Below are 144,179 nucleotides of genomic sequence, written 5' to 3'. Positions count from 1 at the left end.
AAATTCTTAAGAGAAACCCTAAGTCCTCTGGGTGCTGTGTTGGTAAGTGTTCATTATAAGAAGCAGATGATGTCCTTCCTGTGAACACATACATTCTTTCTGCTACTTTCAAGATGTGACATTTTTACTTTTTCTTCCAAGATAAAACTGAACTTCCTATGGGATTTTTTTCATAAATATTCATTTATTATTCATAGGAATCATTCCTGATATAACACAGGAATAATGTGTTTCACTTGCCTATGTTCATAAAAGAAAGAAATCCATGGCCAAGAAGTGTAGTTTTTTTTTTTTTATCTCTATACCCATAAATAAAATTAAAATTTGTAAATGGGCTTCCAGGTTGCCTGGCCCTAGGACTGAGGACAAGAAAAAGGCTCTCCCCAGGCCTGTCCACGACCTCTGACCTCCAAACCCATAACAGATATCCCAAACCACTGCTATTTACATTCTTATTTCCTAAAGATAGGTGAGTCAATGGTCATTCATCCCATATAAATTTCTCAGATTGTCATCTTCAGAGACTAAGCATACTGGAAAGTTTGGAAGAGAATTTGGTGGAGAGGAGAGAGCAAGGAGAAGGACAAAGTTTTCTTTTGTATTTTTAAATTTATTTTAATGTTTATTTTTGAGAGAGACAGAGTGCAAGTGGGGGAGGGGCAGAGAGAGGGAGACACAGAATCCGAAACAGGCTCCAGGTTCTGAGCTGTCAGCACAGGGCCTGATGTGGGGCTCAAACCCACGACCGTGAGATCGTGAGCTGAAGATCTTCAGCTGAGCTGAAGTCGGATGCTTAACCGACTGCGCTACCCATGTGCCCCAAGGACAAAGTTTTCTCAGGGACTTCATTAAAGTTAAATCTCTAGGAATGAGGGAGTCAGGGAACACAAAGTCTCCTCAAACCTCTTAGTAAACCACAGGTTCTTTGATGGTATCAGCCTCTAAGTTCCAGGTGCAGATTAGTACAAAAATACCGCTTTGACCTCACAGGCTGGTAGATGGAGTAATACTCTCTGACCCAAAACATCAACAGCACGAAGGCCAGGAAGCCGAGGAGCTGCTTACACATTAGATTCCAAGAAATGAGTGTGAGGGATGTGTCCACACGGTTCCTGGTTGTGCGTCTAGGTCCCAGGTGATCAGTCCACCCCAGTTAAGCCTCAGGTCTAGGTAATCTCATTCATACCATAGACTCCTCTTGAGCTGTGAATGGTCAGGGAGCTTCTGGTAATTGTCAGACCCCATGCCATCAGCCAGGTATTGCTTCTAGTTTTCTATCTGCATATTATACTTTTTGGCAGCCTCAGCTAGTTCTTCTGGGGTCTTGGGATAGGGACCTGGGGAGCATGTCCTTCATGATGTGGGAGACTGTGCACCCATGTACCAGCTGCCCTTTGCGGCCACAGTTTTCCCAGGACTCGGGTCCTGGCCACCATCTCTTCACCTTATTTATTAATTTATTATTAGTTTTTCTGAAAACTATTTACAAGAGTTCTACACCTACCAACTATTTAAGTAAGACTCTATGTAATTCTAATTTAAGCTTTCGATAGTTTGCCTAACAAGCAAACAGATGAGCATGATTAGCAGTGTTCTCTTTCCTTCAGTGAGTTAGATGGTGCATCGGTCATACTTTTCAGACTATGGAATATCAAGCTTGTTAGTACATTAGAATTACCTGGGGAGCTTTTAAAAATCAGGCGATACTTCAGACCATTTAAATCAGAATTTCTGAGTCTGTGAAAGTCAAGCATCGGTATTTCTTAATACTCCCCAGATAATTCAAATGTGCATCCGAGGTTGAAAACCAACCAGAAAGGGAAAAAGTGGAGGAGGAGCTCTACGTGAAAGGCCACTTGTGAAATGTGAGTTTTGGGTTGGTTGATTTGATGGCTAGTTGAATAAACGGTTGTTTGAGAGGGCAGAAGGCACGACTTTCCACGTGATTTAGGACTTAGAGCAAAGTTGGAAAGGATATCAAAATACCCACTTTCAGAGCACATGGGAGGAGCATGGCCCTTTCCTTCATAGACATCTATACTTATCCCTTACCTGAGCCTGTTCAGAGCCTCCCCTCATCAGGGGAATTTCTCTGTCTGCCTTTTTTCCCTCCACTGTAGGCCCTTTTGCTGACCTCACCACATGCCAGCCTGAGGTGGTTCCCAGAGCTCTCAGCTGCCCCCCTTGAAATGGTAGTCCATGTGATGCATAGCTTTAATGGTGGCCAGTAGTAGGAAGACAGGAGAGAAATTTCTGCCCCTTCCTCCTGATGATCCTTGACTCATGCACCAGAGAGACAAAACTGGTTTACTCACAACTTCGAAAAACCCCTACATTTTAGCTAGTGCTTCACTTCTCTCGTGGGCAGCTGATCTACTTCCCAGTTTATGTAATTTCTATGCTTTGCACAAAGCAAGAGGTGGTCTAGAAATGTGTGTTGAGTAAATTAACTTGACACCACCTTTTCTTCGTAGCGCTTCTAACACTTATGTCTGCCAACCTTGCCAGACTGAAAACTTTGTGTTTCGTTTCTTTCCATTATAGCCCCAGCACCTATCAGGTGGCTCTCAATAAATATTTGCTGTGTGATAAATGTATAACTAAATAAGTGCTTCTTTTGGCTCTTACAAAACATCCACTATAATACTAACTCTAGATAATATTTGGTTAATTGATGTTAATCCAAAGCAATGAAATTTGGTTTGCAGACTGTCTCAGTGCCAGAGGGCAAGAAGAGACCAAATGAAGGGGCAGACCACATCACATTGGCAGGTGGCAGGTTCAATAAGCAAGGGAATTTACAAAGCTTGTCGTGGACAGCTACAAGATAAGTAGATGGTTATACTAAAAGTTTACATAGAAGCCTTAACTGGGATCAATCATGTATTCAGTCTAGGGGTCCTGAACAACACATTGCTCTCTTAAGGCTATGGCCTTGGAACAACCTTCACTGTGGGAATAATAGGCAGAGCATATATTCAAGGGCAGGGGAGGGAGTAAGTAGTCTCTTGTTGTCTGGGTCCAGCTTGAGGGTCAACTGGCAGTCACATCATCTGGGTGACCTCCAATACTCCGCCCCTTGTGACCGGCTTTTACAGTCTTACACCCCTCCTCTTCCACCATGTGCTGAGTGGTGTGCAAGGGGTTTTACTAGCACGGAGGTGGCCTGTTTCATGGCTATCTGACTGTGTTGGAGGTGGACACCACAGCAACAATAAAGACACATGCAAGAGAAAACGCAGACTATGTTGATTCCCAAAATAGGTAACAAGAGCCAAGAGCCCTATAATTCAAGCTACTGATTTACTAAGTCCCCTATACTGGGGGTTGGATCACTCATGGTGTTCACTTGTGCCCTCAGTGTGATTTAATAGAGATGATACATTGGCAGACTCATTAGGTATGAGCACACAACCTGGGTAATGACACAGGTGTCTCTTTGTGAGGCAATAATAATATCCAAGGCCGTTCTATTTTGGAGGAGAGCTTTTCTCATATGAGCCATTTCAGTATTCAGTAAAGGTAGTGTTTGTTGGCTATCATTTAAGGCTTGCTGGGTAAATTTAGTAAGGGCTCCTAAATATATTGTAATGTCCCTAGGCCAATGGAGGGGACAAACATTGTGGATAAAGTTACCAATGGAAAATAGAACTTGCCCTCCTGGCCTCGAGGAGAGGTAGGTTGGCAGCTTGGGGAACTTGACCTGGTTGAGCATATCAGACACGTTGGCCCGGGGAGGCAGCATCGTCAGGCATGAGGAGACAGACTGGGGACAGGACCAGGACCCCACCTTCTTTCCTCCTTTAATAGTACTTGTTCCATTCCAGGTATAGTGTGTTTCAACAGTCCTAGCCTGCAGCAGGACAGTGGGATCTCAGTGGGCACTGAGCAGTTTCCCCTCATTCAGGGGTTTGAAGTAATTAATCCATCCTGGCAGGATGTCCCACTGCCAATTCCAGTCAATAACTCCTTTCCCAGGCATGACGAGGCTTGGTGTTCTTAGCAGCATGGCACATTGATCAAAGTGAGACTCAGGGCAATGGCTGTTTCTCTCAACTTCCATAATTTTTCAGTATCAGCTGCCTCAGCAGGGGTCCCCTGTCTAGCCTAGGGGACAACAGGCCCTACTTGTTGCTCATCCAAATGCATTAAAGCCTGGGTGTCTCAGTTGGTTAAACAACTGACTCTTGATTTCAGCTCAGGTCATGATCTCACGGTTAAGCACAGCGTTGGGCTCTGAGCTGGGCATGGAGCCTGCTTAGGATTCTCTCTCTCCCTGTTCCTCCCCCACGTGTGCTCTCTCTCTCTCATTCTCTCCCTCAAAAAAAAAAAAAAAAAAAGCCTGGGAAAGTACTTCAGTTCACCTGGCCAAGGTGGTTTTACCTGTTAGTAATTTAATCTGCTGCTTTAATATTCCATTTTTCCTTTCTACCAATCCTGCTCCTTGCAGGTTATATGGGAGATGGAGCTTCCATTCTATGTCATGTTCTTTTTGCCCAGTCATACATGTAATGACCTTTGAAATGTGACCCCCAACCACTGTCTATTCAATGAGGGTATCTATACGTGGTACTCAGTTTTTCTAATCCCCTAAGGGTAGCAGTATGGTTTGCACAGCAACGGGAAAGCTTGGGTTTGGCCAGACATAGTGTCCATGGCACCAGGGCACATTTACAACCCTCACTCAGAGGGAGGAAGGGAATATAGTTAATTTGCCAATCCATCACAAGTTGGGAGCTCCAGTGGATGTCCTCAGTTCCCTTTGACAGCTGCCTTGGGCATTGTTTAGGCTATACATGACAGTATGACGACACATGACTGCATTACCCAAGTCACTGTGTTTCAAGGACAGTCTGGCATTCTCGACAACATGCCATCCCATCTGGGCATAATGATGGCTGTTCTTCCTATGCAACCAATCTGCTGTATCTACTGAAGGGTAAGTTGTTAGGGCTCATGCCCAGTCTAGGGCATTAGCTTTCTGATTTCTAGGGGTGTCAGTGCCTTATAAGCCTGGATGTGGAAGACACTGAGGATTGCTGCAGCCCCTTGTAGGCAAACCCAAGTGTCTTTCCACATATCCTGACCCCGCAAGGGCTTAGTCACGATCATCTACCCTTTGCCATTGTCCAAGCCATAGGGTTAATCCCTTTAGAATAGCTCAACAGTCACTGCAAAGGGTTAATGTCCAGGGGTTATGAGTGGTCAACAGCCAAACTGCTCCCAGTTTGGCCCACCACCTGCTTTGGTTTGTTCCTACTTCCAGACATCTGTGCACCAGGCATCAGTGGGAATTTCCCTCCCTCCCTCCCTACAGGCTGCAGGGGCCACCACAGGAATAGGAACAGAGGTGTTCGGAGCATCTACATACTTTACAGGGGCTAGCAGCACCCACATTTCTGAAGACAGTGGGCTGGCACACAGGGTGCTCCTCTGCTGTAGATAGGCATGCCACTTAGTCCAAGTGGGATGGAGGGATATTTTCTCAACCCACCCCTTGACAGGAAGGGAAGTGCTCACCACAACATGCTGTTTATCTGTGAGAGCACTGTGCACACTGGCAGGAGCCATGGCTCTGTGGAGGTCCACCCCTTCCAGAGCTGGAGCCAAAGTCCTAAGGATACTCTTTCCTTCTGTTATCTCTGCCACAGTGCCTAACCCATCCGTTCTGGAGTCACAGACATTTCTCACTCATGGTAGCACTGTGTAGGAGATGCCCAGAGTTTTAATCTGCTGCAGCAGTATTTATTTACCTTTCTAAATCTGCCTTTTTGCTCTGATACCCGGTCCCACACATGCCCTCTCTTCACCAGGCAACATAAGAGAGAGAGGCATTGTGCCAGGTGGGGAATAAAAATCTTCCCAAACCCTCAAATCTCTGCAGAGGCTTGCACCTCTTTTGTGTCCTTAGGGATTGGATAGGCTTGCACCTTATCAATCACAGCTTCTGGGACAATGCACACCTCACCTGACCAATGACTCCCCAAAACTTTACAGCTGTGCCTGAGACTTGAATTTTATGTGGGTTCCCCTCCAATCCTCTCTCTCATAGATGTTCCAGCAAAGCCTGCAGAGTGTCCTGGGGCTGACATGGAGAAGGAAAACAGGGACGGGTCTCGAGCTAACATCCCATGATATACTGTGGGGTTGTACAGGTGGCCTTGGAGAGGACCTTGAAAGGTCCATTGTTGCCCCTCCCACAGGACAGCAAATTGATCTTAGCTATCAGAAATCTGTACTTGTCAGTGTCTTTTTCATGAATCTCTGAAAGTAAAGCACTTTTGCAGGAACACTTTTGCAAAAGTGTCAGAGTAAAACAATAAATGTCTGTAAATTAAAAAAGACTTAAAATAACCATACTTAAATATCTAGTAAAAGTTCATTATAATGCAGTTAGCAAGGAAATTTGGTTATTTCTGTGACATACATTTTAAAATTATGACTGATAAAATTATACCAAGACATATCAGATTTTTAGGGATTTCATACAAATATACCCCGAAGAAAGTTTAGCATCACTTCTTATTTGACTGTTTCCCATGTAATTTAACATATCACATAGGATTAATCAGTTTAATCCCTCTTTTATATGGAGAGAGAATACATCTTACATGATTTTCCAGGAACCATCTGGAAAATCCTGAAGTTAGTTCAAGGTCAATGAGACTTCATTAAGAATTTCATTTTTAGGAAGCTTGTCAAAAATACCAAAAAGTTTTAAAACATGTGATCAAATAGAATCCTAAATCACTGTGACACAATACTTAGTTATCTATTTAACGAAAGTGACAAAGACTTCAAAGGCAAATACAGAAGGTTACATTATGGTTAAAAAAAACAAAAAACAAAAAAAACTTTGCTCTTTTAACATAGAAGACTCTTAGGTAATCAAAGACCTAATAAAGACTACATGAAGCACAGGAAATTATTTTGATAAAACACAGAATCTTTGTTTTCTATGTGGATTCCTTAAAAGGTGAAGGAAAACCTTTCACTATCCTAGGAACTGACCAACAGTCCAAGAAAATCTTGTCCTTATAGCTAAGTTTTAGTTTTACATAAGCACACTATTGATATTGAAGCTTATTTTTCTTTAAGCCAATTAAATAGAGCTCTTTTACAAAATAATTTTGGTAATATCCTCTGCAGGCAAAGAAACATCATATACACATTAACATGTAGCCAAAGGCATATGTAAACATCTCAACAGACACAAACAGGGACACTCATTCCAAACAGCTCTCATTCCAAAACCTTATCCATGAGTCAGGTACCCACTCACAGAGCTAAAACTATTTTTTAAAATATTTATTTATTTTTGAGAGACAGAGAGAGAGAGAGAGAGAGAGACAGAGACAGAGACAGAGACAGAGACAGAGAAAGAGAAGGAGACACAGAATTGGAAGCAGGCTGCAGGCTCCAAACTGTCAGTGCAGAGCCCGATGTGGGGCTTGAACTCACCAACCGTGAGATCATGACCTGAGCTAAAGACGGATGCTCAACCGACTGAACCACCCAGGCGCTCTAGAGCTAAAGCTTTTTATTAATATATGTGGAGAAGACTTTTAGGATTTGAATTTGCTCTTGATGAATAATCTTATGGAGCTGTGGACTAGATTTCTGGACCAGGGAGCTTCTATAACAGTCTGTATTTTACAAAGCCTATTTCTCCCTCTTTTCCTCTTCAGTCTCTGAGGGCATTGTTTTGGTTACCTTTTGGGGTGTTTACATCTCAGACACAATAAGATTTACAAACAACTTCAAAGGACAGAGAAAGAATGCAAATTTTCTTGTAGGAGTTTTGGGGTATATTTCCCTATTATCAGAAGTCTAGGGAAATTGCTAATTTACAATTTTTCTTTGTATTTGGAGTTAGATGACACAGAGCACTCTGGCCATTTTATTGTTGATCACAACATCCTTCCCTTTGCTCTCCTCACTTTTCCAGAGATTCCATCTCTTGGCGTTCTAATCAGGCTTTGTCTCAAATGCTCAGACCTTCATCTGTGGAAGCTTGTGCCTTCCTAATTTTGCAAAATGGCACACAAAGGTCCCCAACTTACTTTCCTATTCTCCCACCTTGCTTGCTAGCTCCAAAGCTAGCTGAGTGGCAGACAACTGCACATCCTTCTCTAACCTCAGCTCTTCTTCCAACTTTTCCAACTTGAGATTCAACATCCAGTTGGGCATTAGTGACCAGCTGAACTGCCCGCAGCAGAGGCCAGCGCACTGCAGCAACCATTCGCTTCCCTTCTTTGCTGAAGTGTGCTATGTGTGGTTTCTCAAGCAAACGCATTAAGGCAGCAGGCATTTTGGGGGCGCTCCTGTACTCATGGAGCAGTCCACAAGCATCTAACATACAAGCTGCTCCTCCCATGTAGAGGTGGATGGCTAACTCAGGATATCTTTTGCGGTTGCTTCTTTCCCAAGGCCCATTGCTTCGGTCTCCTGGCTGGCTCACCAACTGTTGGTTCACAAACTGGCCCCACACACAGAAGGCAAGGAGAGATGGAAGAAAGAAGCAGACACACCAGGTTGCTAGCTGACAGGTTTAATAAACAAAGAAACTTACTTACAAGGTTTGCCTTGGGTGGCCACAAGATGCGAAAATCTCCACACCCACTTGCCAAATCTTAAACGTTTATATGGAGGCCTTAACTGGGTTCATTCACATATACTGCGCAGCCAGTCTCAGAACATTGCTACCTCAAGGCTATGTCCTTGGAACAACTCCCTCTGGGAAAAATAGGCAGATTTTTATACATTCCAAGGACAGGGGAGGGGGTGAGGAGCCTCCAATTGTCCAGGAGTCAACTGGAGGTCATGTCCTCTTAATTATCTCCTTTAATACTAAAGCTACTGGAAACTAAGACCTTTCTAGAAAGTGCAATGCCATGAGTCTCCATTATTTCTCTGTCTCCAGCTCACTGGTGATATTTTGCAATTTCCTCAAATGTAAAGCAGCAGTAGTAATGCGCATTAGGCTTGGAGAAGCACTAATAAAATTAGTGTAAATGTGAAATTCAAAAAAAGGAAAACATGTGGCAAAAGAAACCACAGAGCACTAAATGATAGTGGTCCGTGAAGGATCATTTCCTGCTGCTTCCTCCCCCATGACACATGTACTGAAAATAAACAAAAGAAAAGCCATATTTTAGGAGAAAATATGAAGAGATAATAACTTGGTAGTATGCTTGAAATACTAATGACAGGGCAAGAAAAACAGACTAAAACAAAGGAAAATAAGTGTTCTGAGAAATGTTGTGCCAAACTATGTGCTGAAGTGTGACTCTGGTGAGGATGGCAGTATTTTGATTCCTGACCAGTATGGAAAATCCCAAAAGCACAGGTTAGTCTGCATTAAATGTTAACATTCATGTAATCATAAAGTTAGAAAGCCCCTTAAACAATCAGGGGGCTTTTGTTCCTTTCCCCTCAGTAGGACAAGAATCAAGCGTGTGTGTGTGTGTGTGTGTGTGTGTGTGTGTGTGTGTGTGTGTGTGTATGTGTGTGTGTGACAGTGAGAGACAGAGACAGAGACAGAGAGACAGAGAATGGCACCAAACACTAAAAAAACCTCCCATAATAGTGTTCAACGTTTTCTTTGGAAATATGCTTCACTCCCAAGCAAAACTTATATTAACACACACACACACACACACACACATGCACGCGCGCGCGCGCACACACACACCTTTGTTTAACTGAAACCCATGTTGCAAGTTAAACCTATTTCTTTATTTGGTTCTCAGTAGCAATGGAAAATAGTTAATTTCTTCTTCATGATACATCAAGCCAATGTAATACCCCTAAACCATTCAACCTTTTCTCTTAAGACCATTACCTATAACCCTTTTTTACATTCTGAATACTAAAATCCTAAATCCTAAATCCCAAAATACTAAAAAAATTAAAATGCTTTTATAATCATTAATGACTTGGAAAGCATTATTATACGTGCAATAAAAAAGATGTTAAAAATTATTTACAAAAAGTTAAAGTTCACGCAGAAGATTTTACATCTCAGATATTAAAACATTATATGACACTGCATGAAATTAAAGCAGGACAGTCCTGGCACGGGTATAAATGAACAGATCAACAGAACAGAATACAGTCCCATCCAAAATCTATTAATCCTGCTACTACTACTAAGCCAACACAATGACATTAGTAAATGCCCCTTTGGTGTCATTACCACCCATAAACTGTCTCCATGAATCCCCACTGCAGCAGAGGACAGGCAGAATGGGCACTCACTACACAGACACAGACCTCTCTGACCCCAAACTCTTGTGCTTTTAATGAAAATATGCTAGAGACTTCACTGCAAAGGCTTCAGTAACAGTTAAAATTGGAGAAACGGCATTGGAGCAATTAGCTATACACATGGGAAAAAGTAAAGTTAGACTACTTCCTCACATCATTAAAAAAAAAGTGGACTAAAATCTGAAGTGTAAAAATCAATTAATTGATAATTAATTAATTAAATGTGCTATATTAAGTATTGAACATTTTTATAATCTTAACGTGAAGAAGGACATTCTTAGAATGACACCAAGGTCAGAAGCCAAAAAGGAAAACAGACATATTTGACCACTGGCATGGAAGAAGATGCTGTTAAGACAGTTAAATGAACCTAGAAAAGCACTTGCACGTGAATATGAGAAACAAAGAGTTTCTCATCAGGTAATGCCCTTAGTTATAAAATGAACTTACGAATAAGTATGAAAAATATCAACATCCCAACCAAAACTGGGAAAAGGATAGGAATAGACATTTCACAAGTGAAGAAAGATATATTGCCAATAAACATAAAAGTACACCCAAATTTATTCTCAGAGGTATAAGATGCTGAAAGTACCCAGGCTAGTGAGAATGTGTGTACAGGAACAGGAACTCTCCCTACATCACTGGTAGACACACAAATGGGTACAAAGAAAAATATATTTCTCTATCCAGAAAATAAAGGAGATGCATTAAGTGATCTCCATGATTCAGGATTTAAACTTGTGAGAATCTGTATTTCTCTGAGTTGTGCCAGTGACGTATAAGAGTTGTAGCAATCAATAAAATAGAGTTTTACAGAAATAAATTCTTAAGATATGCTTCTCTCTCCAATGAGTCAAATGTATTTTGAGAACTTATATGACTCATATTGAAAGCCTTACTGCACCCAACATAAATACCAACACAAACATTTACCAAGCCATTATGTGCTAAACATATGGAAGCACTGGGAATACTGGAGGCAGCCAGGAGCTGACGGGACAGGGGAAACCACAAAGTAAACAGATACGGATGCACAGGGCGAAGAGCTTTACAGGAAATAAGCTCTGGCTGAGGGAAAGCATGAGACAGACATTTAAAACAGACTTGGGAATAAAGGGGGTGCAAAGATTCCTCATAGGCAACTCCTGAGATGTGTCTGAAAACTTAAGCCAACATCACACATCTGAAAAAGGGGTGCCTTCCAGGGCAGAGAACAGCATCTGCAAAGACAAGGGCACACATGGTGGGTCCTAGAACTCTTGGTGTCTCCTGAGGCTGCAGAAATGGATGGCCAGAGAAGAATGACAGGTGTCACAGGTTACCATAAGAAACTTGCATTTAATTCTCATGGTAACTGTAAACCAGCAAAGGATTTCACGTGGGGGCTAATCAGATCCACACTTGAGAAAAAATAGCTCTCGTGGACTCTCATTTCCAGTAAGATGGTAGGCTGAGTTAGCCAGGAAAAAAAAATCCAAATATAAAGCCAGAAAATGGGTAGAGGTTTAAAAATTAGTTTAAAAGCATAGCCAAAATCACAAACAGCAGGCTGAAATCCCTAGACGCTGAACATAGAGAGGGAACTGAAAATTGAACTGGAGAGTGCTGGGCTGATGCAATGGTCTCTATGGAAGGGTGGGAAATTGTGTCCTTCTATTTCAGGGACTTGAGCTTAACTGACCCCCGTGAGGCTTGGGCCTGGGAGAAGCAGGGAGTTGGAGCAAAGACGCTTTGCAGAGATTCACCATCAGTGACCTCATCCTTTCTTACCTACTTCACGACCTCACTCCTGGTAGCGCTTCACTCTCTGCTTACAGGTACCATCATTTTTTAAAAATCTTTACTGGATCATTCCTATTAGCATACTAATACGCTGTGATTTCTCACATCGTAAGAACACTTTCTTTGACCCCAATTCCCATGCAGGCTACCACACTATTTCCCAGTTCTCTTTTGCAAAATGTCTCCTCAGAAAAGTTGCCTATGCTCAGCATCTCCAATTCTTGTTTTCCCATGATATCTTGTTTTTAATTTTTAATTTTATTTTTGAAAATTAAAGTGTATCTGGCATACAATATTATATTAGTTTCAGGTATCTAGTCATTTGACATCTGTATACACTGCAAAATGATCACCACAACAAATCTCATTGCCGTCTGTCACCATACAAAGTTGCAAAAATGTTTTTTTCTTGTGATGGGAACTTTTAAGATTTATTTACTTTCTTAGCATCTTTCAAATTTGCAATACAATAGTATTGACTATAGTCACCACGCGGTACATCATATCCCCATGACTTATTTATTTTCTAGGGGGAGGTTTGTACCTCTTAATCCCCTTCACCAATTTTGCCCACCTGCAACCCTCCTCCCCTCTGGCAACCACCAATCCAACCTGAGTTTTTTGTTTTGTTTGTTCATTTGTTTTGTTTTGTTTTTTTGGATTCCACATATAAGTGAAATCATATGGTATTTGTCTTTCCCTGTCTGACTTAATTCACTTAGCATAATAATATCCTCAAGATTCATCCATGTTTTCCCAAATGGCAAGATATCATTCCTTTTATGACTAATATTCTTTTTTTTTTAATGTTTATTTGTGGGAGAGAGAGACACAGAGTGTGAGTGGGGTAGGGGCAGAGAGAGACACAGAATCCAAAGCAGGCCCCAGGCTCCAAGCTGTCAGCACAAAGCCTGACGTGGGCCTCAAACTCACAAATCGCAAGATCATGACCTGAGCCGAAATGGATGTTCAACCCACTGAGCCACCCAGGCACCCCTCAGTTGTGTGTATCTTCTTTATCCAGTCATCCATCAGTGGACATTTAGGCTGTTGAAAGTTTTTATCTTTAGTTTATCTTTATTTTATCTTTAGTTTTATTTTATTTATAAATGAACGTGGAATTTTATCAAATGATTTTTCCGCATCTATTGAGATGATCACATGATTTTTATCCTTTGTTTTGTGAATGTGGTTTATCACATTGATTGATTTGTGCATATTAAACAATCTTTGAATCCCTGGAATAAATCCCATTTGATTGTGGCGTATGAATTTTTAATGTATTATTGAATTAGGTTTATTAATATTTTGCTGAATATTTCTGCATCTATGTCCGTGAGAAATATTGCCCTGTAATTTATTTACTATTATTTTTTTGTAGTGCCCTTGTCTGGTTTTGGCATCAAGGTAATGACAGCCACATAAAATAAGTTTGGGGTATTTCTTCCTCTTCAAATTTTTGGTTTCAGAAGGATGGGTATTAAATATTCTTTGGCTGTTTGATAGAATTCACCTGGGAAGCCATCTGCTCCTGGCTTTTTTTTGTTGTTGGGAGGTGTTTTTTGTTTTGTTTTGTTTTTTTGTTCTACTAATTCAATCTCCTTACTAGTAATTGGTCCATTTAGATTTTCCATTTCTTCATGATTCAGTCTTGGAAGATTGTATGTTTCTAGGAATTTATCCATTTCTTCTTGGTTATCAAATTTATTGGTGTAGAATTATTCACTGTAGTCTCATAATCCTTTGTATTTCTCTGGTGTCAATTGTAATTTCTCTTCTTTCATTTCTGATTTTATTTTTTTGAGCTCTTTCTCTTTTTTTCTTAATGAGTCTAGCTAAAGGTTTGTCAATTTTTGTTTATCGTTTCAAAGAACAGCCCTTAGTTTCACTAATCTTTTCTACCGTCTTTTTAGTCTCTATTTCATTTCTTTCTAATCTTTACTATTTTCTTCTTCCTAACTTTGGGCTTCATTTATTTATTCCTAATTCCTTTAGGTGCAAAGTTACATTACTTATTTGAGATTTTTCTTGTTTCTTGAGGTAGCTCCATATCGCTATAAACTTCCGTCTTAGAACTGCTTTTCCTGCATCCCATAGATTTTGGTATATTGTATTATCATTTTCATTTGCCTCAAGACATTTTTAAATTTCTCCTTTGTTTTCTTCATTGACCCATTGGGTATTCAGATGTATGTTATTTAATCTTCACATATTTGTGATTTTTCCAGTTTTCTTCTTGTGATTGACTTTTAGAGTCATACCATTGTGGTTGGGAAAGATGCTTGATATAATTTTAATTTCCTCAGATTTATTAAGACTTGTTTTCATCTATGATCAAAACATATGATCTATCCTGGAGAATGTTCCATGTGCACTTGAGAAGAATGTGTATTCAGTTGTTTTTGGATGGAATGTTACTTATATAACTATTAAAATCCATTTGGTCTAATGTGTCATTCAAGGCCAATGTTTCTTTATTGACTGTTTGGATGATCTATCCATTGATGTAAGTGGGGTATTAAAGTTCCTTACTATTATTATGTTGCTATCAATTTTTCCTTTAGGTCTGTTAACATTTGCTCTATGCCCCTATGTTAGGTGCATAAATATTTACAAATGGTGTATCTTCTTTCTTTTAAATTTTTAATGTTTATTTATTTTTGAGAGAGAGAGAGAGGGGGGGGGGCAGAGAGAGAGAGGAAGACACAGAGTCCGGAGCATGCTCCAAGCTCTGAACTGTCAGCACAGAGCCTGATACGGGGCTTGAACCCACAAACTGTGAGATTGTGACCTGAGCTGAAGTCGAATGCTTAACTGAGTCACCCAGGTACCCCATAAATGGTATATCTTCTTGATGGATTGATCCCTTATCATTATGTAATGCCTATATTTGTCTTTTATTACAGTCTTTGTTTTAAAATCTACTTTGTCTGATATAAGTATAGCTACCCCAGCTTTCTTTTGGTTTTCATTTGCATAAAACATCTTTTTTCATCCCTTTAAGTATGTGTGTATCCTTATATCTAAAGTGAGTCTCTTGTAGGCAGCATATAAATGGGTTTAGTTTTTTTTTTTTTAATCCATTCAGTCACTTTATGCCTTTTGATCAGAGAATTTAGTCCACTTATAATTTAAAGTAATCAGTGGTAGGTGTGTACATACTGCCATTTTGTTAATTGTTTTCTGGCTGTTCTACAGTTCCTATCTGCTCCTTTCTTCTTTTGCTTTCTCCCTTTTTGTTTGATGACTTTCTATAAAGTTATGCTTAGATTCCTTTCTCATTACCTTTTGTGTATCCACCATAAACTTTTGCTTTATGGTTACCATGAGATCTACATGTAACTATATATATATATATATATATATATATATATATATATATATATATAATTGTCTGTTTTAAGTTGATAGTAAATCAAGTTTGAACACATTCTAATACTCTACATCTTTATTTTCCCCTTGTTTTTTTAAAAAAAAAATTTTAACATTTATTATTGAGAGACAGAGAAGACAGAGCATGAGGAGGAGCATGGGAGGAGCAGAGACAGGGAGAGACACAGAATCCAAAGCAGGCTCCAGGCTCTGAGCTGTCAGCATAGAGCCTGACGTGGGTTCGAACTCACAAATGTGAGATCATGACCTAAGGCGAAGTCGGACACTCGACTGACTGAGCCACCCAGGTGCCCCTTTGTTTTTGTTTTTTTTTTTTTTTTTGATGTCACATTTTACATCCTTTTATTTTTTGTATGCTGTGACTAATTATTGTAGTCATAGTTATTTTTACTACTTTGCCTTATAACCTTCATATTGGCTTTGTAAGAGATTAATCCACTACTATTACCATATATTTATCTTTACCAGTGAGATTTTTCACATTTTTTTCTTGTTACTAAATTAGTGCCATTTCTTTTTAGCTTAAATAAGTCCCTTTAATATTTCCTGTAAGGCTAGTGTGGATGAACTCTTTTAGATTGTGTCTGGAAAGCTATTTCTCCTTCAATTCTGAATGATAATCTTGTCTATTCTTAGATGGGAGTTTTTTTTCCTTCAGCACTTTAAAATTTTTTTTTTTAACGTTTATTTATTTTTGAGACAGAGAGAGACAAAGCATGAACAGGGGAGGGGCAGAGAGAGAGGGAGACACAGAATCTGAAACAGGCTCCAGGCTCTGAGCTGTCAGCACAGAGCCCGATGCGGGGCTCGAACTCACGGATTGCGAGATCGTGACCTGAGCCGAAGTCGGCCACTTAACCGACTGAGCCACCCAGGCGCCCCTCCTTCAGCACTTTAAATATATCATGGCACTCCTTTCTGGCCTGCAAAGTTTCTGCTGAGAAATCTGCTGGTAGTCTCATAGGGGTTCCCTTGTATGTAACAAGTTTTTCTCTTGCTTCTTATAAGTTTCTTTCTTTTTCTTTAACTCTTGACATTTAATTATAATGTGCTTTGGTGTGGTCTCTATGGGTTCATCTTATTTGGAACTCTCTAGATTTTCTAGATCTGGATATCTGTGTTAGGAAAGGTTTCAACCAGTATTTATTAAAATAATTTTTCTGCCCCTTTCTCTATTCCCTTCTGGGGCCCCTTAAATGAGCATATTATTCCCACAGGTCCCTTAAGCTATCTTCTCTCTCTTTTTTAAATTCTTTTTTCTTTTCTGATGCTTTGTTTCAGATCCACTGCCCTGTATTCCAGATCATTGATTGTTTCTTCGACTACATTTAGTCTGTTTTCAACCCCTCTAATGTATTTTTCAGTTCATTAATTGTATTCTTCAACTCTGCGACTTCTGTTTAGTATTTCTTATATTTTCTATCTCTTTGTTAATGTTCTCACTGTGTTCATCAATTTTTGTCTTGAGTTTGGTGAGCATCTTTATGACCATTACTTTGAACTTTTTATCAGGTAAATTACTCATGTTTATTTCATTGTTTGTTTGTTTTTTTCTGGGTTTTATCTTGTTCTTTTGTTTGTAACATATTCTTCTGTCTCCTCATTTTGCTGTTGTTTCTATGCATTAGGTAAAACAGCTATACCTCCTGCTCTTTAAGAAGTGGCCTGTGTAGTAAATGAACCTTATTCTTTAACCTTGTCCTAGCTTTTGGTTGTCTCTTGAACCTTTGCAGTTTGTCTAAGCATCATGATTTATTCTTGGTAGGTCCCAGTTGTTGAGAGAATGTCAAGACCTATGTGTTCCAGAGGGAGGGATCTTAGTCAGCCCCTAGTTTTAGCCCCTAGTTTTAGCTGATTGGAAGCTAGGCGCTCAGGCAACTTTTAAGGTAGGCAATATATACAGTCCTGTGGGACTGTAATTGTAAACCCTGCTGGCCTCCAGACCAGACAATCTGAAGGTGTCCCCTTGGCAACAATTGCAAACATTGGGGCTCTGGATGAGTATATGAGCCTTCCTGGGAGGTACCAGTGAGCTGTTGGGAGGCCAGAGGAGAGAATAAAGATGATATCTCCCAGTCTACACTCCCTAAGAGCACCTCCATAGCCTCTAGATATATGGTAATACTGGAGCATGCAACTCAGGCTGAAACTCCAGGACAAGTAAATAGGCTTTTTCTCATAGGAAGACTTGGGTGTGTTTTGATCTGCTGTCTGCTGATTGGGGGTGGTAGCCTGCCAAGAACTGTTCCTGATTGTTTCAGACCCATGGGGTCCAGAATCACAATCCCTCTTGGCCACTAGAGCTCAATGGGAGTCCCCCGTATGGGTGACACATGCCTGATGGCTTTGATAGGGCCACAGGGGCAGTAGAGGGACAGGGCACTTGACTGCCTGACTCTGATGGGATTGCTGGGGTGGTGCTAGCAAGTTAGAGGGAGAATGTAAAATGGCACCTACCAGTGCTATTAAGGTGGAGGGGGAACAAGAAATGGCACTCACCAGTGCCTCCGTTCCTGGAGTCCTAACAGACCCCTACTCCTCCAGCAGACACTTTAAGATTAACAAATGAATCTCATTCATGTATGGTCGACTGCTTTTCAAACTGCTGCTTTTTTGCTGGATGCTGGGTTGAGTCAGTCTGCCTGTGAGCCCTTTAAAGGTGGAAATTCCATTCTCTACAGCCCTATGATTCTCCTTAACATAAGTCCCATTGGTTTTCAAAGCCAGATGTTTTGGTGCTTGTCTATCTGGTACAAGTCCCAAGGTTTGAGGTGCCTGATTTGGGACACAGACCCCTCAATTTCAGGGAGAAATTCTGCATTTGTAAGCTCCTTCATCATAGTGAGTCATTGTACCAAGGGTGGGTTTTTTTTTTGGTGGGACCACATCTCTGCCTCTCCTACCCATCCTTTTATGTGGTCCTTTTATTCTTTATAGTGGAGGAGCTACAGCTAGTTTACAGATCTTTTTTATAGAGAATTATTTCACATGTACCTGTAGATTTGTTGTGTCATTGGAGAAGGTGAGTTCAGGACCTTCCTTTGCCACCATCTTCTCCAATTGTCTCTTAAACACATTCCAATCAGGTGTCATCCACTGAACTCCCCCTCAGCAAAACTTCTCTTGTCGAAGTCACAGTGAGCTTCACCTTGTTAAACTCCATGATCCTTAGGTTACATGATCAGGCAGCATTTCATATAGTTTCTTCTCTTGGTTTTGAGGATATCACATTCTCTTGGTTTTTCTTCTACTTCATCGGCCACCCATTGTGAGTCTGTTAATTCTCTCTTCTCTTTCAGTCTGAATTCTGGAGAGCACAGGAGTTCAGTTCCCTTCTAGTTTCTTTCTTTCTTTCTTTCTTTCTTTCTTTCTTTCTTTCTTTCAGAGGCATGGGAGGGGCAGAGGAAGAGGGAGAGAGAGAATTTTAAGAAGGCCCCATGTGCAGCATAGAGCCTGATGCAGGCTTGACCCCAAGACCATGAGATCATGAATGACCTGAGCCAAAATCAAGAGTCAGATGCTTAACCAACTGAGCCATCCAGGTGTCTCCCCTTCTAATTTCTCTTTGCATTCATAACCTTGACAATCTCATCCAGTATTATGGTTTTAAATACCAACTGTTATTTATGGCCCTCCAAGAAGCAGATGCCAATATGGGATTAGATGTGCAAGAGATTTATATGTTGTGATGTATAAAGGAAGAAGGAATAACTGAGAGAGCTTTCAGATCATGATGACACCTATGGAAAGAGAGGAAGAAGGAGGGAGGTTTGGGCAGAAAGAGTCTCAAACTGCAGTACAGTTCTAAGAAACTCTGGTCAAGCCTATGGGGAGTCTTGGAGCCAAAATTTCCCATTAGAGTTATTCCATGACCTACAGGAATGGGTTTGCACTAGTACCCCAGCTGTGCCAGTCATTACTAGAACAGCCTAGGGGAATCAAGGCTTCTGTGTAAACATGGTGGTGGATATGGAGGGCTTGTTAGTCAACTACATTCCCCAGAGCAGATCTGAGTGGCTCATTTCCATGGCAGCCATAGTCCACCCTTAAGCTGCACAGATCTACTTTTCCATATAAGTTTGGGGAAGAGTTCTTCCACGGTTTCCATGACCTCTAGTCTTAAGTAAAAACTTAGAGGAGGGGGTATTGTTGGAATTGCTACCAAGGCATGATTGGCACTCATCATCTCCTCTCTCCATTACCCATTCTAAATTTTTCTCACCCTCAACTATCACCTCAGCAGCTCTTGGTGGCTTCCCTGGTGGGATGACCCCTTTCATTTCAGGTTGGGGTTACTTCATGTGTCCATTCACGGTTACAAAGAGCTAGGGAGCACCAAGAGGCTTCCCAAGTGAATTGTCTAACAGCAGCTCTACCTCTCACCAAGACAGTGATACTTCTTGCCTGCTTGGCCCTGGATACAAGGAATCCAGGGTGCTTTGATAGTGGCTGTAGTTTGTAGTTCAAGAGTTCCCTAGTAATGGCGAACCTCTTTGGAGGACCACAGTCTCTGACGCTGCAAATCCCAGTGTTGTAGGGACAGGAAGCACAAGCTCCCCAGCTGATCACTGAGAATGATGGTGGGGAAGGCATTCATGCTGCCAACTATTGGCTCCCCAACCTGTATATTATTTCTAATGGGGACATAGTGCTATACAGAGATCTCTGATTTAGCACATAGCACTGCATCTTAAATGATAATACCCATCCTCTCAGCAAATGGTCTCTGAGGTGGTGCTTCACCTATGCCTTTGGAATACTGTTTCAGAATTCTGTGAGGTCTGCTTCTTCTGGGAAATATGGTATTTGGATCCCAAGGGCATGGGTTCAGTCCCACACATTCTTTTTTTTTTCTTAATGTTTATTTATTTTTGACAGAGAGAGAGAGAGAGAGAGCGAGCATGAGTGGGGGAGGGGCAGAGAGAGAGGAAGACACAGAATCCGAAGCAGGCTCCAGGCTCTGAGCTGAGAGCACAGCGCCCAATGCAGGGCTCGAACTCACAGACTGCAAGATCATGACCTGAGCTGAAGTCGGACGCTCAACTGACTGAGCCACCCAAGTGTCCCATTCCCACACATTCTTTTTTTTTTTTTAACGTTTTATTTATTTTTGAGAGAGGGAGAGACAGAACATGAACAGGGGAGGGTCAGAGAGAGGGAGACACAGAATCTGAAACAGGGTCCAGGCTCTGAGCTGTCAGCACAGAGCCCGACGCGGGGCTCGAACTCACGGACCGCGAGATCATCACCTGAGCCGAAGTCGGTCACTTAACCGACTGAGACACCCAGGCGCCCCTTTTTTAATTTTTTTAATTTTTTAATTTTTTTTTATTTTTTATTTTATTTTTCCCACACATTCTTAATGTGAAACGAATCCCCTATGTTATGTGGGATCCCATGTCTGTGGGTCAAGCATTCTATAAGCCACCAGATAAGGATGCTGGATGAGGCTCACTCTATGGGCAGGAAAGACAAAGAATGCCCAGAAAAAGCATCCGTCCCCCTTATGAAAACCAGTTGCTTATCCTTTCAGGATGAAAGAAGCCTAATGACTTGCCACCAGTTGGCTGATTGGTCTCAAGGAATAGTATCACATTCAGTTGCTCAGTATTGGTCTCTATTGCTGACAGGTCAGACATTCAGACGCAAGAGTAGCTAAATCAGGTCATTAGCCTCCATCTCAATCACCATGGCCACTCCATTCATGTGCCCATCATGCCATTTCTGGGGTGGCTGATGATGAAGCCTGGCTAATGTCAATTGGTTGAGTCAATTTGTCTGCTTGGTTGTTCAGAGCCCCTTCTATGGCAGATGTTTTCTGGTGAGCATTATATATGACACAAAGATCATTACACTTCATGACTTCTTCCATAGGTCCATCAGATAGCTCTACAACAGGCTTCATTATCTCTGATTTTCCAGTACATTTCTTTTTCAGACATGAAGGCCATTGGCCATGGCACAGGAATCTATATGCATTCTCAGCTCAGGCCACTTCAACATAAAGTGGATGACCAGGTACACCTCTCACAGTTCCACCCACTGGAAGGATTTTCATTCTTCACTGTATTTCAAGGCCACTCCTGAATGTGACTATAATGCAGCCACTGTTCATCTTCAGCTTATACAACATACCAACCCAACTCATCTGTAAACCAAGCTTGGGATTATGCCTCCTCTTTCAGATAGTCATATGGGTTTCTCCATATGCCAGAAGTATGGGAGGAGGTGCACTGGTGCAACTGTGGGGGTGACCTGAGGGTCTGGGTAAATGGCTAATACAGCTTATTCATGCCCTTTGGTTCTACTTGGGTTGATTCCAGATATATCATTTCCCTTTTACAATGCAGTGCTCCTGGGTTCATCTGACTTAAGACTTGGTGGGTTTAATAACAGGAATCTTGGTCAGTTTTGTTCACTGACTTATTCCAAGTGCCTAGAACAGTTTTTGGAATATAATAAGAGCACAACAAATATCTACTGAGGAAATAAATTAATGTAATAGAAAGGAAAGAAAAATTTTAAGCATTTTTAAAAAAAATTAGTTCCTTAAAAAGGCTAATGAAATCAATCAAAAGTTAGTAAAATTTATCAATTTAAAAAGGGAGATGGTGCAAATAAATAATATTATAAATCAAAAAATGAGACAGAGGAACAGCTATGATAGTTTTCAAAATGAGTAAACCACTTCTTATCTTTACTGCTACCATCTTTACTCTTCCAAACCCCCTTTCCTGAATGGCTACTTGTTTTTCTTGTGTCCAGTCTGCCACCACCCCAAGTCTATTTTCTATACAGCTACCAGAATGATCTCTTTTTTTAAACTTTTTACTTTAAACTAATTTTAGATTAACAGAAAAGTTACAAAAATAGAATATTTCCCATATACCCTTTACCCAGTTTCTCTTCATGTTACGTAACAATAGTACAAAGATCAAAACCAAGAAATTAACATTGGTACAGTATTATTCACTAAATTTCAGACCTTATTCAACTCTGACTTGCTTTTCCACTAATATTCTTTTCCTGTTCCAGGATCCTATCCAGGCCCAATGTTGTATTTAATTGTTATTTTTCCTTAGTCTCTTCCAATATGTGACATTTCCTTAGAATTCGCTTCTTTTTTATAATATTGACACTTTTGAAGAGTATCGAGCAATTAAAGAAGGTAAATTATATCACATTTTGAGAGAGAGAGAGAGAAAAACTACTAAGAAAAACTTTATGTCTATAAATTTGAAAATTTGGATTCAGGAACCATTCCTAGAAAAACAAACTAGTCAAAGGAGACTCAAAAAGAAACCCTAATGAAGCCTAGAGCTATTAAAGAACAATATGACAGTCAATTCCTCCATCTTATGTTATGAGGCAAGTATATGCTTGATACTAAACCTAAGGAAGAGCAACATGAGAAAAGAAAAATGTAGAACAGTCTCCAAAATAAATAGAGAAGCATGATTCTTGCCAATCTATGTGGGTCAAAAAATGTGATCATCTCAAGATTTTTAGAAAAGGCATTTGATAAAGATGACACACATATATGACTTAGAAAAAAAATCTATTAGCAGGCTAGAAAAAAATGGGAACTTCCTTAACTTGATAAACAGTATCTACCAAAAACCTAGAGCTAATTTTATGCTCAATGATGAATCATTAGAAACATTTCTTTTCAAGAAGAAACATGATATATGCCATCACTATTTCCATTTAACATTTTACTGGATGTCCAAGGAAAATATGAAAAGGCATAATGACTGGAAGGAAAAACAACCATAATGGTCATTACGCATACAGATGATATCATTCTCTGCACTATAGTTCAAAACAAGAAAAATCTATGGATGGGGCACGTGGGTGGCTCAGCTAGTTAAGCATCTGACTTCAGCTCAGGTCGTGATCTCGTGGTTCATGAGTTCAAGCCCCACATCAGTCTCTGTGCTGACAGCTTGGAGCCTGGAGCCTGCTTCTGATTCTGTGTCTCCCACTCTCTGCCCCTCTCCTGCTTGTGCTCATTCTCTCTCAAAAATAAGTAAACATTAAAAAATTTTTTAAAGCTACAGATAAGTTATATGAAATAAGAAAGTTCATTTATTTTATTTTAAAAGTTTTGGGGCACCTGGCTGGATCAGTCAGTTGAACATCCAACTTCAGCTCAGGTCATGATCTCGCAGTTCATGAGTTCAAGCCCCACATTGGGCTCTGTGCTGACAGCTCAGAGCCTGGAAACTGCTTTGGATCCTGTGTCTCCCGTTCTCTCTGCCCCTCCCTGACTCATGCTCTGTCTCTCTCTCTCTGTCTCTCTCCTTCTCTCGAAAATAAATAAACATTAAAAAAGAGGCAGGAGGGGCCAACATGGTGGAGAAGTAGGGGGATCCATACTTCCCACATCTTTCAAACAAAGAAGTGTTGAAGCCAAAGGTCTTTGAACCCCAGAGTCGGGGAGGAAAGGAGACTGAATCTACCAGAAAGAAAAGTGGCAACTTGAGAAAACACAGAGCTACTCCAAGGAACAAATCAAAGCACACCTGGTGGAGGGTCCCAAATATCACTATGAGTAGGGTAATAAAATAACCAAAGTCACAACAACAGAAAGCTAGTAACAATCTCCAAAAAACACATCTCCTGAAGGGCCAGGCCCTGGACAGTATATGACCCCCACTTTAATATAGCATTGCCTTGCAGGTGCAGAGCACAAAACAAGCTGTTAAAATGCATAAGGGACAGAAAACTAGCCAAAATGATGAAACAGAAGAATTCTCCTCAAATGAAATTCCAGGAAGTAGCAACAGCTAACGAATTGATCAAAACTGATTTAAGCAATATAACTAAACAAAAATTTAGAATACTAGTCATAACATTAATCAGCTGGGCTTAAAAAAGCATAGAGGACAACAGAGCATCTATTGCTACAGATCAAGGGACTAAAAAATAGTCATGACGAATTTAAAAATGCTATAAATGAGGTGCAAAATAAAATGGAGGTAGCAACAGTGCGAACTGAAGAGGCAGAGGGGAGAATAGGTGAATTAGAAGATAAAATTATGGAAAAAGAGAAAGCTGTGAAAAGAGAGATTAAAAAAATCCAGGATTACAAGGGGAGAATTAGAGAACGAAGCGATGCAATCAAATGGAACAATATCCGTATCATAGGAATTCCAGAAAAAGAGAGAGAGAAAGGGCCTGAAGGTGTACTTGAACAAATCATAGCTGAGAACTTCCCTGATGTGGGGAAGGAAATAGGCATTGAAATTCAAGAGGCACAGAGAACGCCCTTTAGACATAACCCAAATCAATCTTCTACATGGTATATCATAGTGAAACTGACAAAATACCAGGAGGGAGAAAGAATTCTGATAGCAGCTAGGGATAAACAGGCCTTAACATACAAAGACACATAAGGGAAGTAGCAGACCTATCTACTGAAACTTGGCAAGCTAGAATGGGATGGCAGGAAATCTTCAATGTGATGAACAGGAAAAATATGCAGCCAAGAATCCTTTATCCAGCAAGCCTGTCATTCAGAATAGAAGGAGAGATAAAGGTTTTCCCAAACAAACAAAAACTGAAGGAATTAATCACCACTAAACCAGCCCTACAAGAGATCCTAACGGGGACTATGTGAGTGAAATGTTGCAAGGACATCAGAGACACCACTACAAGCATGAAACCTACAGACATCACAATGACTCTAAACCCGTATCTTTCAGTAATAACACTGAATGTAAATGGACTAAATGCTCCAGTCAAAAGACATAGGGTATCAGAATGGATAAAAAAAACAAGACCCATCTATCTGCTATCTACAAGAGACTCACTTTAGACCTGAGGACACCTTCAGATTGAAAGTGAGGGGATGGAGAACTATGCATCATGATTCTGGAAGTCAAAAGAAAGCTGGAATAGCCATACTTATATCAGACAAACTAGACTTTAAACTAGAGATGAAGAAGGGCATTATATAAAAATTACAGGGTCTATCCATTGGAAGAGCTAACAATTATAAATGTCTATGCACCAAATATGGAAGCCGCCAAATATATAAAAAAATTAATCACAAACATAAGCAATCTTATTGATAAGAATGTGGTAACTTCAGGGGACTCTAATACCCCACTTACAACAATGGATAGATCATATAGACACAGAATCAATAAAGAAACAAGGGCCCTGAATGATACATTGGACCAGATGGATGTGACAGATATATTTAGAACTCTGCATCCCAAAGCAACAGAATATACTTTCTTCTCAAGTGCACATGGAACATTCTCCAAGATAGATCACATATTGGGTCACAAAACAGCCCTTCATAAGTATAAAAGAATTGAGATCATACCATGCACACTTTCAGACCACAATGCTATGAAGCTTGAAATTAACCACAGGAAAAAGTCTAGAAAACCTCCAAAAGCATGGAGGTTAAAGGACACCCTACTAAAGAATGAATGGGTCCACCAAGCAATTAGAGAAGAAATTAAACAATATATGGAAACACATGAAAATGAAAATACAACAATCGAAACACTCTGGGATGCAGCAAAGGCAGTCCTGAGAGGAAAATACATTGCCATCCAGTCCTATCTCAAGAAACAAGAAAAATCCCAAATACAAAATCTAACAGCACACCTAAAGAAAACAGAAGCAGAACAGCAAAGACACCCCAAATCCAGCAGAAGAAGAGAAATAATAGAGATCAGAGCAGATATAAACAATATAGAATCCAAACAAACAGTAGAGCAGATCAATGAAACCAAGAGTTGGTTTTTTGCAAAAATAAACAAAATTGATAAACCTCTAGCCAGGCTTCTCAAAAAGAAAAGGGAGATGACCTAAATAGATAAAATCATGAATGAAAATGGAATTATTACAACCAATCCCTCAGAAATAGAAACAATTATCAGGGAATACTATGAAAAATTATATGCCAACAAACTGGACAACTTGGAAGAAATGGACAAATTCCTAAACAGCCACACACTTCCAAACCTCAAACAGGAAGCAATAGAAAATTTGAACAGACCCATACCCAGCAAAGAAATGGAATCAGTTATCAAAAATCTCCCAACAAATAAGAGTCCTGGACCAGATGGTTTCCCCGGGGAATTCTACCAGACATTTAAAGGAGAGTTAATACCTATCCTTCTCAAGCTCTTCCAAAAAATAGAAAGGGAAGGAAAACTTCCAGACTCATTCTCTGTAGCCAGCACTACTTTGATTCCCAAATCAGACAGAGACCCAGCAAAAAAAGAGAACTATAGGCCAATATCCCTGATGAATATGGATGCAAAAATTCTCAATAAGATACTAGCAAATCGAATTCAACGGCATATAAAAAGAATTATTCACCATGATCAAGGGGGATTCATTCCTGGGCTGCAGGGCTGGTTCAATATTTGCAAATCAATCAATGTGAGACATCACATTAATAAAAGAAAAGATAAGAACCATATGATCCTGTCAATCATTGCAGAAAAAGCATTTGGCAAAATTCAGCATCCTTTCTTAATAAAAACCCTCAAGAAAGTTGGGATAGAAGGAACATACTTAAACATCATAAAAGCCATTTATGAAAAACCCACAGCTAATATCATCCTCAATGGGGAGAAACAGAGATTTTCCCCTGAGATCAGGAACAGATAGGGATGTCCGCTCTTACCACTGTTGTCTGACATAGTGCTGGAAGTCCTAGCATCAGCAATCAGACAACAAAATGAAATCAGAGGCATCAAAATTGGCAAAGAAGAAGTCAAAATTTCACTTTTCGCAGACGACATGATACTCTACATGGAAAACCCCACAGCCTCCACCAAATGTCTGCAAAGTTGCAGGGTACAAAATCAATGTACAGAAATTGGTTGCATTTTTATACACCAATAATGAAGCAACACAAAGAGAAATAAAGAAACTGATCCCATTCACAACTGCACCAACAACCATAAAATACCTAGGAATAAACCTAACCAAAGATGTAAAAGATCTGTATGCTGAGAACTATAGAAAGCTTATGAAGGAAATTGAAGAAGACACAAAGAAATGGAAAAACATTCCAAGCTCAAGGATTAGAAGAATAAATATTGTTAAAATGTCAATACTACCCAAAGCAATCTACACATTCAATGCAATCTCAATCAAAATTACACCAGCATTCTTCTCAAAGCTAGAACAAGCAATCCTAAAATTTGTAGGGAACCACAAAAGACCCCAAACAGCCAAAGTAATCTTGAAGAAGAAAACCAAAGCGGAAGGCATCACAATCCCAGACTTTAGCCTCTACTACAAAGCTATAATCATTAAGACGGTATGGTATGGGCACAAAAACAGACACATAGACCAATGGAATAGAATAGAGAACCCAGAATTGGACCCACAAATGTATGGCCAGCTAATCTTTGACAAAGCAGCAAAGAGTATCCAATGGAAAAAAGACAGTCTGTTTAACAAACGGGTATGGACAGCAACATGCAGAAGAATGAAACTAGACCACTTTCTTACACTATACACGAAAGTAAACTCAAAATGAATAAAGGACCTGAATGTGAGACTGGAAACCATCAAAACCCTAGAGAAGAAAGCAGGCTACAACCTCTTTGACCTAGGCCGCAGTAATTTCTTACTCGACACATCTCCACGGGCAAGGGAATTAAAAGCAAAAATGAACTATTGGGACCTCATCAAGATAAAAAGCTTCTTCTGCACTGCAAAGGAAACAATCAACAAAGCCCAAAGGCACCTGATGGAATGGTAAAAGATATTTGCAAATGACATATCGGATAAAGAGCTAGTATCCAAAACCTATAAAGAACTTACCAAACTCCACACCTGAAAAACAAGTAATCTGGTGAAGAAATGGGTAGAAGACATAAAAGACACGTTTCCAAAGAAGACATCCAGACGGCCAACAGACACATGAAAAGATGCTCAACGTCACTCCTCATCAGGGAAATACAAATCAAAACCACACGGAGATACCACCTCACACCGGTCAGAGTGGCTAAAATGAAAAAATCAGGAGACTATAGATGCTGGAGATGATGTGGAGAAACGGGAACCCTCTTGCACTGTTGGTGGGAATGCAAACTGGTGCAGCTGCTCTGGAAAACAGTGTGGAGGTTCCTCAAAAAATTAAAAATAGATCTACCCTGTGACCCAGCAATAGCACTGCTAGGAATTTACCCAAGGGATACAGGAGTGCTGATGCACAGGGGCACTTGTACCCCAATGTTTATAGCAGCACTTTCTTTTTTTGTTTTTGTTTTTTGTTTGTTTGTTTGTTTTTTAGCATGAGATAGGTATTTTTATTTATTTATTTTTCAATATATGAAATTTATTGTCAAGTTGGTTTCCATACAACACCCAGTGCTCATCCCAAAAGGTGCCCTCCTCAATACCCATCACCGACCCTCCCCTCCCTCCCACCCACCATCAACCCTCAGTTTGTTCTCAGTTTTTAAGAGTCTCTTATGCTTTGGCTCTCTTCCACTCTAACCTCTTTTTTTTTTCTTCCTCTCCCCCATGGGTTTCTGTTAAGTTTCTCAGGATCCACCTAAGAGTGAAAACATATGGTATCTGTCTTTCTCTGTATGGCTTATTTCACTTAGCATAACACTCTCCAGTTCCATCCATGTTGCTACAAAGTATAGCAGCACTTTCAACAACAGCCAAATTATGGAAAGAGCCTACATGTCCATCAACTGATGAATGGATAAAGAAATTGTGGTTTATATACACAAAGGAATACTACTTGGCAATGAGAAAGAATGAAATATGGCCTTTTGTAGCAATGTGGATGGAACTGGACAGTGTTAATAATAAGTGAAATAAGCCATACAGAGAAAGACAGATACCTTATGTTTTCACTCTTATGTGGTTCCTGAGAAACTTAAGACCATGGGGGAGGGGAAGGGAAAAAAAAAGTTAGAGAGGGAGGGAACCAAACCATAAGAGACTCTTGAATGCTGAGAACAAACTGAGGGTTGATGGGGGGGGTGGGGGAGGAGAAGGGAAAGTGGGTGATGGGCATTGAGGAGGACACCTGTTGGGATGAACACTGGGTATTGTATGGCAGCCAATTTTACAATAAATTATATTTAATATAAAAAATAAACATTGAAAGAATTTTTTAAGTTTATTAATTTTGAAAGAGAATGTGCAAGCAGGGGAGGGGCAGAGAGAGAGAGATGGAGAGAGAGAGACTCCCAAGCAGCCTCCATGCTGTCAGTACAGAGCCTGATGCAGGGCTTGAACTCATGAGCAGTGAGATTATGACCTGAGCTGAAATTAAGAGTCAGATGCTTAACTGACTGAGCCACCCAGGTGCCTGGAAAGCTCATTTATTTTAGAAATTAAGAAGCAGATCCGATCTGGAGACTGAGTACGAGAAGGAAGAAACAAGCATGATACCTAGTGTTCCAGCTTCAGAAAATATGTAATGTGTTAACATTTACTTAGATTGCTAATTCTGTAGGAAAGTGAGCCTTGAGTTAGGGCAGAGTCATAGTAGGTGAGTGACTTCCTGGAGTATTTAATATATGGGGCCCTAAACATCACTGGAAATATAAGGAGATGGAGAAAACTGCTTGCAGAACTTCTGGGAGAGAAATTACTACATGTAGTTGTAAGGAATACTCTGATAAGCCACTTCAGATGGAGGTAAGACTCCTCTCCTTCCAAGAAAACATTCTTTTAAAGGTGACAACTCACTTGACTGACTCCACAAAAGACAGGCTCTGATTAGCCATGTTGGTTTTGTTTTTCTGAATGGGATATCCAAGTTTGGGACCAAACCGATTTGGTCAGGAAAACAGAAAAGAGGCCAGGTTTTTGGAACAGTAACAATTCTTTCTCTAGCCTTCCTTGCAAAAGCCTCCATTCTAAACAAAGGTTGAAAGGATGAAGTGGAGTGCCAAGTTAGTAAGTTAACTAAGAGATGCCTGTATCTCAGGCTAGGTGGTGGAAACTGATAAATTGAGCTCAGTTGTGACAAGTAAGTTGCAAATATTTCAAGTAGGTGGCTGGATGTGTGTGTGTGTGGAGCCTAGAAATGCATTATTTGAGAGTTGTCACATATGAAGGAGAGCTGAAACCATGAGCAGGGATGAATGGATCAAGCCCAGAGGGCGTAGAAAGCAATAGAGAGGAGAGGCGCTCCAAGAATGGAATGCTGAAAAGGAGAAACAGAATGGATGGCCAGAGAAGTGGAAAACTGTCTTGAAAGTATCTTGAAAGAACCCAGGAAGAACTTTGAGGAGAAAATGTGCATGGGTGACAAATATTAGCAGAGTGAAAAGTACTCACTGTCAAAGTCACATAGGCAACTTAACCAAGTTCAATCTACTCCATGAAATACACTGATGTTAAAACAATATTTTACCCTGCCAAATACATTCCTTAATTCACTTGTTCACTCACATTCAGGGAAGACCCACTGTGTGCAACACCTGTTCCAATATCTCTTCCTTTCTCTCCGATTGAGCCAAATTCAAACTCTCTTGCTTGTTTCCTGAGTTTCTGAGAATAGGTATGAATGGACTCAATATACAGATTTTTCTTTTTTACTTATTAATTCCTAAACCCCTCTGACTCAGCATTTCATTCCTGTGTACATTAAAATCAAATAGTTTTTCTAAGGTTACAACCTTCAGTTTCATATGTATTTCTCCCAGGGTTTTATATTCATTAAAAACATGAGGAATCCATCTACTCATTCTTTTATGTTCCCCTGTAATCTTATTTCAGACTCTTCTAGTTGAACTCCATTCAGTAGTCTTCTGAGATGACGTAAATATTTTGTAAAGATATTTCCACTGAATCTAATGTAACGCTTTCCTCACTGGATTAGGATACATGGTCCCTATTAATCCATTTGTGACCATCTACTATTCAACACTGATGAGATATTTTTTTTGCCATCAAAGAACTTAAAATCTTGTAAGGAAGATAAATCACAGAATTAAATATTTATAATACAAGACCGACTCTGCCAGAAGAATGAGAAAAAGACTGTGAGACTTCACTGGAAGAGAAAACAGCTTTGGCTTGAATGACCTGGGAGGCCTTCATGGAAAAGATGGCATTTAAGTGGGGTCTTAAGGAAGTCAAAGGATTGCAATAGGTGAAGGGAGAACCTTCTAGGGAGAGGCAATGTTGTGAGTAAAAGCAACAAGACAGGAAAGCACAGAGAAGTCCAGGAAATGGCACGTAGGTATGCTTAGTAGAAGAAAATATATCAGAGACAAGAGGAGACAGATTAAAATGCTGACAGCTAACTCAGAGCATTTATTACAAGCCAGGCAGCCTGTAAAGTGCTTTTATTCAACATGCCATGGAACGTTCACACAACTCAAAGGGACAGGTACCATTCCCATTTCTGTTTACCAGATGAGGAAGCCAAGGTAGAGTAGGATACAATGACTTGCCCAACATTGCACAGATAGGAAGTGGCAGAGCCAGGATTTGAACCCAGGAAGTCTAATTGCAGAGCCACACCATGCCCAATGTGACCAGAGAAAGCAAGGAGACTGTGTGAGAGGTGGGGTGGGGATCCAGGAGAACACTGTGCCATGGATATGAAGGGAGGAGTTTCAAGAAGGCAAAGGTCATAGCCCCAGACTGAGATAAAACCTTTGAAGGGATGATTAGTTGGCCTCTGGAGACTTTAGGAGCATATGTTCAGCAGAGTACTGTCAGAGAAGTCAAAACTCGGGGGATTAAATATGGGGTAGGTGATGGGGCTGTGAGGCAGCCTTCCTAGAATTTTGGTGCTTAAGGTAAGGAGAGAGAGACAGAGAGCGAGAGCGAGCGAGAGAGAGAGAGAGAGAGAGAGGACAGTAGCCAAAAAAGAGGGATCAATTGGTAGTTTTGCTTTTCAGGCTAACTATACTCATGCTTATTTGTGTTAGAGAAAGTTAACGCAAGTGTTAGAGGGGGGATAACTGAAGTGACAAAGCCCATTTTAAGGTGGGGGGGGCAGAATAAAGAGATCAAGGACACATAGAAGGCTCAAGTGCTGAGGAAAGCAGGAAAGATAATGTTTACTCTGAGAAGACAGGAAGTGAGGTGGTGAGGTAGAGGTTAAGCAAGTCCACCCCTGAGGACCTCAGTCACCCTGGTGAAGTAGGGGGCCAGGGCCAGGGTTGAAAGAGGTAGACTGGTCTGGAAGTAGAGACTTAAGAATTGCGGTAGTGATTTCAAAGAGTCAGCAAAAGGTTAACAAAAATTGTGTTGAGTCTGGCCTGGTATAATTAACCTAGCAGGCTCACACCACCCCTGCTATGATGCCAGGCCTGGTTAAGGGCTCACCTGTAACAATATCACCTCCGTGTTTTCCTTCCTGAGCCGGCTGCCTCTGCCAATCCAGCCCTCTACATCACGCTCACTCCTGCTCTCCTTACTCCAACTCCCTCATCCCTTCCTCTAAAAGCCTCACTCCCTGGATTTATGTTTGGTTTTACTTCTGCAGCCAGCTCTGACTGCTAGCTTCCATACTCACTACAATTCCAACTCAATCCTTTGATTCCCTGCTTTGTAGCTAAGCACCTTGCTCAATCCAGCCAAAGCCCTGGAACTCTTCCTAGCATATGCTCAAGCGGCATGCTCCCTTAAAGAAAAGCATGTCGAAGGGCTGCAAAGCATCCATGATGGCTGATTCATAGTCTCTGGGCTAGATAGTCTCGGTTTGCCCTCCACGTCCACTCTGCATGCTTTTCTACCTGCCCCATACCCCAGAAGGCTGACCTCTATGGATAATATCAAACAAGTTCCCTCGCCCACTGATGTCCAGTTGGGACAGGCTACTGGGAAGGATTGATAGGAGTTTAAGGGCAGATGGGAAGAGAAGGCAGGGAATTTATCCTCAAGTTCCATCCTGTGTGCCTGCACTCTGGCCATGGCTGTGTCCCTGCACCAAAGACCACAACTTCTCTCCAGCAGCCTCACCTATAGCGACAGCTACAATGTCAGTTCCGGCTCTACCCTCATAAATTCCAGTAACCACTCCTTGCCTTTTCAAGACCAAGAAATGTTATTTCCGTTAACATCTTTGTAAGTAGTCCACTAACCCTTTTTCAATTTTCCCACTTAAATGTGCTCTTTCCTGCCACAACCCTAACTGACCCAGTCCCAACCTTGGATAGATCCAGTCAGCATCATTTCAAGACACATGCAGCAGGACACGTGGGATAACTTAGGTGATGGAGAATTTCTGCCTGAATGCCCCACTGTATCCTCGAACTTAATGTATCTAAAATCAAATTCATTTTTTCCTCCCCCTTATATCTAAAATTGTTCCTCTTCCAGACTTTCCCACTTTTTTCCCATTCGTTTATTTAAGTATTCACCATTTATAGGATGCACATGCTGGGCACCGTGCTAGGCACTAGAGATTCCAAGACCCCCAGAACAATGTTCCCTTCTTTAGAAGCAAACTACTAATGGGAGATACCCAAAGTTGACCATAAAATGATATGATATATGCCTTTCTTTCTTTCTTTCTTTCTTTCTTTTTTTTTTTTTTTTTTTTTGAAACAGTAGGGACTACATGCTAACAAAGCACAGAGGAAGAACCTAGGACAGGCATAGACCAGAAGATTTCTCCAAGGAAGTAATATATAAGCTGAGCCTTAAGGACTGAGTAAGCTTTCAGCAGTGGAGTGATAAGAGAATAGAGGGGCATTCTAGGCAGAAACACCATGAGCAGAGAATAGAGGCATGTAAGCGCATAGTATGTTCGGCAAATGAAAACTGCTCCCTATAGCTGGGCCATAGGATAAATAGTGAGCAGGCAGGCAGGCTGGGGTGGGGGTAGGGGGAGAAAAGGAATAATTTAATAAGGCTAAAAGGGGGGAGGTGCTTGGGCAGATTATGAAGGGTGTTAATTGTACTGGTAAGATCCCTAATGTGGTGGACTTTTTACCTGCCCCCAGAACAGATAGGGCTTTCTACCTTTGTCTCCAAGAAAGAGACAGAACAAAAACAGTCAAGGAACAATGAAAGGAAGGCCTGGCTTTTGAGTGTCTAACTAGGATTTTGCCTCATGTTAGAGCTCATAGTTCTGAGAAAGAAAGGCCTTCTGAATTTCTAAAATCTTGGGCACTCAAGGATTTAGGGTGCAACTTGTGCCATCAACTCTTCGGTAGTAGAACAGTTGGAGAGTCATGCTGGCTGGTCTTAGAGCTCTTCCTTCCCATTGCAGATGGCTGAGCTACAGGCCACAGCTGGGAATGGATAAGACAGGAGAACAGAGGCGGCCTAATGTGGAGGAACACATACTTTCTTGCTTACACTGATGTTAATCATCAGAGGAATACACAGATGAAATGGAGCAGGGCAATGAGCAAGATGTCTGGATGGGATATAGCTACATACATTAAGAAAGAATAGAGATTTTTTACCCACAGATTTCTTTCTTGCCTATTTAGGTATGTCTAATTGGAAATTCATAAATTACTCTAAACTGGTGTAAACTTTAATCAACGTGGAAATGGAGCACCTGAGTAGCTCAGTCAGTTAAGTGCCCAACTTTGGCTCAGGTCTTGATCTTGCAGTTCGTGGGTTCGAGCCCTGAGTCAAGCTCTGTGCTGACAGCTCAGAACGTGGAGTCTGCTTCAGATTCTGTGTCTCCCTCTCTCTCTCTCTGCCTTCCCCCACTCGTGTACTCTCTCTCTCTCTCTCTCTCTCTCAAAATTAAACATTAAAAACACTTTAAAAAAAACGAAGTCACTTAAAAATAATAATAAATGTGCAAAACTATACACACTAGAAGCCACCTATAAATATCCCCTGGGGGCACCTGGGTGGCTTAGTTGGTTAAGCATCCCCACTCTTGATTTTGGCTGAGGTCATGATCTCACAGTTGGTGAGTTCAAGCCCTAGGTGCAGAGCCTGGGATTCTCTCTCTCTGTCCCCCCCACCACTCTCAAAAATAAATAAATAAACTTTAAAAACATATATATATATTTAAATATCTCCTGAAAATAAACAGTTGCAAATGCAATATGAGTTCAGCACTTTTTTTTGTTTCGTATCATTTACTCTAATTGATAAGTACATGGAAAATACTATAAAATTGCAAACTTTATCCAGTCAAATCGAGTTGTGCTTCCTTGAGCCAAAAATTACTGCAAGAGTTCCTTTTAAATGATATTTTTGTTGCTTGGGGTCCAGATGTCTATAAATAACATGACTTAAATAAGCAAAGAACTTTTGCCTGTTTATATCTATTGTGGATCAGGCTTAAAGGACCACATTAGATGAGGCAGCCTAGTCTCTAGCTTTAGCCAAAATTCTAATTATTTGCCAGGACTTCTCCTCTCTTTTCTCCCATCATCTTGAAACAAATAAGGCTTATAAATTTTCTATGAACATACCTGTGGGATTTTGGAGAAAATTAGCCCGAGTCACTCTTCAGATAGCATCTATTCTCTATCCTGGCCCCCTTCTCTTAATACTTGCCATTCAGTCCTGCCCTGGATTAATTAGACATCAAAGCAGCTCAGGACAATGTTTTTGTTGTTTTCCTTTACCACAATTATTATTAAATGTAGACTTCACGCATCATGAGTCCACCTTCACGGGTTTTTTTTCAATGGGCTGCTGCCACTCTTTTCAGTTAATTTGCCTTACAAGCTTCTTGGAATTTCAAAGCTACAGGTTTTGGAAAGCCAGAGCCATTAATTGAGGTTGCCATAACAGACCTATTTCCATTCCCATTTTCCCAAAAGCAACCGTAATGGGAAGAGGTGAAAGTGGACAACTACTAGTCCATACGCATACTTTTGTGTCAGTTGAACAGAACACCCTTTTCTTTGGGCACATGCAGATCACACTAGGAATCACAGCTTAGGGGCAGAGTTACCAGCTGGATTTCAACCCCTACTCACTCCCCCAGCCAACACAGCTTCAAAGACTGCAACCCAATATCAAGTCAGCTCTGTCCCTGAATAAGGTCATTTGCCCTTACTCTAGCTACCCACTAAAAGTTAGGTCAGAGGAAAGAACATCCAATGGAAAAAAGACAGCCTCTTTAACAAATGGTGCTGGGAGAACTGGACAGCAACATGCAGAAGGTTGAAACTAGACCACTTTCTCACACCATTTACAAAAATAAACTCAAAATGGATAAAGGACCTAAATGTGAGACAGGAAACCATCAGAACCTTAGAGGAGAAAGCAGGAAAAGACCTCTCTGACCTCAGCCGTAGCAATCTCTTACTCGACACATCCCCAAAGGCAAGGGAATTAAAAGCAAAAGTGAATTACTGGGACCTTATGAAGATAAAAAGCTTCTGCACAGCAAAGGAAACAACCAACAAAACTAAAAGGCAACCAACGGAATGGGAAAAGATATTTGCAAACGACATATCGGACAAAGGTCTAGTATCTAAAATCTATAAAGAGCTCACCAAACTCCACACCCGAAAAACAAATAACCCAGTGAAGAAATGGGCAGAAAACATGAATAGACACTTCTCTAAAGAAGACATCCAGATGGCCAACAGGCACATGAAAAGATGTTCAGCGTCGCTCCTTATCAGGGAAATACAAATCAAAACCACACTCAGGTATCACCTCACGCCAGTCAGAGTGGCCAAAATGAACAAATCAGGAGACTATAGATGCTGGAGAGGATGTGGAGAAACGGGAACCCTCTTGCACTGTTGGTGGGAATGCAAATTGGTGCAGCCGCTCTGGAAAGCAGTGTGGAGGTTCCTCAGAAAATTAAAAATAGACCTACCCTATGACCCAGCAATAGCACTGCTAGGAATCTACCCAAGGGATACAGGAGTACTGATGCATAGGGGCACTTGTACCCCAATGTTCATAGCAGCACTCTCAACAATAGCCAAATTATGGAAAGAGCCTAAATGTCCATCAACTGATGAATGGATAAAGAAATTGTGGTTTATATACACAATGGAATACTACGTGGCAATGAGAAAAAATGAAATATGGCCTTTTGTAGCAACGTGGATGGAACTGGAGAGTGTGATGCTAAGTGAAATAAGCCATACAGAGAAAGACAGATACCATATGGTTTCACTCTTATGTGGATCCTGAGAAACTTAACAGGAACCCATGGGGGAGGGGAAGGTAAAAAAAAAAAAAAAAGGACGTTAGAGTGGGAGAGAGCCAAAGCATAAGAGACTGTTAAAAACTGAGAACAAACTGAGGGTTGATGGGGGGTGGGAGGGAGGGGCGGGTGGGTGATGGTTATTGAGGAGGGCACCTTTTGGGATGAGCACTGGGTGTTGTATGGAAACCAATTTGTCAATAAACTTCATATGAAAAAAAAAAAAAAGTTAGGTCAGCCCACTCTGGAGAAAGATGACTTCATCAAAACCCCTACAGTATTTTTTAAAAATGTTCATTTATTTTTGAGAGAGAGAGACAGAGCATGAGCAGGGGAGGGGCAAAGAGAGAGAGGGAGACACAGAATCTGAAGCGGGCTCCAGGGTCTGAGCTGTCAGCACAGAGCCCGATGAGGGGTTCGAACTCATGAACCGCGAGATCATGACCTGAGCTAAAGTCGGACGCTTAGCCTACTGAGCCACCCAGGCACCCCGGCCCCTACAGTATTTTTACACAGTGTCTAATATCAATAAAAAAAAAATTAGGCAGGACCAAGAGAAAAAGCAGACAATAGAAACATACTTACACATGACTCAGGTGTTAGAATGATTCATCACAGACTTCAAAGTAACAGTAGTTAAAATGATCAGTAAAATCTATGATAGGATAGAGAATTTCACACAAAGACTGGAGTATGTAAAAAACACAAACTAATTGTTGCAAGTTATGAAGGACTCATGAGAAGTGAAGAGAAAAAGAAGGTGAAGTGTATGATAGAGCCTGGGAGGAGGCCTTTGGAAGGCAGCCATGGGAAAGTAAAAGAATCTGAAGCAGTCTTCCTGGGTCTTGCACCTGCATTCCTGACAGCCTGGTGGGGAGACAGCTGAGCCGCCTCAATAACAGTGTGCCAATGTATGCTGGAGGGAAGTTATCAGGGGAGTGCCAAGTTTTTTAAATCCTAGGAGCAGGGAAAGAAATTTGAAAAATATACCCACATACACCCAGAGAATTGTTAAATAAAGGGTTCTAAACCAAAGCCCTCGGGCCATGATGGGGTCCAGGAAGAAGCTCTGAACAGTCCCAACCATAACACCCAAAAGGTAATGAACTTTTGAATAAATGGCCAGACACAGGCAAAGAAAGCATCTCTCAGAAGCAATCAACTTCTCCAATTCATCTACTAAATTGTGTTTGAAACTCCTATTTTTCATTTCAGAAAATCTTTTTTTGAGCTATACTTGAATCTCCTTAAATGCTTTTATTATTTTTGTTCAAATTATCACAATCCCCTTCTGTGCCCCTGGTGTGTGACAGCTTGTGTTGGTTGTTCTTCCTCTCCACTACTGCTTGGCTCTCCAGGTTTGTGATTATTTCTCTTGGAGCTACTCATAGGGCCTCAGTTTACCTGCATGCCCTAAGTGGTCTGCTGCTGTTTTATAGCAGGCAGCTTCCAGGAGGAAACTTTTTTGTTCCTTGATTTTCGCTTGATCCCTTAAAGTTAATGAGGTTATACCCTTCTCCATCTCCTAGGGTTCCAAAATGTCTGGGCATGCTGATGTTCATCTTCCTTAGAGCATCAGAGATTCCTTTGAGCCAAGATACCTGAAGCATGAATGTTTGTAGTTGCTTGCTTGGGACTCTCCCACAGTTGTCTCCAACTGAGGAGGGAACCCAGCTACAGATCACAACTTAGTTTTGAAGGTGATGAACCATGATCATCATTATATATTATTTTTCCTTTTTAAGATGAACTCATTTTAAACCACAGACCTATTATTCTGATGGCCCAGTTTTTAAATCTACCTACCACAAAGTATAAATTTAACTAAGAGGTCTTCGCTGGGGTTTTACTACTACATTTTTTAACGATGACCTTTGTGAAGTTGGTATGCCAGATCTACAAAAAAAAAAAAAAAAACAACAAAACACATCTAACTCAAAATATGATTATGGAATTGACTATTGCCTTGTATGTTCTATTAAGGTCGTGGCCTGTATCACTATGTGCTGCATGGTAAAGCAATTCTTTTACAGCTTTCCTTTGTTGTAACAAGGGTGAAACATTTCTTCTTATACTGATCCATGACATCAGAAGGCCTTGGTACCAATGTGACATGAACAGAAACACATGGAAACAATGTCAGGTCATACTGACTATAGAAGACAGAATAAGTTTACATACATTTAAAAAATTATTTAAATGAAGCATGAAATCAAAACTTCTTGTGGAACTTATTAATCTTTAGGAATATGTATGGGAGTCCAAGTCAGAGAAACTTTCAGTAAAGATTGATCCCAAATGGTCTCTACCTAGCCATGCATCTTAAGAGTCCACACTCAAAAAGCCTTATTAATGTTCATTTAATGTTCACAGATTTGATGTGCTGATTTCTCATTTCATTTCCTTTTTCAATACCTTGAAAATATTAATTATCTAGTTCCTATTCAAACATTTAAGGACCAGCCTTTCACAGAATCTCTAGAAGTCAATTTTTTAAAGAGTTGTAAACCCTCCCCCCCTTTTGGCTTAGTTTCCTCTGATTCGTCCATGTCCTCGCTGCTGACTTCTGTTTCAAAACCTGGTAGACCTCATATGGAAATATAAGGGATGAAAGAGATGTCTGATTTATCTGTGGTTTGCAAAACAATATTCTACTTCTAACCTCATTGTAAATGATGCATAAATAGATTCCTAATTTTCTTGGTTTCACTGTACCTAGTCTGGGCTATGTGCTTCCATCCAGTGAGGATCTGCTTAATTTCTTTTTCAAATTAAAAATCTGTAATGACTTTAGCTCATTTACATTTAATATTATTGAAAACATATTTGGATTTCACTATTTTATTCTTTATTGGTTCTATCTGTTTTATATTTTTTCTTCTTTTGAACCAGCTATATATTTTGTGTTACTGCATTTTCTTCTTTGCTAATTATATATTCCTTTACTATTAGCGGTTACTCTAGAGATTATGGCATATGTTCTTGCTACTGTAATACATATTAATACTTCTACCACTTCCTAGATAATGTGAAAATCTTAAAACATTTGAACTCCACGTACCCCCTCATGCCCTTTGTGCTATTGTTGCCATGAATTTAGTTCCATATATATTTAAACTACAAAAGGCATTATTATAACTGTTTTGTATAGTGCGTCTTTATTTAGATTTATCCACGTTTCCTCTTTCTTTCCTGCAGTTCTGTTTTTCTGTCTGGGATCAGTTTCCTTATGCCTGAAGAATTCTCTTTATTATCTCTTTTAGTGTGAATTTCCTAGTAATGAATTATCTTAGCTTTTCCTTGCTGAGAAATCTCTTTGTCTCTGATTTGAAGAATATTTTCACTGAGTATAGAATTCTAGGTTGGCGTTTGGGTATTTCTCAAACCCCTTTCTCTGCTCCTGTGATTTAAAAAACTTGGGGGGGCGCCTGGGTTAAGTCGGTTAAGCGCCCGACTTCAGCTCAGGTCACGGTCTCACGGACCGTGAGTTTGAGCCCCGCGTCGGGCTCTGTGCTGATGGCTCAGAGCCTGGAGCCTGCTTCTGATTCTGTGTCTCCCTCTCTCTCTGCCCCTCCCCCGTTGATGCTCTGTCTCTCTCTGTCTGAAAAATAAATAAACATTAAAAAAAAATTAAAAAAATAAAATAAAATAAAAATAAAAAAATAAAATAAAAAACTTGGCACTCACCTGATAATGTCCTTCCAGCATACATTGGCACACTGCTGTTTACGCGGTTCAACTGTCTCCCCACGGTGGTGTCAGGAATGCAGATGCAAGACCCAGGAAGACTGCTTCAGATTCTTTTACTTTCCCATGGCTGCCTTCCAAAGGCCTTTCCCAGCCTCTGATATACACTTCACCTCCCTTTTCTTGTAGCAACTTTCCCATTAATCTTTAATGTCAGTGACTGGAAACCCACAAACACATTATCCAACTTTTCCACAATCATAGGAAATGTATTAAGTAAATTGGTATGTACTCAAAGTTTGTGTAATTTAAGGTGAGGAAGGGCTTGCTATGTTTCAGACTGGCTAACTACGTTATTATTAAGTAAGCCCCCTTCTCATGTGATTACTAATTTGATTAGTTAGGGAAAGAAATGCCAGCCAGTTGCTATAACAAACAAACCTCAGAATTTCAGAAGCCTAACGCAATAATTTACTCTGTACTCAGTAGAGTTCAACTGGATTCTCATGTGGAACTCAGTGAGCCTGGCTCCTTAAACCCCTGGGCTTCAGAGTCCTCCACTGGATGCCCCCCATTCAGTCAAGAGGTGAAAGAAGAGGTGAGCAGAGGATCATGAATGGCCAGTTTTCATAGGTTGAGCCTGCAAGTGGTGCATGTTATTTCCACCTACACTCCATGGGCCAGAACTCAGTCAACAGCCACATCTGAATGTAAGAGAGGCTGGGAGATGTCATCTAGCTCAGTGCCCAGGAAAAAGAGGAAACTGAGTTAGTGAGCAGTCTCTACCACAGTAATTCAATTTAACATCATTAACTTTTTTCATACCATGCGTAAGAAATTAATAACTCTTTAATGTATGTTCAATCTGAGCTCAAAGTAACTTGCATATGATAAAAATTAATGCTTACTAAAGTGTAACTTATCCCTATTGGTATTTTTTTTCCTTTCTATCTTCTACAAAGATAATAAAACCAACAGATTTTAAATAATCTATTGTATAGAATTTTCACTTCTTTGGACCATTGTTCCAAAATTTTACTACACTTAACATTAGAAACAGAACACTCCTTGAACTGACCTAGGTGTTTTCTTTCCATTCCTGCCTTCGGGTCACAGACTATGAATGCTGAGAAAGTAGAGAAGTATGCTAAGGGACCCACTTCAGGTTCATGCTAACTTCAGCTGTGCTCTCATTGCTATTTGTCAGCCACCACCACTGTCACCACCACCACTGTCACCATCACCACCATGTATTAATGATGCCTTAGGGCCTTCCCCACACCGGCTGCTCCATTTCTCTCATTTTTATACCCCTGACACTCCTTACTTTCAAGATAAACTCATCACTTCACACCTCTTGTTTAAATAATTTATTGCTCAATGATCATCTCTCCTCTTTCCATGTAGGGAAGGACTGCATTTTTCACGTTTACAGCTCTGTCTAAATGTGGTATTTGGTGAATGAACAAATGAGGCTACTTAGGGTCAGCTCCATCATTTACCCCACTTTTCACCGCAAAGTACCTGTCTTTATATGCACTACCTTCACTTTCTCAACTCCCATCATGGGAGAAGATCATTATTTTCTTTCTATGGCTCGTCTCTCCCTTCCTGCTATGTCCCATCCCAGTATCCTCAAGGATACTCTCAATCATCTCTCAATCATCTCTTCTTCTCTCAATCATCTCTTTATCCCGAGTTTTTACTCTCCTTTTCTACTGGTTTTCCTTTGTCAGGTCTAAAAGTATAAATAATTTTACACCAGTATGAAAGCCTTTATTTTTCCCTCTGCCACTCAAACTTTTAATTTCTTTCCTTCCTTTCACAGCCCAAACTCATTGCTGTTTCCAATGACTCATGGCCCATGTACTCCTCCATCTTCTGCAATCTGATAATGACTCTACTCTAGGCTCCTGAAGGTCATCAGTGACTTCCTAGTTGCCAAGCTGAATGATCTTTTCTCAGTCCTCATTTCCCTCAATCACTCTGCAATATCTAAACTATTACACATTGTGGCAGAGACTGCTGGTTGACTACCGAATGCCCCACTCTCCCCTTCTTATCAGCACAACTCCAACCATATTCCAAGTGGTGATGTGTCCAACTAAAGGACAATATTTCTCAGCCTCTCTTGCAGAAGAGTTGGCCTTATGAAATGTAAGCTGACAAGCTTGTATTTGTTAGATTAATGCCAGCTGCTCTAACAGATAAATTCTAAATTTTCATCAGCTTAGACAACAGCACTTTTTTTTCTCACACAACCCCCAAAATGTATGTTCCTGGCCAGCAGGAACCTGGCCAGCCTTTTCCATGGTCATTCAGGGAGCCATGCTCTTTCCATATATTGGTTTACCTTTTCCTAGGACCTCAAAGTCCTTTACACTCAGCTAGCAGATGGGAAAAGTGTATGGAGGATGGCATGTAGGGCTAGAGCTCAGCTGTATGGCAACACATAATGACAAGGGAGACAGAAAAATGTAGTTTATGTGAATGCCCAAGAAGAGGAAATGGATGTGGCAGGCAACTAGCAGTCTCTGCCTCAGAGCTGAGCTAATTCAATAACAGATTCTGGCTCAGCCAAATCAGCAGGCATGATTGGCAAAGGCCACAGTCCCTCTCCCTGACAGGGCACATTCCAGGCAGAAAATTTCACTTCATCAGCCCTTTAAGCCAAAGATGAACATTTCTTTTAGCCAAGTACAAGAAAAGTACAGATGAGGTTTATAGGACATATGGAGTGTCTCACTGCCCTGATCAACAACTCTCCTGTTCATTTCATTCACTCCGTAGACTCTAAATCAAAGTCTTCTCCAAAATTCCCTTACCATATTTCCTCACTTAGATGATGTTTACTGACTACTCTTGATCCACGGGTTATAAGTGGCATGTCTGTGGATTATCCTTTGTTCAATTCCTATTACTTTGTAACAGGAGCACCTTTATCACAAGGTGTTCACAGAAATATGTAAAACAGATAATTTCTCCTTCGGTCTCCCCAGTCGCATTGAGAGCAATAATTCATTCTTAAAGATGGAAGTTTCCAACTCTTTCAGTTGTTTGTTCTCAAGGTTTTCCTACTAAGAATGAGTGTTATTTTAAATGATTCATCTTTCATATAAATTAGCACGGACACAGAGAAAGTCAATCACAACTATTTCCTTTTCGTCTTCCTTCAGAGCCACAGACAGGTACATGAAGCACTTTTGAGACCCAGACTTGTATTTGCATACAACTGATACTATATTTATTTAATCTGGGCTTTCTGCCTGGTACTTGAATAGAGAAGAATATCTTAGTTCTTAGAATAAGAGATCAAAATTGTTTAAGACTCAAGAATAGAGTCTTTCAGGAAAAGGAAAAATAGAAGGTATTATGGTTATTCATTCATTCAGCAAACATTTACTGAGCGCCTATTGTGTGCCTACCAGTGTGTGCCGGGACGTGGAGGTGGAGGGACCAAGTTGAACAAGACACAGCCCCTGACCTTGAAAGACTAACGCACAACATGCAAGCACACAACACAATGCAGTAAAATGCTATAGAGCATTTGAGGGAGCTCAAGAGAGTGGGTCACTTAGTTTTGGGGATAAGGGTGAGGAACTTTTAGGAAGAATCTGAAGAAGACTGCGGAGTGATCAGAGATGAAATAAAAATCCAAGACTATGCTGAGGAAAACTAGATCAAAAATGGTATGAATTAAAAAAAAAAGCATTGAATGCTGTGTAGGCATGGGCCCATCTTGCGTGACGTCAACAAAAAGGTGTTTAGGGAGGCTCCTTTAAACCTGAGGTAGGTATAGGTGGAGCTTAAGGGCCACTGTGGATCTTAGCTGAAATGCCCATCAGCACTGTCCTGGTAGCTGTCACTGTGATGTGCTGCGCAGATCCCCTCCTGGACAAAAGGACTTATTCCTCCAGCTGCCGGCATGCAGCCCTTAGCTGTCAGCCTCCTCCTGCTTTGCCTCAAGAGAGTGGCTGCACCCACGGCCCTGTGCCCTTCCCTTGGGCCCCAGTGCCTGGCCCACCCAAGGGTATTAAGGCCCTCATCCCCAACTCAGGACAATCCAGGGACCCATTAAGCTTCTGAGTTACTGGGTGGTTTGGGTAAAGCCTTTTTTTTTTTTTTAATGTTTATTTATTTTTGAGAGACAGCATGGGGAGGAGCAGAGAGCTGGGGAGACAGAGGATCCAAAGTGGGCTCTACAGCAGCAAGCCTGAGGTGGGGCTCAAACTCATGAATCACCAGATCATGACTTGAGCCGAAGTGTGACGCTTAACCAACTGAGGCACCCAGGTGCCCCTGGGTAAGACCTCTTATTAAAACTGTACCACAGTGTGACTTCTCTCTCTACCCAGTCCTGCTTCTGTTCCTTCCCTTTCACAGGTGTTAATCCAAAAGCCCTCCCTAATAAATACCCGACATGCTAATCTCCATCTCAGAGTCTGCTTCGCGGGGTACCTGCCAACAACTTCCTTCAGAACCACAAGCAAAATGCCAGAAAATCTCTGTATTCAGCGAACCATCACAACCTACAGTTGAGTTAGTTCACAAATGTTATTATTCCACCATTTATTTACTCACAGTTCATCCCCCAAAGACATTTTCAAAAATTCATGCCGATCTTTAGGGTTTAAACTACAGCCAAGCTAAAACTGAAAATATGTTTTCGCCCAAGTTCTGAACATACAGATTCTGATCCTGATTTACACATGGACACAAAAGGTCAGCCAAGTTTGGCCAAGACACTCCCACTCCCTAAACTCTCTGAAGGATTTAGTCTCTCACTTTGGCAGCCAAAGATATCAAAATGGACTTTCTTGCTAGATAAAAGTTTGGGGGACCCTAAAAAGCTGGAACCAGAATCAGACAAAATGAAGGCTTTACTACACCACCTGCAAATTTTAGCAAACAGATGCTGAAATGACATTTGTGCAGAGTTGGCCACAAGACATCATGTGGCCCACAGAAATGTCGGGAACTGGCATGCTGTCTGACCCTGGCAGTAGTCCTGCCCCCCGACCTCTGAGCACATACAGGCTCCCTTCTTGCTCTCTCACTATACTGCCTTCCCTGCTCTTCTTTGTCTCCAAAGCAGAGGCTTACGGAATCCAAAAGACCTGGATGCCATTCAATCCTCATGACATATTAGCTATGTGAACTTGAAGAAGGGATTAACCTGAGTTTCATTCTCCTTACCTGCAAAAACGGAGATAAAACAAACAAAAAACTTCTCTGGTGCAGTTGACAGGAATGAAAACAGTAAGCCCACTGTCAGAGTGACACAGAGCCAGGCAGAGCCATACAGAGCACGTCATAGCACCGTGCTTCATGCTAACAGGAGCCAGCAGTGGTTCTCACCTTTGCTGCGCCGTGGTATTGACTGGGGAACTTCAAAAGTACGGAAGCCGGAACAACACCCCCAGACAGTCTCATATAATTGGTTGGGGATGCTGAAGCATCAAAAATATTTAAAGTTGGGGTGCCTGGCTGGCTTAGTCAGTAGAGTGTGTGACTCTTGATCTTGGGGTTGGGAGTTCAAGCCCCACATTGGGTGGAGAGATTACTTAAAAATAAAATCTTTAAAAAAAATATTTAAAGCTCTCCAGATGATTCTAAGGTGCAGCCAAGGTTGAGAACTACTGCTTCCTGCAGATTCTTTTACATAAGCCACGTAACTACCCTATGAGTTTAGTGCAATTATCCATCCTCCCCTCATTTTTACACACAAGGAAATTGAGGCTTAGAAAGGTTAGAAGATTACTCAAGTGTACTACAGTATTAAGGGGCAAAGCTGAGGGCTGAATTCACACAGTATGACTTCTAAGACCTTACCGCCATCAGCACACTGCTGTGCTACCACCCCACCTACTGAATGTGGAGAACCTTCCAGCATGGCTTTGAGCGTACAGAAGATACTCCACAATTGGTAGCTAATTTGTTCTTTGCTTTTTAGCTTTCCTCCTCTCCATTCTCTGCTCTTCTCAATCGCCACCTGAAATATTGCTTGCAGTTGATGAAGAGAGAGGGATGGATGCAAACGACTTAGAAGCATAGTCCAGAAGGATCTAGGAAAAAACTATTTTTTCCTTCTCCTCCCCTTCCTAAAACTAGGCCATGAGCACACACTTACTTTCTGTTTAAAATGTTTTGAGATAATTATTAGAGATACTATACTGGAAGTATCAGAGCTCAAGCCCTGCGTCGGGCTCTGTGCTGACAGCTTGGAGCCTGGAGCCTGCTTAGGATTCTGTGTCTCCTTCTCTCTCTGCCTCTCCCCCACTTGTGCTCTGTCTCTCTGTATCAAAAATAAATTAAAAAAAAAAAAAAGTGTTCCTCCTACCAAAAAAAAAAAAAAAAATCGGAAACCCAAAAGAAAGTTTTTCCACCACCCTTCTCAAGTCTAAGTCAATGTTTCATTTGCTTATGTTAATGTCTAGGCCTTGTCCATGAGGATATATGGTTTTTACAATTACAAAATCATAATTTTATATTCAGATTTGTCTGTTCACATTATGCCATGTATACTTTTCCAAATTTGTTTTATAAGCCAATTAAGTCTCCTAATACAGCTCTGCAGATAATGAAGATAATTTCCTACATAAGTAGGCCTAAGATATTTTCATTAAAAGTGTCCCTCCTACTTGGGGCGCCTGGGTGGCTCCTAAGCATCCAACTTCGGCTCAGGTCGTGATCTCGCAGTTTGTGAGTTCGAGCCCCACGTCGGGCTCTGTGCTGACAGCTCGGAGCCTGGAGCCTGCTTCGGATTCTGTGTCTCCTTCTCTCTCTGCCCCTCCCCCACTTGTGCTCTGTGTCTATCAAAAATAATTTTTAAAAAAAGTGTTCCTCCTACCAAAAAAAAAAAAATTAGCCTTAGTACTGTGAAAACTGATATAAAAGTTTGTAACCATGTAAAAGTCACAGGACATGACATTTGCCTTCCTTTATTTGCTATGCGTGGCTCAGTGCCCACATACCTTGCCCCCATCCCTGGAACCAAAGCAAGTGCTCAAAAAATACACGATGCATGAACAAATGATACTTTTCCTGGCTGAACAGTAAATGTGTGAAATCAGACTTCTTAGAAGACTCCAAAGTGAAGCCTGAAAACTGAGCAGAGTGAACAAGAGCAAAGCGAGCAGGAAAACAGCCGGAAACCCATGGTAAAGGCCAGCTACATTAGCCAGGAGGAAACATGTGGTTTCCTGAATTGCACCCGTGCAAGGCCATCAACCTTTGAGGCATGACATGTAAACACTGTCAAGGATCTTCAGCTCTCTCTTCAGTCACTCTTTGGAGTTCTTTGTAAAAGCTGCTTACACTTTTGGGCTCTTTTCTTCCTGTGCACTAATCTTGGAAGGAGCACAGAGGTGGAGGCAGCTGCAACGGAAGAATAAGGCTTCAAAGAACTGGAGTAGGTATGCTTCAGAGAACCCCCTGGTCAATGTCCTTGGAGGAGGGTTCTTAAGCTAGGCCTCCTCTGGGCACCACCGTGGGATTTCAGGAAACTGGTAACATGTGCAATTAGTGTAAATTGTGAGTGTGTGTGTTTGTGTGTATGTGTGTCTGTCTGGCTTTCTGTCTGGAAAGGAGACTTCAGATGTCATCAGATTTTGCTCTTGGTTTTAGAGCATGCTCCTTCTTCTCCACGTCATCAACTCAAGTGAGACTCTTCTAAACCCATCACTCTTCATCAAGAGCTGGAGGTGGGGATGAATGGGAGAAGGTGGAAGCCAGGGAACTCACCCTGTGGAAGGCCTTCTATTAAGTGAGTCAACAGATGAGAACAGATTCAAGAGTGCCTAACATGTATAAGGTCCCATAAACGTTGTTATTATTACTCTCTGCCAAACACTTTGGGCTTTTGCAACTTCACAACCACCCTAGAGGGCAGCATAAATCCCATATTCTATTTACAAGGAGATTTACTTAGGGTGATAGAGTAAACTAATCCAGTGCCACAGCTATCCAATTCCAAAACTATCCAATTCCAAAGCATGGACTCTTCATCTCCACCCCACAGCCCGAATTACCGGCCACACTTTCAGTCTCGGGGTGACCTCTCTAGCCACCCTTAAGGCTTTCACATTGAAAGCTCGAGAGTCTTGCTCTTTCCCTGAGTCCAGCATCAAAACAGGCACTGAGCCTAAGAATGAGCTTCTTTAAGCCAAGCCATAATCTCTACTTGCTTGCATAATATGGTCCCAGTAATCCTACTCAAATTCCACACTCAAAGCCAGTTGTTCATCCAGTTTATCAAGGGCTAAATAAGAAAGAAATCACATGTATCGCAATGAATTCCCTTGCCTCTACTGATACAGCCAAGTCAAAGGCCAGAAGAGAAATGTTTTCTGGTAGTCACAAACCAGAGTGAGAAAGCTCTAAACAAAGCCTACTGGTTTCTGGTTTCAAAACCCAGGCTAAAAACTGCAGTTAAATATCAGCTACTAAAACAGCCTTCCCCAAGCAGGTGAAAATCCTGACAACTGCATTACACTGATCACTACTTAGGTATCTGCACTTTACAGATGTTGTCCCTGTGCCTCAAAAGAGCCAAGCATGCTGGCAAGGTGTTACTTCTAGAGAAGTTAAGCAAGGCTCTCAGGGTCACAAAGGCAGTGAGTAGCAGAATCAGGACTCAAACTCAGGTCTGTATGAGAACAGCATCATTGGTTTTAACCATACTCCTCCTACCGTCTACACAACCACTGTGAGTCATGGTACCCAGGGCCAGCATCTCTTCTTGTTTTTTTCTGGATCTACTTCCCTGATATCTAGCCAACCTCTCAAGAGGAGAAGGCAATGAAGCAAGACAGATGGATGGACTCTATAAATAGAAGATCTGCGTTTCAGGTCCAGTTCTGCCATTTCCTGGCTCTGTAACCTTGGATACAGAGCACTTAACCATCCAAGGTCTCAGTTTCCTCACCAGTGCAGTGAAGATCACTGTTCACAATGCACAGACCTGGAAAACAATGCGAGCTAAGGCTTAAGTATTATGCAAATGTAAGTTACCCTTACTCCTACTTAACCCACTAATTCAACAACTAGTAGTGGCCCTTTCTCAGCCTCCCCTCCACGCTCATCTCAGAGTTCGTCTTGGGCACCACCAGAGTCCGCCACCATCTCCTCCTCACGCCCCTCGCCCCTCTCCTCCCTTTTGGCTGTTACTTAATCTCCCTCCACTTCAGCAGCTCTCTCGCCTCGTCGGAAAGACCGGCCTTGGACGCTGGGACTTCTTTCTTTCCAACTCTGGGCACGAAGGGCTTATCTCTCCTCAGGACGTCAGGGCAGCCACCTCTGCGCGGCTGCTGCGGGTTCCACAATGCCTGCGCGGGGTGCGCACGCGGCCCCGCGTCCCGCCCCGAGGGGCGGGGTGTGACCAGAGAGTTTACATAGGAGGTGCCGGCAGTAGGGAACACCCCTCCGCCCGCGGAGCTTCCTCTGCGGCGCAGCCTGTTGGTCGGGGCCGCGCGCGCGCGCGGAGCCGCCGGGGGTTCCCGCCCGCGGACACCTGGGCCCTGGCCCTGCTGCAGCCCCGCCTGCCCGCCGCGCCACCAGCCATGCGGCAGCCGCTCTACCGCTGCTACAACATCACCTCCGTGGAGAAGGGCTACTCGGCGACCATGGGCGGGGTGCTTTTCAGCGCGGGCCTCCTGGGCAACCTGCTGGCGCTGGGGCTGCTGGCTCGCTCGGGGCTGGGGTCTTGCCCGCCGCGCACGCCGCCCTCGGTCTTCTACGTGCTGGTGTGCGGCCTGACGGTCACAGACTTGCTGGGCAAATGCCTCGTGAGCCCCTTCGTGCTGGCCGCCTACGCGCAGAACCGGAGCCTGTGGGGACTGGCGCCCGCGTCGGACAGCTCGCTGTGCCAAACCTTCGCCTTTTTCATGTCTTTCTTTGGGCTCGCCTCCACGCTGCAGCTCCTGGCCATGGCCCTGGAGTGCTGGCTCTCCCTGGGGCACCCCTTCTTCTACCGACGGCACATCACCCTGCGCCGCGGCGCGCTGGTGGCGCCCGTCGTGGGCGCCTTCTGCCTGGCTTTCTGCGCGCTGCCCTTCGCGGGCATCGGGAAGTTCGTGCAGTACTGCCCCGGCACCTGGTGCTTCATCCAGATGGTGCACGAGGAGCGCTCGCCGTCGGTGCTGCGCTACTCAGTGCTCTACGCCAGCCTTATGGCCCTGCTGGTCCTCGCCATCGTGCTGTGCAACCTGAGCGCCATGCGCAACCTCTACGAGATGCACCGGCGGCTGCGGCGGCGCCCGCGCTCCGGCACCAGGGACCGCGCGGAGCCGGGCGCGGGCGAGAAGGAGGCGGCTGTGAAGCCCCTGGAGGAACTGGACCACCTGCTGTTGCTGGCCCTCATGACGGTGCTCTTCACTCTGTGCTCCCTGCCTTTAATAGTGAGTCGCTGCGCGCCGAGGCTGCGGTTGCGGGACCGAAGGGTGGAGTGCGTTGGACGCCGCGCAGGAGTTGCGCCCTGGGCCCCGAGGGTTTGTTGGTGCGCTCCCCAGATCGGGTCCCCTCCACAGCCCCGAGGACACAGAACCGAATTTGTTGAGCCAGAAGAGGCGGAAACAAAGAAAGGAAGGCAAAGACGGAGTCTGAAAGTGTCTCCCTAGCTCCGCAGAACCTATCCAGTTAGCAGTACCCTCTCCTCCCCTCTGGGAGGATCTCGGGGCTATTTTAGCACCTCAGCATTTGAGGAGCAGAATTTGGTTCCTCTTTCCAGAGGGCTAGGTAATGTTTTATTTCGTAGACCCGCCCATAATTTTAGTGGCGTCAGAAATGGGCGAATGCACCTGGGAGTTTTTCCCCAGGTGTTGGCGTGGAAAGACTAAGGGAAGGTGTAATCCTGCCAGAACCTGCCAGAGTGATTTGCAGAGATGAGAGACTAAAGATAGATTTCGTTTTTAAAAATTCTCAAGTAATCTTTGAGGAGTGGCAGCTGCTGTTCCCGGTGGGGGGCGGGCGGGGGGCGGGTGGCCATAGAGGCAGAGGGGCTGTTTGGACGGGCAGGTGTGTACTCGAGGTTCAGCCTGTCGTTTGGACAACCTGCCTTGACAGGTTTTGTTTTTATCTTGGCAGGCGAGGTGACGGGAAAGCCATTATCTCCGGTTTCTGTTTACTAATGGGGGTGGTGGTGGCGATAGAAGTACCTGGTAGCTGTGAAGGTGTTTCCTCCTGGGATCCCGGCTAAGACGTTTTAGGAGCAACCGAGGTTGAGAGAACTTTTTCAGGGTTGCTCCTCTCCCTTTCCCCCATCCTCAGTGTCCTTGTTCAACATGATATACATTTAAGTAAATCCATTGCCAACAATGCCTTTGAAGGCTGAGACGTCTGTGAGTAGGTAGCAATGTAGCAATTTTGGATGTTATTTTTAAGATTGGAGGAAGGTGGAATATAATGTAATTTTTTTTAAATGAAGGCCTTAACGTGTGGGAAAAGAGTTGTCTGTGGCATCATCATGCACGGTTAAGCTCAGAATTCCCCAAAAGAAATAAATACATCTATATAGAAGGAGATCAGGTATAGGCATAGATATGTAACAGTGGTTCTGAAACATTGGCTGGCTCAAAGTCACCAACAGAGCTTTTAAAATCATAGATGGCAGGGCGCCTGGGTGGCTCAGTCAGTTGAGCCTTGGACTCTTGATTTTGGGTGTCGTGATCTCAGTTTGTGGGTTCAAGCTCCATGTCAGGCCCTGTGCTAACAGCGTGGAACCTGCTTGGGATTCTGTCTCCCTCTCTCTCTCTCTCTCTCTCTCTCTCTCTCTGCCCCTCCCCTACTTGCTCTCTCTCTCAAAAATAAACCTAAGGAAAAAAAAAAACAACCCACAGATGCCTGGGCCCTATCCCCCATCGTTTCTAATTCAGATGTTTTTGAAGAATTCTTATTTATTTTTTTACTTATTTATTTTTGAGAGAGGGAATGAGAGAGTGCAGTGGAGAGAGAGAGAGAGAGAGAGAGAGAGAGAGAGAGAATCCCAAGCAGGCTTCACACTGTCAGTGCAGAGCCTAACGCAGGGCTGTATCCCACAAACCATGAGATCATGACCTGAGCTGAAACCGAGTCCCACTTTCAACCAAATGAGCCCCCCAGGCGCCTGAAGAATTCTTATTCTTAACAAGTTCTTGGGTGAGGTGAAAGCGGCTGATCCAGGGATATCATCTGGAGAACAATACTCTAAAACAGGAGTTGGCAAATCACAGCCCACAGTCCAGATCCATCCTGCCCACTGTTTTTGCACAGCTGGGGAATTAAGAATAGTTTTTACAAATGAACTGATTTTACAAATCAATTTGATGATAGTATGCAGGAACTCTAAACCCCAATTAACTCAAATACTGTTCCAAGAAAAAAAAGACTTTCATTTTTCTCAATAGTAGACATCAGTTACCCCAAAAATGTACTTAATTATTATACATTTTTAATTTCATCAGTGAAAATTGTGGAAATGTGTTTTCTTGTTATATAAGTACCTACCAAATACTCACTATTTGCCTCTTGACCTGTAAAATGTAAAATATTTACTGTTGGACCCTTTACAGAGAAAGTTCACAGACTCCTGCTCTAAAGTAATAGCCTTACTTACCTGCGCTGTGAAAAAGCAGACAATAGCTAAATGTATGGATGTTATGTCCTCATTTTGAATGTTTTAGTAACAATAATGTCGAAAAGAACATAATATAGCATAATACACAAGAGCATTGCATTTGGACATGTCTCTCAGGGGAACTGAATAACTTATACGGGATTGTGAGGATGGAAGGAAATAATGGATTTGAAAATGATTTTAGGGATGCCTGGGTGGCTCAGTTGGTGAAGCGTCCAACTCTTGATTTTGGCTCAGGTCATGATCTCAAGGTCGTGAGATCAAACCCTGTGTTGGGGCTCTGGACTGGGTGTGGAGCTTGCCTAAGATTGATTCTCTCTCTCCCTGGGCTCCTGGGTGGCTTAGTTGGTTAAGCCCATGGCTCTTGATTCCAGTTCAGGTCAGGATTTTAAGGTTTGTGAAATCAAGCCCTGCATTGGGCTCTGCACTGACAGCACAGAGCCTGCTTGGGATTCTTTCTCTCTCCCTCTCCCTCTGCCCATCCCCCTCCCCCACCCCACTCATGTGCTTGCATTCTCTCATGCTCTCTCTCACTAAAAAGAAATAAGAAAAGAAAATAAAATTATTTTATTTAAAAATTTGTAAAGTTCCAAATATATTCAATGCAGACAGGTGTTGAGTTTGGTAAGTTCTTTATAGATTTTTGATACTAACCCTTTATCCAATATGTCATTTGCAGATATCTTCTCCCATTCCGATGGTTGCCTTTTAGTTTTGTTGATTGTTTCCTTTGCTGTGGAGAAGCTTTTTATCTTGATGAGGTCCCACTAGTTCATTTTTGCTTTTATTTCCCTTACCTTCGGAGACATGTCAAGTAAGAAGTTGCTCTAGCTGAGGTCAAAGAAGTTGCTGCCTGTGTTCTCCTCTAGAATTTTGTTGCTTCCTCACATTTAGGTCTTTCATCCATTTTGAATTTATTTGTGTGCATGGTATAAGAAAGTGGTCTAGTTTCATTCTTCTGCATGTTGCCATCCAGTTTTCCAGCACCATTTGTTGAAGAGACTTTTTCCATTGGATATTCTTTCCTGCTCTGTTGAAGATGAGTTGACCATATAGTTGTGGGTCCATTTTGGGGTTTTCTGTTCTGTTCCATTGTTCTATGTGTCTGTTTTTGTGTCAGTACCATACTGTCTTCATGACTACAGCTTTGTAATATATCTGGAGTCGTGATGCCTCCAGTTTTGTTTTTCTTTTTCAGGACTGCTTTGGCTATTTGGGGTCTTTTGTGGTTCCATACAAATTTTAGGATTGTTTGTTCTAGCTCTGTGAAAAATGCTGGTAGCATTTTGATAGGGATTTCATTGTATGTGTATATTGCATTGGGTCATATAGACATTTTCATAATGTTTGTTCTTCCAATCCATGAGCATGGAATGCTTTTCCATTTTTTTGTGTCCTCTCCAATTTCTTTCATAAGTGTTCTATAGTTTTCAGGGTATAGATCTTTTGCCTCTTTTGTTAGGTTTATTCCTGGGTATTTTATTGTTTTGGTTGAGAATTTTTGCATCCATGTTCATTGGGGAGATTGGCCTGTAATTCTCCTTTTTAGTGGGGCCTTTGTCTGGTTTTAGAATCAAGGTAATGCTGGCCCAGTAGAATAAGTTTGGAAGTTTTACTTCTATTTCTGTTTTTTGGAACAGTTTAAGAAGAATAGATGTTAACCCTTCTTTAAATGTCGGATAGAATTCCCCTGGGAAGCCATTTGGCCCCGGACTCTTGTTTGTAGGGAGATTTTTGAATACTGATTCAGTTTCTTTGCCAGTTATGGGTCTGTTCAAATTTTCTATTTCTTTCTGTTTCAGTTTTGGTAGTTTGTGAGTTTCTAGGAATTTGTCCATTTCTTCCAGATTGCCCAGTTTGTTGTCATAGAATTCTCTTACGCTTGTTTGTATATCTTGGTTTTGGTTGTGATCTCTCCTCTTTCATTCATGATTTTATCTATTTGGGTCCTTTCTCTTTTCTTTCTGATAAGTCTGGCTAGGGATTTATCAATTTTGTTAATTCTTTCAAAGAACCTTCTCTTAGTTTCACTGATCTGTTCTACTGGTTTTCGTTGTTGTTGTTTGTTTCTATATCGTTTCTGCTCTAATCTTTGTTATTTCCCTTCTTCTGCTGGCTTTAGGCTTTATTTGCTGCTCCTTTTCTATCTCCTTTAGGTGTAAGGTTAGGTTGTTTATTTGGGGCCTTTCTTGCTTCTTGAGATAGCCCTGAATTGCAATGTACTTTCCTCTTAGGATTGCCTTGCTGAATCCCAAAGGGTTTGGACTGTCGTGTTTTCATTTTCAGTTACTTCCATGTATTTTTAATTTCTTCCTTAATTTCCTGGTTGACTCATTCATTCTTTAGTAGGGTGTTCTTTAACCTCCAGGTATTTGAGGACTTTCCAAATTTTTTCTTGTGGTTGACTTCAAGTTTCATAGCGTTGTGATCTGAAAATATACATGGCATGATCTCAATCTCTTTTTACTTATTGAAGGCTTATTTGTGACCCAGTATGTGATCTATCTGGAGAATGTTCCATGTGCACTCAAGAAAAATGTGTATTCTGCTTTAGAATGAAATGTTCTAAGTATATCTGTTAAGTCCATTCGTGTCATTCAAAGCCATTGTTTCCTTGTTGATTTTCTGCTTAGATGATGTGTCTATTGTTATAAGTGGGGTGTTAAGGTCCCCTACTATTATTGTATGATTATCAATGATTTTCTTTGTGTTTGTTATTAATTGGTTTATGTATTTGAGTACTCTCAAGTTGGGGGCATACGTATTTACATTTGTTTGATTTTGATAGATAGATCCCTTAATTATTATATAATGTCCTTCTTCATCTCTTGTTATTGTCTTTGGTTTAAAACCTAATTTGTCTGATATAAGTATGGCTACTCTGGCTTTCTTTTGACATCCGTTAGCATGATAGATGGTTCTCCATCCCCTCACTTTCAATCTGCAGGTGTCTTTAGGTCTAAAATGAATCTCTTGTAGGTAGCATATAGATGGATCTTGTGGGGTTTTTTTTTTTGTTTGTTTTTTTGTTTTTTTTTTTACCCATTCTGATACTCTGTGTCTTTTGTTTGGAGCATTTAGTCCAGTTACATTCAGAATGATTGTTGAAAGATGTTGAGTTTAGTGTCATTGTGTTGTTACCAGTGACGCTCTCTGGTCCTTTATAGTCTTTGTTCATTTTGGTCCTTTTTTCCCCAAAGAGTCCCACATAAAATTTCTTGGAGGGCTGGTTTAGTGGTCATAAACTCCTTTAGTTTTTGTTTGCCTGAGAGATTCTTTATCTCTCCTATTTTGAATGACAGCCTTGCTGGATAGAGTATTTTTGGCTGCATATTTTTCTGATTCAACACATTGACTGTATCTTGCCACTCCTTTCTGGCCTGTCAAGTTTTTTTCGGAGAGATCTGCTGCAAACCTTATCTTTCTTCCCTTGTAAGTTAATGGACTTTTTTCCCCCTTGCTGCTTTCAGGATTCTTTCCTTGTCTGTGTATTTTGTGAATTTGGCTATGGTATATCTTGTCAATGGCCAGCTTTTATTGAATGTAATGGGAGCCTCTATGTTTCTTGGATTTTGATGTCTGTGTCATTTCCCAGACTAGGGAAAATTTCAGCTATAATTTGCTCACATAAACCTCCTGCCCTTTTTTCTCTCTCTTTGTCTTCTGGGACTCCTATGATATAAATATTATTACGTTTTAATAAAGCATTGAGTTTCCTAAGTCTGCCTTTGGGATCCCTGATCTTTGATTTCCTCTTCTTTTCAGCTTCATTTTTTTCTATAATTTTATCTTCTGTATCATTAATTCACTCCTCTGCCTTGTCCATCCCATTTTTATGACCTCCACTTGGGTTTACATCTCAGTTATAGCATTTTTAATTTCAGCCTGACTAGATTTTAGTTCTTTTATCTTTGAAGAAAGGGACTTTCTCGTGTCTTCTCTGGTTTTTTCAAGCCTAGTTATAGTTATAATCATTTTAAATTCTTATAGTTATAGTTATAATCTTAAATTCTTCCTAGTTATAGTTATAATCATTTTAAATTCTAGTTCAGACATCTTACTTATATCTGCATTGATTAAATCCCTGGCCGTCATTCTTCCTGTTTTTTCTTTTGAGGTGAATTCCTCTGTCTTGTCATTTTGGAGGAAAGAAAAACAATAATAGAGTGAAATAAAAATTTTAAAATTTAAAAACAAATAAAGAAAGCTAGATCCTAGATGTGTTTTGGTGTGCTTGTTAAGAGAAGCTTGATAGAAAAAAAAGAGAAAAGAGAAAAAAAATTTAAAAATAATAAATAATAAAATAAAATAAAAATTTTGCTCTTCCTGCATCCAAGAAACAAATAAAAGAAAATCAACAAAAACAGAAGCAACAACAACAAAAAGAACAAACAAACAAAACCCAGATGAAGCTAAATCCAGTTTCCCCTAAGGCTGAAACTTTGTAGCAGTCTATGATCAGCAGAGTAAGTGGGTGGAAGGGATTTGTGCCGTTCTTCTGGGGGAGGGTCTTGCCACGCTGCAGCCAGGGCAGACTTGTCCCAGGAAACAGGCCACCAGCGGCGGCAGCAGCTCAATGCCAGGGTTTGCTGCCCTCAGTCCTTATCTTTGTTCCTTTATAGTTGAACCTGGCAGCTTGATATGGTGCCTGCCGGGTCTTTTGCCTTCAGAGAGGCTGTATCACCTCTACCAAATGCACTCCAAGCAAGGAAACCATTTCTTTTTATTTATTTATTTATTTATTTACTTACTTACTTACTTACTTATGTATTTATGTATTTATTTATTTAATTTATTTTTTTTAATATATGAAGTTTATTGTCAAATTGGTTTCCATACAACACCCAGTGCTCATCCCAAAAGGTGCCCTCCTCAATACTCATCACCCACCCTCCCCTCCCTCCCACCCACCATCAACCCTCAGTTTGTTCTCAGTTTTTAAGAGTCTCTTATGCTTTGGCTCTCTCCCTCTCTAACCTCTTTTATTTTTTTCCTTCCCCTCCCCCATGGGTTTCTGTTAAGTTTCTCAAGATCCACATAAGAGTGAAACCATATGATATCTGTCTTTCTCTGTATGGCTTATTTCACTTAGCATCACACTCTCCAGTTCCATCCATGTTGCTACAAAGGGCCATATTTCGTTCTTTCTCATTGCCATGTAGTACTCCATTGTGTATATAAACCACAATTTCTTTATCCATTCATCAGTTGATGGACATTTAGGCTCTTTCCATAATTTGGCTATTGTTGAGAGTGCTGCTATAAACATTGGGGTACAAGTGCCCCTATGCATCAGTAGTCCTGTATCCCTTGGGTAAATTCCTAGCAGTGCTATTGCTGGGTCACAGGGTAGGTCTATTTTTAATTTTTTGAGGAATCTCCACACTTTTCCAGAGCTGCTGCACCAGTTTGCATTCCCGCCAACAGTGCAAGAGGGTTCGCAAGGGAACCATTTCTTACTGAGCAACCCAGAGGGTCCTCAGACCCCACTGCCCATGGCTCTACCCCCATTCCTTGCCAGAGCACCACCAGTGGCTGACCTCTAAACCTCAGACTCTGTGCTCTGCTGTTTATAAGAAACTGGTGGTATTGAAACCGTCTCCTCCCCCGCCCCCAATGCCATCAGTAGTTCTGGGGGACAGTTTCCTTGTGTAGTCCCCTGTCCATATTTTTACTGTTTCTCTCTGCTGCTTTCAGGGGGAGTGCTTTCTTGCACAAACCCGATATGCTCTTCTGTCTCCCCCTCTTTCTCCTCTCTCTGAATACTTCTGCCTCCCCTCTGCGGCACCATGGCTCTCCTCTCCGCTGATTCACCTCTCCACACCATGTACCCTGCTGTGTTCTCTCCCTCAAATTATGCGGATTGTTCTGTTAATCCTCAGATCTGTTTCCTAGGTGTTCAGAATGGTTTGATGTTGAGCTAGTTGTGTTTGCAGGAGGAGACAAGCCCACGGTCCCCTTACTACTCTGCCATCTTAACTCCTCCCCCTGAGCATTATGTTCTAATGCAGTGGTTTTCTAACATTTTTTTAGTCTAAAGACCCCTTTTCACTCTTAAACATTATTAAGGATGCAAAGAACTTTAATTTTTGTAGATTATATCTATTAGTATTTATCATATTAGGAATTTTAAATAAGAAAAATTTTAAATATTATTGCAAAACAAGTTAACAAAATGTACTTACTTCTTGTGTTTCTGCATTGGTGTAAGGAAAACTTGGGGCTTTCACGAAGATATAATGAATGATAATAAAATTCTAGAGATTATAGAAGATAAAATGAAAGAAAAAGCATGTTAGGAGCACAGAAGTACTGAGAACATTCTCTGAAAATGCACGTATGTGTATATCCAAAATCAACTACCTAAGAAAGGTCTAGCAAACACAAGAATACACAGTATATATTCCATTAGCCATTGGAATGATGATGTCATTACACATCAGGTATCCTTGGTAAAACTTAACTGTACACCTAGGAGTGAAAAAGGCAAATAAATCTTTTTTATGATATTGTACGTTTTTAATGATATGATACCCTGAAGACACACTGAACAGGTATTGGAAACCCCCACACTTTGAAAATCACTCTCCTAAGGAATGGGCCTGGTGACTGGGAAAAATAAAGGCTATATGTGAAGGGAGAAAAAAAAAAAAACCTTGCTCATAGCACGAATAATATATTTCATTAAACCAGTGAAAAATTTATTGAGGTTTGATTTTTTAAGTTAATTTTGCTATAATGCTGCATTAGAGCAAGATACTTAACCAAACTGAATTTTCAGATTTCCATTTTGAAAACTTTTTTTTTTGGAAGAAAATATAGAGACTATGGGATGAGCTTTAGAAGAAGTTTGTAGCACATTCTCTAATGCATGTAACATATTTTCATCAAAATTCATTTTACCTTAGAGACCCACAATGTATTGGAGGTTGGTAGGGGAGCAGGGATGGATGGAAAAGGGATCTAATGATAGATTAGCCATAATAGCTGAGAAGTTTATAGGCCAGATAAAGATAAGGACGAGCTTGTATAATTGCATATATCAGAATCCATGGAGTCAGAGAAGTGATAGAGGACATCCTGCCTGTATTGAGAGAACTCATGTGTGTATTTCATTTTGGTGGGCAAACAGAATGGGTAGGATGCTCCTTTCAAAGGAGGCTGTTAGAGGTGGGCAAAACATGGGTCCAGGGAAAAGAGTTGAAAGTGGATTTAAAGGGGCTAGTGCAGAGGATGAGGTCTGGGTGTTGTGATGGATAAACTGGATAGAAGGGGCATTAGAATCCAGAGAGCTCTCCTCAGCAGGGATGTCCAGCTACTTACGTCTCCAGCAAGTTGGCAACATAGCATTTTTTTCCTGGACTCTTAAGTCCAGTAGAGGGAGCTCTTCTCATACCAATTCACTCTAAATTGAACTACTTTAAACATGAGGGGTTTATATTCTGAGTTTATTCATTATTCTGGTCATCTTTTATGGCCAGAATAAAAGCAGTTTATAAAGTATATTCTAGAGAATATTACTGAGCAACAGAGAGGTTTTGAAAGTCTAAATTGTGTTTAAATTGATATCTCTTCAGAATTAATATGTCATAAATGAATACATTTGTCACATTTTTAGTAAACTCAAAAAATAAAAATAAAATAAAAATCCAAGTATACATTTCTAATATAAATCAAGTGACTTGAAAATACGATTAACCTAATAATATGCGATAGAACGGACATGGACAAATACTGCATAGAAGTAAAATGGTTTGTTTTAGTTATGTAAATCTCATTTAGTTACTCAGCTCCCAACTAATAAAGTATTGTGACATAGTTAAAATTATATTTTGCTGTACTCTACTTTGAGGAGAAAGGAACAAATGTAAAAACAGACTTACATAAAGTATTTGCTTTTCAAATCAACTTACTGTTGACCATTTATCAAATTCAGCATGTTTCTGGTACAAACAACATTCAGTGCTGTAATTCACTGTGGGGATATAAAATGAGAAAAATATCACATCTGCCCACATAAGCTATAATACAGGACGAGGGATGGAGTGATTGGGGCCGTAAGGGAGTTTAGAGGAGAAAAGGTATTGCTACTAATGATAAGATAATAATACTGGCAAATTTTTGAGTTCTTACTGTGTGCTAAGACCTGTTGTAAAGGTTTTACTCATATCATCTTATTCAAACTTCAAAACAGTCATGGAAGGTAGGTACACTTATCCCCATTGTATAGGTGAGAAAATGGAATAACTTGCCTAATTTCACGCAGCCAAGTGAGGGTTCCATCCAACCTCATGGTCAGACTCTAAAGCTAATGGACTTAGCCGCTCCCTGAAAGAGACTTCCCGAAGGGCTTAATGTTTGAGATGGACCTTGAAAGGAGCTAGGATTTGGGCATGTAAAATCCAAAAGGTTTTAAAGTAAAATGCTCAGTTTTCACATTTTTGAAATGGAGATAATGATTGTAATGGATTTTTGTGAGGATGAAACGAAGTTTTAAAAGTGAAATTCCTAGAACAGTGCTCTACATGGGCACTAACCATTATTATTATTAGTAGTATTATTAGTGACGATGGGAGAGGGCATTCAGATATAAGTGTAACTTCTTTTTTATTTTTAAAAAATGTTGATTTATTTGAGAGAGAGGAAGAGTGCACACATGTGGACAGCGGAGGGGCAGAGAGAGATAAAGAGAGAGAGAATCCCAAGCAGGCTCCATGCTGTTAGAGTAGGGCCTGACTCAGCGTTCAAACCCACAAACCATGAGGTCATGGCCTGAGCCAAAATCAAAAGTTGATGCTCAGTCAGCTGAGCCACCCAGGCATCCCTAAGTGTATCTTCTTAAGTGCAGTAGATGGGAATGTCTGAGCCCACTGAAATGCTCTATAGAAAATAGAGTAAAAAGTAAGGAAGCAATTACAGGAAGACACATCTCATATTCCTTGATTGCACTGAATGGGTCTGGGCTGGACAATTATTCATAACCCCTCCCAGTAATGTTGAGTTTACATGCTTTCTGTCCCATTCGAGTCCATTTTGTCCTATTATGGATTTAGACTCTCAGTAGGCATAGGAAATAGAACGGCTGGCCTCCAGCAGAGTGGGAGACAATGGTAGTGCTGGCTGAAGTGTTGGCCATGGTGGCTCAACAGGAGGAAAAGCCATGGGATGGGACAATTTGCAGGGCTCCAAGGAGGTCAGAACCTCGGGGAAGATCAAGACAATATGAGTGGTCAGGCACAAGTAAGTAGCCTTATATTTCTGTGTGTGTGTGTGTGTGTGTGTGTGTGTGTGTGTGTGTGTGTATCCTAGTCTGAAAAGAGGATGTCAACCACAGAAAGGTAAGCATCTATCCTAAGAATATGTAATTCACATGAGTTGAACAGGTCCTTGTGTAAGTCTCCTCCTATCTTCCCACTGGAGTATTTCCTGTTTCCTCGTTGATTAAAAGTTTCTCTTTCATTGTTGTCTCCAAACATGCAACATTTCACAAATGAGGCTTGATTCTGGGCTAATAAAAGGACAGAAAGCAGGCAGAAGAAAAAAAAGAAAAACCAGAGAAAAGAGAATCTCTGTGTTTATGGAAACGTGGTGACCCTCTTTGTAAAAGATTTGGTGGCCTGGATTTGTCCCATGTCAGCTCTTCCTCTGTACAGCCTGGCAGGGACCTGGAAACCCCAGCCCTGCAGCATCACAGCAAGTAGAGCAGCCTTCAGGGACTTAGACGCCTCTCCCAGAAGCACTCGCTTCCACTGAGCCTTCAGGTCGACCTTGCACCTTCCAAACTCCTTACTTATTCCTGTCAGTGGCAGTGGTCTTTGCTGCTTGTAATTGTACCAAAAATGAATATTCCAAGCCAAGTTGCCATGTTCCTAAAAAATTAATGTTTCTAAAGTGAGGTAAGTGAATTTATTTCTACCATCAGCCTTTCAGTGTCATAATGGGATGTTTTTCTTTAAAACAGTATCGTGCTTACTATGGAGCATTTAAAGCGGTCAATGAGGAAAACGGCACCTTTGAAGAAATGGAAGACCTCCGAGCCTTGCGTTTTCTATCTGTAATCTCCATTGTGGACCCTTGGATTTTCATAATTTTCAGAACACCGGTATTTCGGATGTCTTTTCACAAGATTTTCATAAGGCCTCTTATGTACAGAAATTGGTATAGCAATTCGTGCCGAACTAACATGGAGTCCAGTCTGTGACAGTATTTTACCATCCAGTCTCTGGTAAGCTGAGGAATATGTCACATCTTCTGTCAAAGAACCATGATTTAAAAAAAAAATTACAATTTAAAAGCTATCTCCCATAACAAAACATCTAAATGTGTTTTCAGAAGTATTTGATAACATCTTTAACAATCTGTGGCCACTCTAGTCATGAACCAGTTCAGTCGATTTTTTCATCTTGAGTTATGAACAGCAACTACAATTTCATGTAGTGTAACCAATGTTAACAGTCTTAACTGTTCCAACATTTGGGCGTGGCGTCCCTAATGTTTTAGAGAGAATAATGACACTTCTGGGTGTTTATTTGGATTCCGGTAGAAGCACCATTATTTACAATTATGTGATGTGTGTTCTTAAAATTTCTTATCCTATTCATTTCTGGTGAAACCTGATTTGTTTATTTTGTATCCTAATTGCCTGAATTATAGATGCTCTGCAGAGAAGTGAGGTGGGAAGTACAGCCAGGTCAGGGTTTGGACAGGCCTTTGCCAGCCACCCTCTGGAATGGTGCTCACTGCTTCATGTGGAGAGGTGGTCCATAAATAAGTAGACATGAGGCAAGATGTGACTGTGGTCCCCAGCCTAGAGAAGAAACACTAGTTTTTATCTTTTGAAGTCTAGTATTCAGGTAGGGATGTCAGTAGGAATCGAAATTTGGGAGTGGGTTACAAAATGTTTCAATTTTTGGAAACTTCATTTTATATGTTTATCATATTGATGGATTCTTTGCGGGAGGGATTTATGTTTCTTTGAAAAATGGTGACATATGACTTCCCAGAGAGTCGTGTTCACTGCGTTTGGCTGTGTGAAGCAGCAGGGCATTTGGCACAGAGAAAAGCCCACCCAGGACTCCCCTAACCTCAATTGAGGATCATGTCAACAACCTTAACATCCACCTATTAACAGCCATATTTTGCTCTTTGTGGGAACTGTAAGATCATATTGAGGTCCCTGAGAGCTATGCTTTCAAAACTGGAGCAGGATGTGGCTCAGATGGAGCACAAGTGAGCACTTTAATCGTATGTTTAAATGTTTACAAAGGTTAGCAACACTATGGCCAAAAGGGAAATGTGGGGGAAATATGGTTGCAGCTAAGAAGCCAAACAAAAACCTCTAAATCCAGCTTGTAGGTAAGAACTTGCACTTTTGGTAAAAGAACACTTGGGGGCTGTCAGAGAGGTTTCGTCACCTCTAGGGTCCTTTTGTACCCCAACACACTCAGAGACTCTGAGCTGGAAATCTGGCTACATATGAATAGTCCCAAGATCCCCACTCAGCCATCCCTTCCAAAGACAAGAGTGTTTGTCTTATTTCCAGTTTAGCAGCAACCCCATTTTTCATCTCTGGTTTATCTCAGAGATGTATTAACCTGGATATATATGTGTGTTTGTTTGTTTTTGGTATAGCAGAACTGTGAAATGACCAAATTAGGAATATACAAGTTGTAATTTGAGAGGATGACTTCATGAAAAATGCATTTGTTCTCAAGTTTAACTTTCATTTGTATATTTAATGGGTAAATACATGTGTGTTTTATTTTCAGAGGAGATGCCTCTTTTTTAAATTTTTTTTTATGTTTATTTATTTCTGAGACAGAGAGAGACAGAGCATGAGCAGGGGGAGGGGCAGAGAGAGAGGGAGACACAGAATCAGAAGCAGGCTCCAGACTCTGAGCTGTCAGCACAGAGCCCAACGCGGGGCTCGAACTCACAGACGGCGAAATCATGACCTGAGCTGAAGTCAGTCGCTCAACCGACTGAGCCACCCAGGCACCCCAGGAGATGCCTCTTTTATTGTGCTCTCCTTTTGGAAGGTGTGCTATAATAACTGTCAAGATAATTTGATAAGGTCTCACATGAATCAATAAACATAATTTTATAATATTTTGCAGAAGAAGTTTCTTTAAATGAAAGGAAGAGGTTTAGTTTTTTTTTTTTTTTTGAATAAACAGTTGCCAGTTGTATTTCTTTCTCCAGTGGTTTAATAGTGTGAATTTTTATATGCTCTTCTATTAGCATTTATATTAGTCTACACAAGTTTGCATAGCTTTATCCAAGGACTTAGTGATCCTTTCTGTTTAATACAAAGTGTAGATATACCATCATGATGAAATCCAAGTTAAGTTAGATGTCCATTCTTCAATGATCTTTTATTTCTTTTCGTTTATTCATTAGATCATTAAATAAGTCTTAATTGGCACATACATTGTGCCAGGCAATTGGTTAGGTGCTGAGGAAAAGAATACCTAAGACTCAGCCCTGGCCCATGAGTTTTTCATTGTTTAATAGGGCAGACAGTCATGTAAACAGTTACAATAGCGTTTAGAAGTCCCAGGAGTAAGTGTGCACACACAGTCCAGTTAGAAGATGAGGTCTGAACTTGGGGTTGGGTGTGAGATATCAGGAGAACTTCTCCAGGACAAGATGCTTAAATCAAGTGTTGAAAATGAGTAGGAAGTTTGGCTCTGACTGAATGCCAGACGAAGACCCCAAGAGATAGTTCACAGAAGAGGAACTGCATGTGGTTCATAAATGTAGAAAAATTTCCAACCTCATCCAAGAAATGCAAAATTAAAATGAAATTGTCAAGGACTAAACCAAAAAAAAAAAATTGAGTCTCAATAACAGAGAAGCTTTTATTAAATAAGAGGAATGTGGCTGGTGAGTTTGTAAATTGACTACCTTTTCTGGATAGCAACCTGACAGCACATATCAAGAACCTAAAAGTGTTCTTTTCTACCATTCTAGTAATTCCACTCTAGAATTGCCTAGAATAAACAGAAGGGCTGTCTTGGCGATGTGCTAAACTCTTCTTTCTAACATTATTTACAATTGGAAAAAAATGAAAAGGAAACCATCTAAAGACCAAAACAAGGGTTAAACAAACTCTTCAGATATACTAGAGAGTTCACCTTTGAACGACACAGGTTTGAACTACGCGGGTTCACTTATTTGTGGGGTTTTCTTCTCAACAAATATATTGGAAAAAATTTTTGGATGTTTGCAATAACTTGAAAAAAACCTCACAGTTAAACTGTGTAGACTAGAAATACAAAATAAGTTTAAGAAAAAGTTATTATTGTAAGAGTACAGTATGTAACACATATAACATACAAAGTATGTGTTAATTGACTGTTTATGTTATCTGTAAGGCTTCCAGTCAACAGTAGGCTATTGGTAGTTAAGTTCTGGGGGAGTCAAAAGTTACACACAAGTTTTTGACTATAGCTCCAGCTCCTTGTGTTCAAGGATCAATTGTATACACACACACAAACATGAGAATTACACAGTCATAAAAAAAGATGTTTTCAAATAATTCATAGAAGTTCAGAAGGAATCTTACAATGTAATATTAGATGAAAAAAGCATGATACAGATTTTTAGGTATGACCCATAAATATACGTGCATAGAAAATAGTTTGAAAAAATAAAGAATGAGAAGTGTGAACCACAGTTAACCTTTTAATATGGACTTTTCCCCATAATTCTTTGCATTTTCCAAGTTTTAAAATAAGGCCATGTTTCTTTTACATAAAATTATTTTTTTACAAAAATAACTAGAAATTGACCAAGCAAACATGGGGAATAGGCATGAAGGAAAAGCTTCCTATTTTTTTTTAATATTTATTTTTGAGAGAGAGAGACACTCTCCTGAGTGCAAGTGGGGGGAGGGGCAGATGGAGGGGGAGACAGGGAATCCCAAGTGGGCTCTGTGCTAACATCACAGTTTCACAGTTTTGTGAACTCGTGAAACACCAGATCATGACTTGAGCTGAAATCAAGTCAGACATTTAACCAACTGAGCCACCCAGGTGCCTTGGAAGAGCTTTCTAGTCTAAAGGAATAGTATGTGCAAAGCCACACAGTAAAGGAGTGTGGCATGTCCAGGCTTAGTTTGTAGCTCCATTTGGCAGAAGCTTGGGAATTGTGAGCAAAGGTGGCAAAAAAGCTGAAAAGAGAGGCAGGTTTTAAATCATACAGAGTGTTGGGTGCAGTGGTGGAGGGTTGGAGACCTTGAAGCCAGTGTGCAAACAGAGTAGAATATGAGGAAGATCATGCTGGTGCCATGCACTGTGGATGGGACAGATGGGGCACCAGATGGTGTGAGAGAGGGAGGCTGGGGCCCCAGGCGGTTGTACAGTCTGTGCACTCCACCAGAGCGCTGGCTAAGTGGATGGGTCTGAAATACAGCCCTGGGCCTGCTCACCTGGCTGTGGGCTGCATCAGCTCAGAGGAACGGGCTTTTTATGATCTTTCTACTTGGAGGGGGACAAAGACGGTGTATGTGCAGGCCCGGGAGTGTCCTGTTGCCAAGGAGGGAGCACTGAACTCAAGATGAATCACACAGCTCTTTCATAGGTAGAGCTGACAGGAAGGATTACAACTTATGATTCAGTCATGCCTTTTGTTTTGCTTTCAGTGGTGTATCGGGCCATTTTCTGCTTCTTAGTTTCAGGATACTCAAGGGCAAGTTAGGAAAGGGGACAATTCTGAAAAAATTCCCCCTCACCCCTTCTTATTACATCCCCAGTTTATCTGGACAGAGGATTGCAGCTACTGATTCCCACAAAGTTTCTGAGCTACCTGTGGATTTTGATTACATACTACCCAGCCAAGTTAATAAAAGGCCACCTATTAGGACTGTTAATTTGGTTCCAATAATCAGTCAGAGGCTGACTGGGCCGGTGTTCTTGAAACTTTAGGGGAGAGAGGAGGAATCCCACAAATAATAAGCACTTGGATGACTTCAGACACTCCCTAGCCACACAGCCAGCTTGCTCATTTAACTGAAGGTCTCCGTGCTCCAGGCCAGTGCTTGTCAAAGCATGGCCCTGGAGCAGAGCATCAGTACCACCCCATACTTGTCCAGCCCCACCTCACACTTACTGAATCAGAGTCTCTTGGGGTGGGCCCCAACAAACTATGCTTTAACATGCTCTTTGGGTGATTCTCATGGGTGGTCAAGTTTGAGAACCACTGCTCCAGGCAACAAGGTAAGGGGGGGTGGGGGGGAAGACAAAATATGCAGAAGACTCCATGATGTTTCTCCTACCTCTGATTCTCAGATCTTTTCAGTTGTGGGTCATCCCTCACACTTGACTCCATTTTATCTGTAATGTTCTTAAGGCTGTTAGAACATTTACATGCAGGCAGCCATCACATACCCTTTCCAATGCTCACTACTGATGGTGTTGATGAGCCTTTGGCCCCAAAGAGATAGAGATACTCCCTTAGATATGCTGCTTCTTAACCTCCTGCAGATGCACCTTGGGGCTAAGGCTGTGAGTTGTTCTGTTGTGAAAGAAAACCAACTAAAGTGCATTCATTCACAGAAATGTTATCAGAGATTATATGTAAAGGTGGGCTTTCATTTGGGATTTAAAGATATTTTTTAGCTCTCCATAGAATAGAAATCTCCAGTAAAATATGTATAACTATTTTTAAAGTTTTGTAATTTATACTTTTTGAATATTTTAAAAAATACATCATACTCTATCTTCTCTCCTAGGTTTTAAAAGATGTGAGGACTAGATATTTTCCTATTTTTCTCTTTTTTCCCCTAATAACTAACATGTACTATAGAAGGGCTATAAATATGTGTTGAATAAAAGGTGCTCTCTCCCATGATTTCCCAAAAACATAAGTAATATTCAATAAGAGGCTGCTGTAACTTGATCAAAGAGTCCTCTATATCTGAGAGGAATGTTCTCATTCCAGCATACAAGAATTTTTCTCTTAGGCCATGCAAAGATGAAAATAATAAATGCAGGAAAAAATAATTTTGCTCCATATTTTCCTACTGTCTCAGATTGTGGAAATTAATGCGTTTCAGTTTTATCCAGGGAATAGCAAGCTGTAATTAATAAAATTAACAACGTATGGGGCACCTGGGTGGCTCAGTTGGTTGGGCGTGTGACTTCAGCTCAGGTCATGATCTCACAGTTCATGAGTTCAAGCCCCACGTTGGGCTCTGTGCTGACAGCTCAGAGCCTGAACCTACTTCGGATCCTGTGTCTCCTTCTCTCTCCGTGCCCCTCCACATCTTGTGCTCTGTCTCCCTCTCTCTCTCTCTCTCCCTCTCAAAAATCAATAAACGTTACAAAAATTTCTTTAATTTAAATTAAATTAACAATGTAAAAAGTTTATTAGGCAATGTTAAAATTGTAAAAACAATTTTGCCTCACTGGAGTAGAGTGTTTCCTGCCCATCTCTTAATTCCTCTCATGAGTGAGGCTGGATTTGCCAATGTGGCTATTTCCAGTACTGCCTGCGGGTGGAGCAAAGCTGAGCTCACAGATAAAGTGTGGTAAAGTAATTAGGGTTTGCTGTCCCTGCCTTTGCACAACTCTCTAATTTGTTGAAACAAATCACAGGTCTCACCCGATATCCGCTACGTGAAGATTGAATCTTTCAGACAACTTTTAAATCTGTATGTACTTGGAGTCAGTCCAGTCTTAAAAATTTTTGCAATGAACGGATTCAGAATCCATCATGCTCTGGTTACAGAGCATGGTCAAATATAGGGAGAGTAGGAAATAAACTTGATTTTTTTTTCTTTTTGCTACTGAATTGCTAAAACCAATGAGAATAAAGCATAGTCAAGTCCAATCTGATAAGAATGTGTATTTTAAGTCACCTTAGAGGGCCTTCTACTGATTCTTAATTCATAAGAAGTTCTTAGAATCCAGTTGAAAACATAGGACAAATTAGAAGTTAAAAATAATACAACGTAGTGCAAATGTTACTAAGTGCTGCGGTTTATGGCATAGATTTGAACTCATCAAGTCCCAAATCAAAGACAATTGATGTTTAAGATTAGTCTAGTGGCACATTGTATTGACACTAGGTAAACAATGACATTGGTAGCTTGCCAACATCAATTTCTTATCAGTACAAAATAGGATATGAAAACAGTAAGTGCCATGCAACATTAAATAATTCATGGTGAATTGAGAAGGACTTCTTTAATTTCTTCCAATTAAAAGCCCACCCAATTTATCCAATGGATATGAAAATTTGATTAGAAGGGGCACATGCACCCCAATGTTTATAGCAGCACTATCAACAATAGCCAAAGTATGGAAAGAACCCAAATGTCCACTGTCTGGTGAATGGATAAAGAAGATGTGGAATATATACAATGGAATATTATTCAGCAATGAAAAAGAATGAAATCTTGCCATTTGCAACAACATGGGTGGAACTGGAGGGTATTATGCTAAGTGAAAAAGATATCATCAGATAAAGATTATCATAAGTCAGAGAAAGATATCGTAAGATTTCACTCATGTGGAATTTAAGAAACAAAACAGATGAACATAAGGGAAGGGAAGCAAAAATAAGATACAAACAGAGAGGGAAACAAACCATAAAAGATTCTTAAATGCAGAGAACAAACTGAGGGTTGCTGGAGGTGTTGGGGGGGGATGGGCTAAATGGGTGATGGGCATTAAGGAGAGCACTTACTGGGATGAGTACTGGGTGTTCTATGTAAGTGATGAATCACTAAATTCTATTCCTGAAATAATTATTATACTATATGTTAATTAACTTGGATTTAAATTTTTAAAAAACTGGAAAAAAAATAAAAATAAAGCCCATCCAGGGAATTCTAAATTAAAAAGACAAAGTGCAATCAATGATTTACTAATCCAAAATAAAATGACCCCAAAAAGCTAAAATGGGACCAAAAATATATCTTTAAAATGTGAATGAAAGTAAATATCAGGCAAAATAGAATTTAAGGCAATAAAAGTTTTAAATGGTTAAGTGGTTAAAAAGTCTACTTGGGGCTGTAAATTACAATCAGTAGTGAATACCTTACAGCCTGGACTTATTCTGATAAAATAATATGACAATAAAAATACAAAGAAAAAAGCACTGGAAACATGAGAAATGAAAAAAATCACTAATTTTTTGGAGTAATTTTTTGGCATGGATGATTTTCATGCCTTCCCCCCATCAAAGGTAGGTCAAATAGACAAAAAGACATTTGTTTAAATATATCTATATTTCTGGTGCCACATAACTCAAAACTCGGATTTATATTCATTAGGAAGAGTATATTTAGGTTGGTCTGTTTTTAAGCATCGACTCTGATACAGACTTAAAATTCACTTTTGGGGTCTTAAAGGCACCTTAAGAAAGATAAAAATTGGTTCTCCAGAGCCACTAAAACAGGCTCAACAAGAAGCTTGTGTGACTGTGGAAGAGACATGCCTTATGTAAAGCAGTGTTGTGGGCAGAGAAAATGAACAGTGTTTCAAACATGAGGGCTAAACTCAGTCCTAGGGAATAGAATCTCCAGGGGCGCCTGGGTGACTCAGTCGGTTAAGTGTCCGACTTCGGCTCAGGTCGTGATCTCGCAGTCTGTGAGTTGGAGCCCTGTGTCAGGCTCTGTGCTACAGCTCAGAGCCTGGAGCCTGCTTCAGACTCTGTGTCTCTGCCCCTGCCCCACTAGTGCTCACTCGCGCTCTCTCTCCCTCAAAAATAAAATAAACATTAAAAAGAGTTTTTTTAAAGAGTCTCTGATGGTTAGATGTTAGTTTGTAATTTAGCTGCTTTGTGATCTGTATACTGGGCAGAATTCTGTATACTGTGATCCAGGATGAGTATCAGTCAGGATTTTTTTTGTTGAATAATGGTTGGCGATTCTCCAAAGCAACAGGGGGGACAAGCCAACTGGTGATTTATATCATTGGAATGGCAGCTTCTGATAGAGCTGCCAGTGATCCCTGTCTTGGTGTATATGCTTTTGTGTAATCTCTTCCCCTCAAGTATGAGCTGGACCTAAAAACTTGCTTCTAATGAATAGAATACAGCGAAAAACATCTGGGATGTTACACTCTGGATTAGGTGACAAAAAAGACTGGCTTCTGCCTTGCTTGTTTGCTCTAATGGAAGCCAGCTGCTATACTGTGAGAGGCTCACAAGGCAAAAAACTGAGGGAGGTCACCCAGCCAACAGCCAGCAAGTTGCTGACGCCCTCAGCGCACTAGCCCACAAGGAAGTGAATCCTGCAATCACGTGAGCATTGCTGGAAGTGGAGCCTTTGGAGTCCAGCCTTGAGGTAGTTACAGCCGCAGAAACACCTTGACTACAGCCTCGTGAGAGACCCAGAGGACCCAGCTATGCCGTACCCGGATTCCTGACCCACGGAAACCGTGAGAAAAAGTGGGGTTTTTTTGTTTTTTTAAGCTGCTAAATTTGGGAGTAATTTTTTTCAGCATAGATAACTCATACAATCATTACTGTTAAATTAATGGATATCCAATTACATAAAAATCCATAGCATATTTTACAGATAAATGTGATACATGGTATAGCTACAAGCCTTGATATATTAGGTATAAGGAAAATCTCAACAAACGTAAGAAAGGAGAAATTAATGAGCCCTTCTCTGGTACGTTTTAAGTTGCAACAAAAAAAAAAAAACCTCTTTACTTGGAAGTGTTTCTTCTTTTGCATATGATACATGCTAAATGGTGCATAAACATGCACATACAATTTAAATAATAATTATAAAATGAATATCCATGGAGACACCATGCAGGTCAAGAAATAGAACATTGCTGGTACCAGAAGCCCCCTGTGTGCCTTTCCCTGATCCCAGCTCCAAAAGTAAACATTATTCTGCCTTTGGAGATGACCATGTTTTGGCTTTTCTTTATTTTAGCACCTATGTGTGTATCATAATACATGTACCCTTTTGCATCTTTCTCTCTAGCTTAGCAATATGTCTCAGGTGCAGAGGTGAGGACGGGGATTCAGGTGTATGTGATTTGTGGAGCTCGTGCGCTCAGGAGAAAGGTAGTGAAGGAAGCAGGACAGGGAGAGGAGCTAAGCAAGGACGAGGTGTCAGCTTCAGCCTGATCCCCAAGGGAGCTCTGGAGGATGGAAAGGGCCAGAGTGTTGGTCCCGCTGGGATACTTGGGACAGCATGTCATGAAATGACTTCGGCCAGGGTGTACTGAGGATACCCTTTTGGCCAAGGACGATTGTCCAGAGCAGGGGCCAACTGCAAGCTATTAGCAACCAATACAGGAGCTGAGGGATAGAGCTCTGGCCTGGGACAGGGGATCTGGACAGCACCCACTATATATTCTGTTTGAGATTCAGCTTTGCTGTATGTGTATGTGCAATTCATACATTTTTGTGGCCAAATAGTATTCTATCGTATGACTGTATCATATGTTGTTAGTGAACTTTTGGGTTTCCGGATTTATCTATTACAAATAGTGCCGCTTTGACTATTCCTATCATGTATTGTGTTGGATACATTGCGTTGGCACATACCTAGGAGTGGGACGGCAGGGTTACAGGGTATGTGCATCTTTGATTTTGCTATATTGTAAAATTGTTTTCCAACTCACACCACCAGCAGCATTGTTTGGTAGCTTCCATTGCTATACTTGTAAATTTGGACTTGATAGGTTTTAGCCAGTCTGGTGAGTTTGTAAATGGTATCTCATTGAGGTTTCAACATGTTTTCCTTCTTGATAATAATGATGGACACATTTTCATACATTTATTGGTTCTTTGGAAGTTCTCTTCTAAAACCTTTATTCAAGTTTTTTGCCTAGATTTTTTTTTATAAAATGTCTGTCTTATTGATTTGAAGATGTCTGACCGCTTTGTCAGTTCTGTGTGTTGCAAAAATCTTCCCTTCTATAATCCCTCTTTCAGTCTCTTTATGCTGACTTAAAAAAAATTTTTTTAATGTTTATATATTTTTTAGAGAGAGACAGACAGACAATGCAACCAGGAGAGGGGCAGAGAGAGACACACAGGATCCAAAGCAGGCTCCAGGCTCTGAGCTGTCAGCACAGAGCCTGATGTGGGGCTTGAACCCACGAACCATGAGAGGGGCTTGAACTCACAAACTGCAAGATCATGACCTGAGCTGAAACCAAGAGTCAGATGCTTAACCAGCTGAGCCACCCAGGTGCCCCTCCATATAAACTTTTAAATAAGCTTGCCAAGTTCCACCAAAAACAAAAAACAAAAAAAACTGTTGTTGTTTTTTTTTAATCAAGAGTGTACTGGCTGGATCTATTGACTAAATTGGTTTATCTCCCAGTTTACTTAGGTTTCCTCCTTAATTCCTTATCAAGGTTTTAACTTTTATTAAAGTATAATACACATACAGAGAAGTGTGCAGACTATGAGTAGATGAGGGAATGAATTTTTACAAAGTAAACACACCTAAGTAACCAGCTCTCAGACCCAGAAACAGAATACCATCAGACTCTCAGATCCTTGCTGTATGGAAGTGTTGAATCACTAAATTGTACAGCTGAAACTTATATTACCCTGTATGTTAACTGACTGGAATTTAAAAAAAAAGAAAAGAAAGAAATGCAAATTTGGGGGCCAGATCCCAGAACTACTGAATCCGAACTTGTAGTGGTAGATTCTGAGAACCTGTGTCTTAACAACCTCTCCAGGGATTTTTTTTTTCAATTAGATTATAGTTGAAGCACAATGTTATATTAGTTTCAGGTGTACAGCAGCGATTTATCTTCTTTTTTTTTAATTTTTTTAACGTTTATTTATTTATTTATTTTTTAACATTTATTTATTTTTGAGACAGAGAGAGAGAGAGAGCATGAATAGGGGAGGGTCAGAGAAAGAGGGAGACACAGAATCCGAAACAGGCTCCAGGCTCTGAGCTGTCAGCCCAGAGCCCGACACGGGGCTCAAACCCACGGACCATGAGATCATGACCTGAGCAAAGTCGGACGCTTAACCGACTGAGCCACCCAGGCGCCCCAACGTTTATTTATTTTTGAGACAGAGAGAGACAGAGCATGAATAGGGGAGGGGCAGAGAGAGGGAGACACAGAATCCGAAACAGGCTCCAGGCTCTGAGCTGTCAGCACAGAGCCCGACGCGGGGCTCGAACTCATGGACCGTGAGATCGTGACCTGAGCTGAAGTCGGACACCCAACCGACTGAGCCACCCAGGCGCCCCAATCTTCTTTATACCTTATGCTGTGTTCACCACCAGTGTGGTTACCCTCTGTCGCCATACAACACACTGACAATACCATTCGTGGACCATATTTCCTGTTCTGTGTCTTTTATTCCTGTGACAGAAATGCGCCCCAGAGTTTGAGAAACTTGGCTTTTATTCTTCCCTTGGGAAGGCAGATGTCCATGAAGGGTAGTCCGTGCTGAATCTGGAGTGGCATTTGTAGGGAAGCAATGACGCTTTCAGAGAGTATGTGCTGTAATTTGGTTCTATTTACAAAGGAGACCAGCGCAAAGCACGCTTTCATTAATGATTATGTATGGGGGAGAGTAGCATCAATCACGCAGTGCTGGCAAAGGGGGGGCTGGTGAGTCTTGATTTCCTACAGGGCCCTGCATCTTCAGAACAGTTGCTGTAACATTTTATACCATGGGCAGAGAGTAATCCACTTCCTCTTATTCAAGTGACAAGCATTTTTGGATTCTTTGATTTCAGTAGATCCATAAAGATGGAAAGAAAACCTATTTAGGATACATAAGAGAGTATAGTCAAATGATAATGCTAATTCTTTGGATTCTGGGGTGTGTTAAAGGCTGAAATTATGGGCCCAAAATATAAGTGTTTCCAAAAATCTCCTCAAATACGGGATGGCCAAACTGTGTATATCATTGTATTATTTATGGCCCCAAGTTGCAGAAATAAGTAATAAAATTAACTTAGCATTTGCTGATCAAAAAAATAGAAAAGAAAAAGAATCTCAGGCCCTCAAAAATCCTTTTTTTAGCTACTAACTAGACCCGTATTGAGTAACCACTTTCTTGACTTCTAATATATATTGTATTAACTTTCTCTACTTTTGAACTTCATATAAATAGAATCAGTGTATACTTGGCATTTTTCACTCACCATTATGCTTATGAAATCCATCCACATTGTTCAGATAGTTTTGTTTGTCCTCATCGTTACAGTGTGTAGTGCTCCAAGTATGAATTTACTACAATAGATTAATTCATTCTGTTTTAGATGGACATTTGAGTTGTTTCTAATTGGGCTATTACAGATGATGATAAACATTCTGGTACACACATCTTTGGGGAACATATGCACGCATTTCTGTTAAGGATATAACCGTGAACGTAATTGCCAGGTCATAAGGTTTTATCCTTAGTAAATACTGCCAAGCAGTCTTCCAAAATGGAGTGTATCTATTTATACTTCTACAACAGTATTTGAACATTCTGGTCAAGTCACACGTTCGTCAGCACTTCATATTGTCTATTTCAATTTAGCCGTTCTGGGATTACATAACTGTATCATATTGTGGTTTTAATTTGCATTTTCCTGATATGCACCTTTTCATATGTTTGTTGGCCTTTGGCTATCCCTTTGTAAAGGATCTGTTCAAATCTTTTCCCATTTGTAAAAGGTTATCTGCCTTTTGCTTATTGATTTTTTTTAAATTTTTTTTTTAACGTTTATTTTTGAGACAGAGAGAGACAGAGCATGAATGGGGGAGGGTCAGAGAGAGAGGGAGACACAGAATCCGAAACAAGCTCCAGGCTCTGAGCGGTCAGTACAGAGCCTGACGTGGGGCTCGAATTCACAGACCGCGAGATCATGACCTGAGCTGAAGTCGGATGCCTAACCGACTGAGCCACCCAGGCGCCCCTGCTTATTGATTTTTGAGAATTTCATCATCTGAATCTTTTAAGTTCTTGAGTTTTGTGCTTTGGCTTGAGTGTGGCAAAATTTTGTATAGTGTGGAAATTCTAGTAAATCCAAATCTATCTGGTTCCTAGAATTCAAAATGAGAAGCTAGATAATGAAGGATACCTGAAGCCATTGTAGGTGTGTTTCTGGTTCCTCATTTCCCTGCGAGTTTGATGTTATGCTAAGTGCTCTTATTTCTGAGATTCTCTGACACCTAATATGGCAGTGCCTTCCTCCAGAGAGGAACTGCATTTGCGAGGCACCCGGGGTCAGTCCAGGATTACTTTAAACCAATTCAGGGCATAGGGCTTTTTTAGACCATTTGGATGAGGTGAATTGGGGTTACAAACACAATCACTACCAGCATGTGGTTATAAGTTCCCTAGGATAGGATTTTCTTTTCTTTACTCCCTCTGTACTGTTCAGCATCAAAGGATTTTATTTTTCTTACAGTCTCCTGGGGGTGGGGATTAGACAGGGAAAACCTAGGTTTACTTCTGGTTCATTCCTAACCTAAGGAAATAGCCGTTTGAGATCCTAGCGTTATGAGGGAAGGTTTCTTATTACACTCTCCATCTTTGCCAGAATCTAAATTTGAATTTCTGAACTTGTGGGCCCTGAAAGCCCATAAAAAATAAAAACCAACTTTCTTTAGTTGGCAGAGGTCCTCAGAGGCAAAAACAACATCAGTGTTCTGCTTTTCCCTCTAAATCTCCATTTTCATTTAGATTTTGGCCTGATAAAGCATGACTATCTTATCTTTTTCATGCTTTCCAGACTTTTGAAATCTTTGCACATTTTTTAGTTATTTTCAACTGGAGGGTTAGTCTGAAGAGTCTAGCCTAATACGTTATCCAAAATAAGACATCTTTTAAGTTTTCAGGCTATCAAACAATTATGGAAACAGTGAAAATCTCTTAAATAAGATAACTAAAAGAGGTTAGTAAATATTTAAAACAAATCAATTAATGTAAAAAAAATATATATATATATGAGATGTAGTCGATTCTGTATTTTAGAGGTAAATCTGTAGCAAAAAATACTTTTTTAAAAATGTTTATTTAGTTATTTTGAGAGGAGGGAGGGACAAAGAGCGAGAGAGAATCCCAAGCAGGCTCTGCACTGTCAGTGCAGACACCCAATGTGGGGCTTGAACCCATGAACCATGAGATCATGACCTGAGCTGAGATCAAGAAGCGCATGCTTAACCAATTGTGCCACCCAGGCACCCCAACAAATACTTTTAATATTTAAAAAAAAAAGAAAGGGATTACATTATTTGAAATTTTATAAAAAGAACATAGACCCTAAGCAAAATGAGGTTAAAAATGATAAAGATAAATAAAGGATGAAAAAATGTATGTAAGTAAACTAAAAAACTGATTCTTTGGCAGTGGGGAGAGGGATAAGAAAGACTTAACTAATTAACTGGGGAAACAGCACAACACAAAATTAAAGATAAAGGAGATATGACCCTGACACAAATTTGCAATTGTAGGCAGCTACCTGCAGCCATCACTTTCCAAGTCTCACTGTCAGAGCCCCCGGCTGGGGCGGGGTGGGGGGGGGGGCAGGGGGAGGTTGAGAGGGAGAAGGCACTTGAGAAGAGCAGCTGGAGATGAAATCAGGAGGGTCCAGACCTCTCTCCATCTGAGGCAGGCAGAGCAGTCCTGTTTATACTGATTCCTAGACTCAACAGAAACACTACACAGAAGAGATAAGTATTACAGATTGTATCCGGAGTCTCTAAGACCACCCTCAGTTTTGGGGATTCACTACAAGGACTCACAAGACTCAAAATATAGTTGAGGTCTTGGCTATGATTTGTTACAGCGAAACGACACAAAGCAACATCAGCAATGGGAGAAAGCATGTGGAGTGAAGTCCAGAGATAATCAGGTACCCCCTTCCTAGAGTCCCTTGCAATGGAGTCACATAAAAGTACTTAATTCCTCCAGCAAAGAATTGTGACAATACCTGTGAAATGTTGTCCTCCAGACACGCTCATTAGGGACTCATGTCCAGGCATTTTATTGGGGGTTGGTCACGTAGGCAGCCTCTGCCTGGAACATACCAAAATGTCAGACCCCTAGAAGGAAAGCATTCTGTTTGTACGGCCTATGCACGGTAAGTGACTCTTATCACTTAGGGAATGGTGGGAACTCTCCCCAAGTCCAAGTTCCCAGATCCAACTACACACCATCTTTGCAAGCTGGCCTTTCCAAGAAAGCTGTCTCAGACCTGCTATGTTAAGTCTTCTCTACACAAAACTTTATAAGAAAAACATCATTCTTACTTGATATTATTGTGTTTCTAGAAAATATGAAAGAATCATCTGGTAAACCAATAAATGAATAAGGGTTTATAAATGTAGCTTAGTAAAAATAAGTAAAAATCAATAACATTTTAATAATACCAGCAGCAACCTGTATAAAAACAGACAAACCCCCAAAAAAGGTCCTGTTTGCAATGGCAACTAAAACACACATAATGCCTGGGAATAACTTTAACAAGGTATGTGGTGATGCCTGAAGAAGAAAATACAAATTATATTAAAAATATAAAGTAAGACTTGGAAAAGTAACCAGATATTTATTCCTGGTCAGGAAAACTGGATATGAAAATAACTGTGTCTGAATTAATTTGTGGGTTTAATGTAACCCCAATCAAAATCTCTACTGCTTTGAGTTCCTTCTTTAAAAGAAAATATTTTTTGCCTACATTGATAAACGATCCTAAAGTTTACTTGGAAAATAAAAAGGGAAGAAAATTCTGGGGAAAAAAAAAGTTGTGGGAGTGTTAGTTGTGTTTTAATCATCTTACAAAGATATGGTAGTCAAAACAATGTGATATTTGTACAAAGTATAAGCTAGATCAGCAAAACAGGTCCAAATATAGATCTTACTATATGAATGACAAAGAATGCATCATAAGGCAATGAGGAAGAGAAAGATTAGTCAATATATGATACATAAATGTTTAACAATTTGAAACTAGGCCCTAATTTATTTTTAAAGAAATCCAACATGTCCTGTCTTTAAACACTATCACTTTATCTTTTTTAAATTATTTATTTAAATTTTAGCTAATATACAGTGCAAGATCGGTTTCAGGAGTAGAATTCTTTTTGTCACTTTAAATGGCCATTATGTACTACCTAATTAAAGCCAAGATAAGTGTGGCTTTGTAAAGGACTTACCGTTTACAGTATTCGATGCTACTTCTGTATATCCAAAAAGGAACTAAAATAAAAGTGCTGACAAGCCTGGGGAAAATACTGTAAAAGGATAATATCTTTGTTATAAAATGAAGATCTATCTTGACATGAGTCAGAAGCTGTAGTAGAAAGTAACCTGTCCAAGGTCAGGTGGGCTTGGGTAAGCTATTTAGCTTTTCTGAGACTCGACTTCCTTCTTCCTTGCAGGGTGTGACAAGGGTTAAAAATATATGTAAAATGGCTAGCACAATATTTGCAGTATTACGGTTGCTCAACAAATGATAGCTACAGTTACTGGAGGCAGTGATAGTAGTCATAACAGTAAGAGCTCATGGAGTGAGAAAACATGAAGTCGTCAAAAGACAAATGCTTAAAGAATGTGAACAGAGAATTCTCAAAAGAGGAAATAAAACTCTTAAGCTTGGAAAAATGCTCAACCTCACCAAAAGTCAAAGCAATGCAAATCAAAACAATGAGATAACATTTTTTGGTCTACTAAATTATGAAAACATTTCAATAACAGGAGTACCCAGGGCTGAGAGTGTTTCCTGGAATTGGTATTTTCATATATTGCTGATAATATACAAATTGGCACAGTCCTCTTAGGAAGCGATGTGGAAATATGTACCATCATTTCAAAAAAAGATCATATCGTTTGATTCCGTGATTTCACTTCTGAGAGTCAGTCCTAGAACAGAATTGCAAACATGGAAATGCTACGTGCATAAAGAAGTTATGTGTAGTTGTTATGGAATAATGGAAACAACCTAGCTGTCCAGCAATGGGAGGAATGATTGGGATTTACTCATAGGGGGTGGTGATTACACCGGTGCTACATAAAAAATAGAGTAAGAGAGAAAAACAGGATGCAACATTTTATGTGTATGGTGTAGCAGACAAAATTGGAAGGACATATTTCAAGTTGGAAATCGGATTTACATTAAAGTGGCCTGTTTATTGGGGCACCTGGGTGGCTCCATTGGCTGAGCATCTGACTCTTGATTTCGGCTTCAGTCATGATCCCAGGGTTTGTCGGATCAAACTCCACATCCCACATCAGCCTCTGTGCTGACAGTGTGGAGCCTGCTTGGAATTCTCTCTTTCCCTCTCTCTTTCTGTCTCTGTCCCTCTGCCCCTCTCCTTGGCACTCGTGCTCTCTCTCTCTCTCTCTCTCTCTCTCTAAAATTTTTTTAAAAAGTGGTATGATTATGGAAAATTACGACTTTTATAATTTGAAAATTATAGTTAATTGAAACTAAGTTTTCCTGCCTATTTCCAAATGGGTTCTTTCTCTTTTATTTTTTTTTAATTTTTTTTTCAACGTTTTTTATTTATTTTGGGACAGAGAGAGACAGAGCATGAACGGGGGAGGGGCAGAGAGAGAGGGAGACACAGAATCGGAAACAGGCTCCAAGCCATCAGCCCAGAGCCTGACGCGGGGCTCAAACTCACGGACCGCGAGATCGTGACCTGGCTGAAGTCGGACGCTTAACCGACTGCGCCACCCAGGCACCCCATGGTTCTTTCTCTTTTAAATGACACCAGAATTTAATTTCAAACCCCTTGACAAACGCTGACTGACCTGTTTTTTTATATTGCTCCTCTAGAGGGGGCACAAGTACTTAAAATACATTATAACCATCCTTGCCTAGGTTACAATAGTCCAGAATTTTAGAGCTCAAAGGACTTCAAAGATAATCTAGGTGTTTTCTGTAATGTTAGGGATATACAGAAGGCACTCTCTAGCTATGAAACATTTATTTTCTGTTATTAGTGCTGCTTTTACATGGCAAAGGCTTTCTTGCATAGTGTACAGAATCTTGTTGAGTGGCAGTTCCCAATGGAGAGGAAGATGGTAAAGGGAGAAAAATCAAGGATGCAAACTATTCTCAAAGCCCTAATATTACTGACAGAGAATTATAATCTAAGAACTATTGCCTGGAATATTTTTTATTCCAAAAAAGTAATTCTGTCAGCTCATTTAATGGTTTTGCTTTTTGTTTTTATTTTTGGTATCCTGGTAAGACTGGGCTCCACAGAGCACCAAGAAAAGGAGAGAATTTGGGGCTTTGATGGGTGGTTAATTTGACTAGTGGTCTATCTAGGCAGGTAAGGTCTGATCTAGGGTCCACTTTGGGACCTGAAATGTCTCTCCTGCTATGCCAGTTGCAAGGAGCTGGGTTTAGCTTTGGACACTCCTCAGGTTACATCTGGCTCTGTAGCTCTGAGTTCATTCTATACTTTCTCGTCTGTTTGTTGGATTTTAAATTTCAGAAATCCTGGGGCATCTGGGTGGCTCAGTCAGTTAAGTGTCTGACTCTTGGTTTGGGCTCAGGTCATGACCTCACAGTTCATGCATTCAAGCCCCTTATCAGGCTCCTCACAGACACTATAGAGCCTGCTTGGGATTCTCTCACTCTCCCCCTCTCTCTGCCCCTCCCCTGCTCATGAATTCTCTCTCTCAAAATAAATAAATAAACTTTTAAAAAGTAAATAAATAAATAAATTGCAAAAATCCTAATTAAGATGCACAATCTCTCGGGACGCCTGGGTGGCTCAATCTGTTGAGCGTCTGACTTCAGCTCAGGTCATGATCTCAAGGTTTGTGGGTTCGAGCCCCACGTTGGGCTCTGTGCTGACAGCTCAGATCCTGAAGCCTGCTTCATATTCCGTGTCTCCCTTCTCTCTCTGCCCCTCCCCTGCTCGCTCTCTGCCTCTCTCTCTCTCTCAAAAATAAATAAACATTAAAAAAAATTTTAAAAAAAGATGCATAATATCTTATAACCCAGTTTTGCCTCAAAGCTATTTGGAACCAAGAACAAAATGAAGAGCCTTCCTATACCTAGACAACAACAAAGGCATCAGAAGATGGGGGTGGTAGGAGCTGGAGAACTTTTCTGAGGAGGTGAAAATCTCCTCAGGTAACATGACAAAACCTAGTAGCTCTCCAGGCCCCCAGACAGAGGAACGGCAGATAGGGACTCCTTCTCATGGAATCCAGAGGGAGAAATGGCCTGTAAAACTCTTCTATTTGGGGATAGCTTGCTCATGATTCTTATTCCCTTTGTTGAATGCGGTGTGATAGATGAAATAAAAGGCCACGATCCTAGACTTCTATCCCAGCTGTGGACCTGTTACCAAAAATGGAGGTGCTGTGCCTCGCCACCTGCCCACAGGCACCCCCCACCCATCTTCTTTGCCCTTTCAGCCTCCTAATAATAATAATAATAATAATAATAATAATAAAAGGATATTTACATCATAGAAGCTTATCTCCCCAAAACAGAAGCAAAACTAAGATAACACCATATTCCTACCACCAAGAATTACCATTATTAACGCCTCAGTCTATGGTCTTCCAGATTTGTGTGTGTGTGTGTGTGTGTGTGTGTGTGTGTGTATGACCAAAATGAGACTGTTATCTGCTGACTGTTTTGCTATCTGCTTATTTTATTTAAGGTTTCCCAACTTTCCATATCAGCACATTTTCATCTTGTCTAACACCTACTCCAGATTCAAATTGCACAGTTTGCTCCCAAATGACTTTTATAGTTCATTTGTCCAAATGAGGGCCCGACTGGGGACCGTGCTTTGCATCTGGTCATTGTGTCCCTTAAGTCTCTGAATCTAGCACAGTCCCTATCTTTTCTTTCGATGACTCTTACTTGTTGAAGAGACCCAGTCAGTTGTCCCCTCTCTGAGTTTGTCTGCTTGCCACGCTGTCCCACCATTCAACTTGTTCTTCAAGCCCTGATCTGAAAGCTAATGGATTCAAGTTTTTATTTTAGCTAGAATATATTAATCGATATTGTACTTCATGCTGCAGTTTTATCATGTCAGAGAAAATATATTATCAATATATGTTATTACATATTTTACACATGAACATTATTATAACATACGAACTGGTTGCTACCCTATCCCCTGGGTTAGGGTAAGAGTTTGAGCCCTTAGGGGCGCCTGGGTGGCGCAGTCGGTTAAGTGTCCGACTTCAGCCAGGTCACGATCTCGCGGTCTGTGAGTTCGAGCCCCGCGTCAGGCTCTGGGCTGATGGCTCGGAGCCTGGAGCCTGTTTCCGATGCTGTGTCTCCCTCTCTCTCTACCCCTCCCCCGTTCATGCTCTGTTTCTCTCTGTCCCAAAAAAAAAAATAAAAAACGTTGAAAAAAATTTTAAAAAAAAAGAGTTTGAGCCCTTTATTGAACATTTAATACCTTTGTACGCCTTGGAATAATAAAATGACATCTGTGGTATTACTTTTGTCCTTATACGAATGTCTGGTTCCCAGCAATCATACACCTAAGTGTTTTCTTAAATTTTTTTTAAATGTTTTTATTTATTTTTGAAGGAGAGAGAGAAACAGAGCATGAGCGGGGGAGGAAGAGAGAGGGAGGGAGACACAGAATTAGAAGCAGGCTCCAGGTTCTAAGCTGTCAGCACAGAGCCTGATGCGGGGCTTGAACTCACGAACCGTGAGATCATAACCTGAGCTAAAGTCAGGAGCTTAACTGACTGAGCCACCCAGGTGCCCCCACCTAAGTGTTTTCATAGCAACTGAACATCTTTTTCAAAATCAATAATTTTAATAAAGGGGACAGTGATGATTTTCTGATCTTATCATTCCTTCTACATTCTTGGCTAGCATTCTTCTGTGAAATAGAATTTTTCTTCATCAGTTGGGGCTATTTGGTTACTCAAAAGATATATTTATTACAGGAAAAGTTGGATAACTACTTAAGTATCTTTAGTTACCAATTGTCAAAGTAAGAAGGCAATGTATAAGCCCTCTCAAATGATGACTTATGAGTTCTCTTTTGACTTTCTCTTTTTAAAATCTTCATATAAACACATGAATTTTATCAAATCCACTAAATAATTATGCGCTTTCATGTTCAATTGTTGCAACTTTGGGCAGTGGCTGGGCTCCCTATTTTGACATATTTTTTAAACTTCAGTTTTACAGATGGTATTACTTCCTCTAGGCTCTATCCTAGTCCTCACTTTATGCTTAGTATTTTTTGCCAATGTTCTTCTCTGTCATTAATTAACTTATTATTCTTATTTTTAATGTTTATTTACTTTTGAGAGAGAGAGAGACAGAGTGTGAGCAGGGGAGGGGCAGAGAGAGAGGGAGACACAGAATCCAAAGAGGCTCCAGACTCTGAGCTGTCAGCACAGAGCCCAATGCGGGGCTTGAGCTCATGAACCATGAGATCATGACCTGAGGTGAAGTCAGACTCTCAACCGAGTCACCCAGGTGCCCCATCTGTCATTAATTTAGGCAACATTCTTTATTACATATCTGTGTTTTGACTCATATAAACAATTTTTTACCTTTGCCCACTTAACAATTCATAATCATAACATATTTCTCTCTGGCCTGCCAAATCAGTAAGTTTTTGGCCATTATCTGTATCCTTTTATTTAAAAAAAATTTTTTTAATGTTTATTCAGTTTTGAGACAGAGACAAAGTGCAAGCAGGGGAGGATCAGAGAGAGAGGGAGACACAGAATCCCAAGCAGGCTCCAGGCTCCCATCCGTCAGCACAGGGCCCGATGTGGGGCTCAAACTCACGAACCGCAAGATCATGACCAGAGCCAAAGTCAGATGCCCAACCGACTGAGCCACCCAGGTGCCCCATCTGTATAATTTAAAAAATTGTGTTGCTGCTGTCTCTTCTCCTATTGTCTTTGTCTTCATAGAGAGGGCAGGAGCCTGGGCAGGATGGGTTTTATATACCAAGCTGAAGAATTTAGACTTTGACCTGAGGCAGTGAGAAGACACAGAGTAGGGGAGTGTAATGATCACATCTCCTCTTTGGAATCAGGCTACAGTTTGGAGAACAGAACCGAGGTGAGCAGGAGTAGGGCCTAGAAAACCAGTTAGGAAGCTTCCTAACCTTCAGTCTAACCAGATAAGCAGATGACCAGATGTAAGAAAGTGCAAGTGGATATAGAAGGGGACAGATCGGAAAAGTGTCCAAACAGGCTTTGTGATTATTTACATATAGAGGTCAATGGAGAGGGAAGAGGCAAAGATGACCCCAGGTTTCTGGCTTAAGCAACTGCATGGGTAATGATGCCATTCATTGAGAGGGAGAACAATGGGTTGCAAAACCAGTTGGATGGGGAGGATGGAATGCCGCCCTTACAAACGCCAAGTTTCACCACAGCCTATTCTAATATAAGCAACCACTTTCCCAGTTAATGCACTAGAAGGTAATTACATATTATTTCCACTTGAAAATGCCAACACTTCTTCATCCTTCTCTTTCGGACAACTTCCTTGTCCTTCTAGCGGATTCCACTCATGTACCTGCGTCTCTGTCCACACACCCTGACTTCCATCCAGCCTCAGTGGAAGAAATTGCCTGCTCTCCTTTATGACATGCCTCTGCTTGCATCCTAAATCCTGCTCCTCTCAAGATTCTTAAGCTGTTTCACTGGCAATCGCCGATTTTCTCTTTTGTATCATCTTTTTCTCTCTCTCTACGTGTGATTTCCATCTATATAGTATCACCCATTTCAGATAGAAGACTTCTCTTGACCCCATCACCCCTCTGCTACCACTGAATTTCTCAGCACCCCTCGTAGCTCTCCAGACTCATCCAAGATGTTGTCTTCACTGCTGTTCCCCTTCTCACCTATGGTTCTCTCCCCATCCTCCCCCCACACTCCCCTTAGGCCAGGTTTTTCTCCCCACAACTCCGCTAAAAGTGCTCTCAGCAGAGTCACCCCTCCTGCAAAAGTCAGTTCCTGCTTCTCTGCATTCATCATATTAGACTTCTCAGCAGCACTGGTCCAGCCTACCAGGTCCTCTTTATTCATTCAACACATAATCTTTGAGTGCTTACTATATGCCAGGCACAGTTCTAATCCTTGGGACACAACAGTGAAGTAAAGGGACAAAGATCCCTTCCCTCCCTAGGAACTGGTAGTCTATCAGAGGGAGGTGCTTAACAAGAAAAACCCAATAGATAACTAAATTATGTGATATACTGAAATCAATAAATGCTATGGAAAAGAGAAAACAAGTCAGCAGTGATCTTATGAATTTTCCTTTAAAACAGTTATGGCTATAACAGAACACAACCCCTGTGACAACAATATTTAATATCAAATCACAGGATATGTCAATATATCCCCACATAATGAAAATGAATCACATTTTCTTTTCTTTTAAGGTTATTTATTTGAGAGACAGAGTGTGAGCAGGGGAGGGGCAGAGAAAGAACCCCAAGCAGTTGTCAGCACAGAGCCCTACATGGGGCTCGAACTCACAAACCGTTAAGATCATGACCTGAGCCCAAACCAAGAGTTGGCGCTTAACCAACTGAGCCCCCCAGGTGTCCCATGAATCACATTTTCCTCTTATATCCTTCTTGAGTCAGTTTCTCCCTCCTACTTCTGGATTTGATGTGAGAAGACAGCAGAAAAGAAAAAGTAGAAACAAGGGAGAAGGGAGAGTGGGGAGATGGTATTTCATAGTTTGTGATACTATGTATTGGGTACTGGGTGCAGGGATCAGAAATGGAAGTGTCCAGAGCTCCAGGGCATAAGATGACTCATTTGTCACTTCTTTTTAAAATGATGTCAAATTGGGGCGCCTGGGTGGCGCAGTCGGTTAAGCGTCCGACTTCAGCCAGGTCACGATCTCGCGGTCCGTGAGTTCGAGCCCCGCGTCAGGCTCTGGGCTGATGGCTCGGAGCCTGGAGCCTGCTTCCGATTCTGTGTCTCCCTCTCTCTCTGCCCCTCCCCCATTCATGCTCTGTCTCTCTCTGTCCCCAAAATAAATAAACGTTGAAAAAAAAAAAATTTAAAAAAAAAAATAAATAAATAAAATGATGTCAAATTAACACTACTTTCTAGTAGTGGCAGAACTCAAAGTATGATAGCATGGTCAAGGAGTAGAATTTTCTATGGGTAATGCTTTCGGTTTCATTTTTTATTGTTTCTAATATTAGAGAGACAGACGAGGGAGAGAGAGCGAGAGAGAGAGTACAGGTGAGGGAGGGGCAGAAGGGGGGAGAGAGAGACAGAGACAGAGACAGAGACAGAGAGAATCCCAAGCAGGCTCCACACTCAGCGCGGAACCTGATGCGGGCCTCCATTGCATGACTGTGAGATCATGACCTGAGCTGAAATCCCAAGTTGGACCCTCGGGGCACCTGAGTGGCTCAGCTGGTTAAGTGTCTGACTCTTGGTTTCAACCTAGGTCTTGATCTTACAGTTCATGCGTTCAGGCCCCGTGTTGGGCTTTGGGCTGACAGTGTAGAGCCTGCTTGGGATTCTCTGTCTCCCAGTCTCTTTGCCCCTCCCCCACCTGCTCATTTTTCTGTCTCTTTCAAAGTTAATAAATAAAAATTTTTAAAAAAGAAAGAGTTGGACCCTCAATCGATTGAGCCACCCAGGCACCCACTATTTGTTTTAATCTTAACATAAAACGATTATGTTAAAATAGTAGCTATAGTTAGTATAGATTTCATACTAGAAGTGGCTGATGGTTTGCAAAATGGCTGCAGTCATTCCTCCTTCCTGTGTACACATTCCCCCATCAGGAGTCAGGAGATAGAGTCTACTTCCCAGCCCTTGAATCCAGGCTGGCCTTGGGACTTGGACTAATAGGACATGGTGAGATGATGCTGTGAACCTCCCAGTCTGGGCTTCACAGCTTCCACCTGCTCCCTGTTGGAACACCATGCCACCACAGGGGCCAGCTCAGGCTAGACTGCAGGAAAATGAGATAAGGGCTGCAAGCCGGGTCCTCCTACACCAGCCACTCCCCGGTCTAGCCACCAGATGGCATTAGCCATGAGAATGATGGCAGACCAGACCAGCAAAGAACCACCTAAATCCATCTAGCCCAACATTACTGACCCACTAAATCGTGACAAAATAAAATGACTGCTTTAAGCCATTAAATTTTGGAGTGGTTTGTTACACAGAAATAAATAACTGATATAATAGGTTTTAAATATTATTTATTAAGGTGATAACATTATTCTTAAGTTGAGCATTGACCCTTTAATAGGACTGAATTTGAATAAGGAAGTTTAATCTTTGTGGAAACAGATAACAGTGGAGGGGCATCCGGCTGGCTCAGTTGGTAGAGCATGCAGCCTGATCTCAGGGTCATGAGTTCAAGCCCTACATTGGGCATAGAGATTACTTAAAAATAAAATAAAATAAAAGAGATAACAGTGGGGAGAACACACTGGAACTTAGTTTTCTATGAAAAGTTCACTATATCTTGGTTTAAGTGTTTATTTTTACAGAAATAACTGTACGAGTCTCCTCATTCATTAACCATTGTAGACACCTTCCATGTCAATGAATGCAGAGGTATATTTTTAAATAGTTGTGTAATACTTCATTGAATAGATACACCTAATGTGTTTATATAACTTCCTTTTTATTAATGTTTTATTTTTGAGAGAGAGAGAGAGAGAGTGCAAGCAGGGGAGGCACAGAAAGAGATGGAGACACAGAATCTGAAGCAGGCTCCAGGCTCTGAGCTGTCAGCACAGAGCCGGATGCAGGGCTCGAACCCACAAACCACGAGATCATGACCTGAGCCAAAATCAGACGCTTAACGCTTAACTGACAGAGCCACCCAGGAGCCCCTACATAACTTCCTTTTACTTGACATTTAAGTTAGTTCCTAAAGCCAACATATAGAAGGTAATGAAAGGAACTTCTTATATTTACAACTTTGAGTATTTAGCCTCATCTGTTTGCTCCTCCCTAAAACAAGGCTCTCTGTGACCCTGCCTATAGAATTGTTATAAAAATTAATGAAATGTGTATGAAGCCTTCAACAGTTTGGGGGATATAGGAAGCCCTTAAAAAATGGTAGTCTTTTCATTATTATTATCTGATTATAAGCTTCTTTAGGGCAGGGACTATATTAGCATCTCTCAGGACCTGGCTCAATTATAAAACAGCTGACACCTGCTGAGTGCTTTGTATGGGCCAGGCCCTCAGTTCAACCACAGCCTTTAAAGGTGTAAGTCATATTATTATCCTCATATTACAGATGAGGAAATTGAGACGCATAGAAGTAAGATAACTTGCCTAACGACAGAACTAAAATTTGAGTTCAAAGAACTCAGAAAACTCAACACCCCCCCCAAAAATAATCCAATTAAAAATGGGCACAAGACATGAACATTTTGCCAAAGAAGACATCCAGATGGCAAACAGACACATGAAAAGATGCTCAACATCACTCATCATCGGGGAAATGCAAATCAAAACAATGAGATATCACCTCACACCAGTCAGAATGACTAAAACTAATAAGACAGGAAACAATAGTTGTTGGCGCGGATGCGGAGAAAGGGGAACCCTCTTCACTGTTGATGGGCATGCAAACTGGTGCAGCCACTCTGAGAAACAGTACGGAGGTTCCTCAAAAAGTTAAAAATAGAACTACCCTATGATCCAGCAATCACATTACTAAATATTTATCCATAGGATACAAAAATACTAATTCAAAGATATGTGCACCCAATGTTTATAGCAACATTATCTACAATAGCCAAGTTATGGAAACAGCCCAAATGTCCATCGATTGATGAATGGATAAAGAAGATGTGGTGGGTGTGTGACACCCACAACCCCACAATGGAATATTATACAGCTATAAAAAAGAATGAAATCTTGCCATTTGCAATGACATGGATGGATCTACCAGAGGGTAATAATGCTAAGTGAAATAAGTCAGAGAAAGACAAACACCATATGATGTCACTCATATGTGGAATTTAAGAAACGAAACAAATGAGCAAAGCGGGGGAAGAGAGAGAGACCAACCAGGAAATAGACTTTTAACTATAAAGAACAAACTTATGTTTACCAGAGGGGAGGGGTGGGGAATGGGTGAAATAGGTGATGGGGATTAAGGAATGCACTTGTGATGAGCACCAAGTGATGTATGGGATTACTGAATCATTATATTGCGCCTGAAACTAATATAACACTGTATGTTAACTGACTGAAATTTAAATAAAAACTTAAAACCAAAGCAATCTCACTCTAGAACCCTGCTCTTAAAACTTTACTGTGCTGCCTCAGTAAATATATGCCTTAATAAATTGTTGCTGAATGAATAAATAATGGATTATAGATCTCTAGAGTGCAATTTCTGGATCTCAGAGCACGCACATTTTTAAGGCCTTTAATGCATATTGTAATATAAGGTATTCAATATACTTTATATTTAAAAAAAATTTTTTTAATGTTGATTTATTTATTTTGAGAGACAGAGCATGAGCAGGTGAGGGGCAGAGAGAGAGGGAGACACAGAATCCCAAGCAGGCTCCAGGCTCTGAGCTGTCAGCACAGAACCTAAAGCAGGGCTCAAACCCACAAACTGTGAGATCATGACCTGAGCTGAAGTCGGATGCTAAACTGACTGAGCCACCCAAGTGCCCCTACTTTTAAGTTTTTTAAAAAAACAGTACAGAAAAATTTAGATACAATATTATCACATCCATGAAAACAAAAAATGCATAGAATAAAAAATGAAAGAAACACATCAAAATGTTAAGAGTGGTCATTTTCAAAGGATACACATTCATAGATGACTTTTTGCTTCCTTCTAATTTTTCCAAAATTTCTGTAATGAGTTGCCACGTTATACAAACAAGCTGAATAACTATAGCCTTATTCTTGTGTTATGTGTGGTTTTCTGCCCTGTAGTCGGTTTTGTCCTTGGAAGGCAACATTTCTCAGAAAAGAGAATTTTCATTACTATATTGGATTCTTTGTTCTCTATCAATCTTAGAAAAGAAATAAGAATCACAGGCAATCTACCTTCCTGACATTATTGGAGTGACTCATTTGATCGAACTCCTGGAGCTAATAAGCAGCTGTGATATTTCCCGTCTAAAGACAAGAGAACTGTTGTACTCCTACATCCGTTTGTAAAGTAATTTGTATTGACCCAGGTTTTGCAAAGACTTTATCAAATTGTTTCTCAAACAATCCTATGAGGTTGTAATAAGTCTCACCAAGCCTCGGATATACACACACCTAGGTGAATGTAAATGTTATAATTTGACATATTAACCTGTGAATTTTTTTGCCCAGTACTTGGCTGATAAGTGAGCCCTTTGCCTAGTTTTAGCAGCAGCTAGAGTGTGCTATGCTAACTGCCTCAAAGAAAGAACAATGTAACAGAACACAATGTTTGGCTTAGGACTTTTGAAAGACTAGAGTAGAGGAGACCTAGGTAGAGGAGACCTAGGTCAGAGATGAGGAAGAGTAAAGTTGTCCTACTTCTTCCCCACCTGGGTCCACAAGCTGTGAAAGAGAGAAGGGGAAGTTCAAGAGAACAAGAGTTAGCTTAGATGTGAACACTGGAGTTTCCTAGATAATGTGGCCCTGCACCCCAGATCCCAGAGAGGTTTGAGGTGTCCGAGAGCACAGAAAACCCACGCATCTCTTGATAGGTAAATGGGGCAAGCCTTGCATGGTATGGAAAGTGTGTGAATATTTCCAGTGAGCGCAAAAGTAATGATAACATGGAAAGCAGGGTGACCAGAGGTGATTAGTCTTTAAGCTCACTCTTTCTTCTGCCAAATACAAGCTGCTGTTTCAGTTCTAGAATTTCCACTCCATTTTTTTTTTATAGTTTCTATTTCTCCACTAAGATTCTACCTGCCCACTTATAGTTAGTTACCTTTAATTTTTTTTGAACCTATCTCAAAGTTGGTTTTTATTAACTGCGTTTTGAGTTAATAAAAAATTGTCTTTTTGTTTTTTTGGACCCTTTGGTTGACACTTTGTTTCCACCTTTGTAAGACAGGGACTTCCTGGTGATGACAGAATTGTGTTAAGGGATGACAAAAATCTAATGTCAAAGCAGTCACTTGAAGTAGGGCAGGGCACCGTCTTATTAGAAATGGTGTGAAATGCGTGATTATTTCCAATCTTCAAATAAGGACAGTTGCAAAAATCCTCGTGAAAAATATAAGGATACATCTCCACTCTTCCTGATCAGCCTCAAACAACTGGCAAGACCTTAACAGTAGAACTGGAAGATAATTTAAAACATTAGCATCTAACTCCCTTCTTTCTGCCAAGTAGAAAGGACAGTCTCCTCCAGTGATTTTTTTCTAAAAAATTTTGTCTAATGCAGCTTCCTTGCATTTCCTAATATAAAGGTAATACATATTTATAGAAAAATCAGTCAAAACAAACAGGCATAAAGAAAAAAGTACTACCCGGAGAAATTACTACTAACATTTTGCTGAACATCCTTCTAGATGCTGCTCTATGCAAATGCTTACACATATCATTTTATATGAATGAAATAATATACATGCTTTTAACTCAATATGTGGTAAAGATCATTATCAAGAACTACAGATACATATCATCCTTTTCAGCAACTATATAATCCATTGCATAGGTATATCAAAATTTATTAAACAAGTCCTCTATGGAAGTCCTCTAGATTCTTGCAATAACGAACATTCTTTCTGCTGTGCGTATATGATAACTTTGTGTATTTGTCAGATTATGTCTCCTGATGCAGTACATTTCTTTAATATTATTTCTGGGCTGAAGCATATTCAAAATTTGTGATAATTAACAGACCATTCTCACCAAGAAGGCTGTAGCCACACTCACACTTCCACCAATAGTAAGCCCATTTCTCTCTCTCTCTCTCTCTCTCTGGTCATACTGGATATGTGTAATCTTTTCAAATTTCACCAATATGTCAGGCAAAAAGTAACATCTAAATCGTGTTGGGTGATTTGCCAGGGAGCTCTAATGCAGTATTGAGGATGGGTATCTTGCCATGTACTCCTTTCTGGCTTTAAATGGACAATGTGCGCAATATGCAGGGGTCTGTAATGTAATTGAGGTGGTCTGGCTTCCATACTCCTAGCTTTGCACTAACTTTGTATGTCCTTGGGTAAGATCATCAACTTTTCTGTGCCTCAGTTTCTTCAAATGCAATGGGTGCAACTTGGAATGGGTGTTCTTGCCCTTCCTTTCAGGCTCCACAGAGGGGATAGTAGGGAATGCACTGTGCACAACAGTGGACAAGAGGCTGACTAACCCAATGCCACTCCCAGCCCATTCTCCCCTGCCTGTCTCTACTCTGGAAGAAGCTGGAAATGCCCAATACCCTCGTCTCAGCTTCCTATGGAGCTAAGGAGTGGCCAATTTGCCACGTTCTGGCTAAAGAGACACAAAGGGAAGTCTACCGAGGTGCTTCTAGAAAACTAGCTTTCCTGATGAAAGAAACAGGCACAAGAGAGAGAGAGAGAGCTCACAGGAGCTGCCTCTTTCTCACCCTCCTCTTTCAATGCAGACTTCATGCCTGGACCCACGGGGCAGTGTGGTAGCTTTATACTGGGTCAACTCAGCTGAGCAGGATCTGTTCTCCAGAATTCTGCATGGTTTCAAGGTTAGCATTAGCCACAAGAGAAGTGCTGTATGTGATTGAGAGGGCAGCGGCGAAGCAGCAGCCATGGTTTTCATGCTCTGAAGGACAATGCAAGGGCTCCAGGCACAGTGGTGACTCTAGTACATTGTCACTCATCTGCTGGCTCACCTTGCTGGTCGGGTGTCCTCCTTCAGCTTCTCCGTGTCCTAAGCCAAGTGCATGTGCAGCCCCATGAAGGATGCCAGCTTCTTCTGCAGTATGCCTGTTATCAAGGTCAGAGGTAGGGAGGGACACACACAAATCCAGTCTGTCTTAGAGGATTCTAGTTTTTCATGAATTCCCAGTTAGCCCCTGCAGGTTCCAAGCCTGTACTTGCTTTTATCCAGGTCTAGCTTTCTACCCTGACTGCCATTCTGTCTGACCTATGGTGACTTCACATTCAACACTAGAATCAAAGACCTCAAACAGCTTTGAACAGACTTCTCAATGAGCTCCCACAATCATGTAAGGTCTGATGCCTCATTCTCCAATAGAACTTCTGTGATGATGGAAATGTTTTGTGTATGAGCTGCCCAACGATAGCCACTAGTCACATACATGTGGCTATCGAGCACTTGAAGTGTACCTAGTGCAACCGAGAAACTACATTTTTACTCTCAGTTCATCTTAATTCATTTACACTGCCACATGTGGCTAGTGGCTACTATGTTGAACAGCACAGATATGGTGCCTAACAATAAATCTGTCATTCTTCATCACTTATAGTGGTTCTTTTTCTCTGGTTGAATCCTGACTGGTGACTACATGGGGAAAGAACATGTAGACTGAAAGCCGGTATGCTAGGAATAAAGGGCTGGAGAACAGAAGGAGGTGGGTCCTGAGAAGCCCACCTACCTGTGACTGCTGAACTCCTTATTTGAGAAAAATAGACTCCCTGTGAACTTGTCCTTTGGGAGCCCCATCTCCATTCCAATTCCCAGACCAAGTATCAAGGTGAGCTAACATATTCATGGCGAGTAAGATGTGTTCTTCAACAGGTAATTTTTCTTTCTTCCACCCTGATGACTTTTTCCCCTTGCCTGTTCCCTATGCAGATCCTTCCACCTCCCAGTCTTCCTCCCGTCCCCAAGTGGCTATGACCTTCCTCACAGAATAGAATTACCCCCTTTCGACCATCAAACTGGATTTTTTGTTGTTGTTTTAAACACCAGCCCATTTTCAGGAGTCTGCAACTGTGACACGTTTGTCAGCCCTAGTTTCTAAAACTGGCCACTTAGTAATACACTTTACCAGGAATGGGTCTTTCCAAATGTGCTCTGCACAGTTAACATGAAAAGATTAATCCTGAGCAACATTTTCTCTCAGGGCCAATCTTGAGTGGAGAGCCGCCGTGCGGTGCTTTCCAGCTGTGTTCACAAACACAATTCCACACATCAGGAACATTTCTTTCTCTTTTTTCTTTTCATTCTTGCTTGCTTGCTGTAACGAGTGGTTAGCCGTTCTGGTGTTGACACAGGAAAAGGCGAAATGCTGGCAACCGAATCAAAGCCGACAATGCAACAGGCAGCTCAGCGGCGCGCCTGGTTCGGTTCCTCACACCCACCAGGCGTACTTTCAACTTCCTCCCAATTTTGGTCCCGGCCCCTTGGCTTATCTTCCTGAGAATGTTAAAAGAAAAGAAAAAAGAAAAAGAACACTGATCTTACTGCAAGCTGTCTTTAGTGTCTGTTGTTCCCTTCTTATGCACACGGCCAGGACTGGCCCTCCAAACTTCTCCATTGTCTGGTGAGTCACTCTTGCTTTCCCGTTTTCGCCTTCCGTGAATTCTGCGCACACCCCACAAGTGCCCCGCTCTCGCTCCCAGCGCTCCGCCTGGGCTCAACGCTTCCTAGCCGAGGTCGGCGGCCGTGCGGCTTCCAGCACCCACTGCCCAGGGTTTGGGTGGGAGCGGGGCCACAGCGCAGCTCCAGCCCAGCGCCCGCGGGGCCGGGCCGGGCCGGCGTTCGGGGTCGGGGCCGTCTCCTCCCCTCTCCCCGCTGAGGACCTCGCAGTGAACTCGCAGTGCCCCCACGGGGTGGGACGCGCGCGTCCCACCTCTGGGGCGGCTTGCGGGCGCTAGCCCTGGGGACGGTGACTCCGCTTCTGAGTCCGTCCCCAGGCGGGTGCGGAGTGGTGGCGGCCGCCCCCTGGGCGCGGGGCCGCGGCCGAGAGGAGCGAGGATCGGCAGAGGAGCCCTGAGCGCCGCCCGGATGCTGCAGCCTAGTGGCCTCTCCCGGAGCGACGCGAGCCCTGGGGCCGAGCCTGCCCTGGGCGCGCTGGGGGCCGGAAGGGGGCTCTGGACTAGGATCCCTCCCCCTTTCCCTCTGCGTGCCGGAGCGCTCTCAGACCCTCCTCCTCCCAGGTACGAGCCGGGAGAGGAGGGCGCCTCTCTCCTGCCGGCGCTCCACCATGGGCAATATCTCCAATGACTCCTGGCCCGAGGACTGCGGGTCGCGGCAGTGGCTCCCCTCCGGCGAAAGTCCGGCCATCAGCTCGGTGATGTTCTCGGCCGGGGTGCTGGGGAACCTCATCGCTCTGGCGCTGCTGGCGCGCCGCTGGCGGGGGGACGCGGGACGCAGCGCGGGACGCGGGAACTCGGTCTCCTTGTTCCACGTGCTGGTGACAGAGCTGGTGCTCACCGACCTGCTTGGGACCTGCCTCATCAGCCCGGTGGTGCTGGCTTCCTACGCTCGGAACCAGACCCTGGTGGCGCTGGCGCCTGAGAGCCGTGTGTGCACCTACTTCGCCTTCGCCATGACCTTCTTCAGCCTGGCCACGATGCTCATGCTGTTCGCCATGGCCCTGGAGCGCTACCTGTCCATCGGGCACCCCTACTTCTACCAGCGTCGTGTCACGCGCCGCAGCGGCCTGGCAGTGCTGCCCACCATCTACGCCGTCTCCCTACTCTTTTGCTCGCTGCCGTTGCTGAACTACGGGCAGTACGTCCAGTACTGCCCCGGGACGTGGTGCTTCATCGAGCACGGCCAGACTACGTACCTGCAGTTGTATGCCACCCTGCTGCTCCTCCTCATCGTCGCGGTGCTCGCCTGCAACTTCAGCGTCATCCTCAACCTCATCCGCATGCACCGTCGGAGCAGGAGAAGCCGCTGCGGGCCCTCCTTGGGCAGCTGCCGGGACGCCCCTGGGGCCCGCAGGAGAGGGGAAAGGCTGTCCATGGCGGAGGAGACAGACCACCTCATTCTCCTGGCTATTATGACCATCACCTTTGCTGTGTGCTCCTTGCCTTTCACAGTAAGTTAAGCCACTTGGTTTCCATAGCCCGGCTCTGGGCAGCCTTCTGACTCACTTTTGCAACTTGTAAGAATAGGTCCTGGGGAGGCCTAGAGCCTTCTCCTCTGGCTTCTCACCTTTACCCCACTTCCCTGCTCCCCTAACCCGCTGACTCTATGCTAGTGTTTCTTACACCTAGTACAGTCCCCTGAAAGGGAGACTTGACCCTCCACTAAGCCAGCCCAGACCACTGTCAGAGGGTTAAAAGCCACCCCCCACTCCCACCCCAGCCTCTGCTAGCCTGGCTCAGCGCCTGTGGAGGAGGCAGCCCCCTCCACCTTTGATGGGTATCAGTTACAACCTGCCTTCCCTGAGCTTCAGGTCACCTTCCTGTACCCCCTACCCATGGGTCTGTGTTCTCTGTGCTTTGACTTCTGTTTCTCCCAACACACAATGTGGTGGTCAACCCACAGCATTCCAGCTGCCATTGAGAAGGGTCCCTGTTGATAAAGTCAGAGCATTCATTACTTGTCATAAAAGTTCAGGGGCGCCTGGGTGGCGCAGTCGGTTAAGCGTCCGACTTCAGCCAGGTCACGATCTCGCGGTCTGTGAGTTCGAGCCCCGCGTCAGGCTCGGAGCTGATGGCTCGGAGCCTGGACCCTGTTTCCGATTCTGTGTCTCCCTCTCTCTCTGCACCTCCCCTGTTCATGCTCTGTCTCTCTCTGTCCCAAAAATAAATAAAAAAAAACATTGAAAAAAAAAAAAAATTAAAAAAAAAAAAGTTCAGCAAACAGTTCACAAGTTTCCCAGTTTACCTATTGGGGATGTAACTCTTTGTGGCCATGAAAAAACGTGGACCTCATAATATGTCCATAATGCTAATTAAAGGCAAAGTTGGTTGCTTGGAGAAACCCCTCGCTAAGCTTTTGCAATTCCTCTAAAGAAGGCATTTGTACCCTCTTACAAAGTATTCTTTTCATATCACTATCAGAAATATCTACAGGGTTTCTTCAGTTTAGAGTCATACGCTTTATGAGCACAAAGCCACACACAGGAATGGCTGGTCCATCTCAAGGTTGGGAGAGTTAGGCATGTACAGCATGTGCCATGACCCAGCAGGCCAGAGGCTGCCTGGGGAACTGAAAATGGGTGCCTAGGTTTGGGGATGGGTGCTGGCCTGGTTTGGTGCAGGCTTAGCAGTCAGCTCTATAATGCTGTGAGTTTGAGTCTCCTCTGGTGGAACAGGTAGCAGAGCCCGGAATGTGTCTGAGCAGGCACTGGCCTCATACTGGAAGCTGGGGACTGGGAGTTTCACAGCGCCACTTCCCAGTCTTCAAAAGAACAAGGCTGAGGGGCTCCTGGGTGGCTCAGTTGGTTAAGGCCCCGACTTCATCTCAGGTCATGATCTCATGGTTTGTGGGTTCGAGCCCCACATCAGTCTCTGTGCTGACATCTCAGAGCCTGCTTCAGATTCTGTGTCTCCCTCTCTCTCTGCCCCTTCTCCGCTTGTGCTCTATGTCTCTCTCCCTCTCTCTCAAATATATATATATATTTTTTTAAGTTTAAAATAAAAAAAAAATATATATATATATATATTTTTTTTTAAGTTTAAAAAAAAGAACAAGGTTGACCCTGAAGGATGTAAGCAGTTGGCCATAACTCCCTCCTGGCACCGTCTTGGAGAAAAGAAGAGATGGATAGTGCCTACCAATATCAGGTCTGACCTGTAGAAGCTAGAGAAGTGACTTTATCTTACTTCCCGCCTCCATCACTGCTTTTGATTACTTGCATATACTCATCCTCCAGGGTGGAAAAGGACACCTTGCCCCCTAAATTAACTTGGATTCATAGCTATGTTCTCTTCTCTCTGGTCCCCATTGTCCTCACACTTCTACCCCCCATTCTCTGTTGGGGCAGAAGCTGGTCTGAATCAATAAGTTACACAAAGGTGCCCTCTTCTGAAATGAAGTAGGACCACGAGAGGCCACATCTTCTATTCCACCCTGAACCAGGGAGTTTGTGCAACAGAAAGGCTGTGATATAGAAACTGACATGGCTTCTATGCATTTCTTTTGTTTTACTAGTAGAAATGTTTGGTGGCATAATAGGAATTAAATCACCTTTTGGGGGGGGCGGGTCAGGACTAATATGCAGAACATGTGTCTTTGAGAGAAAGAATGTCTAGTTCCACTAAGCAACTTAGAATACAACTCAGAGGCCATAAACCCTTCCTGATGTGGGTAGTGTTGGTCTTGGCCTGGTGCAAATTGGGAGGTCAGTTCTTAGAGTTTCCTCTGTGATCTTTGAGTGCATATATTTAAAAATACCCCTTCCCCAGCCAATTAAATACCTTGGGAATGGGCTCAGAGAGGACCACAGGCTTGTGAAAAAGATTGTTATTCCCTAAGCCCTTTAGAGGAAGACAGCAGGAGGAAAAAGTCTCTCCTCTGATCATGACTAATCCACTGCATACATACAATATAAAAGATAAAGGCAGTGATTTTCAACAGGTTCCCGTTTTCAAATAAATTTGCCTTTTATCATGAGATCTCGGTTATTGCTGTATGTTGATTTTCAAGCCCTCTGTGTATACATACACATATTCATATGAAAATTTATTTTCCCCCTTTATTTACCATTAAGCCAGAGACTGCTCCAGAGTTGCCAGATGCAAGGGGCTTAGAGCCTAGAAGTCTGGTTAGAAGGAGTAGGGAGTAGGAGATTCACTTTGAAGCTGTGTTTTTATTTAGATCGCCTGTTTATGGGTTGGGGACACCAGATGAGGATTATGAAGTCACTTTATGATAGTGGCATTGATACTATCAGCAAATATTATCCAGGTTTGCTTCTGCATGTATGCATGGCAAAGATTCCCAAAGAACAGGGAAAAAGCCTAGAGTGAACATAATCAGAAAGTCAGACACTGATTCTCACCTTGGGGCTAACATGACAAGTTATGCAGATGAAGTGTAGGTAACTCACTAGGCCCCAAACAGGTATTTGAACTGTACCTTAAATGGGAAGTATCAAGTCATCTTTTTTTTTCTTCTAATTTTATTTTATTTTTGAGAGAAAGAGAGAAATTGGGGGAGGAGCAGAGGGAGAGGAATGGGAGAGAATCTCAAGCAGGAGCCATGCTCAGCATGGAACCTGACTCAGAGCTCGATCCCACGACCTGAGATCATGACCTGAGTGAGCCAAGCCCAAGTCAAGAGTTGGTGCTCAACTGATTGAGCCACCCAGGTGCCCCTCAAGCCATCTTTGAATAAGGAAATTTACATTGACCGCTCACTAATTTGCTTTGTCAATAGATTATTGGTGCTTGTTAGAATCTTTCATTTACATAGCACTTGAAACCTTATGAAATGCTGCAGTATCCTGATTTAAGTTATTTCATGGAGAGCTTATCTGATGATTTAAAAATCACAGCTACTGTTTGGTGCATACATTCTGTTATTTCAGAATGCTTGCCATGGGCCCTGGGGGGCACCTTCTGCTCATGTCCTTTTTGTCTACTTGGCCCACACGAAAATTGTGGTCAGAAATGGCCTACACCAATCTCCCATACGAGGCAGTAATCATTTCTACGCACCCTAACCGGGACAAGGCAAAGACCTGTGATTGCATTCAGAAGTTCTCCTGTTCCTCTAACAGAACACATGCAGTCCAATAGAAATACACTTGTGCCACATATGGAATTTGTAATGTTCTATTAGCCAAATAACAAAAAGTAAAGAGAAATGGTAAAAATTCATCAATTTTATTTAACCCCAAATATCCAAAATATTATCACTTCAAAATGTAACCAATGTAAAGTGATTATGAATGAGCTATCCCAACTAATTGTCTTCCTTGTGTCCCCAGAAAGTACTAGCAATCTACTCTATCTCTACTCCTTCCTCGGGATAACAGAGCTGCTTTCTGTGTCCCCCAAAAGTGGGCCTCAAAAAATACCCACTCCACTGGCCCAGTAAAGAGGAGATTTGACAGCTGTGTATCCAGTGGGGCACCAGCCTCTTCCAGCATGCCAGGAGGGAGGGAAGGAGGGAGGGGAGTGGGGAATTTAGGAAACCTGGAACTATTTGTGTCAGCCATTGTCCCAAGGTGTAGGCAGGTTAGAATTACTGCTTGCTCCAAGAACATGAGTCTAGGACTTCCAAAGGTTGGAAGTGGAACTAGCAAAATGTAAAATGCCCAGCACCTTATAATGAAGTCAAGCTCAACCCTCAAATATCATTATTATCAACATCAAAATGGCTAACCTTTTGAGTGCTAATTTTTACATACCTAACTTATTATCTTCACAACAACCTATAAAATAGATAGTATTATTGTTCCCATTTTACAGATGAGGCAAATACCTTACCCTGGGTCCGACAGCTAGTGAGTGTTGGAACTGGGGTTCACAGCCGGGCAATTGAAGCACAGAGCCTGTCCTCTTAGCCACAGTACTAGCAGAGAGAAAGTACTCATTTCAGGGGTTGCATATGAGAAGATTCATCCAACTTTTCACAAAAGAATGGTAAGGATGTTATAAATATCTGGACCGCTTTGTCTCAATTCCAACTTGTTCACTTTAAAAATAAAATGGCAAAGACCTTTTTCTGCATGCCAGATCAAGGAGCTGGGGCCAAGTGTGCGGTTTCTTTTTTCTTCTCCACAGTCCTATGAATTAAAAGGCTGAGACGGAGATTTAAGGAGACTGGCTAATATAAATGTTGGTCTAAATTAAGAAATAATCAGATTACCCCTCACATAAAATCTTCTGTTGGTACACATAAAACATTTCTTACGTGATAAAAAAACAAAACAAAACATGGTATTTTCAGGAAATGACATTATTTTGGCTGTCCAATATGAAATCATGCATGGGACCAACAACATATTCCAAACTGTTTATGTACTAAAGGGATAGTGTATAAATTAATGAATTCCTCCTTATGTTGATCAGCTGTTGTCATCATTTCACAGAGATAAATAGAAACTTTCTTCCTGAAATGGAACAGAACACAGAAAATATATCAGACCTCCAATCTTGCCTCAGATAATGTTTGTATTTTAATTTCCAACCCACATCAAGCCACTCAGTCCCTACATTCCCAATAGCTGTGGATAACTGCTGGTCATTTTAAACTGCTTTCCACTTGCCATTAGAATATATTATTCAGTTCTAAAGTTTCAAAAGTGAACCGTTGGCTCATTCTAAAATAATGTCTTCATCTTTAGAAATTCTTTAGGGCTATAATTTCTAGGCAGTCTGATTAGTGGAAATATGGTCTTCAAAATACAGAGCAAACTCAAGTAAACAGTACTGGAGTTTTCTGTTCATTCCTGGAACTCTTTATGTAAAATGTAACATGAATGGGGGTTGTAAAACATGAAATTTGTCAATTACGTATGTGCAAAATATCACAATGCTAGTAAGGATGAAAGAATCTCAGAACTCTCCATGCATAACCACAATGAATTTGTTTGGTAATATTTTAAGTTCTATCCATGAACGGCTGGAAATCCCTTTATCATTTATGCATCACCAACGATGTGTTTGGGGATTAGTGAAATCATTTTAAGACATGTGACCTTTTAAGAGAATGTTCCTTTAGGGCTGTCTGGGTGGCTCAGTCGGTTAAGCATCCGACTTCGGCTCAGGTCATGATCTCACGGTTTGTGAGTTTGAGCCCTGCATCCGGCTCTGTGCTGACAGCTCAGAGCCTGGAGCCTGCTTCGGATTCTGTGTCTCCCTCTCTCTTGGCCCCTACCCTGCTCACATTCTGTCTCTCTCTTTCTCTCTCTCTCAAAAATAATAAACATTAAAAAAATTATTTTAAAAGAGAATGTTCCTCTAAAGTAATCTTTTCGGTTGACACCTCGTCCTTCACCATTATAAAACGGTGGTTGTGAATAAAGACACAATTACACTGAATTTTTAAAATTTAGACAGCAAGAGCCATAGTTCTTCTTCCAAAAGAAAAGCTGCACATTATGTCTACACCCTTTAAGTTAGTCATCACTGCTCTTTCAGATAATTGAGGCCAGGCCCTCACTTTATAGAAAAACAGCTTTAGGGATGGTGTATTTCTTTTTTGGCATGTCAAGAGTCCATCACAGTATTAAGTAAAAAAAAAAAGAAAGAAAGAATGGAATGGCATAGCACAGAATAGAATAGAAATGGTGAGGGACTCATCTCCCCACAGTGTTCAGGAGGACAGCAAGTCTCTTTCCACCAAGGCTTAAGACCCAGTTAATCTGCAACTTGGTCGGCTCGGTTTCCGTGGCTTCTCCTGTCCTCTATTTTGTGGTTTCTGACCACCATTCCCCTCCCTTATCTTGAGCTCACATCCACTGTGCCTCAGTTTATATGGCCAAGATACACCAAGCTTCATTTTTCTCAGAATAATCTGCTGCCTAAAATTGCCCCCTCTAACGGAACACTAGGCTTAAGTCTTCTGCAGTTAGGACATATGGGTGATGGGAAGGGCCGGGGATAGGGAAAGTGCATGCGGGGAGGGCCAGAACTTCCCTTAGACCAGGGTTGTTTTTGCACAACATGGGCAGCACATGGATCACTTTCAAATCATTTGCAAAATCTTGTGTTTATAGGAGTTCGGGGTAGATGTTCCACAGTGCCTATCCTTTTCTCGAAGAGTTAAGGGCCAGCACCCTGGAACGTGCAGGCCCAGAGCTCCAAACTTTAGCATGAACTCTCTTTTGGGTCCAGTCCCGGGATCATCTGAAGCACAAGGCAGGGAATACTCTTTAGTACTGGAGCCATATCCCTGCCCCAGTCTTCCTAGGGAAATAGGCTCCTGTCCCCTCTACCACAAAGCACCTATGGTTTGGGGGAAGGGATTTCTGTAAAACATCATATGCCTGGAAAATAACGTCCCCCCAAAAGTTCTGTGTTTAAAAAAAGTTTTTGGAAGTATAGTGGACACCAAAAGTTTTTTAAAGAATGGATTATACAAAACCATAGGCAGGATACCCTAATGTCTTTCACAAGGCAGGTAAACTTATGACAGTCTCTGCCTGCAGTTTAACTGTAAAAAATGTGAAGGGGAAAAAAAAAAAAAAACCCAAAGAAAGACAAGTAGCTACTTAGCTATAGCTGTGGTTTTTAACTACATAGACAGGAGCAGCGATAGCCACAAACCTTTGTAACACTTTTGCAAACAAGCCTCTTACAAACCCGTAACCGGTTAGCTGTGAACTTCACGTGAGCCTTTGTTTTGTTTTGTTTTGTTTTGTTTTTTTTAATTTTGTTTTAACGTTTTATTTATTTTTGAGACAGGGAGAGGCAGAGCATGAACGGGGGAGGGTCAGAGAGAGAGGGAGACACAGAATCTGAAACAGGCTCCAGGTTCTGAGCAGTAGGCACAGAGCCCGACGCGGGGCTCAAACTCACGGACAGTGAGATCGTGACCTGAGCCGAAGTCGTCGGACGCTTAACCGACTGAGCCACCCAGGCGCCCCTCACGTGAGCCTTTGTATCACAGGCTATTTACGGAGAAGGTGGCAGACTGTGTAGTGGCTAAAAGGAGGGTTTTGGTTCCACTGCTTGAGTGTGGCTCCTCCATGACTTCCCTACTTCCCTGGAGGGTGACTTGGGGCATGGTAACTAATCTACTAGGCCTTGATTTCCTCCTCACTAAAACAGGAATAATCATATTTTGCAAGTTTGTGTAAGGATTAAACAGAATGAGACTTACAAATTGCTTAGCCCCATGCCTGGCACACATAAGTCTTCAGTAAATATTAACTGCTATCCACATAGGGTTCAATTTCCAAAGGAAAATCAGATTGTATAGTAATGATCACGAACTGAATTCTGGAAGCTAACGTCATTTGTTTGACTGATGGGTCTTTTGTTGTTAAGTGTGATAAATGAATAATTTTCAGCTGTTTCAGGGGTTGGGTAAAGGTTCTAAAACAGTGGTTCCCAACCTTGGTTGCATGTTAGAATCATCGGGGGGGGGGGTTAAAAAACCTGAGGACACCCATGTTACAGCCCAGATTAATTAAATCAGAGTCTCTGAGGGTGGGAGCAAGCCATCAGAGTAGTCTAAACAGTCCTCAGGTGATTTCAGTGAACAACCAAATAAAGTTCTCATTTGCCCCCAAATTCTGAAACCACGATGGAGTTGCATTAACAGTAGAAAAGTAGCCCAGAATCACAGTACCCAGTCAGAGCCAAGAGGAAACTTTCCATGAGAGGCTGAAAGTGTTCTAAAGAAGATAAATCTAGGGGTGCCTGGGTGGCTCAGTCGGTTCAGCGTCCGACTTCGGCTCAGGTCATGATCTCGCGGTCCGTGGGTTCGAGCCCCGTGTCGGGCTCTGTGCTGACAGCTCAGAGCCTGGAGCCTGTTTCAGATTCTGTGTCTCCCTCTTTCTCTGACCCTCCCCTGTTCATGCTCTCTCTCTGTCTCAAAAATAAATAAATGTTAAAAAAAAAAGAAGATAAATCTAAAGAACACTAATTTTGATCCATACCACCTTGTAGGTACCAAATCAAACTCTATATTCTTAGCAAAGCCCTGTAGAGAGAGCCTCTATCCTAAGGAATCAAAACTCAACTTGACTCGTTTAGATCGTTCATAGCAAATTTGTTAGTCAGGTGTGCAAAAACACGTATAAATTCTATCAGCCTTGGAAGCTGATTTCAGAGTAGCACTGAAACGTTATTAATTGATATATCCAATGTGTCAGCCTTTCATTAAAATCTAGGATCGGCTGGAGGCAGAAGGAAATGTGGAGTTATTGTTTAACGGGTACAGGGTTTCAGTTTGGGGTGATGAAGAAAAGGTTCTGGAGACGGATGGTGGCGATGGTTGCTATTCTGTGTTCTTTTACGTGATGGCCAGTCCGGTGCAGCCAGAAGAGGAGCACAGGAAAGGCTCGGGACAATAAGTTGTATCATACAGCAAACACTGCACAACACCAGAGCCGCAAGGAAGGTACTAGAGTAGATGGGGAGGCAGAAAGAGCAGGAGCCGGAGGACAGCCTGGGCCTCTCCAGAGGAATATTGCCCCTGGGGTACAGGACCACGTGGAGGGGCTCAGGCTTGGTTACTTTGCATATCAAAGGACAGCTCCTGGGTGAGCCCTGGGCTGTCTCTGAAGAATGGCTAGCCCTGGGGCACCTGGCTGGCTTAGTCAGTTAAGGGTCCAACTCTGGATTTCAGCTCAGGTCCTGATTTCACAGTTAGCGAGATCGAGCCCTGCATCACTCTGTGCTGACATTGTGGAGCCTGCTTGGGATTCTCTCTCTCCCTCTCCCTCTCCCCCTCCCCCACTTCCTCCCTCCCTCCCTCCCTCTGTCCCTGTCTCTCTCTCTCTCTCTCTCTCTCTTTTTCCCAAAATACATAAATAAACATTTAAAAAAAAAAAAAAAAAAGAATGGCTAGCCCTGGGGAGAGGCAATCTTTTCCCAACCAGAAAGGTTTTAAAATGTCAAAACATCTTGATATACAGAAAATAAAAAAACATAAACAACATAGTTGCACAACAATATAAATGTACTTAATGCCACTGATTTTACACTTGAACATGGTTAAAATGGTAGATTTTTATGCTATGTGTATTTTACAATTAAAGCAAACCTAGGATCCACAACATCAAAAATGGTGAGCTCTGGGCAAGAGACGAGGACCATGGGGGCGGGGTTGGGGGTGGGGGAAGCAAATGGTGAGGTAAAAAAAGATAAAACTTATATCATGAACTTCAGGGTCCCTAAAGTATGTCACTTTTCCCAGTGTAAAAGAAGAAATTATCTCCTCCAAAATCTTGGCCACCTCATGAAATACAAATTTTGAGCATTTCTAAAAATTGCCCAGTATGATGGATGAAAGGGAAAGGAAACAAATAGTACAGAATTGCTTCATTCTCTAAAACCATTTTTCACTTCTCATTGCTCTCTATTGCTCTCTAATGAGATCAGGAACTATGATACGGGTCATTCCCCACTGAAAACCTGACTCATCTTCATGTGTGACACTAGAGTGCTGAGCCCTGTCTACACTGCCCGCTATGGCTAGCCAGTTCAGGGTCATCGTATGCTTTGGCCAAACTAGATCATAAGTTCAGCTACAGACTTTTTCTATGACAGAGTGTCAGTTGTATGTGTGTGTATTAACTAATATATTTTAATCTACTAGACTTTTGTACACCATTATCTTGAAATTCTAATCTTCAAAATTGCTCCTTGGATATACCATATAAGTACTGTCTATTTCTCATCCAAAATAGTTTGGCTGACAAGAAAAGTATTGCTCTGTTGCATATTCCCACCTAACTTTCCTTTTCTCTGTATAATCAGGGAAATCCACCATCAATTCTTCTTTTTCCTTGCTCATCTGCCAAGTCTTTCCTCCATTCCCTATTCCAAGATTCTCTGTCATAAACACCTCTGGCTGCCAAACCTTCCTGCTCTTGTCCTAACATAAGCAACCCAAAGATGACTACTCTTCTCCATCCCTGCAATTTGCTTTGTATATCCAATTGCCAGATGCCTGCAGAGTAAGTACCAGGAGGAAAGGAAAAAAAAACATTCCTTTTTCTGGCAAAGGACCCTGGAGGAAAGAAGTCGCAGCTCTCTAACTCACAGGCTCCCCCTGGTAAGAAAGTCCCTGTAACATTATAAAGAACTGGTTTTAAAGTCGGGTGTGATTTCCCTTTGTTTTCCTCTTTTCAGTAAGCCATGTGGGAGTGTTTGATCTTCATGGAGCATGTACTGTTCCATTCCTTTGAATCTGACCAGAACTTGCATTGATCCCCAAATATGTGAGGAATCAGATGGGAACTGGTATACCAGTTTGAAAACATTGGTCAATGGGCAAAGATGTGTCAGCTTTCCAGTATTTAGGAGGTTGTTCTAAGGGCATTTGTTCTAAGATAGGCTATAGCCATGAATGTAGCACATGGCTGAGCACTCTACTCGCTGTCAAGGAAGTTGGAATGTTTGTCCCAACTCTGCCAACTAACCAGCCCTTGGGGACTTGGGAAAGTCACCTGACTTCTCTGCACTTTGGTGTCCTCACTGAAGGAGATAATGACAACTAATATTGTGGGGTACTTACTGGGTGAGCACTGTTTTACATAGCTTGCACATATTACTTCCGGTCATCCTCCCAAAAAACCCAAGAGGTAGGTACTGTTTTCATTATCACTCATTTTACAGATGTAAAAACTGAGGCACAAAGATTTGTTTTCTTACCAACGGTCCCAAAGCTATCTATGGAGCCAGGATTCAAGGCCAGGCAGTCCCATGTCCAGAACCCATGCTCTGGGTGACTTCTCTCCCTGAATTGTGATAATTAAGTCAGATAAAGTGTTTGAATATAAATGTAACATATTGTGGGGCGCCTGGGTGGCTCAGTCGGCTGAGCATCCGACTTCGGCTCAGGTCATGATCTCACAGTTCGTGGGTTCGAGCCCCGCGTCGGGCTCTGTGCTGACAGCTCAGAGCCTGGAGCCTGTTTCGGATTCTGTGTCTCCCTCTCTCTCTGCCCCTCCCCCGCTCATGCTCTGTCTCTCTCTCTGTCAAAAATAAATTAAAAAAAAATTTTTTTTTAAATAAATGTAACATATTGTTACTAACTTTCCTGAAGTTCACGTCCTCATCTGTCAGAAGGAGACAATGCTTACATTTCAGAGTTTTTTGTCAAGAATAAACATGGAAGAATGAGATTCTTCTACCTATCTTTTACCACTACTGGCGCGTGCACACACACGCACACACACACACACACACATTTTGTTCTTAAATCTTAAGAAATTGCACGTCGTCTAATCCCATCCACTGCTAAAACTAATATAATTTTTCCTTTTTGCTTCTTACAGATTTTTGCATACATGAATGAAACCTCTTCCCGAAAAGAAAAGTGGGACCTCCAAGCTCTTAGATTTTTATCCATCAATTCAATAATTGACCCTTGGGTCTTTGCCATCCTTCGGCCTCCTGTTCTGAGACTAATGCGTTCAGTCCTGTGTTGTCGGGTTTCATTAAGAACACAAGATGCAGCACAGACTTCCTGTTCTATACAGTCAAATGCCAGCAAATAGATTGACCTTTGTGGACAGTAGTTAAGAAGTGCTTAGTTAGCCAGCATCTGGAAGATCATTTTGAAATGGCTCCTTGGAGAAATGAAAAAAGTTAGTTTATAAACAAAGTGAAGCTACCCTAATAAAACAGAGTAAACAAACGTTTCAGCAGCAGTTTGTGCTACAGAGGTGCTGACAAGGCACTTCACAGAAGGTGTCAGGAGAATACATAAAAGCTGCCCTCGATGAGCATGTTATGTGGCCTTTGAGAAAAAACCAACTGCATTTAGGATCCGGTTGCCTTTTGATTTAAGCTTTCCTGTTGAATGAGAACATATGTGGTTTTGTAATTTGTTTAAAACCCTAAGTAGTTACTGTGTGTTCGATTTCAATCATCTATGCTACTGCCGCTGTAAACATACGGTGCACAGTCAGGCCAGAGAAAACTTCACATGTATTCTCTACGAAGTCCATACGAGGAAGCAACCACGCCTGGTGTCTTGTGATTGCTTAAGAAACCCTTTGTTTGGCCAGTGAATTTGGAAATCACAGGCACTTTGTAGTGTCGTATTTGTGCACGTGGGAGGACTCCCTCGTCACTACAGTATTACGCGTGGAAGAGTAAGTAAGCTCAGCTGGTTAACGTCACCTTCTCACTACTCCTCCGGAAGCTGGGTGTCAAAGTATCGGGTTATTTATTTTATAATGTCCGTTGTGCCGACAGTAATGAAGAACACTTTCGGAATTTTCCTCTCAACAAGAAATAATAGGCTATTGAGAGAGTTAATTCTGATTAATATTCTTCATTCTTCATTCTATTTCCAGGGAGAGGCTATGGGGCTATGTCTGCAACCAAGTATTAGAATTAAGAATGGAAAAATCTGATCAATTCTCAGTAAACCCTGAAACTCTTCTAAGGCTCATGCTGAGGCTGTGACTAACATCTACTTTATAAGGTGACTGTTGTAGCAAAACTCATGCATCTAAGTTTTTATCCAGGAAACATGGTTTGACTCATACTATATAGGAAATAATGCAACAGTGAGTCATATCTTAATATGTTTCTAAATCTAAATGTTTGCCATGGTATAAAAATATACCGGCATTAAAATATTTCAGCAAATTTGCACTGCTTAATCATCTTAGTTCCTGCATAAACTCATCTGAAATGTCACAAAAATAAACTATGAAACAAAAATTTAGAAATGGAAGAGTGTTGAGTTCCCCCAAATAACAGTTTATAGAGTAGATATATTTTTAGTGAGATAAAAGTGGAAAAATTATATTTATTTTGGCAAGTTTTTAAAAGTATGGTTTCATTGTAATTTAAATGTTAAAATAGTCAGTATAGTACTTGGTATTCGAGTATTTCTTTTTCCTTACAGCATGATGCTTCAGAATAGTAGAAACACCTTATTTATTTATTTATTTTGCAGTGTGTTATTACAGGATAGCTATTATAAAAAACCAAAAAGGGGATGTCAGTTTTTTCCAAGGTCTCGTTGAGTTGCTTACGCAAAACCATTTCCTATAAGTAGTTATCAAACTAGGTGATCACTTAAAGTGATTCCAAACCAATCTAGCATCAGTATATTTTGACACAATCTATGTAAAATCAGCTCTTATTTTTAAAAGAATAAATAAATGGTTTGCTTTCATACTGATTTAAACAAACCAGGCAAAATTTAACTTAACTGAAATCTGGACATGTAAATAAATCTTCCCTGCAAACAAGTATTCTGAAGTTAAGAAATTGCTCTAAACAGGACTAATAATTATACTCATGGGTAATTCCTAAACATAAAATTCTAACGTTACTTTGAATATGAAAGATTGATTTATAAGATGACTATTTTTTCCTCCAAATGAAACCAAATGAAAATGTTAACTATAGTCCTTCTCTTCACCTCACCATCACCCCAAAATTCTGAAATAATGCCTGAGAACCTTAAAAAACAAACAAACAAAAAACAAGAAAAGGCATAGTTGGACATAGTATCTCTAGTGGGAACAAAATGATTTACTCTGGGGTCCCAATATATAAAAGTTGAAGCCATTTATTTAAGAACTGGTAGACTTCTAGAGCTTTGTTTCCTGATGTACTCCTGTTCCTTGTACTGTATTAAATGGCTGAGTCCTGTTGTTTTGTTTGCATATACACAGAAGGAATTAAATGTAAAAATCCTGTGTAATAGACAATCACCTATTATTAATGGCAATTTAAAGGTAACAGAAAAAATTAGACGGGTAAATATTTCCTTTCTAAAAATCCCATCACCTCAGACATATCTGTTCACGTTTACTGACTCATTTTCAACTTAAATGAAAAACACGGAGCTTAGCCTCGTATGTCAGAGAATTGAATTGTGATAAAAGAAGATGCAGGTTTTATTTGTTGTCCCCGACAGTCATTGGGATGAAAAGGGAAAAACTATAGCGGATTTTCACTTCAGAATCCCAGCTCTGACGTTAGGCGTCCAGAATTGGATGGGCCAGAGTAGTCTGCTCTGAGCCAAATTGTTCCCAGTTCCCTGTGGCCTCAGGTCATGTTTCCCAAGAGGGAACTGGAAAATTCTGGTACTAACTTATGGCCTTGAACATCCAAAGATCTGGTAGAAGATACAGAAAGCCTCCAAAAGACCTGAATCTCAAAGTGGTTTGGACCCATGCCAACGTAGAACCAGAACAAAGCTCTAGAAACTGCGCCAACCCAAAACCACCATGCTGGCAGAGGCTGTAAGCCCTGAGCAGCAAGCAGGGAAAATCCGATCGGTATCACTGCAGTCTCAGTGTAATTCACTTACATTCTTGGCACCCCTGTCTGCTCATGTCGGTGCACTTTGAAAGGGTTGTCCTAATGTTCGTGTAATGTCAGCTCTGATTTGGATCAAGAAAAAACCCAATATATTCAGGGGTAAACTTGGTGTCATTGAAACGCAGGGGAAAACAATTAGCTTGCACTTATGTAAAGATTTATTTCGTTTAGCCAAATCTCATGGTTTTCTGAATTTAGGAAGAGCCCCCGCTTGAGCCATTTACAGATGGAGATGCAGTCTTCTCTGCAAATGAGAAGTTTATATGTGTGGACATACAGTGCCTACGCATGCAGGTGGTATTACAACTTAAATATTGACGACTGTCTTCTGCCTCATCAAACACTTAACTTCATTGGATTTCCTCTTTGAGTACACATTTATAAATACCTCCAATCACCTAACAGCATTATAATTGATTTCTTAATTTACAAAGCATTGTGATCAACTTAAGTACACACTGTGGAAATAAATGTTATTCTAGCAGCTCACTAAAGTTATAGTCTATACAGGGGACCAAAGACATGTATTGGGCATTAATTTTCTATTTCAGAAAGTTACTCTTTTTTTGATGTTTTGTTGGTATCTTTCACAATTCCTTTCATTGTTAAGTACATTTTCTTGAATTACATTTTGTATTCCCTCTAAAATGAATGTACTATTAAAGTTCAGTTGGGGTGGTTTAATTCTGTGATCCAGGTGTTTCATTTTTTAAGAATCTGCCAAGAGTCAAATCAATGAAGTTTCCAGTAAAAAGAGATGGCGTCCTCCAAAGGGTCACTGAGGACTGTTGAATGAAAGGCATGTTTACAGAGGGAATCGACAAGGGATGGTGGACGTCCCTTACACACTCTACCACCCCTAGGCCTGAAGGGACAAGGGAGAGGCAGCCACTGGAGGCGAACTATGAGAGATGTCACCCAACTGGAGCTGTAGCCCTAAGTAGGGAAGCATAGCTGTTGGCAAATCGCAGGGAGGGAACAAAGGGACTCCCTTCCTGGAGACTTCTCCTCCTACTCTCTACTCTTCTGCTGGTTTGTCCCATTGCCCAAACCCAGCTGTAATCCACAGAGTCAGGGGAGCCTGGGTAAAGCAGTCCCTGAAGGCCATACTATGGGAGAGAGCAGATTTAGAAGAGCAAGTGGAGACCATCCTGCATAACTAAATTAAAAATATGTTCTCTCTCTCTCTTTTTTTATTACACCAACACAAGAATTGAAAGCACAAAATGAGCAGCCCCTCTTCCTGCTCTTCTACTCCAAGTATCCTCTCGCAAGCTTGGGGAATAGGAATCAGCCCTGTCTGTATGAAAGGGGGAAATAGATCCCTTCAACAAAATATTGGTCCCAAGCCCTGCTCTCCTGTGGCTCGGCATCGGCATTTATCTAACTTTGGAGTCATGTGATTTTATATAACTGGAGAAAGAGAGGGGGGATCAGATCAAAGCATGTTTGCACAGCAGTGTAGCATAATAGCTATGCCTAGGCACAGCAAAGACAGAACCACGTATGCTGGTCTAGAAATGAACTGGAGCCCCATTTTTAAGAAGGACCACTAGAGTGAGAAAACTCTAGAAAAAGCTTAACTTAAGAGTACAGGGCAGGCCATATCCCCAAATTTAAGATAGCAGGGATGAGTCTATGTGGCTATGGTAAAGAAAGAGTATATGTAGCAATTCAGCAATTCTGCATAGTTTTAAATGCTGACAAATGTACAAGGAAAAAGCACATTTTAAGAAAATGGAAAAAGATCAAATGTCACTGTTGCCCTTTCTGCTACCTCGGGACTTGTCTTTACTCACCTCCTTTCATTTCCTTCCAGAGCACCCTTCTAGCACAGACTATCCCCCCTCCCCTCCAGGTCTCATGCTATCTTTGATGCACACACTCAACCTTTCTGTCAGCAAACTCTGCATTTCCTCAGAGTTATTAAAGATTTGTCAGACTGCTGAGGCTTTTTCAGACAAGTTATTTAAGCTCTCTGACTCTTAGTTTCCTCATCTATAACACAAGGATAATAAAATTATCCACCTCTTCAATTATTTTGAGGCTCCAATGAGTATGTACACGCAGGACATTCAGCACAGTGCCTGGACATGGTCAGTATGAATAAGGTTAGGGATTAATATGATCTAAGAAGCCCAGTTCAGTGGGTCACTGAAACTCCGACCTCTTTGCACACAGCTGACTCAGAGTGCTCATTCCTGGTGGCGGTCATGGTGCTAGGGGGTTATGGTGTCTATTTGTTAACTCTGGGTAACTGTCAAGAATAATGATGATAATAAGCCTGTCGGACAAGTTTGTATTTCAGAGAATGCAGTGAAGATTGGCACACTCAGGACAGGGTAGAGGAATGCATAAGCATAAAAGAGAGGAGACCAAGAGACACAGAAGGACAATAGGGCACCTAACATGGCCCCTTTCCCCTCAACAGAGCCACGTAGGGGAGCTAGAGGAGACAATATTCCAAATGTTATTTGAACGGCATATGTTGTGTGTTGGGAAAGACACTCTGTCACCAAGCTGAAACTGAGCAGGTTTCCTTCACACAGCATCTTGTCCAGATCCCCAGAATAAGTCCAACACGTGTGCCACAGATGACCTTCCGTATTGCTGAACACAGCACCCAAGGCTTCTCCAGGCAAGTATTTCCAATTATTTAACCGTCCCTTATGTGACACCTCACCATTTTGGCACCTCCTCCAGATCATATCCAAGTTATCAGTGTCCACCTTAATATGTTGTGCCACAGCCAAACACAAATATGTAATTCTAAACCAGTCTTATCAGTACTGGGTGCTGGTATGTCACTTGCCGGCTTGGCATGGTCACCTGAGTGTTACCAGCTTTATTCACAAAGAGGTCATAACCTAGTTAGGAACCTTCAACAAATGAGAGCAGCACAGTCTTCCACTTTACAGAGAGGAAAACTGAGTACAGGGGTGAAGGGAGTTGCTTCCTAAGGACATCCTCACAAGATCCCCCTTATGATTGTCATGCTGATGGTGCCACTTGAGATCACAGTCATTCGCCTATAAATTCTCGGATGGGTTCTGTAAACTAGCGATAGCGAGCTCTGAACTTATCAGCTGAACCTTGTCTTTTGTGTTAAGAACTCGCCCTTGAGATGATGTGGAATTAGATGCCAGTGCTGGGGCCCAGAGGATAACTTTTTTCCCTTGAGAATGGAATTCACTACTTTTAGTCATCAAATGATATTTTCACTAGAATCAGCTGGCCAGTACTCATCTCAGTCCTAAGAGTAGACATGATATATCATAAATTACACCTTTCAAAATTCAACAGCTGCACAATAAAGCCTTTGAAGACACAGTTGAGACTATCTTTCAGCTTAACATATCCGCATCACGAAGAGCTGGAGGAACGAGCCAAAAAGCCCTGGGCTTTCGAGAATTCAATGTTCACTTTTTATTTTCATGTTTTAAAAAATACATGACCTCATGTTACTTGTAAAATCAAAGACACAATAACCAAAACACAGTGGGCTGCACCTTGTGGTGAACTACTCTTTGACCTGTAAAAATAAATCTTTCTGGGGTGAGTCAGCATTCCAATAAAAGAGGAGCAAGCTTAACTCTAAACTAGAGATCTTTATTCTCCGTACTACCTATTACGGTGACCGGGGAGTCAGATGCCCACTTCTCAGAGGAGACACTAGTTCAGATGTTCACATCTGTCTGTGAAATGCCAGTTGGGAAGGTGGACAGTCAGGGTCTGTCCTCCCTCTACACATTTCCTCTGTGTTCCCAATGAAGCGGTCCCATGAACCACCTGGTGGCCAAGAAATACTAAGTGAGGAAACACAATTATCCTGTATTATCAGTATTAATAGCTTTTTTAAATGCCTTGCCTTTGTCTGCTTGACCATGTTAGAATGCTACTATTTGGAATCCTTTGTAATAGGAATTTGGGATTGGGAGACAAATGACATGAAAAAAAATGTCACTTAACTGAAGGGTTAAGTCAGAGTGGTAAAGGTATGAGTGGAATGCAGTGGACATGGTGTGTCCCCATTCCCTCATGCCCCCTCTCCCACCTCTCTCCCCATCTCTGGCCATCCGGCCCAGTGTGCTAAGCCTGGTGCACTCCAGCAAGCTCCCCTCTCAGGTCACTACCCTGGGTGCTGTCCCTACTTGGGATAAATGCCCTTCTCCCAGACAGCCATGGCTCACTTCTTCACTTCCTCCTCTTCAAAATTTTACTCTAGTGACAGCTTCTCATGAGGCCTTGACTGACTACCCTTCCTAAAACTGCACCCCCACTCTCACTCCTCATTCCCTTTATCCTGTTCTGCCATTTTCTAGCATGAATGACCTTAAACATACCTCAAGGTGGACGTATTTATAACATTCATGGTCTGTCCCCTTGCACTAGATTGTGAGTTCCAGGAGGGAGAGATTGTTGTGTCTTCTGGTGTCCAGTGTTACAGTATCTTACAGTGCATTCAGAGGGACAAACTCGCGTGGGTTATCAGATCCCAAGGGGAAAGAGGAGGCTATCCACACAGAAGGTGAACTGGTGTAGGGACTCAGAACCTGAGCGGGAGGGAAGGGCATCTCTGTAAGGGGACAGCCTAGCAACAGAGTTTAGGAGCCCGAGCAGGATGAGAAGAACACATACTTGTGGGGGCCACCTGGCATGTTCTGTCAGAGCTCAAGTAGAATGAGGATGGTGTCCATGTGGGGTGGAGCTCAGACTGGGGAATGTTGAGCAAAAAGAAGGAGATGTGGGGAAGAGGGTTATGGGGAGGATGGGAGATCGGTCACAAATGGACTTATCAACCAGCAAATATATTGAGGATGATGGAAACCAGGCTTGTCACTGTTAAAAAAAAAAAAAACATAAAAAGAGAGAAAAGTAGAATGAGTGCTATACTATGGGATTGGAATTGGGGGGTACTGGTATTAATTCATATTTTTTCAGTATATACAGATAAATATGGAAATAAATACGTGTGTGTGGGGGGGTGGGGGGGTGGGTGTGGGTGTGGGTATGGGTGTGGGTGCGTGTGTTCTAGTGTTATTCACTAGTGTTGCCAGGGGCAGAGAAAATGTAAGACAAACCAGGAGCATCTTGTGCATGAAAATAAGTTTCTAAGGAAAGAGGGAGCGGTAAACAGGATATTTATATGGTTTCAAAGTACTCCTAACAAGATAAGTATTCATTATACAAGGGAAAGAATTACTTTACAGTAAGAAATCCTGACAGAGTCTAATGTAAGCAGGGCTCCAAGTAAACATCATCAGTAATGGAACCAATTTACACCGTGAGCCGGAAGATTGGATGGGATAAGAACACGGGGTCACTCCTGTGGTATTGGTCCCTGTCAGAACTTCATAACCTGAATCTAATCATGAGGAAACCCCAGACTCACCCAAATTGAAGAACATTCCATAAGATGCCTGGCCTGTTAATCTTCAAAAGAGTCAAGGTCATGAAAATCAAGGGGAAGAGTAAGGAACTGGTCCGGCCTGAAGGACGCTAAAGGGACAGGACAAGTCATGGCAGCATGTGACTCTGAACTAGACCCCGCTGCTACCAAGGACCTTGGGACAACCAGCACACCTTACATGAGTGTGAGGACTAGATGGTAGTGATGACATCCACTGGGTTATTACAGCATGTTACGTAGCAGAACGCCTTTGGAGACGCTCTGATGCATTCGGGGATGAGGACGAAACCTCTGCGAACTAATCACAAATAATTCAAGGAAAAAAGTTATAATGTTCCTGTGAGTTTATGATTGTTTCAACATGAAACAATTTTTTTTAATGAAATGGCAGGCACAGTCCCTGCAACAGAAAGAAGACAATAAATTTCATACTTTTTGTACATAGGGAGAAATGAACAATGTATACTAAAATCAGATTCTATTTTCGATCACTCTGATTCCATTTCTCTCACATATTTTTGTTTTTGAGCTGTGAATGGCTATCTCTGAAATGAAAACCAAAACCAAATATTAAGGATGGATTTCTTAATGGCAGGGGAAGAGCTGTTATCTTAATCTTTCCAACCTGTTCACCAAAAAGTCAGGCTAAGCGTCAGTATGATGCTAATGGTTTGGCTTAAAGAATTTATACAATTATCATCACATTTCCATTAAGGAAAAGGAGCCCAAACACATTTACAACTCTGTGCTGCTATTTGAATTTACATGAGTTTTCTGGGGTGTGTATGTGTGTGGGGGGGGGGGCGGAGAAATGCAGCTATCTATGCATTAACTTAATTTTATTTTTTTTTAATTTTTTTTAACTTTTATTTATTTTTGAGACAGAGAGAGACAGAGCATGAACGGGGGAGGGGCAGAGAGAGAGGGAGACACAGAATCGGAAGCAGGCTCCAGGCTCTGAGCCATCAGCCCAGAGCCCGACGCGGGGCTCGAACTCACGGACCGCGAGATTGTTACCTGAGCTGAAGTCGGCCGCTTAACTGACTGAGCCACCCAGGCGCCCCACATTAACTTAATTTTAGATATCACAGGAGAAATGATACTGCCCCCCAAAAAACATGGTTTATCATCCAGAGGTTTAGCCCTGTGCTATGATTGAATTTGTGGACTTCTACAGCTTCTAAACAATCACAGGTTCATTCTTATCTCTAAAACAGCTCTACCTCAGGAGCATCTGGGTGGCTCCGTCAGTTAAACATCTGACTCTTGATCTCGGCTCAGGTTATGATCTCACAGTTCATGAGTTTGAGCCCCATGTCGGGCTCCTCGCTGACAGCATGGAGCCTACTTGGGATTCTGTCTGTCTGTCTGTCTCTCTCTCTCTCTCAAAATAAATAAATAAACTTAAAAAAATAGCCCTACTTCAACCTTATTTCTCAGTTCAACCTGCACTATAAGGTTTGAACCTTACAAATGAAGACTATTCTTAAAGATGAATTCCCATAAGACCTTGTCCTCCTAAGAAATCTGTCTGCTCTAAGTATATGCTTAAAAGCAGAGAATTGCATTTACTCTGGAGTCTAAGTTAACAGAATATCCAGGTGAGGGAGCAGGTTGTCAGGAAATTAGTCAGAAGTACTGCCTCATTCTATTTAACACTCACATCCTCCATACTGCCCTCAGTGGCATTGCCACTGGAGACAGTCCAGCACTGTGATTGGTATAAAGTTTGAACTCTGAACCTGGACAGACCTCATTTCAAACCTAGCCATCAGCATTGAGTGTATAATCTTGAGCAAGTTAGCTTAGACTTTCTAAGCCTCTTTTCTTACCTCTATCACGAGGGCAGTACTTGCCCACCTCAAGTGCTTTTTAAAAACGCTGGTTGCTATTATCATCATGGATTTTTTTTAACGAAAATGTAATCATGTTATTAAGATCCCATGTTTACAGTGTATGGACTTTTAACCCTCTGTTGTTCAAAGCTGTCTTATCATAAAGCCACACACACATAGGCCACCACCACCAATACAAGCATCATCGTATTGGTATCTATCTAATGACGGACATGTTACCAACAAATCTGAGTTGACTGAAGACTCTGAGAAGTTCAGTGAAGTCAGAGATGATATAGGTGATCGAATCTCCATCTGTGTTCACAGCACGGAATCACCAAAGAGGTAGTGACTTGAGCCGCTGTCCCACCTATCTCCATGCCGTCCAGACATTTGGAGGCATTCCTACTGGTCTTTTCCCCGGACAGCCTCGTTGCTTTCTCTCTCATTTCATTCATGGCTCTGCTCCAATGCCACTTCCACAGAGAAATCTTCCTTGACTTATAAAAACAACTCTATAGAAGATTCCCATCACTCTCTCTTCCCTTTTCCCCTCAGTCTGTTCATTTTTCTTTATAACCCTTATTACCTTTCTCACTACCTGGCATTGTAGTTGGGGAGAGGGGTGGTGTTGTTGTGCATGTGTGCCTGTGCAGGTGCTTTCTCTCTGAGTGGGAAAAAAACCCTCTGTGATGGCAGAACAATATCTCACATAACAGGTGTTCAATAAATATTTATTAAGTAAATGAATGGATGAATCTAATTGTCAGTTAGCAGTTTAGAGACAAGACACCCCAATTTTTAACTGGGGCCAAAGGTCTTTGGGGAAAAAATCCCCATGTTTGTTACAGGAAGATTTGCAAGGAAAGAAGACAACTTCAGTACAGTTTATGCAAAAACAAACAAACAAACAAACAAAAAACCCAAAGTAGCCTTCACTGCATAGCTCTTGACACACATTTGTAAAAGCATATGTTTCTGTATTGTTTCTTTTCTGTTTGTTTTCATGATTGGGGTTTTTCTTTTTATGAAGTTTCCAGAAATAAAACCTCACTCTATAGCATTTCACCTCTAGGACCTAGGAGTTTAACCTGTAACTATTGTCCAGAACCAATTCATTTCTTTTTTTTTTTTTAAGTTTTTATTTATTTATTTTGAGAGAGAGAAATTGGTGTGGGGGAGAAAGTGGGAGCAGGGCAGAGAGGGTGGGGGGGAGAGAGAGAGAGTCCCACCTAGGCTCCACACTGTCATAGCAGAGCCAACATGGGGCTTGAACTCACAAATGGTGGGATCATGACCTGAGCTGAAATCAAGAGTGGGTGGCATAACCAAATGAGCCACCCTGGCGCCCCCAGAACCAATTCATTTCTAAGTCATCACTGGCTCCCTGTCTTCCCCAGGGTAAAAGGCAAGCTCCTTAGCAGGCAAGCAAGGGTGGGCTGGGTCTGCTCACTCCCTGCACTCATCTGAGGTGCCTGTCATGTCTGGTCTCAGGGCAGCCATACTTCCAGCTTCATCCCTCCACGCCTGGGCTCATGTTGCCCCTTGGTCTGCAGCACCTCTGCTTCTCTGTCCTGGAATATACCCACCCATTTTTTAAATGTTATTTTATTTGAGAGAGAGAGAGAGAGAGAGCACGAGCAGGGGAGGGGCAGAGAGAGAGGGAAACACAGAATCCGTAGAAGGGCTCCAGGCTCTGAGCTGTCAGGACAGAGCCCAATGTGGGGCTCAAACTCGTGAACTGCGATATCATGACCTGAGCTGAAGTCGGACGCTTAACCAACTGAGCCACCCAGGCGCCTCTATACCCACCCATTTTTAAGTCTCTGAGGGAGGTATTCCTGACCTTTTATTCCTACCATGACATTAACGAAAATCAAACTAGTTCAACATTATGGTCAATAGCATGTTTGTAACTCTTTGCTAAAACTTGTTAGAGCAACTAAAATTAATCCAGGCGCTGCTTTTTCTCTATGTACTGTCTGTATATATATACTATATGTACCTCTGAATACATATCTTTAAAATGTTTTCTTTTAATTTACAAAAAAAAATTCATCTTATTCCATAAGGAACATAGCTTCTGAGATCCTAATTATGGTAATACAATAAGCATCACAGCAATACCTGTGGAACTGTACCATCATCCAAACTTATAAAAGAAACTGAATACAGGTAGAAAAACACACCTGATGCTAGTTGTTTATCCCCTTGCAAATAACCTTACAAATAGTGTTCAACTTTTAAGAAAAATACAAAAAACACTTAACGCTGCTTCAGTCAGATATATCTCTGTGAACCTTTTTACCATATTTTAACTCAACAAGAACTTTGAATAAGGGAAATCCAGTTTGTTCAGTCACAAAATTTCATATCCCAAGAAGACTTCCTATATTGCAGAAATAATGGTGTTATACTTAGATATATTATTTTACAAGAATTTTTCTCAAGGCAAAACATAAAATAAAACTGATAGAATCTTTGTTTCTTCTGCCAAAGAACAATACCCCAGGGGTTAAAATTAAAAGCTGTAGTTTGAGTTTCCTAAGAAATGAAAGATAACATCTCAAAAGTGACGTAAATAATGAAGTAGGCCAGGTACTGTATACTAAAAACTTTTCAATAGGCTTCACTTTAAATCTTTATCTAAAAGCTTTGTTTTGTATTCAGACTATTTATTTTGAGTAAAGAATTTTTATCCAAGAATCAGGGGCAACAAGAGCATATAGCTTTGGCCGAAAAAGGAGCACACACACAAAATTAACAAATACACACATAAGAAGAGAACTTGTACTTTCATTGTAAAGAGATCATTATGAGCATATATCTTGTTTCCAAATGTCAGTAAATAAAAAGTGATCACTGACAGGATTCTTCTTCAGAAATGCAAGTGTTAAGAGGATTCTTGTTTGAACTTTTCTTTGGAAAGTTCTGTGAAAATCAAACATCCTCAGGAAAATATTCTGTTTTTATTTTTGTGTCCCATGTACTTCCAGAAAGGATTCGAGGAAAGTTACAATGGTAAATCACATATGCAACATATAATCATGTATAATTATATATATTTATTTTTTAAAAGTTTGGCCTGTCTTTTGCAACAATGATGTGGTAGACATTTATTTTCTAATACAAATAAATAAAGAGAAAAAGTCAACTGTCAACCATGACAGACTCTGGAAAACATAGTAGACAATGTCCAATGTTGGAACATAAGAAATATTTTTCAAGTGAAGCCTTCATAGACTTTTATTAAAAATTTTAAATTTTTTGGCCTTTACTTGGCCCAGTAGAGGTACTCTGTATGCGGTCAACATGATGTGATATACATGGGATACTTTCTGACGAGCAAGACAACAATTATGGTGGCTTTTTTTTTTAATTTTTTTTTTTTCAACGTTTATTTGTTTTTTTGGGACAGAGAGAGACAGAGCATGAACGGGGGAGGGGCAGAGAGAGAGGGAGACACAGAATCGGAAACAGGCTCCAGGCTCTGAGCCATCAGCCCAGAGCCTGACGCGGGGCTCGAACTCACGGACCGCGAGATCGTGACCTGGCTGAAGTCGGACGCTTAACCGACTGCGCCACCCAGGCGCCCCAATGGTGGCTTTTTATTATCAACATGGTTAAGCTAAAAACTACGTTTCCCAGAGTTTCCCTCTCTGCATGGTCCTGGGTTCAGATTGGCCACAAGAGAAATGTTTTTCAGATTTGAAGACAGAGTGAAACAGCAGCCATGTTTATGCTTGGGATGTTGGTATAAGGTCAGGCACCATTAGAGGTCATACACATTGTTGTGGGTTTGCCAGCCCACTTGGCTGGCATGCGAAGGCTGGGCCCTCAGTTTCCCACCTCCTCCCAGAGCTCCAAAGGACAGCAGCTGAGCCCAACTGCACCTTCGACAGGGGCTGGGTTCATCTCCTTCAGTTTGTTTGGATTTGGGATCAGATCCACGTGCTACTCCAAGAATACACCATATCTTCTGCAAGTTGCTCAGTCATGTCACTGAGGTGGTAGGAGCCTGATAAAAGCTATTCTAGATATCTATCCTGGATATCCTAGACCAATAAAAGAAATCCTAGGAAAAAAAGATAATATTATTATTAAGCTTTACTTGGTTGATCGCTCCTTTTGGGGGATATTTTAAACTTCCTACCATGAACAGGGCTTGTAAGAGTGACCTACCAACTTTCCCAAGAAGGCTGTCTTTTGGGCCAAAGGAAACAAATGGTTCAAAGTAGAGGTCCATGGTCCATTCTAGAAAGATTTTTGTAGAGCTGACAGTATGAAAAGAGGTAGCTAGTCTCCATGATTTGGACAGGCTATCCCCAAACAGTACAAGTTGTTTGATTATTCAAAATAGGGAAAAATATATACATAACCACAAAGCTAGTCAACTACAACAAGAAGGAAATACTGCCACTATTCTATTCTACTCACCTGGAAGCCTAATCAATGCAGTTAGACAAGAAACAGGAACAAGAAGGATGAGAACTAGAAGGAAAGATACATTGTTTGTAAATGATTGTCTATATGGAAAATCCAATAGGCATTTTAGGCAAATTATTCTAATAATTTTTTTAAGTCCAGAAAGTTTACTGGGAAAAAAGATTAAGCTGAAAAAACACATAGTTTTCTTATACACAAACAATTACAAATGAGAAAATATAATTTTTTAAAATTCTGTTCCATGAACAGTGAAAACTACAAGGTACCTCAGCACAAATCTGTCAAAAGATATGCAAGACCTTTATGATAACTGTAATACTTAAAGACATAAAGGACTTACTAAATAAATGTACAGATATGTAAGTGGAAAGACTCAATAATGTACAGATATTAATTCCTATCAAATTCAAAGTATCTATAAATCCCATGCAATTCCAATTGATATTTTTTGTGGAATTTGTGGATGTGTTTGCAGCTTAATAAAATTATTCTAAAATTCATGTAGAGGAGAAAAGAGCAAGAATAATCAAGTGTATTAGTTTCCTATTGTTGCTATAATGAATTACCACAAACTTAGTGACTTAAAACAACACAAATTTATTATCCTACTGTTCTGAAGTTCCAAAGTTCAAAATGAGATTTACAGAGCTAAGAGCAAGGTGTCAATAGGGCTGTGTTCCTTCTGGAGGTTCTAGGAGAGAATCCATTCCTTGCCTTTGCCAGTTTTTAGAGGCTGCCTACATTCCTTGACTCATGGCCATATCACTCTGACTTATACTTACATCATCTTATCTCCTTCGTTGACTCTGACCCTCCTGATTTCCATTTTAAGGGCACTTGAGATTATGCTGGGTTCACCTGGATAGTACAGGATTATCTCTCCATCTCAAGATCATTAGCTTCACCATCTCTGCAAAGTCCCTTTTGCCATGTTAGGTAAAAGGGTTCTAGGGATTAGGATGCAAACATTTAAGAGGGCCAGGGAGCATTATTTCGCCTACCACACCAAGGCAATTTTGAAGAACCAGGAGAAGGAATTTGCCATACTAGATGCTAAGACTTATAATAGAGCTGCAGTAATAAAAATTGGCTGACACACAAAGAGGTATAAACAAACAAAACCCAGAACTTGGCATATTACAGAGGTAATATTACAAATTAGGAGGGAAGTCAATGAACTCTGTTAAAACAAATAGCTATCCATGTAGGCAAACAATAATTAGGATCCTACCTCATACATAAAAATAAATTCTAGATAAATTTTGTGGACCTAAAGGTAAAGAAAATATAAAAATGCAGGCAAATAATTTTATGACCTCAGAAAGAGAAAAATTTCTTGAACAGATCGAAAAAGCACAAATAATAAATTGTATACAATAAAATGTAATACTCCTACACAATAAAGGACACTATGAATAAAGTAAAAAGACAAATCACAAACTCTAAAAGACTTTTGTAATCCATTAACCAAAAAAAAAGCATTAGTACTGAGAATATAGGAAAAACATCTATAAGTTATAAGAAAGTTCAATTACATAAAAATTAACTCAAAATGGATTAAAGACCTAAATATAAAACCATAAAACCATAAAAAAAAAACCCAGGAAAATCTTAGGAAAACATAGGGGTAAATGTTCATGGCCTTGGATTTAACAATGATTTCTTAGATATGACATCAAAAGCATAAACAACAAAAGAAAAATAGATAAATTGGACTTCATCAAAATTAAAAACTTTGGCACATCAAAGGACACTACCAAGAAAGTGAGAAGAACCTACCAAATAGGAGAAATATTTGCAAATCATATAATCAGTAAGCATCTAGTATCCAGAATATATAAAGAACTATGACAACTCAATAACAAAAAGACCACTCATTTAAAAAATGGGCAAAGGACTTGAATAGACATTTCTCCAAAGACGATATAAAAATAGCCAACAAGCAAACATGAAGAGATGCTCAACATCATTAGCCATTAGGGAAATGCAAGTCAAAACCACAATGAGGTAAAGCTCATGCTTTTTAGAATAGCTATAATAGTAGAAATTTTTTAATGGAAAATTACAAGTGTTAATAAGGATGTGGAGAAATTGGAACACTCATACATTGCTGGTAGGAATGTAAAACGGTGTAGCTACTGTGGAGTACATTTTTGGGTGTTCCTCAGAAAGCTAAACTTGGAATTTCATTTATGACTCAGCAGTTCCTATAAATATGCCACAAAAAATTGAAAACATGGTCTCAAACAGATACTTGTATGCCGATGTTCATAGCGGCAGTATTCACAATAGCCAAAAGGATGAAAACAATTCAGTGTCCATTAACTGATGAGCGGATAAACAAATGTGGATCGTCCACATTATGTGTATGTGGTACATACAAATCAGTATTCAGCTGTAAAAAGGAATGAAATGCTGATACCTTGCTACAACATGAATGAAGCTTGAAAGCATTATGCTAAGCGAAAGAAGCAGTTACAAAAGGCCACCTGTTATATAGGTCTATTCACATGAAGTATCCAGAGTGGGCAAATTCATAGGGACAGAAAGCAGATTTAGTGGTTGCTGGCCTGGGGCAGGGGCAGAATAGGGAGTGACTGCTTAACAGGTATGGGTGCCTTTTGGAGTGATGAAAATGTTCTGAAAGTAGATGGTGATGATGGTTGCATTGCACATCATTGTGAAGGTACTAAACGTCACCAATGGTCAATCTCCTGCTATGTGTATTTCACAATAGAAAAAGCACCAATGAGACATTATATACATTAGAATGCAATACTCCTATCCAGTAAAAGACACCATAAATAATGTATAAGGACAATCCACAAACTCTAAAAGACTTTTGCCACTCATGCAGTCAAAAAGCATACTATCAAGATGCTGGAGAGGATGTGGAGAAACGGGAACCCTCTTGCACTGTTGGTGGGAATGCAAACTGGTGCAGCTGCTCTAGAAAGCAGTGTGGAGGTTCCTCAAAAAATTAAAAATAGATCTACCCTATGACTCAGCAATAGCACTGCTAGGAATTTATCCAAGGGATACAGGAGTGCTGATGCCTAGGGGCACTTGTATCCCAATGTTTATAGCAGCACTTTCAACAATAGCCAAACTATGGAAAGAGCCTAAATGTCCATCAACTGATGAATGGATAAAGAAATTGTGGTTTATATATACAATGGAATACTACTTGGCAATGAGAAAGAATGAAATCTGGCCATTTGTAGCAATGTGTGTGGAACTGGAGAGTGTTATGCTAAGTGAAATAAGTCAGGCAGAGAAAGACAGATACCGTATGTTTTCTCTCATATGTGGATCCCGAGAAACTTAACAGAAGACCAGGGGGGGAGGGGGAGGGGGGAAAAAGTTACAGAGAGGGAAGGATGCAAACCATAAGAGACTCTTAAATACTGGAAATAAACTGAGGGTTGATGGGGGTGAGGGAGAGGGGACAGTGGGTGATGGGCATTGAGGAGGGCACTTGTTGGGGCGAGCACTGGGTGTTATATGGAAACCAGTTTTTTTTTTTTTAATTTTTTTTTTTCAACGTTTATTTATTTTGGGGACAGAGAGAGACAGAGCATGAACAGGGGAGGGGCAGAGAGAGAGGGAGACACAGAATCAGAAACAGGCTCCAGGCTCTGAGCCATCGGCCCAGAGCCTGACGCGGGGCTCGAACTCACGGACCGCGAGATCGTGACCTGGCTGAAGTCGGACGCTTAACCGACTGCGCCACCCGGGCGCCCCATATGGAAACCAGTTTGACAATAAATTATATATATTAAAAACAAGAGAAAAAAAGCATAGTATCAAGAATATAAAATGGTATTTCCATAAACTTATGAGAAAATACAAATAAGACAATGGAAACATGAGCAAAGACACCATGAAGCAAACTTATACAAGAGAGAAACTAAATGGCAAAAAAAAAAAAAAAAAAGTACGACAAAATGTTCAGCCTCAGCAGTAATTGGGAAAACGCAAATGAAAACATATTTTGCACCTGTCAGACAAGTAATACTTCAAAAGTTTGATAATACCTGGTATTAGTGAGGATATAAGGAAATAGAATTATAGAATAACTAGATATAATAGAAATAGAATTCTAATACATAGCCAGTAGTGGTGCACATTGGGACAACTTTGGAGACCAATTTGGCAATAGCTGATAACATTGAAAAATCCGTATATTGTACTGATCAGGAATTCCACTTTTAGAAACATACTATAGAGAATATTATTTTTGTACAAAGAGATGTATGCATATATGCCCAAAATAGCATTGTCTGTTACTGCCAAAAGGGATGGGGAGAGGAAAGAGACTTAAATAAATAGATAAATTGTAGAATAGTCCCACATCAGTTAGAATGAATGGATAAACTAGATCTAAATGCTTTCATGTGGATAGATCTCAAAAACAATATTGAGTGTTTTTTAAAAAGACAAGATTCAGACTGATTTATAGGATAAACTGATACTTGCCTAAGATTTTAAAATATAAACATGAGCCAAATGTTTTCGTCAATGCAGACATCTGTAGTAAAAGATATAAAATCTTAGAAGGAAAGAACACCCAGCAACTTCCCGGTGAGGCTGTGTCCCAGGATGGAAGGGGTAAAATGGAATGGCACAAAAAAGACATTGTCTCTAATTTCTATGTCTTAAAAAATCTGGAGCAAATTGGGGCGCCTGGGTGGCGCAGTCGGTTAAGCGTCCGACTTCAGCCAGGTCACGATCTCGCGGTCCGTGAGTTCGAGCCCCGCGTCGGGCTCTGGGCTGATGGCTCAGAGCCTGGAGCCTGTTTCCCATTCTGTGTCTCCCTCTCTCTCTGGCCCTCCCCCGTTCATGCTCTGTCTCTCTCTCTGTCCCAAAAATAAATAAACGTTGAAAAAAAAAAAATTAAAAAAAAAAAATCTGAAGCAAATAAAACACACTGTTAATATGTGTTAATTCTGAATAGTAAGCACTCACGTTTTTGTTATATTACTTTCCAGGCTTTCTGTGAGTCTAAAATTTTTCAGAATAAAATAGCCGATAGTCTGTTAATGTAGGGAAATAAAGTACGAAGCAACTCTGCAAAGACGAAGTACAAAAATGTGTAAATTTTGCTATGGTGACAAAATCGACTACATAAGGTATCTATGTGTGCGTGTGTGTGCACATGTGTGTGCACGTGTATGTATGTGTTTGAGAGAAAGAGAGAAAGAGAGCTTCATGCAACAGAAGTAGCCAAGTTGTGTTTCTTTGAAGACAGATCTCACAACGACTTTGGTGACCCACCCAGTCCGAGATATCCCTGGACAGTCCATTACCCAGACCCTTGTACGTCTGCCTAGGACACTGTGTGCTGCAGTCAGCTAAGGGCACTTCCTGTTGCTCTTCCAGAGAAGGCAGCCAAGTGACAAATCCAGAACAAAAATCATCACCCATTCCTGACTCACCCAATGTTTTGCATAGACCGTGGGTTCATTTATTTGCTTATTGATTTAAATCTGATATAAGCTATAACGCTACTGATCGAATCAACCAGTTTTTTACATTGCCTTTGCTATTATAATTGCAACTGGAAAAAAGTGATCTCCTACCCATTTACCTTGGAGGCTGTTTCCTGACACCAGCTCGTGTTTTCTGAAGGATAACAAATGAAAAATGTTCTCACCACTCATTTGACCCACCGTTGATTTTCTGGGCTGCACATTGTGAATTAGCATTCAAACAGCCATTCCGAAATGACAAGTCATTGACAGAGGGGCCAAGAGATTTCAGAGGCCCCACAGTTCAGATTTCTTCTCGGTGCGATGCGTCCGGATCGCTTGCTTGCTTAGCGTGCAGGAATGCTTCATTTACACGCTACTTTTGCAAACTAATAAACACTCCTTCCTAGTGCAGAGCTAGCTGGCAGAAGCCGGGACTTAGTGTTTGGGGGGCTCTTTTTAAGCTTACCACAGGCGATAAAGCAGAGAATTCTGTTCCTAAGAATCATCACAAATTTATAAATATTGCATGCCAGTAAATGCTATAGTAAGATGGGATTTCTGTTTGGTAGGATTGGTGACTATTATATGCGCATCAGGCCTTCTGAAATAAGGAGAGAGTACTTACTCCTTAAGCAGAGTAAACAGTAAAATTCATAACATTTTCCTACACACTCATTACTCAGAATTTTCTGGAGCACAACCTTTCCTGATGGAATATAAATTTGGGGGCAGGAACATGGTCCTACTTAGTTAGCACAGGGCCCAGCACCTAGCTGGTACCAGTTAAGAATGGTGATAGGTGGTCACATGGATCATGGATTGCGTCATCCAACCAAGACAGACGAAGCACGCAGGTTCTATCCTCTAGTCTTAGAAGATTGAACAACAAAAACGAAAAGAACTATGCTAGGATTCTAATCATCCTCAACCAAGAAAACCATCTTTTTACATAGGAAGAAATCATAAGCACAGTGAAACAAGACTATCTCACATTAAAATCCATAGTGATAAATAGCTCATGAACAATTTACCCATTGATCTCTAAAGAACAATTCTTTATAATGACGGGCAAGGACCAAGATACTAGTTTTTATGTGTGCGCATATGCACACTTACAAAACAGAAAACATTTACTTTCATTTATAGCCCTAAACCTTCCAAACTTTAGGTCAATGGGCCGTGGTACTTAAGGGGGACTTTCCTTGCTAAGCAGCTTCATGGGTCCAGAAATGTAAATTAGGGTATAAGCAGGATGGTAGAGTGGAATAGTTCTGTTTAATAACAGATAGAGGACTTTGCAGTCTGAAGGTGGTCAGTGCCAGCAGACATTTGAAAAAGAGAAGAGCTTAAAACACTGGTGCACTTCTTTTACAGAAGAAAGATCAGAGAGAAACTCCTGTGAATACATGGCCAAGGACCAGGAAAGGCCTTTGGGAAACAATTGTCTAATTAGTGTTTAAGCTGTTTGCTCTGAGATTTATGACATAAAATGCCTCCCCCATGTCCTGAACAAAATCTTCAGTTTACATTGCTGTATGAGTGAATGCTATTTAAAGATCTAAGAGACATGCTGAGTTCTGTTTCTTTTCTCTTTTTAAGTTTTATTTATTTATTTTGAGAGAAAGAGAGAACAGAAGAGGGGCAGAGAGAGGGAGTGAGAGAATCCCAAGCTCTGTGCTGTCAGAGCAGAACCCGACGTGGGGCTTGATCTCATGAACCGTGAGATCATGACCTGAGCCAAAACCAAGAGTCAGATGCTTGACCAAATGAGCCATCCCAGAGCCTCTGAGTTCTGTTTCTGGGTTTACATGGAGCAGAAAAGAGAAAGGACACACAGGCAAAGGAGGTAGAGGATGCTGGTTCATCTGATTCCCTGGTAGTCCTTCTTGGATGTTTTTTAAGAATCTCAAACTTAACATGGTCAAAACAGAACTCTATTCTGCTCCTTCCCTAGGCTTCCTCATGTTATTAAATGGCACCACACCCAGCAGGCTGCTCAAACCAAATACCTGCATATCTGCTTTCCTTCCTCACCTTCTCGTACTCCTTACTTATAATCCATCAGTAAGTCCTGCCAACTCCACCCCTCAAACGTATCCATCCACTTGGCCACCCTTGTGCAAAATCCTATGTCTGTCAGGAGCTACAGCAATAGCCTCCAGATTCCCTTACTTCTGCTTTTACCAACCACACCCACCCTGCACTGACTCAGTTTCTTCTTCATGTAACGACTATAGTGATCCTTAAAACTCAAGATCATATCATGTCCCTCCCATGCTTAAAGCCCTCCAATATTTGTCCATCCTACTGAGAATGCAATCTTCCTTCACCATGGCCTACAAATGACCTTGTGACCTGACCCACCCACCCATTGGGCCACGTCTTACCCCTCTCTCCCGTTCCTCTTTTATCTCAGCAGTGCTGCGTTACTTCTGTTTCTCAAATGCCTTTGCCACAAGAGCGTCCCCTTTTCCTGGAATATTCTTCCTCCAGATTTTTGCATAGCGAGCTCCTTTTTAAACAAAATCTCAGCTCAAATGATACTTCCTTAAAAAATCGTTCCCTATTCTAGTGCAGCCATCCTTTCACCAGAAACTCTCTATCACATGACCCTGATTTATTATCTCCATAGCACTTATCACTATTGGATATTTTTTCCACCTCCATTTTCTACCTTCCCTCATCAGAATGTATGATTCATAGAGGCAGAAACTGTATTGTTCACTACTATGTCTCAGGACAATGCCTGGCACATAGTAGAAATTTAGTAGATTCTAGGTGAGAGGCAGCATAGCATAGTGGTTATACATCTGAACTCTGGCAGCACTGCCATTTACTAGCTGTGCAACCTTAGATTGCTAACTTAACCTCTCTCATTCCTCATCTATAAAATGAGATGTTGATAATAGCATTTGCCTCATTGGGTTTTTGTGTGGATTATGTGAGTTAATCTATTTTAAATGTTTAGAGAAATTCCTGGCATATGGCTAGCTATTATTCACGTACTCTGATCTTCCCTTAATTTCTTCTGCATAGGCAGAAAAAAAATCCTCTGTCTTCAGACTTTGGATTCATTAATAGCCAGCAACATACACCATATGATTTCTATACTTCCCTAAGGTGGCCTAAAAAAGAATAGCAAAGGGGCATGAATGTTCTCACTTTGTGGCTGGGAGAATATCCCAAGAGCACATGACCAGAGGCCTTTGAGGTTACAAACCTTACAAAAGTTAAAGACTCAGGAGTGTGAGAGTAGGAGCCTCAGCATCCTTCCCTTGTAAATCATCAGAGAGCTCATGACCTTTTCTACAGGTGTAATAATCTGTTATTTTCAAATATATTATCACTAGGGTGGGATGAACTCTACCACACTTTTTACATATCCCTCCCCCACCAAGTAAGCTTCTTGTTGGTAGGGTTGCCAGTTAAATTACAAGACACCAATAAATTTGAACTTCAGATAAACAAGAAATTGTTTTTTTTAAATTTATGTTTATTTATTTTTGAGAGAGAGAGACACACACAGAGTGCGGGCAGCAGAGGGGCAGAGAGAGAGGGAGACAGAATCCGAAGCAGGCTGCAGTCTCTGAGATCTCAGCACAGAGCCTGACGCGGGGCTCAGACTCACAGACCACGAGATCACGACCTGAGCTGAAGTCAGATGCCCATCCGAATGAGCCACCCAGGCACCCTGAAATCATTTTTTATCTGAAATTCAAATTTAACTAAATGTCCTATATTTTTATTTGCTACATCTGAATGATGGGCACTGAAGGACGCTGGGCCTGGTATCAGAAAGAGGCTTTCCAACAGACAGATCTGGGATCAAATCTGAATTCTTGGATGTAATATGCAAGCGACTTGAGCAAGTTACTTAACTCTCACTGAGCTTCAGTTTCCTCATCTATAAACAAACCTACCATAAAGAGTGTCTATGAGGCTCTATGAGGTAGACTTTGGGAGAACACTTAGCATAGTGCCAGAGGGATGGATAAATAGGAGATTTGAAAAAAACATCAGTCTGCCTTCCATCCCTTCTGATGCTTCAGGTCTGATCTCTGGCTGAGATGCTGAAAGCCAATTTTTGTCAAGGATAATAAGAATCAGTCTTAAGGGCAATCGAGTTAAGGAAATAAAATGATATTTAAACATCACATTGCCCTGTATCCATTATCTATTGCCACAATAATGCTGTATAACAAACAACTATGAAACTTCAGTAGAATTCAATGGTAACATCTATTCTTGTTCATAAGTCTAGGGTTGGCTCAGCGATTGTGTTGATATGAACTGAACCAGTTGGGCTCACTTATATACCTGTGGTCAGCTCTCAGCTGGCGGGGGACTGGCTGGTCTAGGATGACCTCAGCTAGGATGACTTATTCTGTGCTACCTGGTCTCCCATCCTGCAATAGGCTTCCCCAGGCCTGCTCTTGAGAGAAAGATAAGGGTCTGAGCAAAGGAGCAGAAATATGCAAGTGGTTTTGTAAGACCATTTGTCCTGTTGGCTAAAGCAAGGCATGTGGCCAAGGTCAGATCAAGTTAGAAGGACACTACCAAAACATATAAATATATAGAAGAATGAAACAGTGGGACCGTTAGCAATCTACAACATCCCACTACATGGACTTCATAGAGGAAAATTTTTAATTTAAGAGGTTAACAAACGAAGGCATATACACCATAGTAGACACCTGTTGAGAAGCCTGCCCTGCCCACCATCTCTGGGAGATGCCCAGGCAAACCACAGGAGTTGGTTCCTGGCAGCCTTGCTTATGCTGTGTGATCCTACAACCTGGTTTTGAATGACCTGCTACAGGGAGAACCCCTGACCCAAGCTGACCTGGTCACCTTCTCTTTTGGGGATTTAGGAATGGAACCAAGACGGTCAGAGTCTCAGGAGCCAAGAGAGTTGAGTCAGGTGTGTGTGATGGCACCTACAACATGTAGCCTTGGGCACTCTGGGGAGGTTATGCTTTCCACATGAACTGAGGAGCAGAGAAAACAGCCAGTCTCTTGGCCAAAAGAGAAAGCCAGACGAAGCAAATGTTGTATTGGTTTCCCGCCGATGCAGTCATAAATCGCAACAAACTTGGTGGCTTAAACAAGTCAGTTATTATTTTATGCCTCTGAAGGTCAGAGGTCTCAAATGCGTTGGCAGGGTTACATTCCTTGCCTTTTCCGTCTTCTCAAGGCTGGCTGCATCCTTGGTTTATGGTTGCAACACCACAACCTCTGCTTCCATTGTCACATCTCCTTTTCTGACTGACTCTCCTATCTCTCTCTTTTAAGGACCCTTGTGATTACACTGGGCTCCCTTGGGTAATCCAGGATGCTCTCCCCATCTCAAGACAGGGATCTCAAGATCTTTCACTTGATCATATCTGCAGAGTCCCTCTTGCTATGTAAAATAGCATTTTCACAGGTTTCAGGGATTAGGACATCTGTGGGGGCCATTATCCTGCCCACCACATATGCTCATGAGGAACAGAGATGAAAGGTAAAGAAAAGGCTTCAAGAGCCTTCTGCTTCTTGATCTAGTCATGGTATTTCTTCACTCCTGCCCTTGGGTGCCTTGACACACTCTTATATCCTTATAAGAAGTCTTTTGGGTGATGACTGCTTGGAGTGCCCTGTTGAGAAAAGTTCTGAAGGCTTATTGGAATGAATGATCATTAACAATGTCTTGACTTATATTTGTCACAAATCCATCAGCCTTGCTCTAGATTAGAAAAAGTAGAATTAGCACGGCTCAGTGTGAAGAATAATTTTTTCTTATCAAAACAGGGCTTAAACCATGAAACTTTAAATCCTGGTCAATGATAGCTGAATCGGAATTAAGGGATATCCCTCAAGGGACTGTCCATAACATGTAACTTGGGGGCTGTGAGTGGGCTGCATTTTACCATGTACCAGATCTTAGAAGACAAAAGAGAAAAAAAAGAAAAATTCAACTTGGTGGTTCTTCTACCCAATACCTTTCCCTTTGATCAAAACAGCTAGGGCCCAGTCACAAACCCACATAGAATGTCTCCTCCTCAGTAGCATGGCCACAGCCAGGAGGCAATCTGTGTCACTACTCAAAACATTTTTCCTTGTCAGAGCATCTTCTCACACAGGAAGACCATTGGTTTCCGGAGCTCCAAGTTTTATTTCTGTCAGTTTTGTTTAGTGCTGTGTGCCAGGAGCTCACTTATGCCCAGTTCCTTGGTTTGGCTTTTAGAGGGAATTCTGCCAAGTGACAGTAACGTTACTGATCACTTTCTCCAGGGTTCTCAGTGACTTGATGGTGTTGAAATTATACTGTCTCACCAGAAAGAAAGAAAGAAAGAAAGAAAGAAAGAAAGAAAGAAAGAAAGAGCTTGTAGTGCCTAGGAACCGAGGAGCAAACATAGGGTGGGCTAGAGGGTATTGTTCTGTTTTTTAAGTGGTATCGAGAATTCAAACTCTCTCAGAACCAGTAAGAACACTTAATAGGAGATGAGACAGACCAAATACCCTTAACAAGAGAGACTCCTTCCTATTAACTGTCTGGATGTCCCTTTTCATGAGGAATTCTTTCCTCTCCGAAGATTTAAGGAGGGATATGTGATTTAATCCCCCACCGTAGCTTTTAAACTCTGTAGAATGAGTGTTTACAAAGTAGGATCTTTTCCTAGATATTGTAAAAGAGATGTCTGTGAGTATGTTTTGCCAAGAAATTAAAATTCAGTGTTTGCCAAGGAGCATAAATATACTTGGCAGAATCCAGAGGCTCAGTAGCAGAGATAAAAGTAATTGTTCCCTTCAGCCAATTGCTCACACTTATTACAAAACATTTGTCTTCCCCTGGGGTGGATTTTTTCCCCTCTTACCGTCTGGCTCTGGGAGATATTGTCCCATGGGCTCTGGAAGGCCCATGAGACAAACTTTGAAGTGAGACACGCTGAGCCCCATAATTACTTCTTTATGTAGCTCCAGATGCATAGAGACCGGCGGAGGCTCAATTATTGACCTGAGACATTTCATCTCAGTAACCTGCTATTTTCTCCTTCAATAACTATCAATTGTTAAGAAAGACATTTATGTTTTAACAGCGTCATTCTTTCCAGTGCTTTAAAATCTGATTTGATTCTCTGCAGCTCTCTGGGCTTTATATAAACGTCAGTAAACTGAATGGGTTGTCAACACTTGGCCCGGTGATCAGTTAACAGGAGATTTCTTAGCTTTATATTCAATGAAGCAGCTCAGGCACTGCTGATATTAACATTCTGATGCTTTTAAGATTTTTCCCTCAACCCCTGCATATGTCCCCAAAGACTATCACCCTGGGAGAAAAACAACCACAATGGCCTGATTCTGAGCAAAACCTCTTTGTTCTTCCTTTTACTGTGACATGTGCCCAAAACAACCAATTATCAGGAAACTAAACTTTTTCATACACCCCAATTTAAGATTGCTTCTCTTGAAACTGGAGAGAACGTGTTAACATGACTTAAAGGTGAAAAAAGCCTAACATTTCGGCAAGAACTTGAGTCATCATCAGGAACTCAAATTTGATACTACTCGACAGTTCATTCAATTCACTCTTTGTACTTGACGATCCTACAGCTGTATTTCTTTTAAAAATAGTCTAAAATCTGAGGCGCCTGGGTGGCTTAGTCCGTGGGGCGTCTGACTTCAGCTCAGGTCATGATCTCGCAGTTTGTGAGTTCAAGCCCCACGTCGGGCTGTGTGCTGACAGCTCAGAGCCTGGAGCCTGCTTCGGATTCTGTGTCTCCCTCTCTCTCTCTGCCCCTCCCCTGCTCATGGTCTGTATCTCTCTGTCTCTCAATAATAAATGAACGTTAAAAAAAAATAGTCTAAAATCTTGCTAAATTCCTCTTGTGTTTAGTACTATAGTTTCTGTGTACTCATCTCTCTTTTCCTCTAAACTATGAGTTCTTAGAGGGGCAGTACCTCAAAGCATTGCCACATTCGTTCCCTGTCCTTTAGGAGCTTAGGCAATAGGAGGAGGAAACCCTACACAAGGAGCTATCCTTATCTTCTAATGCCACCCTCTTCTGTTTCCTCTTCTATTTCTTCTCTCAGTCACTGCTACCCTTGCAAAAAACATAAACACTTCTTATTATTCATTATTTAGCTTTTGACAAAAGCTTCTCCAAAATAGTCACCCCAAACTGTTTATAAAAAAAAAAGTAATGTATAATGACACATCATTCCTATAAATCATAATAAAATACAGGAAAGTTACTACTTGGAATTCCTGGGACTAGGCAGTGGCGTAGAAAAGAGGAAAGAAGGAATTTTCTTTTAAGGGAACGACAGAAGCAGGCCATTTGGCACCATTTTGACACCATAGATCATACTTTAAATAGAAGTTGCCCATTGCAGATTTTAGATTATAAATTAATTTTAAAAGTCAAACATCCTGGGGAAACATTTTTAGTCTGTTAATAATATTATTACTGAGATCTTTTCCCGCAAAACTACAAATAAAAGGGTATGAAATATCACGGTTCTACCCATTTTATGGTCTTGACAAGAAGTTATACTTACACAAAGTAAAGTCAAGTTTATTCCAGGAAAAAGAAAAAATAAAATAGGAACAAGTTGAAATTTACCATTAAGATTTTCAGATGATAAGCCACTTAAGAATAACTACTTTTCACCTTTCTTTAGCAAACATAATATACCAACACTTGGATCTGTACAAATAGTAACCTAGGATATACTTCTTTGACGACATGAAGTAAAATTTAAGTATCCAATTTTTCTATTAAGCAGTTTATAAACATAATTTAGTATTTTATGTGTGACATTAAACAAAGTGTACAATGGGAAATAGCCTCCCTTATGAGTAAAACACAAATCCTCCAAGATTTTAGCAGAAAACCAAAATCCCAGAAAGTCACTCCAGGATGGGAATCCCCTTCGGTTTTCCACATGTTAATCCCCAACCAAAACTCTGACTCAAGAATAGACACACACACCCTCCATTCTTTAGTTCCCCTTGACCCAGTTGAAACTGATTTGATTTTTTTGTGCTTGTAAACGCGTACTGTGTTGCTCTCAATTTTGTTGCGGTTTATCATTGATATTTAAAAAAATACTTGACTAAATAAGGGAGAACATGAGAAATAATTATGGAAAATCCAAACTAAAAAAATAGGCACGTTTCCAAAGCACATATTTCTGATCCTAAAATAACCTCCCTTTAGCCCTAAAGGACCAGTAGAACTTTGCAGACACCTTGCCCAGTTCCCACCTTCCGTTTCATGCATTTTCCTTGTTTGCCAAGAAGTCTTGGAACCTATGAGAACCAATCTAGAATGACTTAACTTTAAACAACATTTTGACCTTTCCTTTTCTTTTCTTTCTTTAAATTTCCTTTCCCCACAGATTTTCCACTTATACCTAGTTTCCCATCTGAGGGACACAAATAATTTATAGGGACATGATAATTTGAATAATGAATTGTCCATCTCTTTCTAGCCCAATTTACTGGCTCTGCCCACTTTTGTATGAGGCAATGATTCTGACATTTCACCAAATGTAGAAACAACTGTGTGTTATCTCTGAACTGGACAACAGCCATTGCATGCACACAATACCATGGCTTCCTCCACACCCCTGGCCTTGGAAGGCATGGAACTCAAGGGAACCCAGGTTGCCCATGTCTTATCCATAAAACCATTCACATCAGCTGAGTATGTGAAGGACAAAGCCCCCCCAAACTGCAAGAACAAATGACATGACACACTTGAAAAGAAAGGAGCCAGAGCACTGACCATTTCTGCAGCAAAGGCGGTGGGGGTGGGGGTGACGGAGGGGGCGGGGGCGTCAGGAAATGAATCTTCAGGCGAACAGCTCAGGGAGAACTGGGATTTGACTACATGTTGTTTATGTCTCACTGTGGAATGTTTCTAAATTCCATTCGTTGGACTTTTACTCGTATCTGAAACATAAACTAGGGAAAAGAATCCAAACAAAAGAAATAGCAACAAACTCTCTGTAATTAGAACAGGTTCTATATTTCTGCTTTGGTAGAAAAACTATAGCTAAAGAGTGGTAGTTTCTTATCAACTAATTAACTCTTGATATCCCAGAGAACATAGCAGAAACCAAAGATTGATGACTTTTCATTTTTTCAGATGGGTTCTTTTCTGTTTTGTCCTTGCTGTCATACTCACCCTTGTCCCAAAGAAAGACAGGTGTTGAGAGTAAAGCCTTAAGGAGGATGGTCTTTTTACAAAATTACAAAGCCCTGACCTTCAGAATTGCTACAAATAAAATCCCTTTGCAAAGGGTCAAGCCATGCTTTCCCCATGCTGACTGTCACTCCTTAAGCCTCTATCCCCTACCCTTAAATTCCAATGGGCAACTCCGACTCAGGCAGATAATGTGAAACATTATCTGATCTTCAGAATTACCTTCCATGAAGTGTGTATGGAGAAAAAGTAAGATTTTCAGTGTTTAAACATAGTATCTTTTTTTTTAATTTAAATAATCTCTAAATCCAATGTGGGGCTCAAATTTACAACACTGAAATCAAGAGTTGCACATTGCCAACTGAGCCAGCCAGGCACACCAAACATGGTATTTCTGAGTGAGATTTTTTTTTTTCTTCACTGGCTTGTGACATTAACATTTTATTTTTTTAATTTTTTTAAATGTTTATTTATTTTTGAGAGAGAGAGAGAGACAGAGTGTGAGCGGCAGAGGGGCAGAGAGAGGGAGACACAGAATCCAAAGCAGGCTCCAGGCTCTGAGCTGTCAGCACAGAGCCCGATGTGGGGCTCGAACTCATGAACTGTGAGATCATGACCTGAGCTGAAGTCAGACACTCAACCGACTGCACCACCTAGGTGCCCCGTGACCTTAACATTTTTAACTATTTTCCATGAGAAAATTTTCTATCCTCTTAGTTATTCAAGTGTCTCTTACCAGGAGTTAAATAGAAAAGAGCCTGAAACTGGTAAGATTTTTATAATCTCAGCGTGAACATTGAGTATATTTTCACTAAATTATGATGCTTCCATAACTTTTCTTGGCCCTAAGAATCGCTTTACTCTGTGATGAAATGAAAGAGAGAAGATTGCATTGAGCCAAAGTTGGCGCAAGAGGAAATGGATCCATGTTCTGAAGCTTTTTAATCAAAGCGCCTACGCTGGGCTCTACAACTGGCTTTTACCTCCAAGGAGACTACATTCTCATTTGGCCTGTTTCTTAGGATTATATATTCGGGAAAACAGATCTCATTCCTCCTGATCTGTATATTAAGACAGACCCTAGTTAATGCCAAAGAAGTATGTTCTCACAATAATCATATTGGGAATTCTTTGGGGGGTTGTTTATTTTTGTTCTCTTTTCTTTTTCAAAGGTGTTAAATATGCCAGGTAGTTCTGTGCTCTGATGCTCATGACACAGTGTTTTTCTTTTCATCACCGGCATTTTGGCGCACATGGACCAGACCCTCACAGCCCTTGAGACAAAGTAGCCCTACCTGTTTATCACCGGAGTCAAGTACCTCTTCTGCCAGTTCCCACAATGAGACCTTCCTCTGAGCCTCTCTAGGTGCACTTTTCTCTGGACAGACTTCTACTCTCTATTATACCAATAAAGACTCACAGCTCTGGGGTCTTTCCACTCAGAAGGCATGATTTTGAGTTTGCCCATAGGCCTAGAAGAACAATGTGAAATGCCGATGCCCTGACCCCACAGTCTATGCCCGCTTTCAGTGTGGGCACGCTCAGACGGAAGTAAGGCGTGACGAAGCAGCCTTCCGTAAGGACAGCTGATTCCCCAGTTATTCAGAGCACCTGAACCTTGACTTCTAGACTTGTGGCTTCCCAGAACTGTTATTCTTACAAAATACCTAACTTTTATGGAGTACTCATAATATGCCAGGCATTTATGTAGACAGCTCATTAAATCTTCACCACATTCCTACAGGGTAGGTTTCTCATCTCACAGATGAGAAACAGAAGCTCAGAGACGTTCAGAAAGTTGCTCAAGGTCATATAATATAAGAATTAGTAGCGATGGGGTGCAAATACAAGAAGTTTGACTCCAGATCCCTTAGCCATCTTTTGGGCAGTGGTTTACCCTTTGAATGAAAGAATAATAATTAAGCAGAGTATCTGGAATGAAAGAATATAATTAATTAATTAAACATATATAAAAATAATAACAGCAGTGCCTACAAGAGTTCTTTAACTGAGGATTTTCTGTGAAAACTATAGAAGGATTAGTTGAGAATGACTGGGGTTAACTTAAAATATCCCATAAACTATATGAAAATGTATAGTGAGGTTCTTATATCATCTTCCAATTTCTCCTCTCTAGGGAGTTGATAAAAACCTTCACCAGGTGTGGTTAAGAGAATCATCTTTCTTCTTGTCCACTCTAAATGTCCCCCTCCCTGTTCACTCTCCCAGATTCTCTTATCTCATGGTGTCATTGCCCCAGAATGATTTGGAATCACCCCAATCATTATCAGTGGGTTACTAAGGACGTTTGCAAAATGCCTGCCATAGATACTCTTAAACTTAGTACGTGGTTTCTCTCTCTTGGTCTCCGTCATCCCATCCCCTACTGCATTTGCCAATCCTGTAACACTTCATTTATACCTCTGTTTCAAGAGCTCCATATCTTACATCTGTTTCTGTGCTATGTTCTGCCGTCTGTGGCAATGGAACAATTATTGTATTTTGCTCCTTTGGGCATGAAGTGTGGCTTCCTGACAGAGATCTTATAGCTGATATGGTTGGTGCCCCATCCATATCTTTTCAGCGTTCACCTCACTGAAGACTAAGAACACTTGTCATTCTCCACCGTAAGCCTTTCTTGCTGGGCAGGAAGTAAGCTTGCAGGCTGAGCCTCAAGCGTCAGAGCCAATGACCCTGAGCGCAGTGCTCAATCCATTGGTAGATGGGGAAGAGGTAGAAAAATACTCTAACTTCCTCACTTCTGGTTGGTATAACTCTGAGGCAGGTTCTACACCATCTCTCAGAGTTCCTCAGGTGCCATGGCAAATCCAAGTAATACCATCAAACATACCCCTAGGCAGAGCAATTGCAGTGTGTTTCTGTTCAGTCATTTCACAGGAAGGCTCAGTGGGGAAGAGACAAGCCAGCCAAGGTAAGCTGGTGCCAATGTCGTTAAAGTATCATATTATGAAGACTATAAACATTGATTCTATATAGTATCAGGAAGCATGTGAGAAAACATTCTCATTCATGCTTTGCTGCAGTGGGAAATGATCTAACTCTGTAAAGGCAATTTGGCAGGATCTACCAAAGCTTTGACTGTGTGTACACACTTTGGCCCAGAAATTCTTTTAGGAATTAATTCTGTAGAAATGTTTGCACATGTATGTCCAGGAATTTTCTTTTTCTTTTTTAAAATTTATTTGAGTGTGTGTGTGTGTGTGTGTGTGTGTGAGAGAGAGAGAGAGAGAGAGAGAGCCAGGGAGGGGCAGAGGGGGAGAGAGAGAGAGAGAGAGACAGAGAGAGAATCTTAAGTAGGCTCCACACTGAGGGGGCTCCATCCCACAACCCTGGGATCATGACCTG

At 41.3% G+C, this 144,179-nt stretch overlaps 2 protein-coding genes across 3 annotated transcripts; both read left to right on the top strand.

Moving 5' to 3' along the window:
- The first annotated feature begins 50,646 nt into the window (after positions 1 to 50,646).
- On the top strand, positions 50,647 to 110,521 carry PTGDR (prostaglandin D2 receptor). 2 transcript variants are annotated; one of them, XM_047079653.1, is made up of 3 exons: positions 50,647 to 51,597; positions 63,772 to 64,035; positions 110,443 to 110,521. In XM_047079653.1, the coding sequence occupies exons 1-2, from the start codon at positions 50,761 to 50,763 to the stop codon at positions 64,009 to 64,011; spliced, it is 1,077 nt and encodes a 358-aa protein (XP_046935609.1). In that variant the 5' UTR covers positions 50,647 to 50,760; the 3' UTR covers positions 64,012 to 64,035; positions 110,443 to 110,521. The 2 variants fall into 2 exon arrangements, with proteins under 2 accessions (XP_046935609.1, XP_046935610.1); XM_047079654.1 differs by lacking the exon at positions 110,443 to 110,521 and adding an exon at positions 65,632 to 65,656.
- PTGER2 (prostaglandin E receptor 2) lies at positions 92,330 to 114,142 on the top strand. The gene is made up of 2 exons (XM_047079655.1): positions 92,330 to 98,628; positions 110,443 to 114,142. Exons 1-2 carry the CDS (start codon positions 97,786 to 97,788, stop codon positions 110,662 to 110,664), a joined length of 1,065 nt encoding a protein of 354 aa, XP_046935611.1. The 5' UTR covers positions 92,330 to 97,785; the 3' UTR covers positions 110,665 to 114,142.
- Positions 114,143 to 144,179: the final 30,037 nt, after the last annotated feature.

The sequence above is a fragment of the Lynx rufus genome, unplaced genomic scaffold (assembly GCF_022079265.1).
Source record: "Lynx rufus isolate CCGP_SWC_20201006 ecotype Redwood Valley unplaced genomic scaffold, mLynRuf1.p SCAF_17, whole genome shotgun sequence".
Classification (NCBI taxonomy): domain Eukaryota; kingdom Metazoa; phylum Chordata; class Mammalia; order Carnivora; family Felidae; genus Lynx; species Lynx rufus.
The sequence above is the reverse complement of the archived record's forward strand: the minus strand, read 5'-3'. Positions and strand labels throughout refer to the sequence as shown.

What these genes read in the sequence shown, in the direction of transcription:
- PTGER2 (XM_047079655.1), top strand. Translation starts at nt 97,786, where the DNA reads ATGGGCAATATCTCCAATGACTCCTGGCCCGAGGACTGCGGGTCGCGG. An exon ending in TGTGCTCCTTGCCTTTCACA is followed by an intron (nt 98,629 to 110,442) that starts GTAAGTTAAGCC and finishes TGCTTCTTACAG; the next exon opens with ATTTTTGCATACATGAATGA.
- PTGDR (XM_047079653.1), top strand. Translation starts at nt 50,761, where the DNA reads ATGCGGCAGCCGCTCTACCGCTGCTACAACATCACCTCCGTGGAGAAG. An exon ending in TGTGCTCCCTGCCTTTAATA is followed by an intron (nt 51,598 to 63,771) that starts GTGAGTCGCTGC and finishes TCTTTAAAACAG; the next exon opens with TATCGTGCTTACTATGGAGC.